Genomic DNA, 103218 nt, shown 5'->3' on the forward strand with positions numbered 1-103218 from the left:
GCCAAAATATTTTAAAAATCTATTCTTATTTCTTATAATTTCTTAATAATAAATTACACCAGCTAGAAGAAGCTAATATTAAATAATATACCTTACCATATTATGTATTATTATTATTGAAAGCAGTGATAAAAGTAGAAATTTATCGTCGCTACATTTGGGGAAAATAACCTAATAATAACATAATATATTATTAAGTATGTAGGTACCCATATGTATCATTTCCGAGGCTAGCTATCGATCATTTTTAACAGTAGTCTTACAGAAAAGCATTTACAAACCAAGCTACCGGTTTACACAGTTGGCATAATACACTATATATATATTAAAATAACATACTTATAACTACCGATGTAAGCTCATATTATGTAATAAATTGCGAAAAATACTAAATAGTAAATAACATTCCAAAAACTAAAAAAAATCCATTGACTCCAGTGCCGCGCCGGTAGAACGCATAGATACTGTACAAATTCGCACTTTGATCACAGGCAACGAGATAGCGCTGTCGCGTCATTGCCACCACTGGAGATCATCGTGACTAAGGCGTCTCTGATGTACACAACAGGCAACAGCACGGTCGTCGACCACCATCACCCCGCAGTCCGCAGTCCGCACTGTGCCCGCAGTCTCGTGTAGTCTGTAGTAGTTTTTGGCGTTTGTTTGAATTTTGTTGTCGTTTTACTTTCCGTCACCGGTATTCCTCGATTTTCATTTCAACCTAGCTTATAAGTTGTGTACCTCCTCAACGCACGGATAAACTGTAAAACGCGGTTTTGTGTCTCCGATGATATGAAACGACCTCAAGTCAGCCAAGACAAATCTCTGTGAGGTCCAGCACTGAGCAAAGAAAAAGCTTGTTTCGGTATGTACAGATAAAAAGAAATAATTTACAATTATAAATATTATCTAACATCCTACCGTCTGTGCCTATGGGACATTGTGACGTGGTATGTCTAGTTGTTCACAAGTGGTTTTTGTTAATTTCTTCAATTCGAGCGGTCATCTGATGCTTTTCAAGTATAATATAATAATATAATAATGAGTATATAGAAGGATTTTTTTGATATCATTAAATGCTCCATTTTTAAAAAAGATAGTAAATTTATTATAAATTTATTTAAAAAAATCTAAGAAGCACTATCATATTATTAATTTTATATTTATATTTTGTTATGCATAAATATCAATAGGTACTTATTAAAAGTATTACTTTTTAAAACCTATTTGTTTGACATTGTTTATCAATAATGATATGTTATTATGACCTTTTAAAATATGTTTTGAAATTAATAATATAGGTTACCATTTAAAAATCAAAAATTGACTGTTTTCATCAACAATCATAATAAGTAGTGTTTAAAAAAAAAGTGAATATAATATCTAGGTACTTAAAGAAATTATGAGTGTTGATTGTCAAAAGAATCACTCTGTATATCTATATCATTTATGTTTTTATTATTGAATAATGGAATTGCAATGTAATGTAGACATGTAGTCAACCATGTAAGTAATATGTCTGTAGTAGTCTAGTCCATCTAAAGTCTTGTAGAGTAATGCTTGTCTTTATACTCTAATCATACTTATACACCAATGTTATTAGGATTAGGTAAACTGTTGTCTCGATATCATGGCTATCAGCTCTGTTAATTATGCTTTGTGTCTAACATATTGTTGTAAATACTTTCAGTAACTAGTCTGCTTACACTATTTTGTGTATTTTATTAAATATTCATCAAACAATTATAATACAATATTCTTCATCTGATATTTCTTAAACATAAATAAATGTATATTAAAATGCGTTAACGTTGATTTTTAGTTATTAAAAAGATGTGTTGACCTTGTTTGGTTTATTTCTAACTTACTCCATGTTCATACTCTATATCATAAAAAAAACTCAATTATTCAAATATTTCCGAGAAATATATGATTTTGTCGAGGATTTTATATTTGAACTACTCAAAAACTATCTCATTTAAAGTTTCAAAGTTTAATCATAATATTTTAATGTTAAATGTTTGATACACATTTTTAGTTGAGTTTTTAGTTTATTATGTTTTTCTATTTAATTATATTTAGTAGTTGTATTATCTTGTATTATTATTGTTTGAGAGTTTGTCTTTTATTAATTTATACTTTTAGATACTATTAGACAGTTAGGTAATTTACTCAATCAATTAATATTGTCTATTATACAATATTTTAATTATTTTCTATATTTTACCTAACATAACATTAAATTATAATTAATAATTTTTATATTATTTTTTTTTAAATTTATATTTAATTTTTAATATTACTATGTATCACCAACTTAGATGTTTGATACAAATTACTTAATTTAATAGGTAGAAAACAGAAAGTATCTGTACTACCTATCTGTAATACTAATAATTATTTTTATACTCATAGTTTTATTTAGTTTTAAAATGAAAAAAATAAATATCTTTATAGTTAAGAGTAAGAAAATTTAATTTTTAAAGTTAAGCTTTTTAATCACGTATAACACTTTTCCTAATAAAAGAGTCAACCTTAAATTAGCTGTAGGTACCTGTACTTACTACATATTGTCTGGTTTATAATGTAGGTACTTTTATAGAGTGTTAAATATTTTTTTAATTGAATTTTTTTATTTACCTTAATATTAGGTAAACTGTTAATATATTTTATAATATTTTTGACTTTTTATAAAAAATAATATCTGGGCACAATAGCGCAAATATGAAAAATGGTCAGGTGGGGGTTCAAGTTCCCAACTAATTTTTTTTAAATTATACCTTATTATATTATGATATATGTATATTTTATAAATATTGTGACATAATTTGTAACAAATACTTTTTTAATAAATTAATACAATTATTTGATTATTAAAAAAAAAAACAGCAACAATTTCTTGTAAAATTTAGCAACATAATTTAACATTTTACATTTATTATAATAAATTAAGATGTTTAATGCAATTGAATACATCTCTATATTTTTTCAAATTATTTTATATTTTTAATGTCACTTTCTACATTCAAAATACTTAAATTGCTGAAACTATCTTGATTCATACAAGTATATAACCATACTTTTTATTGTCACATTGTGCAAAATTTAAGATATATAATGTATCATCATTTAATGATAAATTAAGTTTAATTTTGTCAGCTCAAATTTTTATCCAAATTTTTTTATTTTAAATGAACAGTTTTAGAGATTTAGTACAAATTCCAAAAAAATCTTCAACAAATTTTAAACAAATGTTATTAAATTAATTAAATGTTTAAATAATAATAATTTAATAAACAAGTACCTTGTACTCCTTGTAGTGAATAAATTAAAAAAAAGATCCAGCAAAATTCACTTTTTTTGGGGAGGCTTCTAGAATAATTAGGGGATACCTCCATCTATTTACGCCAATGTCTAGACATGACAGGAGGTTATTTTGTTTAAATTTTTTTTTTAAATCCTACTTATAGTTATATTTTTAATGATTTGAACCATATATTATACTATTTGGTGCCTAGGAAAAAAAATTGCTGTAATCCTGCTCCTTCATATAATGGATTAATCCCCTGAATCACGTGACAAAAAGAATACTGTATACTATTTAAAAATAATAAATGCCATTGTTACTTTTATATTTAATAGGCACCTCTGATTGTAATTTATATGGTTTTAGCTTAAGCCACTGATAATGTAAAATTGTCAATTTTTGTTAATTTATTATAAAGTACCTTTTTATTAGCAAAGTTTGTTATTAATGGTTAATAACGTCACCAAGCTGATATGCCTCTGGGTAAATGTCCCTTTGGCCCTCTTTTAACTTAACCTTGTATTTAAATTAAATAGATTTGGTAAACTTTTTAAAATCATTATTGTAATCATAAACATTTTCAAATTATAGTTCCATAATAAATTGTACTAAATATCAACCTAACTTATTAATCTAATTAATCATAGTAAAACTGAATAACACTTTTAAAAATGAGTTATTTATATTTTTACATTATTGTTTATGAATTTACATTAGTAAAGCAAAACATTTTTCAGAAATCATTTTAGGTAATATTATATACTTTAATAAATTAAAATTTGTTAGAATTGTAATATCGGTATGATTAAAATTACCTAAAACTTTTACAAAATAAATGTGCATTTATATATTTTTGTAGATAATATAGGGAGACATTAGATACCTCATTGTTTTATAATTATTATTGTGGTTATTCACTTACACAAGTATTAAATTATATACATTTATTTAATGATTTAAATTTTAGAATGAACTGATTTGTTCAACTATTGTAGCTGCTATTATCTGTAGACTATTGGTCTAGAATTTAATTTTAATAATTTTTAAAACATATTTTTCAACTATTTAATTTATATAATATAGCTACATTATTCAATAATTACTTATTAATTATAATACCTGACACAAGAAAAAGAAAGAGAATTACTAATAAATATTGACATGTATGTGTTAGTGTTACCTATAAATTTTAATATTTAAATATTGAATTAAGAAAACGTTATACCTGCATGTGTTGTCACTGTCTTACTAATGTAGATCATAGCAAATTTTTGTTCAGCAGAACACATTTTGTGTTGTTAGCTTTAATATTAGAATAATTTTACCTATTATCAAATCTTATCAAATTTAAAGGTAAGAATATTATCTAGGGCATCTCATAGGCTTTTATTTATATCTTTTATCTTAATTTTTAAGTGAGTTATGGTTATATAAAATATTAAAACTTTCAAATGCTCAAAACTCGCTTAAAAATTAAAATACCAATAATGCGGGTATAACGTCCTCTTAAAGGAATGTAAAGAGGTACTTGAAATAATTATAAGACTGTAAAACAATTGGGATTTGTTAAATTTAATAAAATATATGAATATGTAAGTGTTACATTATTTAAATATATTTTAATAGAGTCAGTGTTTGTGAACACTGAACAATGTGCCTATTAATTTTTTTTTTTGTAGGAGTTGAGGTATTTATTTCTATGTTTTATGCTCCTATCCCGGCTTTAACAGGATAAGAGTACAAGACTATTAACCTATTGAATTAATCATTTTTAATGCAACCCAGCATTTATTGCATTCACATAACAACTTATTAATTCTAGTAACTGATAATCAAATGTCTTTTAGTTATTGTAAGGAATTTAATAATCTTAAAGAGTAAATAATAAATTACTTTGTTTATTATATTTTATCTTTTAAGTTTTGAGCTTTTTAATATCAAAGATTTGAAGGAGGAGAGAGACATCGATTGAATACAAATAAATTTCACAGTAACTATTCTCAATTTCCACCAAGATTCGACCCAGTTTTGGTCTTATAGATAGCATAAAATAAGTCCCGATGACTATATTTTATGTCACTATGTACTAATGTTCGTGGTATTCTTAGTATTATATCCATTAGAACTGGTTAACGTTATTAACAATCGTTTTTATTGAGACATAATGTACAATGATTGGTTTGCCTTAGCTATGTGTTTGACCCGTTCAAATGATATGGCCTTGACCGCCTAGGTCATGGAGCTGAAACAAGTAGTTTTTGTGGCATGACCGATTTTGTTTTTTTACGTTTTCATTACTTTTAATCATACATTCATACGTCTTCCTATACTGCGTAAAAATAACAACCTTGATAAAATGTGTTCCTGATATCAGAAATATTGTGACAATTAATATAGGTAGGTCGTAGCTATGTAATAAAAATTTATTTTTCGAACTAATGGAATATAAATGTTGATTTTTCTTGGTTAAAGAACAAATTAATATGTTTACCCAAGTCTCGTAAATTATTTATTATAAAAAGGATAATATTTTTTTTTATATAATGTATTATACTATTTATTCAATAATACGCAGTAGTATAATTTAATTTTTGTATTATGATTGGGATATCTTTAATAATATTGTATTCCAGAATAAATTTCAGTTGTTTTTTCACAATATAGTTAATATAATATACTAATGTTTATTGCTAATAGCGTTGGTCACATTTGTTTCAGTGAATAGTTATCATTGGATTTTGTTGACAGTTATAATCCATAGAGTTTGATAACATTTATGAGATTATTTTTAACTGAATTTGTAGTTTAATACGTGTATCGTTTGAAATTTTAGTATTAACACTAATAATTATTATTTTCATAAGCAATTTTCATTTTTATTAAATGTCTTATTATAATCGATATATATCTGACGCCTAAACGCCCTAAACCATCCATTCGCTGTAAACTTATTGGTTTTATAATAAATTTATTTGTGTAAATATGTAATAAATAATACATATAGCAGAGCGCATTGATGGTGGTCCATGACATTAGGGAATAACTTCTGGGGATTAATTCTCTTCAGAAATTTAAATATCCCTTCCCCTACTTTAATCGTATGTACATCTATGAACCATGTGCTTAAATAGTAATATGGTGTAATCTATTTTATCTTGGATAATGCTTCCTCCTAAAAAAAAATCAACTAAATTAATTGACAGCTTATAATGATATGAGCAAAGCAAAATAAATAACAAATACCTGGGCTCTGAACCCTGTCTTTTAAATATAACTAACTAATAGTATACTAGTTTGTTCAACCGAAACCTAGGTGCGTTGTTTGTAGCGTTGTTGTTTATGTAAAATAACTATGTAACAATAAATTAAGTTGCACGTGTTGAATAATTAAGTGATAATAATATTTATATTGAAGTTTATTTATAAGCACTTACTATCCATCTTATAATTCATTATTTTGAATCATTTGTAACTCACTTAATTCTATTAGTATTTTATTTTATTATACTTTCAATCGTCAAATGTGATTTATCAATGATTTATTCACTATTAGATAACCTAAATTATATACATAGATACATAGGCGGAACTAGACATTTTAATTAGACTGAGCCACTCATGAGACTATGAGAGTCATTTTGCACCTATCATATCCAAAGGAAAGGGTAACGGGCGATAGGGAACACCAATGTTTTTTCATTACAATACAAACGTATAACATAAGTAATTTATTTTATTACATTTAAAATAATGTTCTTAGCAAATGTATACATTAATACGGAATCAATTAGCCTGACGTAATTCCACCCATGCACAGATATCTAGACTAAAATACAGGTATAAAATCATAGTTTGAGGTGTTATTATGTTTTTTTTTTTAATCAAAAACGTTTTGTATTCGTACATAATATAGTACCTATTTTGATAAAGCTATTAAATATCAGTTATGTAATATGGATATGGAATACGATATATTTATATAATATGCTGTATGCTTTTCATAACTTCATTTTACTAATAGTATACACAATAATTTATTTTTATTTATGCTTAATTCTATACTTTTAAATTACTTATTTTGTGTTATTAATTTAAATTTATATCATTATTTGTTTACATTTGCATATGTATTCAATTAGTTTTTATTAAAACATTTAAACATAGATATTTACCTACTTTTTAATATTTAATATTTGTTAATTTCTATTAAAATAATAGTTTTACCCAGTTACTTAATTTTGTCAAAAGTACATTTATAGTTCGTTGTTGGTATTTCGTATGCATTTAATTATAAATATGTAATAATAATTATTAGTAAATAAAATGTTTGCATAGACATTGCAATTTTGACCCATCATCATGATAATTCAGCATCTAATATTCTATGTATATTATATATAGTTAATTACATTTTAAACCCGTTTTTAAGTCATTAATGAAATTTGATTTAGACCGTGAATTATCATATAATAATATTAAGGTATATATAAGTTTATGTTTGAATGTTTCCTAAGCATTTAAAGTCTGAAATATTTTTTGATCAATGATCATTTGGTAGTATTGAATAATAATAAATTTAAACATACGTTAAATAATAGAGCTTTAAAATTATACTCTCTTCTAGGAATATAAAGCTGTTTTGTTTTAGTTTATATGTTTGGCATCACAATACGTCATTACTACATATATCATTATAATGGTTTATCAAGTATTAACATTTTAAAATATACATATAAAACTCAAATAAGTTTTTATGTACCTAGCTGACACGTTTTCATGTTTTATTTTTAGTTCCTATAACGTTTAGTTGATAGTTAAAATACGTATCTACGTCAGACCACGTGTATACAATTTGATACTTCAATTTGATACTTTCCAAAAAATAAATATTGGAAAATGTCTAAACTATATATTTTATGGCTATAGTTTATTAACAATTTAATCTTTTAACGAAAATATAAATTATTAGTTCTACCTATATATTATGTTTTATGTAATATAAAATTGATATGGTTGTTTATATTATATACATATATATTTATATTTTAGTTATATTTAATTTTATCAAATAGTTAATACAATTTATAAACCGATATAGGTAAATAATTATTTCAAGATTTTGTTGTAATATTCTAATTGGTGACAAGTAATATTCAAGAATTTATTTATTCATTTTGTATATTGCCCAAATATTTCTTGTATATTTATCAATAATAAATAATAATTAATAGGTTATATTATGTTAGTTATTTTTTTGTATAATTTAATATCAATGATGTTATCATAAAGACATTTTAATTATTTTCGAATTATTTTTTAAGTATCTTTTATGCTATAATAATGCATTTAAATTCATTTTTTCATTCTAGGGATTATACAATAATATGACGTACGTGTTATCATATAATTGTTATAATAATATTTTAATAGTTTTTATTATTTTAATATCTCGTTAAAGGTCTATTGACTACTATTATATTTAAAAGTTAATGTATAAAATTCAATGTGTAATATAATTAGTAATTAAATATTCCTGAATTTTAGCTAGGTTTTCTTATAAAGTTACATCCCTTATATAGTGGTCCCTTGTTGGTAGTTTAAAATTAAAATGTTTATGAAAGAGCGATGACCAGTCAGGAAGGGCAGTTAATGTGCTCATGATTTTATCCCGATTTTAATGGAACAATGTTCGTAATGTAGATTATAAAATATACTAAGTATATTTTTGTCTAAAATTATGAGTGGGTGACTTTTATAACCGTTACCCTTTAACACCTCAAATTCTACTTAATTATATAATTTAATAATATTTTTCTTATGTACAATTTATTGATTATATATTAATTTTTTTATTAAAATGAATTAGTAATTCTCATTTGTCATCAACGTAATAGTTTTAAGTATGTCTATAGACACGTTCATAAAACGTCATTTTTTATATTGTATCGTTAAGTTATAGGCAATTAATATCTGCCACTTTATTGATGAAAGCATGTCAATAAATTATTGAGTACCTAAATTATGTCAGTAAATTTTTGTTCTTTGTACTGATGAAACAAGTAATATTATATGAAATCTGAAAATCTCTAGATCTATAAAATTAAACGTCTTAACGAATTTAATTATATTTTTCGTATTGAATTTTTACATTAATTGTGATTTATGATTGAAAAAAAGTACAAGTTAAGATTGTAATATTTAAATATTTTAATAAAATAATTAGTTGTTTTTTTTAACAATCGGTTATTTTTACGTATATTTGCCATTATTGCTTGTTTTTTTTTAATATTATAAAAATATATGAAAGTTTTATATTGACAAAAAATATATGAAATAATGTTTAAATTATACAATATGATTCAGAAATACAGAATACTTAGGTAAATTACAATGAAATTTTATATTTTTACATTTAAATTTAGTAATAATGTGTCGACACTACTCCACTTCTGTATTAATATAATTAATATTTTGTTAAAAAAATTGAGTTTTCACGTTTTTATGAAAAATTTCACCATACTTATACCATCAAATACACATTCTTACGACACGTACTTTGAAAGTTCCTTATGTTGAATTTACTTATGTGAATTTATTAGCTAATTTCCATAATTTGGTTTGAAATTTTTTATACTCTAATCTTATGTAACTATAGTGGCTAACACTACCAAAGTACTAAAGTATACATAACACTAGTCAAATAAATGAGTCACTACTCACTAGATACCTATGTAATGTATAAACAAATTAAACTAGATAATTTTTTTAAATAGGTATACACATTATTTAATGTTTAGTAGACATTCATTTAGTAAGTATAAATAGTATAATCTATTTATCACTAATTATTACTTATATTAATTTCATGTTAACTTAAAATGTTATTAGAAGCATTATATTTTATTTTTCATGGTCTTATAACAGCATTTTATTTAAATATTTTTCATAAAATTAATCAACATGCTCTTATTGTGTTGATATCGATCTATGACCTATCAGTATAAGGTAAATAATTTGATTATTTAAAGCCATAAAATACCTTATTAGATAAAATTGCAGTTTAGTTTTAATGGCATTTATCACACACAATTAATTTAAGGGGAGGGGGGGTTAACAAATTTCATTCTTAAATTCCAATTAATTATATAATCAAAATCAATACCCGCACCAACCATACATTTCAGGGGGGTTGAACCCCACCCCTCCCCATATATACGCCGTTGAACACACATAGAATAGAACATATTTTAATAGGTACTCTAGTGCGAGGGAATTTTTAATATGTTCAATTTATTATTCAAAATGTTAAATTGATCATCAAGTATTTTATTTTTACTCTTTATAAAATATGAATATAATATTTTACCTATCAGTTTCTACAGCTACTAATTATTAATAATTTCTTTAATAAAAAATTAATTAAAATCATCTAAGTTTGATGAAACAATTCCATTGAATATTTTTGTCATCAGACTATTTGATGTTGGTATGTACAATAATTTCAATATTTTCTTGTAATTATTTTTACTGAAAACTGATTGTGATGTCGTGATTGTCTTCATCTGCTTCGTCGGCGGTTGGGTAGTGCACAGTATATACGCGTTACTCCCCGTAATACCACGTGTTCAATAAAAATATTTTATTGCATACACGTGTGTAGGACTTATTGGAATTTTGGCTCTCTTCGCAGATAAAACGTAGTGGACCTTTAGAATATAGTAGTTTACTATTAGAAGGTGGTTGAATTTTCTAAAAACTTCAAGTGTACACTAGTTTTAAATTTTAATGCATGATAAATCATTGAATATATACCGAATAATAATTGATTATCATTAAATAATATAATAATATATACGTATACATTTACAACGTTGTGTATCACGTGGCATATTATTATATATCAACTACTGCGTGAACCAAAAATATCATCACGTAACCAGGTTTTACATCATATTATCCGTAGTAAATTCAATTCGCTATTGTTACCTAGTACTGTGTTTGTGAAGGCGTGTGTGTGTGTGTGTGTGTGTGCGTGCGTGTACAAGCATAAATAGGTATACAGTATGCCAAATTTCTAAACAAATATTGGAATATGTTGGAATATATATGAACTTCTTTTTCCCAGCTTATTTATGATTTTTTTCTCTTACACATTTACATATAACACCTCTTATTTCGTCGCTAGACAGAAAAGATATAATAAAAAATGTACATATTCTCAAAAATACAAAGTAAAAATTACGATCAGTGATTAATATCTGAAAAATTGAAAACCCATCAACATTTATTTATTATACCCACTATATTTTTGTAAATTAGAAATATCCGTTGAGATCTTAGTAGTATAAATGCGTTATTTATTAATAAATATAATTTTATGAATAAAATATAGGTTTGGTCAAAAACATTTTTTGTGTAAACGAATCGCTATAATCATTGTTTTCACTTGGGTTATGTGATACCATTTGTAATTTGTATCGCATTATAAATAACCATTCCCGCTTATATTATAAGTAGTTGAAAAAAGGATAAAAAACAAATCCGGTATTGATATTTATTTTATTATATTAGAACTCGAATAAATATAAATTATATTCTTTTTACGACCCTTAAATTTTGGCAATAGCGTGGTAAGAGAAAGTAAAACGTAAATGATGCTTTTATATTGTTTTATGGGTCGCGTTGTAAACAAGGCAACATGAAAAAGACAATAGGCATGTTATAAAAGAAGAGAGAGACTGATTGAGAAAAATGTATCTAGATAGAGTGGTAATAGTCGTGAGTAAAAAACCGGTTCATTTTGCTGGGTCATACTTATGTCAAGGGTACAGACACAGAAATTATCGTGTTATTGTACCATATCCTGTTCCGTTTTTTACGATTTATTATTATACTTACTTTCTTTTTTATTTTTCTCCAATAATTTTTGTTTTTGTATTTTGACGTTCTATTTGATAATATTACGATCTGTGAGTTACCTATGTATGTGTAAATGTTATTAATTAGTTTAGTCTGTTAATTTTTTGAGATTCAATTTTTGTTTGTATATCAATGCTCTATGACATACACTTATGTTTTTTTATGAGCACTTCGTGATTGTGTACTGTTAAGTCACAGGTCATAAATGGTTTGCACTTCGACCTAAATTAGATAGATATACTTATCGAAATGTATAGTATTAGAAAAAAAATAGTTCACGATTTGTAATTGTATTTCCCTGGGCCATGTGGTATCGAACCACATCCTACACAAGTACATGAATTCAGTGATAAAACAAAAGATGATAATAATAAAACCAATTTTATAGGTTTTATTTATCGTTATTATAAATAATTGAATAATGTTGTTTAAATTAATCATTATATAGATAATATTATTGATATTATTATTGTTTATTAATAATTTTAATTTATATTTCGTGTACTGTAGTATACTATTAATTATATATATATTATAGATACATTTTATTTTAAAAATTCAAATGCACCTATTTTTATACTAGAATTCTATTACTGATCTTATATTGTATAAATAATAAACGGATTTATTATCTTTACTTTTAAAAGAGTTAATTATGTTTATGTCTTAAATGAATACGTCATTGTAATAGTAGTCATTATACATTGACGGGTTGATAGAATGGAATGCGTATAATAGTATTCCCATGGAAATTCAATTTCTTTAAAAAATGTAAATTTAAGATTGGATACAGGTGATTATGTATTATTTTACAACCATGCTGTTATTTTTCCAATTTTGTTCTTTAATATTTATTTTTATTTTGTTTTATTACATTTATCGACATTGTATAAATGACGCTCTAAAGTTTAGTCTAAACTCTAAAGTAGTATCATTTATATTTTATTTTATTTAAAATCTTAATTGTGTTATATGTATTGAATCGTTTAGTTTATGGATGCGCTTATACGGCTTCTAATTATTAGTTTGTTCGTGTCTGTAAATTGAGTTTTCGTTTCGATTGTTATCGTTGGTTAATGTTTCGAATTACACAGGATCATTAAATTGTAAGTGATACCCATCATATAATATTAATGTCTTTAACATAAATCTTCGTACAATGAGTAGGTGACTTTACTAATTAAAAACATTATGGAATAATTATTTTTATTATTGCCATTAGTTTTATTAGATTATTATAATTTTTTATAATTTTGTACTTTTGGTATTTAAGGAAGTTAAAAAGGTAGAATACTAATAGATAATATTTTACACTTAGTCTGAGATCATTAACGTCAAATTTAATTATCAATGTTTATATCCACTGTATCTAAAATATTCTTTAATTTTTCTTTAAAATATTTTATCATTCTATTTTTCTTTTTAATATATACCTAACAATAATTGTTATCTTTGTGTGTGACAAATATTACCGAGGTATAATATAATTCAATTGCATGTTATTTATCACATCGATAATATGTACAGGCAAGGGCGGACGCAGGAAAAATTTTCGGAGGGAGGGGTTTGAAAAAATAAGAATAATTATCGTTATTTTGAAATAATTATTTATTATTTGAAATTAATCATTCATTCATTTTGGAAAGAGGGGGTTTGAACTCCCCAAACCTCCCTCCCTGCGTCCGTCACTGCGTACAGATATAGTTTATTATTCTCCACTATGCTATTATTATTTATGTATCATAATTTTTAAGTTTATTTCAAGGAGCTGTACAATGAATATAATATAAAATAATATAGGTAACCTATATTATATAAGAGTACATAATAACGTTATTACTTTAAATTATTTGACCATAATACCATGGGATTTTTTTTATTATGTCAAGAGAATATGTGTAGATAATGAACAGGCGTATTAAAAAATTAATTACTATCAATTATAAAATATGATAATTTTATAAAACATAGGTATACATAGGTATATATTATTTTTTCCTAGTTAATTATTATAAAGACTTTAGAAGAATTAGATAAAACTTAATATTTTCCCACAGAAAAGTTTAAGGATATTTTTCTTATAGTAATTGTTGGTACTAAACAAAATAATACTTCTAATGGGGTATATTGTAGATTTTCATTATACACACATTTTTCTATCTTCTTTGAAAACAATAATTTTTTGATGTTCAATAATAATATATATATATATGTATATTTATTAATTTTTATTCTTGGTACAGAATTAACAACTTAGGTTATTAGCTTACAAAAATAATAAACAATTAGCTAAATATGAACAAATATACTAGATTTCTTAGATTGAGTTATACAATTAAATTAGTTTGAGAAATAAAATAATTGAATTCTGTTATTTTCAATCGGGTAATTAGGCTCAGAGCTTCAAAAAGGTTGTCTGGAATCCCTAGGTTACTTCTGGTTTCCACATGGTTTTGACAATGAATAAGCATGACTGTAAGCATGCAGTTTTCCGCAAGTTAGATACAGTATAAGTTTTTCTATTCGCATACTATGTCCATGGAAAATACTATATAATATACCTATGTTATCCATTTTAATTTACGTCTTATACTTAATTTTAGTTTTTTTTTCTATTGTATTTAGAGAGTTATGATAAAAACGAATTTTACCAAAAGGTAATAACTGTACTACATGGGCGCCTGGAATTCAAATAGAATGTTGAACATTTTAACTTTTATTTTGATTTATAAACATTTCATCAATATTTTTACTTTAGTGTGTGGGGTTGGTATTTTATTTCATTTAATTCTAACACATTTTGTAGTTTACAAGGAATAAACTTTTTTTAATGTATCTTTTGGTGTTTGATTTCATTATGCCACTCCTTGATAAATTTCCTGCGGGCACTAATGCTGTACAGAGTATGCTGAAGATCTCATTATTTTTTTATTGCAATTTTTTTCTGCATTTCTTTTTTATTTAAAATTTTGGAAGTGGTTTTATCTCGCATATTTAAAACATTCAATAAGTTTATGACATTGTTTTTTACTTGTACGTAAATCAGGAAATCACTGCAACTACTAGCACCTGCACTTCTGCAGTGCTTGAGTGCGTGAGTGCGTGACTCATCTGCTACAAAGCGCTTTTACTACATACTTGCGTTTCCTGTTTATCGCCCACGCGGCAAGTTTTAGTCGAACGATTAGTTCCTCCTCTCAGATATATACGTTGTGTCTTATACCATTGTCTCTTATATAGGTACGTTTATTTTTATTATGTATGCGGCGGTGGCGACGACGACGATGACAAAACAAAACAGTCATTAATCTGACCAAAAAAAAAAAATGAAAAACACGTTTTTTTTCTCTGCTTTTTAGACGCGTATGGCAGGTATCCCTGTATAATATTATACTTTCACTTATCCTGGTGCGCACTTTTTATTTCAAATGATTCGATGATAATAACAATTGTCGGCTGTCGTATATTATAACATGCGCGTGTTTGTTTATTACATATTCTGTTCGATGCCCGTTGCTTGTATAATATAATATTATTTTGTTATACCTACGAAATAATTTTCAATCGTCAGCCCCTCTGGTGAGTTCTCGTTGTTATCTAACTCGTTTAAATAATAATAATAAAAATAAAGCATACGTTCTATATGTTACATAGATTGATAGCATATTATTATAATACAAATAATAATGTATATATCGTCATAGACTTAGCGTAACCCGTTCGCCGCCGCCATTACACGACTTGTTTGTCCCGTTACAGAGCTGCTGGCCCCCGCGCATATATGATGTATATGTACATCATCGTCGCGAATAGCGCGTAATATTATTATATATGGTATAGGTATGTATATAATAATAATAATAATAATAATAATATAATATAACTAATATATACGCCACTGCCGCCGCCGCCTTCTGCTCGCGTTCGGCCGTTCGACGAAGAGTTCTATCCTCTTTGAGCATACATAGTTCCTGCTATTGTGCTCCTGGTCGTGAAGTTCAACAACCAGCTGCCAATACATATACATGGGTGTATACCGTATATGCATTATATTATATTGTACCTAGCCTGTGCGTATGAATGTATGATAATAATAATTATTTGATGTTCGTGCAGTGGAATTGTGTATCGTCGGAAGGTTCGCGTCGTTGTTTTATGTATTTAAAAATTATTATATTATGTGGTTTCCTTAGATAGTTTATTTGGATGTGTTTTTAATATGCCTCATGCCCTCATAAAAGTAGGTATACACAAAATAGATGTTGACGTCTGAATTTCTGGTCAATTATTGCGATGTAGAATTGCTTATTATTTATTAGTATACAGTATGTCCCATAAGTCCCGTATCACCCTTAATATCTCCATAGAAATCAATATATTTAAACGTATTTTTTTATAGTACTAAGTATAGAAATTCTGATAGAATGGCATAAAATTCAATTTTTTTTTTTTTAAATTCAAAAATTATCAAAAAAATTTTTTGTGCATTTAAGAATTTTAAATTTTTAATATAACCATTTTGTTGAACACATTTTTAAAACAGTTCCAAAAAAAAAAAATATATTAAAATTCAATAAGAATTTACCAAGTTAGAGTAAGTTACGTTTTTGAATAATTGTAATAAAAAAATCAATTGTTTCACATTTTAATAATAAAATATTTATTTCAGCATGACAATACTTTTACATACTTAATTAAAGTTTTGATCTGAATAGAAATAAAAATAGCCGTGCCTTATCGTTTGCTGAACAGCGAAACTGGTTAGGTTTACTCATCTTTAAATGCTTATAAACAAAAATTGTGACTAACACTTTTTGATTATTTTTTACTACGATAAGTACAACTTACAATAAACCTTTTATTAATTGAAAAAAAAATATCAAAAATTTCAATAATCTATAAATAGCTTAAAAAAGTCAAAATATTTTACTTTAATCTTAAATAGATTGTTGAAAACTAATTATGCATGAAAATTCCCGTTTTTCCGTTATATTTTTAGTGTTTTTTGTGACGCTTTTGAAAACTACTGGAAATTTTTTAATTTTGAATAGGTAACCAGTTTTTCTAACCTAAACAATAAGACACGGCTATTTTTATTTCTATTCAAATAAAAAATTTAATAAGGTATGTAAAAGTATTTTCATGCTGAAATAAATATTTTATTATTAAAATGTGAAACAATTGATTTTTTTATTACAATTATTCAAAAACGTAACTTACTCTAACTTGGTCAATTTTTATTGAATTTTAATATTTTTTTTTTTTTTGGAACTGTTTTAAAAAATGTGTTCAACAAAATGGCTATCTTAAAAAATTTAAATTCTCAAATGCACAAAAAAAATTTGAATTTTATGCCATTCTATCAGAATTTCCATACTTAGTACTGTAAAAAAAACCATGTTTAAATATATTGATTTCCATGGAGATATTAAGGGTGATACGGGACTTTTGGGACAACTGTATACTATATACTATATATCTAAACTAGTCAATTCACTGATTGTTTTATCTCTATAATCAAGCAATATTTGTAGGAAAAGATAAAGATTTTTTTTGTTTTTTTTTTCAACATTCAAATAAAATTCCCTGTGTTCTTGTTCGTTTATTTTTGGTACTCGTTAGCAAAAAGTGTTACGTATCTATAAGTTAAATACGTTTCAACTCATACCACACTATGCTACAGTGCAAAGACTCTTTAAAACATACTATTTTACATTTGTAAATATTATTATCGGTGTTCTTGTTACAAGGGCGTCATTTGGGGGGGATCAGGGTGTGCGTTTACTTACTTCTAAAATAGTTCCAATTGGCTTGCATCCTGCAGATGAATTAATGCACGATTATTAATATGATTAAAATAAAATTGTATTTTAAATATTTTAACTTTTATATTGACATTTATCAATATTGGTATATACTGTCAATCAAGATTACAACTTTAAATTACATTGGTTATAACTTATAAACAAATATTGAGTTGTTAAGTACATTTTTATTGTATTTAGTTTTTAAATTAATTTTTATTATTTTCGTTGATGGTTGATGCATTGATTCGGCCCATGATGTAGGAAATAATTGAGGAGCAGCATTATGTACGTAGTATATCTATTTTTATATGGCCTGGTGAAATTTCAAAATGTCCTGCTCGATACCTACCTTGCAAACCCGAAAAAAACCCGAAATGACGCCCCAACACTGCATAAGAGCAAATTTAGATGTTAAAAATTATACAACATTTTTAGTTTATGATAAATAAATCCCGTATAGTTATTAAATCTCAAAACGAGCTCCTAATTTATATGTGCCGGGTATCTCGGAGTTAGTTATTACCCGACTGGTATAATATGTTCATGCGAACGAATATTGTCAATATTATTATTATTCATGTTAAATATTATCTTATGTTGTAATGTGAATTTAGTTTTGAATAACATTAACATACCTTTATACTCCGTATACAACTGTGTAGTTGGTATTTTGTTTTAATAATGTATACCTATTAATAGTATTAATTATTATGATCATAATACAGTAATAATAAATTGCGAACAACGTTTATTTTTATTCCCTTATGTCATAATATAATAAATTAATAAACATTTGTTACAGTTAAAATCTGTAATCTATCAAAACAAGTTTAATTTATTATATTTTATTAGTTTAACGGATGAAAAGTCCAATAAATACAATATTAATTATTAATGTATTGTAAAAAATAATATAGTTAACACTATAGTCTCCATCATAGCTGATCTTAATAATAAGTTTAAAACTAGAATTAACCAAAACCAGAAGCCTCAACGTTGGTACTAGTTTTAAACTTATAACCTACTTTTTTATTTTTAGTTTTTGTTATTTGTTTTATCAGAGTAAACTATCGTGACATTTAGAATTGCACAATATCTGATGTTTTTTTATACAAAATCAGCGATTTATTGTATATTTTTTTCCTGCAAGTACACCTCACAATCCTTTGCTTTAATTCCATCGATGCTTTTTTTGCTGTTACGTGTATTATAAGGAAAGATTATTATCTAGAACCTGATTCACAGTAATGAACAACGCTATGCAAGAAATAAACTGAATACTGAAACAATTTTTACTATTTACTACCTTGCCTAATAATTTATTTTATTTTTGTGGGTGTGGATGATAAAACTCTGAGTTAAATTACCATGAAAGGATCCACATGCATTTGTTGTCTATATAATTGTCAGTCAAACAGTCAGCAAACATTTGAAATTTAATATCGGATGGTATATTGTTGACATAAAGTCATCAACAAAATATTAGACCACTTCATTAGGATTTAAAAATATTAACCCAAAAATATAGGCGAAAAATCCCAATAAAATATTATTGTCATTCGTGTCCATCTAGTCTTGACGTCAACGAGGATATCGAGGAATAATCAAATAAATAAATAATCACTTTGGTGCAAATTTTCGACTACCTGAGGGTAGTGCAAATTACAAACTCCCTTAACTTAAACATAAATATTTTTTTTATAGGAATTTTCTTACGGTGCTGTTGCTGTTACGGTTCACGAGAGGACTTCCAAATAACACTGTACAACCATGTCGGCAGGATACCGATCGGGAAACATGCCTGGCGAAGTCTTGTTTCAATGGTTCTCTTGCTGTGTAAACCAACGTACCCAACAGGTGATTACTTAAACGCTAAGTTTAATGCTTATTGGAAATTATACTTATATGCGAGTTTATAATACAACTAGTTATTTTCTATATTATGTGCCGTACAGTGTTTAATAACTATTTGAAGAAAATAGTTTCTGTTCATTTTAGTTAAGATTATATAGTTCTCATTAACACTAAATATTATTATTGTATTCGTCATTTCGTAATTCGTATTACTTATAAGTATATTTAGTAGTTAGTATAGGTACTATAGGTACACGTAATAATATACGATACCTATAGGCAGAGCCGTGCCGTGGGGGGGCCTAGGGGACATGCGCCTCGGGCACATGGTTTAAAGGGGCGCCAAAATAATTGAAATGCATAATGATAAATAAAATAGGGGGTGAATATTTTTAATTTTTCCCTAGACGCAAATCCTAACTGCACGGTTCTGCCTAAGGGACTATAGATAATACTATAGAAAATATTTTGTTCAAAAAAAAAAAAATACAAAATGTATTATATAAATAAATATAAATTCTATGCTGCATATCTGAGAATAATATGGTATACTTTTTACAGTTATAGATGTTTTGGAAAAAGTATGTTGATGAAAAATATACCTACCAAATTATTTTAAGATATGCAATATAGAATTTATATTTAGAATATATAATACATTATATTTTATTTTTTTATATAAATTTTATTTTTAATTAATATTCACGCCCTAGGCACCAACTGTCGACTAAAGAATTTTATTTCACAGCACTATATTGAAATCTGACTAAAATTCTTTCAATAAAAAATAAAAAGCATGATAAAAAAATTATGTAAATTCATGTGCTACAAAAAATTCTTCCAGTATCCTTAATATCATTGAATATAAAATTAAGAACATTTAAAGACTAATATCACTGATAATAGATTTGTATATATAGTGTGTTGTATAAACCTGTTTCACGGCTTGTTTAACGAATATTCTTTACGTATAATTTATTTTGTGTATTTATGCAAGTTGTTTAAATCTTATAACTTAAAATATATACAGTTTTATATTTATACCTAATTAAATAATGGTTAGATTAAAAATATTTATTATAATAGCATATTGTGTTATCTACCTTTCATATTTAATTTATATCGTTCAGTCGATTTAATAATTATAGTTTAATATTATAATTTATTATGTAACATGACGCGTGCGACGTGTTAATTTATAAAACGAACGAACAAGTATATCATCAGTATATTGTATATACTATGTTATAATCTATTATTAATAACCTAATACAAAAACTTAATATAAAACATTTTGTTCACTTATGTTAAACATATTATTGATATAAACGCAATAAATACATTTTTGTGGGTATCAATTTTTATTTGTTTTAATATGACCTTTGCGTGTGTCAATAGGGCAAACGCCACGTGAGTCGAGTACGCATCGACCGATCTATGATTGGAGCACCTACAAATTTTCGGCATACTGGTCACATAGGATCGTCTGATGTCGAAATGGGATCTTCCAGATTGCACGCTATCCATGGGCAGATGCAGTCCAAAGGCGGTTATGAAGCTACCATTGAAGTGATTATTATTTTATTTTTTTGTGTTTAAGATTTTTATATAGTCTAAGTATTACGATGGCGACAACTGCAAATGCGTATTAGTTATTTAGATTTCTTTATAATTTCGCAGAATTCCGTTATATACTTATGGACTATAATTATTATTTATTGTTTAACGATTTAGAATTCGCCGAAGTGAATTTTAATTGTAAAATATTGAATTATGTATTGATACTTTTTTGACGAGACAAAACAACGATTATAAAAAAGAAATACGACCATAGTTAGATTATTATTTTGAAATATTGTTTATATACTTAGTATAGTATACATAATACAATAAGAAAATTAAAATAAATAATCAAACAGATTTTTTAATTTTTTGATAATTTTTATATGTTCTTATATGATTTACAAATTTATAATAATAGAAATTCTGTCCTTAGAGTATATTGAAATTTATATAATATGCATATAATTAAAATATTGAATAAAGTTGTTAACATAATAGTTTATTGCAGATTATTCATCATAGACGGCAGATAAATATTTTAGTTTTAAAATGTGTTTCACATTTGTTTTGTAAAATGTTAACAATACATCGACTCAACTTTTGTCGTTGTCGAGGACATAGCATACGTGTTGCTTGTTAGCGATTATTACGATCGACTGTGTGAAACTAAGTGTATAAACCAATTGTTTTTTTTTCAGGCTAATTAAACTTGCCAGAAATCAATCGAAAAGAGAACTGTGATCGAAAAACTCTCTTCGTGTACCGAACACAATTTTGGAACTGTTATTCCATATTTTTTTTCTTATTGCAGCCACTTGTGTATGGAGGAGATCCGTCGTCATAGTTATAGACTAGTGTTTTTACATTCTTTATTATTATAATAAGTAACTATTATTTTTTACTTTATTTTTAAAATTTTATTTAATTCATCAAGTTTAGTCATGGCCGTGGCTTATAGTTCGCGACAGATCAACTTGATATAAGTGTCTTATACTAGTCTGGTTTTATTTATATGAATGTTTTTACTTATTTTTTTTTTGTTTATGTAAAATAAATTTTGAAATTAGTCGTAATGTTTTAGTAATCTCTCTTTAGTCTTTATATACACGCCAATATTTATTTTTTTTTTAATGTTACAATATTATGCGATCAATGCCACTGTGTAATAGTAATAATATGATAATGAGAATCAAAACGATTATATGATAATTTAAATTGCCATACATCATTACCTCGAAAACACCGATAAACCTATCAGAATCTTAATTATAATTACAAATAGAGGTTTTTACTTTTTACCATATTATATATATACCGTGTACAAGAAGAAAATACATTTTCATTACTATAAATTATCAGATTTCTTGTACCGTTTGTTTGTATTGCCTAAAAGTATATAAGAATCAATACTTTGTATTTAACTACTTAAATTTTAAGCTAGTTTTAAGGTCTGTTTGATCAGATATACATTGCATTTAAATAATCTTATATAATATATGTACTAGTTTTAGATATTTGAAAATATTAATACGTACACTGACTATATATTGTGAGCTCAAAGTGTATAAGTGTGTTCTAATTGTCCAATTTTGTATATTTAAAGTACGTTTATATGTTCATATTTCAAAACAAAACTGCTTAAGCGTATTTTATAATATATAATTTATATAACACACAATAAACTATGAATTTTTTATGTTTGCATTATATATATTATGTAATAAAAATTGATAATCAATATAATATTGTTTTCCATTCTAAAAATTGACGTTTAACGTGTATTTCAATTTCAAAGGTCTAGAATTGTGTACAACATTTGAGAAATATTATGTATTAAATTTTACTCTTAAAAGTGTTTACACAATACTCTAGGAACATTATCAAGTGTTCTGATATTGCACGAAACCGTCAGTCTTAACGCTCTTCACTAAATGTCTGGATACTTTTAATTTAAATTATTTTACAATATCACATATTATTTACATTTTTGTTAATTGTATACATAAGCTACAAACTTAAAGCTCGGTTTTACCAAGATAAATAATGTAATTTAAAATCATTTAATTAGACGCATTGTAGTATTAGGTGCTGATTACATATATTTAATTTTATAGTTAGTAAAATATAAACGCCGAAAGCCCGAGAACTTTTTTTGAAAATGTATTTTAAATTTTTTTACGCCCATTCGAAATGATTTTACATACACAAGTTACCATTTTTTTTAACATTGTTTATCTGTTTATAGATAAACCCATTACGGATTGTTAAATCAGAAAATAATATATTTATCCTTGTTCGCATATCACAAATACACTGGCGGCTACTGATACCTACTTTAATATTATTCAACGTATATTATTTTATTAAATATGCATGTCGATTTTTAAAATTTTCATAAAAGTATTCCGTGTTTTGAGAAGTTTAAATTTATAAAAGTGTAGTTCATTAGGTAATAGGCATTGGTCTCTAGCAGTATGAGACATGTGGAGCACTAGCTTCAATACTTTTTCTACGTATAAAAAAAAAATATATATGCATATTTTTGTTGTTCAACATTACATTTATATTGTCATTTGTAATAAATATATATATTTATTATTATTATTATTAATTGCCATACGTAAAGAAAACCGCGTTACCATTAATTCCTTTATATACACTCATTACTATATTATTTATTTTAAGACAATCATAAAATATGATTAGAATACCTATATTCTTTAGTCTTGTGTTTAGTTGTAACTTTGTTAGGATATAGCTTTACTACCTGTACTTTTAAATCACAATATTAGGTACTGTACTATTGTCGACTATAATATCTATTATGTTTATTATCTACCTGGCGTACCTATTAGGAAATTATTAATGATATTATTTGTGTGACTGTGTACCAGTCCCTATTTTTGTAAATTTTGCTATTACACACTTTATCATTTTTTTTCCATATTTAGACAAACATCTTTTAAGGGTTGTAATTAGTAGACATAAAAATTTTTTCGTCTATTTGTCATTTGCTACTGCACACAAGAATAGGGACGGCTTCATATGGTATATACAGGGGTGTGCCTAGATATTTTTTTCGGGGTGAGGGGGGTTGAACACCCAACCTCCCCTAGGCACCCCCTGGGTATATACACAGTGTGTACCAATATTATTAACTAGCTGTACCCAAGCACTTCGTCGCCCATACAAAATGCATTCATGGTAAGTTTGGTTGCCTAATGCTAACGTTTAGCGTGAAGATAAAAATTATTTTTGGTTTTCTGATTTGGTTAGGCTTGGCATTTTATTATTCGATTAACCAATTATGTATCATTCGTTAAAAATAATCGGTTATTCGAATAATCGTACAGCTCATAATAAAAAGGTAATATATTGAGGTAATTAATCGGGATAAAAACTATTCTATCTTATGATGAAGACAAAATTACACACATTCATAATTCCGTCAAAATCGATTAAGTAGTTTCGGAATGCATCAAGAATATCATACCTGTCGTACACCAAATATTCATATAATATTAGTTAGGTATTTTTAAATTGTACTTTTTAGTAATTCATTCTCTTTATATATTTACATATTTGTATAAAATATATTTAATATAATAAATTAAAAATAACAAAACGAGTTATAATTTTTGAATAGGGGAAATATATAAAATATTTCTACTTATTTACAATAAAATTATTTTAAAAGTATTTATAATTTTTATTGAATATTACTTAGACCAAGGCTAGGACTAAGACTTGAAATGTGACAAACGATACAATTGGGGTTTTATAATGAAATATAAATATATTATTTTAATTTATGAATTGTTAATTTGGCAAAATATCACTGTTAGTGTGAGTATAATGTAGAAGCCACCAACACTGTATCGCGTCTGTCGACTAGACCAGTTAGGCGTTACGAATATTCGGAATACAATATGCTGGTGTACGCGTGATGCCCAAGATTATTTTTATCAATACATTTTTCGGAATAATTCATATCTACACGCCAATTGACGGACCAAAAGGTCAGGTTTCAGGTAGCTGGAAGCCCGCGGACCACACAATATTATGTATTTAGGTATACAATTTACACATTTTCTTAATTCATAGATACGATTATATCGTATTAAATATATATTAAGATTTTTAATTTTTGAACAAACTGTTTTTATCAATATAATTTTCGAGTAATATAAATTTCTTTATATTTTTAGATTATAACATTACGGTTCTTTAATTGATTAACATCAAATGTCATCAATGCATTATATAATGCAGGAAAATAAATTAAATTTTATATACCTATAAAAATGTTTTTGTTTATATATTGAAAAATTTGAATTAATTGCAAATTTTTGTCATTTTGTTAACATTTGAAATTTAAATGATTACATAAAACAAAAAGGCGTACCCATTATGAATTTTCAATATTTTTAAACAACATGCGAAATCTTGTTCTTGAATGCTCAAGCTTTTGACCTTATTTTTTTATCGACAATTCATAGAAAATGAAAAACATAAAAACTCGAAAGTGATGCCTATACACCATAATTTGCACTTTCATAAACTATGCCGCCACGCAGCACAAATATGAGAGCAATATTAATATAGGTAGGTTAAAGGTAATAAGCACGTATAGGGGGGGTCAATCCCCCCTCCCCCCGCAATGAAATAATTTTGAGTAACGAGGAAAAAATTTTTTTATTAAGTTGTGGCATAATTTGAATTGCTATATTTTATTAACCCCCCCCCCCCCGATTTTTTTATACGTGCCTGAAAAGTAATAGGTATATTAGCATAATTTAGAGGGAAAAGGCTCAGTTTTTATCTACAACGTTTTTGATAATATATAATAATTATAGTTCAGGAGTCGGCAACCTGCGGCTCTTTCGATATTAAGTTGCGGCTCTCTAGGTCTATATACAAAAATAATTATCTTATTAGAATTATTAATATTTTACATTATATTTTTGTTTTTTTTTAAGAATGTGAAATATTTGCACAGGCCATCGTAATCAACTAAAATTAATAGTGTGTTCCAAACTTTCCGAATGGATGCAAATCCAATGTTCCCATTGATATAACTACTAATTATTTATTATTTATTATTATTGCTATTTGCTAAAATATTTGGATATGCTTTGTGCTAAAAATATTTGTATGTTTTTACACGAATAAATATTATTTCGTGTATAAATTCGTTTATTTTAAATCAAAAATCAATTATATAAAAGCAAATACTAAAATATTGAAACAAAATTTTTTTGTGGCTTTTTAAAAACTGGAAAATTATTTAAATTGTAACTTTTTGCTCTGCTATCTCAAAAGGTTTCCGACCCCTGTTATAGTTCATGTTCGTCACAATTAAATTTTGTTGTATATTGGTATAATCGTGGTAGTTATATGTATCGCTCCGCCACCCACAACGTAGGTATGAATACTATTCAGACCACTACAATGGCGATTTAGAGCTCCCCAGAGGGGATTTTAAGTAAATAAATAATGTGTGATAATATAAAAATGTTATTTCCCGCTTTCTTTGAAAGTCATAAATTGTATCGGCAATCTTAATTTGTAAAGTTCTATAAATACAGTGGCGTAAATTGGGCTAAATTGTTAGGGTTGCAATCAGTTTCTAGGTTAGACAGACTTGTGGGGGGCTTTGCCCCCCACACCCCCCTAAAATATTTTATTTTATTCTAGATTTAACATTACAAGTACATAAATTCAACAAAACTATTTTAACCTTAAACACATATTGTATCTATTGGCAATTAGTATTATGAATATACGCTATAAATAGGGTATATAATTACTTACTGTCAATAAAATATTTATAATTTTCTTAAACAATATATGAGTACATTAAAAAAAAACAATTTTTTTATTTTATAAAATTTATATTTTAATAACAGCTGCCATTTATATTTTTTGTGTAATATAATACCTAATACAATATAATATATATATATACATTATAGGTAGATTTAAAATATTAGTTGGTTTTTTACTGAGGGAATAATATCATTTACTGCAGTAGTAATCGGCGGCCTCTACATTCTGCGGCAGCACTGAATTTTTCTATTACTAAATCTTTATCTATAAGAGATGATCTTTCACGTTCAATTTGCAAGATTCCAAGACTGTTTAATCTTGATTGTCCCATTGTAGTTCTTAAATATGTTTTTAACCTACGTAAACAAGAAAAACTTCTTTCGCATGATGCGGAGTTAGTTGGTATAGTAATAAATAATTGTATCAAACTTGTTAATGTTGGAAATCCAGCTTTATAATTTTCTGATGCAATGAAATTGATTTTTGATTGCACATTACTTTGATTATGTACAGCTTTATACATCCTATTTAAAATTTTTGTTTCTGCTTTAAGATTATCCTCATCAAAACCATACATTTTATTTATTTCTTTAAAAGAATTATTATTTGGAGTATCATTTAAGAGTATGTCTTGCATACAGTTTAAAATATATAAATTATTTTCTTCAAACCTTTCACTCATGTCATTTATAATATTATCCAGAACAGCAAAATATATATTTATTTTATAATGTTTATTTATGGTAGTATTTTCAACCTCCTTCAATCCACCGCCAAGTTTAGCTGGTATTTTTTGCTTTCTGGGAAGTATAGGAGAAGAAACATTATATTGTTTTCTTAAAATGTCTACTTCATTCCAAGTGTTATTAAAACTTTCTTCACACCGCATATTGCATAATTCTTGTATTGTTTCTTTTGCCATTGACTGTACATTACTATAAATTATTGAACTTGATTGTAAATACTTTGATAAAATATTAGTTAACAACAGTATCTTTTTAAGAAAGTATATACAAAATAAAAATTCAAAAGTATTTATTGACTTTAGTAATGCATTAGCATCAGATCCATAAACAGCATCATTTTCCGAAATATCTTCTAAAGTACTAACCACAGTTTGAAAATTGAATAAAACCGCCTTGAGGGCATCTAGTCGGCAACTCCACCTAGTATCACTGAGACTTTTTAAAGTTTTAGGTCCTTCACATGTACTTATATTTAAAACTGAATACATTTTTTCAAAAATCGCATGCCTCTTGGATGATGCACCAATAAAATTATGTAATGTATTTAATGTTCCAAATACATTTCTTACATAAGATACTTGTTTAGCCAAATCTATAAGGCATAAATTTAAAATATGTGCATTACAGTGAATGTACATTGCTAAATGATTTTCTTCTTTAATTCTTGCTTGTACCCCTTTATACGACCCTCTCATTGACGCTGCACCGTCGTAACACTGCCCTCTCAAGTTTTCTATTTTTAAACCATGAGATACAAGAGTTGATTTTATTAACATTGAAAGTGTTTCTCCATCTGTATTTTCTGTTTTATAAAAACCAAGAAAAACTTCTGCTGGAGATAAATCTTTTGTTGCGTATCTTATAATAATTGCGACTTGTTCATGTCGAGACAAATCTTGAGTTTCGTCAACTATTATACTGAAAATACCCGCAGCTATTACATTATCAATTATATTTTCAATAACAATATTAGCTAAATACTCAAGAAATGTATTTGTGTAATCACCACTGACATAACGAAATGTCTTTTCTTTTTCAATAAAATATCGTTGAATAATATCATTATCTTTAGCACGAAGTGTTAATAGTTCTAGAAAGTTTCCTTTGTTTGAAGAGTCTTCGTCTACTCTATGACCTCTGATAGCTATTCCTTGACGAGCACAAAAAAGTAAACTGTCTAAAATACATTTTAAATAGGCTCGATTATCAGCTACTATCTGCTGATGGTGTGTATTAACTTTGCTAATTATACTCCCAGATTTCTTAGAATTTTTATAACCAGCTAATTTGGCACTAGCTTCTTTGTGTCCAAATGATTTTTCATGCTGAGGAAAAGACTTGAAACTAGCTTTTGACCATTGCTTGAATCCAACACTAACAAAAGTTGGATCTGATGTTTTAGATGGAAAAACACGACAGTAAAAACAATATGCAGAGTTACTGCTAGGACTATATTCTATCCAAGGAAAAGAAGTATACCACTCTGTTCGAAATTTTCTTCCTAAATGCTGTGGAAATATAATGTTATTTGGTTGATACGGTCCAAACCCACTTGAAAATAAAATTAAAGCATTTGTATTCTTATGACCAGGATCTCGATTAAGATTGTCACTTATCTAGATAAATATATATACTTGAAATTAAAATAAATTTTAACAAATACCATATACAATTATTCAATTTATTAAAGAGTATAAAAATGAGTGAATATTGACTATTTTGTACAACATTTAAAATTCTACAAATTGAAATTATAATTATTTCAATACTTGTTTTATGTTTTGTGATTGCATGTACATACTATTTAAAATTCAAAACTTTTATCATTGGTTTAAAGATTAAAATTGAATGCAATATTTTATATTTACCAATAGTGTATTTGTAGTTTGATCTGACTTTGATGTACCTACATGGCTAGATATAGCATTCTGAATTTGATTTATGTCCTTGGTATTTGGTAGAATATCCTAAAATGATCAATGAAATTAATACAAACATGATTTATATACATATTTATCACTTTTATACTACACAAAATAACCAATACATTTACTATTATTTATTTAACGTAGGTAACTAGTTACAGAATTTTCACTTTAAATTTATTAAGGTAAAGTGTTTACTGTTAACCAAAATATCCTTAAATATTAAATGATATTAAATTAATATAAATTTAATTTCAATAAATTGTAAATTAATACTAAAGATATGATATGAAATTAAGTATTAACTGTATTTACCATTTTTGATCTTTTTTCTGGGGAAAGGTGGTTTTCTTCAGGTAAGTTAACATTTTTCTCAGCATTAGTATTTTTCTAATAAGCAGGTACAACAATTTATTAGAATCAAAATAATAAAAAAATATATAGCAAAATAAATTTAATTTTCCCAATAATATAATATTACCTTAATAATTAATATAAAAATTAAATTACAGATCAAAAATAAACTGTTTTATTCATCAAAATTGTAGTTTTAATATAATATAAATCAGTAATATATTTTAATGGCTACTCTTAACTTAATGTATACTAAATATGTGTACTAAAGACTAAACAATTATATGAATTTAAAGTAAAAATAGACACTTACTTTTGACTTCGATACTTTTATAAGAAATTTGTCCATTGTAGTAAGTACTTAATTTTAAGTCGATCACGAATAAGAAATAACAAGTGTAAAAATTAAATTCATGAATAAAACAAACAAATAGTAATTTTAAACTATGAAACACGTTTTCATTATCAGCTACCATTGAGACTCGAGTCGGCCGATCACAATAAATATACATATTGGTATAATAATAGAAAATTATTAATAACAAAACTATAAATAAATGTGGAAAGGATATAGTATAATAATAATTCCAGTGCTTCAAGACAACGTTAAACATTGGTTCTCAAAATATAAATTAGTTAGTTTATTATTATATTGATATTTCAATTTTTTGATAATTGAAATCGTAATTTTTTGGAGTCGCAAAAAGATACTCTTGCGACCCTATGATATTTTCAGGGGTTGCAAGTGCGACCCCGTGCGACCCCCAGTTTACGCCACTGTATAAATAGACAAAATTGTCATTCCATTAAATCTGACGTAAAATTAAAATTGAAATCGAACATCTACTTATTATTCATTATGTCTTTACTCATTTCAAACAAAAAAATGTGCATGTTGCAAGTAATTTATTTTTATTAACAGATGTTAAGAATTAGGGTACAGCATGATTAAGTCATGGTTTTATAATTAATTGTGTTTGTATAATATATAAGTATTCTATTTTTAAATATTTTCACATTTTTATCACAATGACTGTACGACATCCAAAAAACGTTCAAACGACATTTGTTCTAACATTTACAAACAATACAATTACTAAACAGTAAAAAGCGAATTTACATAATAGGAAATCATGTACCAAAATTAGTTATTATGAATATAAAAAGTCTAGGTGGCTGATGTATCTCCCTATCCTAACCATGATTTAAAATAGTGCTAGGTATCTTAAATCGTGATCCTAACTAAGATAATGGACTGGGGAGTTTAGAGTTTGGAACAATTGGAACATAAACGATAGACAAGTATAATACAATTATAAGTATAAGTCTATAACGAAACATGGACGAAAGCATAAGGCATAAGTATGACTATATAGAGTCTATAATTGAATAATTACTATTTACGAAGTCTAGATAGTCCAAGAAAATTAAAGTTAAAAATAAGGCATAAAGTAAAAAGTCTATCGGTATAAAAGGTCTTAGTCTTCGAAAATAATTCTAAAAAATCTAATATAAACAATAAAAGATGCGAGTAATTTTGATTCTGTAGTACTTACAGCGGCTAGAGCAGTATTACTACTTTTAATCTATTTTTATAACAATTTATTGTATACACCTATTAAAGTCGAGTCTCTATAACTCAAATTTCAAAAGAAGTAAATTTAATTCGACTTAATTAATATGTATTTTTAAAAATACGAACAAATTCGAGTTCGAGTTAGGTATTATTATGTAAGTATATAATTATTAACTATTACGATTACATTGAAACCTCCACTAACGGACACCTCCCAACAACAGACGTTTTTTGGGGAACGGGAACATTTTCACTACTTTTCAATAAGAAAACCTCCAAATAGCGGACTCTCCGAACAGACAATAATACAAGGAAAAAATTGAGCTATCAAAGTTTAAACAAATAGAACCCGGACAAGAAATTTGTAAAACAAATAAAACTGTACACAAAAATATGAATTATGCGCATAATATTTACTAGATGATAATATATCAATTTTAATATATTAGATCATAAATAATGTTTACCCGCCTTTACTTTTGATGATTGTCTATATGATATTGTAAGGTATTTTAATAATACTAGTTGTAAATATAAAAACTATTTATTTTGTAATTTTCAATGTGATGTATTTTATAATATTATATTTTATAACAATGAAAATGTATATTTTCATAACAATACAATGAAAATATAATAACAATAACAATCAACTTATACATACCGAATATAAAAAATCCTAGATGGAGATTTGTTATTGGAAAATAAAAAAAATATTTATAATATAAATGTATACTATATTATACTACTGTTCTTTTTTAATTGATGATCCTATGGGCTTTCCTGTAATTTTGTTTATAAATTTATGATAAATTTCATCGTCTTCGTTTTCGCAGAACTCTATAATGTAAGTTATCATTTTTTCCTGTAAAATAATATTTAATCTGTATAGTGTAATTGGATCAATTACAAAAAGGCATGTACGATATCAATCAATACATTTACTTCGATCTTAGAGTCCATAATCGTTTTGTTTTTTTTCGACAACTTCCAAAGATTAACTGCTAACGTGGCCATTTGGATTTCATTCAAGTCCGCTCTAACAACAACGTGCAAGAGTAATTCGAATGCCAATTTTGTCTGTAAAACAAGTCGCAAATGTCATCAGTCGTCAAGCATTATTTTTTTTTCAAACGTACTTGGCTGTTTGGTTTATCCACCAGACTATATAATCGTTCAAGTATATTGTCCAACACCACGGTACAAATTGAGTCTACATCGGCCACAAACTGTGGTTCACGGCCATATAACACATCATTGGAGTCCACTGTTGAGGCATCACAATTATTAGCAGCGTAAAAGTTAGCAATTAATAATAATAAATAAAAGAAGTTGAAATCTACAAACGCGGATTTTCTACATTTTTTTAGGGGGGGAGTAAAGGTTCAAAACTTCTCACCCTAAGTAGTATCTCTTTATAAATAAAATATTTGTACATATTAGTCTGTAATATAAATAAAACAAATAGTCTAAAGTATTTCCCAGAGAAATACTAAAATAATAATCCTCTTTACAAACGCATTTTTCATTATTACTTATTTATTGATTAGTGTTTACTGTTTAGTGTCACAACTATACAGTTGCTAGAGTGTAATTGTTTAAATAGGGAAGTTGTATTAACAAGAATATCATTAATTTGAATGAGCTCGTTGGTCATTAATTTACCTCTGACCCCGAACAACTTTGGGAAGATTTGAGATCAACTATAACTTTTTTGGTTGTTTCCTCGGGTATGGACCAATTGCGCCTAACACAAAATTTTCGTTTAGGGTCAGTACATTAATTACGCTCTTTATACTTTAGGAGAAGTATATCAACTGTGCTTGTATGACATATACTAATATGCTTGAAAATTAAAACTTATTTATTGATCAATTGATTACTGATTAGTGACTGGGTATAATATATTTTATAACAGTATCGGGAATTTTATTAAACCAATTATAATGTAATGTAACTGGTATTTAATTTTGAATAATTGACAATCAAAAAATAACTTGTAAAATGCGAAAAAAAAATGATTTATTTTTATTGTATTATATTATATTAGGTATGTATTAATACTTACAAAGTATCAGTTGGTGTTTTTTATATATATATATAAATGGAGCCAAAAATGTATAACAATTCATCAATTGAGAACGGCTGGGCCGATTTGGCTCAATTTTTTTTAATTGTTCGTAATTGCCAGAAGAAGGTATTTTTTAATAATTGATTTTTTGAGTTTTGAAATGTTTTTTCGAATTGAAAAAGTTACAGCAAGCTTTAGTTTATGATAGCCCCCAGCCAACACCAAAAAAATGGATCAACATGGAGAAAACGATTTTAACGTGGGTTTACAACATGGGTTTAACAACCTTATTACGCTCCCATAATTCCAACTGTAGTGGTGGCCGAATGGGTTAAGGTGTCATTTAAAGAGTGGTGAACCCGCCGCCCAAGGTATCAAAACTTTTTTGCAGTTTTATTTTTAAGAGTATTTTCTTTTTGGAAAAACAATGTTTGCCAGGTCAGCTAGTTTATTATATAATAATTATAACTAACTAATAAATTTTTCTAAGGTATTGTAAAATGTTTTGAGTACAATTGGTCTATCGACCTTAAAATGTATAGAGCACAATTGTTAGGTATATAAAAAAGTAATTTTAGGCGCAATTAGTAAACTGCCGTTTTCTCTGAATCCATTTTTATTATTAATAACAATATTACATTATTTAACAGGTAAATGGTATATATTATATATATATATATGCATGTGTACTTGCCGTCAGGTATTCTGTAAGGATACGTGTCCAGAGTTGCAGTAGCTAATATGTCCAGAACGTACAAATAGAGCATATGTGGTTGCATAGGATCGGTCCACGAATATTGTCTTATAGCTCTGATCAGCAGCTTCACTTGATGCAACACTTCAAGATCGGGACAGTCCTAGTGAGCAACATTGCGCATACGTTTTATGACATATATTATTAATAAATTTATATTTTATATGCCACAGTGGCACAGTGTAAGACATGGGATATGTATATTACCGGCACGACAAGTAAAATCGACAGCATTTGCTTAATATATGACACGAGTATGGGTTCAGCATCGATGATAAGCCCGTCCACTTCCAACGTCGCCGGAAAATCGCTGACCACCATGGACGCTGCTTTAAGACACGCGTCCGCTGAAATTCGAATCGGACACCAGTGATGATCGATTTGTGCATTATTATTGACGACGCATCACTGCGCCATCATATGTGCAGTGATGGCCAGAAAACTATGATTATCATGAATATCATACATCTAAGTTATCAGTGCTTGATTTGGAGAAAAAAATAGAAAAGGGTGAAAAAATATGTGTACCTGAATATTCAAATGTTGTATTGATTGAGAAATAGTTAAATAGGGAACGCATGAATATTTTTTTTAAAATAAGGTCACTGCAGAGACATGTCTCTTCATAACTCAAGCACTACGAATTATAACCGATGAATATAACCGAATTTTGTAGAGATTAAGCACATAAATAATTTAAAATCGATAAATTTCAATAAATATAATATTTATATATTTTATCAATAGATAGATGTATAATAATAAGAATTCTGAATTAGAATAAAGTACTATTTGATTTGATGATACAACAAACAAAATTTTACTGAAAAAATAACGCGTATTATTAATCATATTTATAGCCCATGATTTATTTTATCTAGCTTTAATTATTTTGATGTAAATATGTTTTTAGGCTGGATACAAATTTTTTTTCAACTAATTTTTGTAATGCTCTATTTATGTTTTCGTATTCATAGTGACAAAGAAAAAATGTAAAATAACTTATAGTTCATTACTTTTCCCTTACAAAAACATATTTATGATACATAGATATTTGCTGAGAAAAAATATATAGTATAGCGTGATACGTTTTTTTTGTTTGACAAATTATTTAAACATATATTTATTGAAATGTGTGTATTTTAAATTAAATATTATCTTTATAAATTTTGATAATTGCTATTCGCGATTAATCAATAAGGTAGTTTTTACCAGCATAAGCGCAATTTGGATCAAATATTTTAAGTGTTAGAATTATATTGATCTACCAATTAAACATAAAACAATAAGTCATTAGATATAATATAAACATCATCCGAGAAAGAAAAAAAATTAAAGAAGCATAAAATCATAGTACCATCCCAAGTTGTGTCTACGGTTACATATTCTACGTATATAATTAACAATCCATACCTTGTCCTAGACATCCATTCAATAACGAAGTCTGTCCAGTTAATATGTACAGTTGAAGTTTGACGAGTGATGAAGTTATTGATGGAATGGTAATGTAACAGTACGCAGAACAAGCACGGGCAAAAGAGTTCTTAACCAGGGCTCTCGAGTTTGATACGGACAAGACCATAAGTTTGTTGACACACTAAATTATTATCAAAGAAGCACGTTTTAAAGTATTTTGGTTTTAACTTTTTGAGTTTTAAACAGACTTTATTCTAATAAGCAGTGTGATTTGAAAATAATGAGAATACCAATGCTGCAGTTACAATAAATTAATAAAATTCTATTATATTAAATTTAAACATATTAATGTTTATATCCTGTATAGTATCTTTACAGCATTATAAATAACTAATAAGTATATTTCTTCTCATTCATAAAAATAACCAATGCTATACTCATACGCATCCGACTTTATGCAATAGAATAAAATAAGGTCCGATAAACGTACAGAGTGAGCCACGGGAATAAGGACAAATTTTTCTCGATTTTTCTCAACGTTGAATGTTAGTAGGAAGGTCTAGATAAGCTCATTCGAATATTCGATCCGTCAAATATTCCCAGGGTCAGTTTGTCCTATTCCCGTGGCTTACCTTATTTATGGGGAGAGGAGAAATGCTGTCTCACCTGTACGAGTGCGGATTGCACGTAGTCTAACCTAATAAACGCTCCCCTAGCTTCCATATAAAAATTCAAATATTTTTCTAAATCATTGCCGTAATTGACGCGGAATACAAAACAGGCTATCAGACGACTAATTTGACGCACTTCGTCTTCAACGGTCAATGAGCTGAAAACAATACAACGGAAATGATTTATGAATTGAATATTATGTTAGCCGTTGATCATGAACTACGCACTCGACGGAATCGTGTAAAATCTTGCACATGTACATTAGACAGTCGTTGATCACGGGGTCGCTGGACTCGACGTTTTCACCTCGCGTCCGATACGCTTCCAACACAATCTTGCACCTTGCTGATTTATTTGTGTCCGATCCAAACATGTCCAAGTAAGGTAATAAATAATTCTAGAAACACGTATTATAGTTTTTGATCTATATTCCTTACTTTACATCAATTTGGATAATGAGAAACTCACCATATGGAATGTATCCTCGAAATCTTCTATGTAATTCAGTAGATGTTGCAAAATATTGTGAAGTTGCGTATGAAATCGTTCTATTCCGACGCGATTGCTCAGGTGTCTCGTTACATCGTCCATGAAGACGCTTATTTCTTTATTCTTAGAGCAAGAAACATAATTTATTATTAATTACATACATTTGAGTATTTGCCATAAGTGTATTGTTTTAACTAATTCTCTTTTGATCATTAGTCGAGATTAGAATCAACTACAATAATAAAAACAATTAATTTAAATTATGATTAGCCTTAAGTTTTAGTAATAATTTCTTAATTGTATAAGGTATAACAATTAAAGATCTATAACATATAACAATACATGGATCATGGATACATAAAAATTATATTATGTATAGTCAAGAGTTGAAGAATCAAAAGTATTTTATTGAATTATTGAAGTTGACTAGACATTATCAAGATCGGCTACTAATGTTTCTTTGATATTGTTAATTTAAAAAATATATTTTTTCTATGAAAATTAATGGTGGAATTTTTATAAGAAAATTATTTGGTGGCATGTGCTATCATATGACTGGTGATATATTTACGCTCTGTAGAATTATTTCTTTTCTTGTAGCAGAATTAAGAAAAATAATTCTTATTGAGCAGTTTAAAAAAAAACCTATAAACAGCACAAAGAGAAACAAAATATTTTTAAATTATTATTATTATTTATAATATATGTATTTAAAAATACTAATACAGATGTTTGAAAAAAATTTCAAGTCTGCGTTATTGATTTTTGAATTAAATATACATAATGGTTTAATGTAAAAGTTACCATTTTTTTCCTTAATTCAATTATTATGAAAAGTACTGCAATATTTTACTTTTAACCCTCTCAAAGTACTAACTAAATTCAATTTTTCACCAAAAATAATCTCTTTAAAAGTTGAACATTGAAACCTTTACTGTTTTAAAAGGTAATTACAGCACAAAAAAACATACATCATTGTAAAATTAATATATTCATCACTCTTATCAGAATTTAAAACTATTGAAAACATTATTTCCAATAACATTTTTGGATTACTATAAGAGATGTTAATTGAGATTGGTGAACTGTAATGAATATTCACCTTAAAATGCTTAACAATGAAATAAATCCATGCTTCAGCACATGCCATAAACCTTTCAGAGTCTTTAACTTTATTCACCATTTTCCAAACTTCTCTAAAAACATTTGAAGCATTTGATACTAAATGACCTCTTAAACTCATGCCAAGATTTTGTACGACTAAAGTTTGTGGAAAAACTAAAACATAAAATGTATAAAAAATAAAATTAATGTTTATGTAAAAGTAACCATAAGGTCTCCTCCACACTGCAGTGGTGGTGGTAAAATTGACACAATTTACCACAACGATGAAAAACAGTAAAAATATTCCTGTCACTATTGCAGTCTACAATAGACCTTAATTCATATTAAATTAATTAAAATATTGAAACAAACCATCATATTCCCATTTAGCGATTAAATTAATAAGATATTCTGCTTTCATTGAGAGATAATTCCCGGGAAATGTGATCACTATAGCATTGATTAGAAGGCCACTGAAAATAAATGTACACTAATAACAATATGTAAATGAAAAAATTAGTAAAGTATGTATATATTTCAAAATAACATACTGGAGGTTTTGTAAAGTACACCACCTAACAATCTCATCGAGACTACGTGGATCTTTACCAGCACTCAATCCTTTTACTATCCACTCTAATGCCGGGCACAGAAGTTGAAGAAATTTGTCCATGTTCATATTTTGAGTTTGAATTTCTTTACATACAAATCTATTGTTTAACTTTGAAAAAATAACACATTCAATAAATTATAGTAAAATTAAACAGATTTTACCTCATAAAAAAAAATCATGATAATTAACCTGCTTATATGTCAATAAGATATCCTTGAAGCTTTCTTCAAAATAATTTATGCTTAAATTTGTCAAAACACCAATTCTGCATAAATAACATCTTGCATACCATGCAACTAATGGATTACCAATACCTCTTACCATTTTTATAAGTCTTAAGAGAGCAACATTTTGTTCACTGTTAAAATAAAACTATTATTACAAGTTAGTGATAAAAAGTTAAACATACTAACGCTGGTTTAATGAAACGGTAACTACGTAGAATAGCTGCCTCAATGTATAGTCTAGGTATAAGCTCACGGATAGATGCAATTTTAAAAAACCAATTTTGACAAGTTTCCTTAGCTGCATCTGGCACCATATCAGGAGTGAATTTATCTGGAAGTTTTGTTATGCAACCACTAAAATATAAAATTATAGTAAATAATTTATTGTGTTTTAGTGGCACTATATCTATATATATAGTGGCGTATTTTCAATAATTTCTTTGTACGGGAGGGGGGGACTTTAAAACTAGGAAAAAAGAAATAAAATGAATACAAACAATATTAATTTATAACTGAAAAAAATGTTGCCGTGCCGTTACTGAATCGCCACAATAAATTTCTGCCCAGTTAACTAAGTGTCAACATCGTCACAGCGCTCTATTATCATGGTTTTTGTGGATTATGAACAATATTTTTATGATTTGTTTATCGACAACTCTGTTCACACATACTGGTTAGGTATTTTCTTATAATTTATAAATAATATTTTAATTAAAATCTTCTACGACGCGTTGGTGCATAGATCCATGTTTTTTTTTGTTCTGGGGGGGGAGGTTTGAACTCGAGATCACCCCATAAATACACCACTGATTATATACGGGATGATTTTCTAATGAGTATAATTGCCTAAATGTTTTACTTTAATAATGAATTTTGGAATTTTTAAATAATACTTAAGGATAATATTTTAAGTTATTTATATATTTTATATCATTTAAAAAGTTTCATGTGATAATACAACCTGTTTTTTTTCAAATGAGAACCAATCTTTTCCTATTCTAAATTAATAACCAAATAACTTTTTTGAAACTCTAATATAACTACACTACTAATATGTATTAGTTTGTTGAGTTATTAAAATGCTATGTGCTATCAATAAAAGTCTTTAAAAATTGTTTTACACAAATATGAAAAAACAATAAATATTGAACTCTGTATGACTGTATTATATTTTGACAATTTTTATAAATTATAAGATGTTGACGGATTAACATAAAATGTTTAAAATATTAAAATTTAAAGGCTCCATAATTTCTAAACTCATTATGATTGTATTATCCTTAACATGCAACATTATAGAACTAAAAATGTACTCATTTAAATTTTTTTTTAGATACATCAACATTTTTAAATAGTTGTCAAGTTAACAATGTGCAGGTAAAAAGGGTGATTTTCACCAAAAAAGGTTGTAAAAAGTTGGATTTACCACAATAAATTTATTTAATATATTAAAAATCTAAATATTTGAAAATATGGTCTTTAATTTTGAAGTATATTTAAAAATTTTAAAAAACAGAAATTGAATAATTTCATTATTAAAGAAAAAAATATTGACGTGCTTTTATGGTGAATTACCCTATATAACTAATATATATAAATGTATCATACTCAATTATTTCTGATTTAGATTTAAGTCTCTTGAATACTAGATCTCCAAATAAATCTAATAGGTCTGTTACTAAAACAAATTTACTTGGATAAAATTGCAATGGTGAAGTGTAGCTCAAAATCTTGGTACACTGAAAAAATATTTACCCATGTTTAGACAGTTTTAAATTATTTACAACATGCTAAAAATAACTAAAACTAATAAACACCTGTATGACTATTTTTAATGCTTTCACTCTTTGTTCATTATTCCATGCCCCTATAATTTCTTTACCCAAATTATCCATATGTGTCACAAATTCTTGTTGTGTTAAGTCGTACAATTCTTTTTCTGAATATTCCATTTGGTCATCAAATTCTTCCAGTTCTTCTAGACGTGATCGTATTGTAGCGCTCTGAAGACTTTTTGAAACTAAAGTAATATTAAAAATATTTATAATATCAATATAATGGTAATATTATCAACAAATGTATCAATACTTAAAATGTATAGGTACTTACATGCATGAAATGAGAGCTTTTCAGAAGTTGTATAACTATTTAATATACCTTGTTTAAAATTAGACCATGGTTGAATATCATTAATATAACCATTGTCTATTTCATCAAAATCTGTGGGAATTAACTGGGCAGGTCGACTGAGTGGATCATCCCCATAAGTAATAGTAGATGATAAGGGATCATTAATAAGTACATTTTTACTAATTACCTAAAATCATATTAAAATGTTAATAATAAGTAAATAGTTAAAATTAAAAAAATTAATTTTTGAATTTTTAACTAGAGTAAAAATAAAAATACATAATAGCTGTAATATATCGAGTAAAAGTAGGAATAATTATTTATAAGAAAAGTTATCTATTTTAAGCTAAAAATATCACTTAATTAATGTAATTAACCATGCTTAAAATATAATAGTACATCTATTAATGCTTACAACATTTTTTGAAAACATAGATTTGTTAGGTAGGTATTTTTTTTATTTAATTAACCCATTTTTTAATTAGTCAAAACTCAAAACATAAAGATAAGATAAAAACCATAATTTTTTTTTCACTTAATAACTTATGTATAAATCAAAATCATATATTACTAATACTATTCCAATGATCAGTAAATTAATCTAATTATTATAGACATATAATTTGGAATTATGACAATAACAATTATTTATATAATTGAGTACACATATTAAACCAGTAAGTAACAACATAGAATTACATACTTCAGTTGAACTTTTCAACGGATGATTCTCACCACATTTTTCTAGCATACATTTCTTCTTACGTTTGTGGTTAATTATTGGCTTACTGTACCTGTTAAATAAAAAACATTAGGTGACAAAATATTAAATGATCAATATTTTTATTGGATTTGATAATAACATAGGCCACCATCAGCCACACATTAATTGCACTCACCAATTCCACTCATATGTACGTGCTGAGGACGACGACATATTGGCAATCTAACTATTCAACTATCACAAAACCTAGCGAATGACAGAATTCATTTCGTTGTAATCCGTAAAACAATTTAAAAAATAATCGTAACCGTGCTTAAAATATAATGCTTACGACATTTTTCGAAAACATAGTTTTGTCAGGTATGTATTTGTTCAATGTTATTTTATTTCACTCTTATAAGTTCTGCCATGAATTCAGAATTAGGTACATTATGAAAAGTTTTCGTTAACTATGTGGAATTGTGGACCTGCGGTTACGTGTGTCACTATCATATGCCCTTATCAGTAAACCGACTGTTATCATTTAAAAAAGCGGGCAAGTAGTTGATAACATGAATATAATATTATAAGATAATAATAATAATAATGATGTTTTCGCGGAGGTACCAAAAACAAAACGGTTTACTAAAAATCGTTTTGGCGATAATTTTATGTCAAAACTAGAAATTATTTACTCAAATGTTTGATATATAATTAACCGAATTTTTCAACGGTTTAGAGTTCCTGATGGCTGATACCTCTAAATACATGTTTGGTACAAATGACAAATCGAATGTTTTAGCGATGAAAAAACTTCATATTTCATATCAGAAAACACTCTGAACTCAGCAAACCGTTTGCTTTGATTACCTCCGTGAAAATATGGTTAATGGTAGATACGCGGTTCTATATAGTAATATAGATATATGGTAATATATATATATATATTCTACAGCTCGGATAGTAAGTAGTCGCTCTGCTGTATAGTTTCAAGGAAAATATTGATGAGTCGAATGTGAGTTATTTTATTATTTAATATAATATCGTAATGGAAGAGTTCGATGAAAAGTCAATATTATATCATAGTAACATTCCATATACAAAACACGACACCTCCATCCGGACTATGTGTTAGCATCTAATAATTAAACTATTTTAATACATATTTATATCTATACTATAGTAATTTATTTTATAATTAAAATTACGGTAATTAGGTAAGTAGGTTGAATTTATTTTTTTTTTTACCGAAAAAATTACGTTATATCATATTATCTTTTAATTATTTATTAATGTTTGAGCCAATGCTGAATTATAGACATATAACATTATAAATAAGCAAAGCTTAAAATCTAAAATATAGTTATTTGTTTGTTTCAATTTTTCCGATAAGGCGATATATAATGAAGATAATCATGATCACATCCACGGACTAAAATAGTTTCTCTCCTAGTTTCGTCTCTCCCAAACCTTATCAGGCCCGTACCCAGGCCTGTGTGAAAGAGGGGGGTATGGGGTTCAAACCCCCCCATGACTGAAAAAATCGTATTTTTCATTTTTGTTCTATTACTTATATATAATATAATGTTATCTTCATGTTTGCTGTTTATTGACTTTCGTCGTTGCCGTTATCGACAAAATATAATGACAATAAAATTTATGAATAGAAGTATAGAACATACACGTCGCACAATAATATTTTATTCGACTGCAATTAGTAGAACACAAGATTACACGATAACGGTTTTCGGGTATTTTAAAAGTTCTTCATAATCATACACACGATTGTAAGCTCACAGTGAGACGTTCATTATACAAACACGTCCTTAAAAATAACATCAAAACGGACATTCTAAAGTTTTTCAAAAAACCACGGCTAGAAAATGATGAGATAGTAAGTACATTAAAACTAATTATAATTACTATTAATTCAATACTTAAAATTCAAATCATTTTTCAAATTTAAATTTGACTACTATTATAGTATAGAGGTATGTTAATTTTTCGCAGGCTTTTTAGCATTATTTACTGTCGCGTATGTACAAAAATATTCGATTGTGCTTTCGACTATTTGTGCATGCGCGTACGAGTGTTATAGAACATAATATAGTCGTCTCGTTCGTGATTTGAAATCTATTGTTATCGAAATATTTTATATAATACATTTTATTAAATGCAAAATTTTAATTTATGAAAACAATTATTCAATTAATCTAATTAGGTTTTACATTTGATTTACAGGAAAATAGTTTTAATAACCAGTCACAACCAACTGAACCAGCAGAAAATGCATCTCCAGAAACAAATGTATTTGTGTCACTTCCAGAGTTTGTGCACCAACATGACATAGGATTATATGTGAATAAACCTGCAACTGAAAGTATTGACTTGATACCGGGACTTCAAAATTTGATTTGGACACCTCCAGAAGACTATAAATTTCCTATTTCCGAAAAAAGAAATTTCAAATTTCAAAGAAGTTGGTTACTCAAATATAAATGGTTGGCTTATTCGGCAATTATGAATGGTGTATTTTGTAAGTATTGTGTGTTGTTTTCTATCGGAGGTGGAGGAATTGGACATCAAACATTAGGACTGCTAGTTAAAAAACCGTTTACAAACTGGAAAAAAGCTTTAGAATCATTTAGTTACCATAACTCACTAGAGTATCATAAAACTTCATTATTAAAATCAAATATAAGAGCAGAAATTGATAACCAAAACATTTTACCGGTCGATTTGCAAATTTCGGAACAACAATTAGATTTTATTAATGAAAGTAAAAATGTTTGATTCCTATAAACTTTAATAATATGTGGTCGGCAGGGTTTGGCCCTTCGTGTTTCAGGGAGAATAACCTCCGAAGAACCTTTAATTAACGATGGCAGCTTTCGTGTTCTTTTAAGATATCGAGCAAAAACTAACAATCACCTTAATACTTTTTTGCAAAATTCCTCAAAAAATGCCATGTACATCAGTAACCATATACAAAACAAATTTATTGTCATCTTTCATAATTTAATTCTAAAATAGATTATTGAACGAGTCAATAAATTTCAAGCTTTTTCAGTAACAGCAGATGAAACTGCCGATATTGCCGGCATAGAACAAGTCTCGATGTGTGTAAAGTATTTAAATAATGATGACGGTAAATTAAAAATATGTAAAGATTTTTTAAGCTTTGTACCTGTAGCAGATTTAACTGGGGAAGGTTTAACTATAAAATGTTATTTTGAATTTTCTTGAACATTCTGGAATTGACATTTATTCGGACAAAGGTATGACGGGGCTAGTACTATGAGTGGTGAATGTCACGGAGTTGAAACGTATATCAAAGAAAAGTATCATTTAGCTATCTACTCACACTGTGCTGCCCATAGTTTTAACTTGGCAGTTAGTGCCACATGTAGTATCTCCCAAATTAGAAACTGCCTTGGTAGAGTCCAATCTATTTACAACTTCTTTAATACACCAAAATGACAAATTGAACTTCATGATGCAATACAAAATAATAACACTTTGTTACAAGAAAAGAAAAAAAACTTAAAAAATACTGCGCAACAAGGTGGGTACAACAGCATGAATCAATTGGAACCTATATAGATTTACAACCAGCTGTTATTGACGCCTTAGAAAACATTTTAAGTACTTGGACAGATTCAAAAACAACATCCGGATCTTTTCAACTCCTATCAGCAATAAAAACCCTAGAGTTTCAAGTATCCATTCACGTTTTGCATTCAGTACATGCATTGGCTTTGTCATTGAGTAGAGTTTTACAAACAGAAAATCAAGATTTGGTTGGAGCTGTTAAGTTAGCAGATACAGCAAAACACGAACTTGAGCAAAGAAGACAATATTCTACAGATAACTTCAACAACATTTTTGTGACTGTAGAAGTTATTTGTAAGAAGTATAATATAACTGTGACTAAACCAAGACTTGCATTACGTCAAACTAACCGTTCCAACATTATAACAGATTCCGTAGCAGATTATTATAAAATTATTATTTACATACCATATCATGATTTATTTATCACTCATCTTCAAGATTGCTTCCTCAAACATCGAAATATTTTGTCCAACTTCTCATGTCTTTTTCCTAATGAAACTAAATCTTTGGACTAAGTTGCTTGTAAAATGTTGTTTGAAACCTACAGTTCAATTTTACACGACGATTCCCCAGAAATTTGGATAAGTGAGGTAGACATTTAGCGACGACGACTAGTTGGTAAAAATATTCGAAACGCCCTTGATGCTCTTGATATTTGTAATGCAGATGCATTTCCAAATGTACATAAAATATTACGTATAATGTCAATTTTGCCTGTGACTACAACGACTAACGAAAGGTCGTTTTCAACATTACGTCGGCTGAAAACTTACCTACGATCAATAATGGGCGAAGATCGCTTAAATGGACTGGCATCATTGAATATACATCGTGATATAAACGTAGACATAAATCAAGCACTAAATCAATTCTTTTCTGTCCCTCGTAGAGTAAATTTATTAAAAAAATTATTTGTATTTTGTTTTGTTAAAAAAAAAACACTTTTAATGTAGATAGGTACTTACAAAATTAATAATAAATATAAATATGTTTTAATACTATTTGCTAATTATTGATGTATCTATTTTATACATTTTTTTTCAAAACACCCCATTATGAAATCCTGCGCACGGGCCTGGGCCCGGCTCCCCGTCACCCGCCCACCCGTTCGTTACTAGTCCATACTATCTTAGTCCGTGATCATATCACATCTTAACGATGTCGCGGCGGTTTGTGTAGGCAATTTAGCTACACTTTTGTGGTCCCATCTCGTGTCACATTTTTTTCGTGACTAGTTGGCTAATGCTAAGATGAGTGTTTTTTTTTTCCCGAAGATAATATTTAATTTTTCATACTTATTTTTATAATCGCCTTCAATTGAAGTAAAACTGGGAATGATTTCAAATATATAGGTTATATATATTATACATATAATATATATATTTTCCTATATTTAAGTAATATTTAAAACGAAGGTTAATCTGAATTTTACCAAAATATCACACATTGTATAAAATATAAATATATATATTATATGTATAACTATAAAATTATATCATATACGTATGTATATTTGATATTATTACTATTAACTTGAAAACAACAACGATGTAACATATTTATGTTAATTTTAAACTGTTGTAAGAATAATTAATGAGTACCTATTTACTCTTCTTTAACAATTTCGTTTTAATTTTAACAAAAAAAAAAAAAAAAAATTAAAATATTTTTTGCGTCAAAATATAATAAATGTTTATAAATAGCCAAACAATTATTTTATGAAAATTTGTGAAATATTTTTAACCGTAAGTAGGTAATATCTTTGATTATAAATTCAATTAAGTTAATACTTAATGTTGATATTATTATTGTGGAATGAAGAATATTGTTAATAGTTTGCAACTATAACAATATCATTTTCAGAGGACGATGGTAGTGCCGAAGTTGGACGAAGACAAAGACTTAAGACAATTATAATTATTGTTATAGATATAGGTAAATACAAATACATATAATATCCTGCAATTGCAACGAATTATTAATAAATATTATTCTTAATCTCTGATAGATTTAATTTAATAATTTATATAATAGTTAATATAGTGGATTATCGATTATTCGTTAAACACCAGACTAAAGCCTTGTATATCTTGTATGTATCTAATCGATGTATGGAAAAATGTTGTATTTTTTTTTTTTTTTTTGTAAAATAAAAACGAAAAATGAAAAATTTTAATTTTCTTACATTTTTGTACACTGTACATATTGTGTATGTATATATTTTATTATGTAATACTGTAATGCAGCGGTTCCCAAACTTATTTTTCCGTGGTTCCTTTTTTTTTTTTGACCCAATTTAGCCACGGTGCCCTGCTGTGAATAACACGAAAGACGTAACAAAAAAATACTCATTGATAGCCAATTTTACTTAGAAAGTGCTAGCGGTGTCCCTAGGGCACCGCGGTGCACAATTTGGAAACCACTGCTGTAATGTATAATTTAAAAAAATCTTTGAAATTTTTTACAATAAATCTAAATTAAAATCATTATAATATTCGTACTTCGTAGTACATAATATACAATATATTATAATACCAGAAAGTTTGTATAGGAATGTGGGTCAGGCATATTTTATACATTAAAGGCTAGATATACCAATTGACAATTATATATTTTTACTTTTGCTAATTATTAATAATTTAAGTATTATTTTTAGTTGTGTATTAATATTTTAAATAGAGCATTGAGTTGTTGTGAATAGTGTCTGTAAAGTTCTTAAATTAACTAACTTTAAAATACCTGAAGTTAAATAATTAATTTTATAATGAATTTTTTAATACAATTCATAAAAAGTCAATACATAAACATAATGAAAAAAATATCTTCTTATTCACATATTATATTTCACACATTTTTAGAGGTAGGCATTTAGTTAAATTACAATAAGACAATTTATCAAAAAATCGAAAAATTATCGATACAAACTAAAAATGTTGTTTGATTAGATATTAGTATGTTTGTCCGTGTGTCTGTTTTTCCATTAGATCCAAATTTTTGTTTAATTATGCTTTGTCTTTGAGCATATATAGGCTATCAATGAATGCTTTTTTAAAATTGTTTGGTCTTTTAGAGTATTAAGTCCATAACTCTTGTTTATAGGTAATTTTTAATACTAACTACTATAAGTGCCGTGGGACTTGGGACTTAATACTCCTAATTTTAGATATAATTTAGTCTATAAAATGTATTCATATACCAGATAAAAATTAAATCTAAAAAAACCTTAAATTTTATTATTTTTTAAATTAAATATTTTAGTTATTCATTTTTATACTTCATATTATTCGATATAAATTTTATAGTTTATATAAAGTGTTTATATATTACATTATACATCACGATTAAGTTCGTTATGAAAAATCTTAGATAAGCAATAATAATAATAATAACAGACAATTACCAATTTCTCCATGTTTTGCTTTACTAAGTTTCGTTTTTCTGAATTCAAATTTCAATATTATACTTTTCTAAATCTATATTGTTGAGATATTATTTCGGAACTATGCTTTTTTGAAATTTTGAATCGTATTATACTTTTCAATATTTGATTTTTTGAGTGTTGCAATCCGTGACGCGTATGTTAATAAAACTATGAAGCTCACGATAATTCGCAATTGCGATTAATATCGAATGTAGTTAGTCTTAGATTTAGAGACTACTATAATGCTGTCACCTGCAACATTGGATAGATAGACCCCAACATCCCCAGTATACGTATAAATTTATTGAAATTTCGGTGATAATGTGTTGATACGAAAACAAAAAAAAAAAAAAATACGTGAATGCGCGTGTGAAATGTAAATTTTTACTCATTTACATAATATACATTATCAAGGCGTTCGCGATTACGGCAGTGGCAGGTCAATGCCGTCATATGGTCAGGGGGCCAGGAGGGGTTGAACTGTGGAAGTGTATACGGTGAGGGGATACGGTGAGTTCAAATGTCGGTCGACCAACTGCCATTGACCCAATACAATAAACAACACGACGCGGCTCAGGTCTTAGACCCCGCGGTGCGTGTTTTGGATGAGCGAACGACCGACCGGGGACTTATAGAGACTGAGAAACAGATAACAACGATAATCGTTATTTGTAAATAATTGTATTATTGAATATTAATAATGTGGCTGGCGAATGATGATCATAAAAATGGTAAAGGACAGCGATACTGCGTTCGATTGAGACGCCATGATTGAAATAGAGTAGATAGACTGAAAATAATCATAGTAAATAAAACGTAAAACGTATTATATGATCTGCGATAATCGTAATTATGTTGATCCGTACCATTGACCATAGTTATACAAAAATACGGTCACCCAAACCGATGTGACAAAAAAAACGCACTGGGATTGCACTATGATAATATAGACTGGGTCCAATATTTCAATATAATATATATACAGATGCGGTTTTTACACCGGTTTGGACCAATGTATTTCAAGTTATACAAAATAGTTATCCGTCCTGTTGTCATCATTGAAGTCAACTGTGAACTGTCATACGCCCAAGATCCAAGGCCCCCCATACATAGACTTTTATATACTACACTATCATTGCCGAGTTGCTGGAAAATTCAAGGAATCAATCCTGGATAGGTCATAAATTCATGATTCACTGTTGATTCATTAAATGTGCTGCCATACTCGGCCATAGTGACATAAATGCCAGCCAAGCAATAATTAGATAGGTGTACTTGTAAAATATAAATATTTATTAATACAAAATATAAGCATTTCTGCTTTGAATACGACGGCTAACTTCAATCAAAATAACCATTGTCTATTTGTATATTTATACATAATATAAGACGACTATCCGTCTGTCTAGTTATTTGTATACAGTATTGAGTATACCTATTATATCCAATATTCATATTCTACGGGTATGCGTATGATAGGTGGGCACAGAATAAAATATTAATAAAAAATTTCATATTTTATTCCGTTTCCGTAACAATATGACCTTATCGTAAACCACGATGATACGCGTTATCATGTCGGCGAAACAGGACCGTGATTTTATTATTACCGTAATAATTATTATGATTATCATCATCGTATTCTATTTGTCATCATCGACGTCGTAGCTATATCGGTAATCGGTATCGCCATTCGCCAATTCGCCAGTCGTTACTCGTTAGTTCCTGTGTGATATTTTGATGTATTTAATTAAAGTCTTTAAGTTCGCTCGAAAGACATAATAATATTTTGTACGTCCAACCCAATACAGCCGGCTGACAGTGTACGAGAAAATCGTAACGAATCCATAGTATAGATCTTGTACTATCGTAAGTTTTGAAATTAGGTCTTTATCGTGTTTTCATCTCCCTCCTCCATTACCTCGATGACATCCCCACTCATCGAATATTTTTATTTTTTACCTTCGCCTCCCGTCTGGTCGGACAAGAAAGAACGACAGAATCTAAGCAAGCAGGACGTGCAATAGGTGTAAAACGTTACTTGTTGAGAGAAAAGGTGAACACTGAACAGGTTATGTGAGAGAGACAGAAACGAAAAAAAAAAATCGAAACAACAGACGAATTTTGTCTACTGACATAAGTACGTGCATAGGTTACACTTGATCCTGCCCGTACGGCGTCCGACCCGCCGCCGCTGATTCACTGGCGTCCGAGTTTATTATAATAAAAAACAATAGTTCAGTCGAATTAGCAACAGAAGCAGTGCATAAAATTTAAAATTCAAATGCTAATTTCAGTGTCAAGTTGAAGGCGTCATCGAAATCCGTTTCATTATTTTTTCGTGAGTATCTCGTGAATATTATGAGTTAGAGTTAAACATTTTTAATTGACCGTCATTATTTTATTAGTGGAGATAGGTATATAGGTAACTAAAAAACAAACAAAACAAAGAGTATTCGACTGATGCTTGTAGACAGGTAAGTGATTCAATTTGTTTTCCAAGAATTTTTCTATCTTTCTGACGGTTATTGCTGGTTTTTTACGTCAACATTGTTTGGTAAAATCAAAATGTTAGCATCATAGGTCATTGTTTGGGGATTGATTAACTGTCTATACTGTCCAAGTAGCGTGCTGCTTTTGGTTTTTGATTCTTTTTAAAGTTATTATAATATCTTAGTTTCTTACTGAATAACTGAGTCTCCTGTTTATTCTTTGTTGATTAAGTTATATTCAACTTTGTTTTATCATTTGTTTAAATATTTATTTTTTGACCTTAATTGTTTCTTTTCTTATTTAGGTACCTATACCTAATTACTCTGTATTTGTAACAGATTTATTGGGATCTTATACTTATATCTTATATGTTTCTGTAACTTCTGTATTATAAAAATATTAAAACACGAATCAATGCTTTAATTTGTGAAGTTAAACTAGAATTTTAACTTGATTTGTTTGTTAATAACTTTTTTATAGCTTGTTAGTTCATTATTATTTAACAGTAATTTTTTTAATTAATTGCATTGATATAAATAAGTTAAATCTATAAAGTATATATTGATTGTTTAACAAGATTCAGATTTTGTTGTTAGAGTAATTGTGTATAGAACTTTCAAACGGAACACCTGTATATTAGTGAATACTATTTATCTAAGTTAAATATTACAAAATATTGATCTAATGTGTTTTTTGTTTATTTTATTTTAGATATTGTAATAAACTTTAATCACTATGCCTCCATATAATTCTATAAAAAGCCTACAATCTTTAGCATTAGAACAGACATGTAAATACATATTAAACATAACTAACAATATGAAAAAAGATGTAAATGGATCGCGAGAATATTTTATCAATAATGTTCATGCTTGGGCAAGAACCAAAATTCTGGACTATACAAAAAATCTACTGTAAGACAATATTTAAATTAATTATCAAACTTTTATATGAAGTAGTGATAAGAATAAATTATTTTGTAATAAATACTGAACAAGAAATTCTTATTTATAAATCTAAGTTTTCAGTTGGATTACACTTATGCTGGGTTGTATGAACAATAATTATTAAACATTTAATGAATCTATAATGAGCTAATAGTCTCTTAAACATGATTTAGAAACCCATGGTTGGTCTATTCAATTTTATTGAATCATTAAATTAATCAATTTTTCATGCAACCTGATTATCTCTTAGCTAGCCTTTTAAACTATTTTATAAAACTAGATTTTGAACCGTATTATTATCATTTATTAATCATAGACTATAATTTAGGGATAATGGAGAAAAAGATAATGAAATTTGGGGCGAACTCAACTGTGTAATGATTGACTCAGATCCATACATAAAAATATTGAGTGTTAAACTTAGTATTTGGTTAATAATATTAAATGCCATGTTGGATATTGGAGTTGCTCGATTACCACCTTTGTTTCTCCACGGAGGAATGGAATTAGAATTCCAAGAGTTTGTTTCTATATTGAACCGTAACAATACTCATCTCAAAGAACTGTCTGTGACCTTTCAAGTGAGAACATTGGAACTTATGCATTTTAAACATTATTGATATCTGATTGCTTAAAATTTTTTTGTAGATGTCAAGTAAAAATAATTATACTCCTGCAGTGTACGCTTCAATGTATAACCTTCAAAAAACATTTCATGAAGGCTTGGCTTCAAAACTTGTTCATTTAAAACTCGGTTTTATTTGTGATAATGCAATATTGAAAACTATCGGTGAACATGCTTTGTGTTTAAAACATTTAGATGTATCTGGTTCATGGAATGTTGATGAAGCTGGAATCAAACAACTATTGTTTAAAGTAAAGATAATTGTTTATAACCCGTCATACATTATGGAGTTTAATGTGGATAATATGTTTTTAGAAAGATGTGTATGTGGAAACAATCAACGTATCAAACGAAATGCTTTGTCAAAATCTCAGCCATATGTATGATAATAAGTCATTTTTGAATAACTGTTGTTTTACTCTGGAAGAATTGCGAATTCAGGATACAAATACAGAAGACGCTAGTTTACTAATGATAATTGCATGTGTAAAGAGCCTAAAAGCCTTAGGCGGTTTCCTCTACTTTAGGTAAAAAAATAACAACCATAATATTTTTTTAATAACGAAAATAAATAAAACACTTGGATTTTAGGAACATTGGTGATGCTTTGGTAACTGTATGGGAGAACTCTCCCAAGCCACGGATATTCCAGTTGACCGAATTGTATGATATGCAGTTGACAGGCAAGAAAATAGCTGCACTTAAGGAATGTCTACCATATCTAAAAAAACTGTACACCCGACTGTCATGTGTTTGTACACCTGAAGATTTTGCGGATCCAGAACAGGGATCAATGTTTTGGGGCCGCGTACAAACATTAACTATTGATCTTGATTACATGATGAATTTTCATTTTATCAATTTTGTGTTTAACTATGGTCGTAATTTATCTGAACTCACTATTCTTGATCAGGTATACATCATTAAAAATGTATATATTCATAAGCGTGCGCACAGGGGGGGGGCTGGGTAGACTGTGGCACACCCTGCGAGCTGTACCGAAATTTTTTACATAGTAATACATATTCTAAACATAACGATTTATGATTTTTCAAAATTCATAAAACATTAAATAGGTAGGTGAAAAATAACTGATACACAATGATAATAAATAATAATAAAATAAATGTCATTTAAAAATAAAAATGATTACATATTATATCTTATTACCATTATAGATTGCGAAATTGTATTAAACTGAGTTGGCAATTACAATATTTCTTATTTAATTAAAAAAAAATATGTATCTGTTTTAATCATATGAATGATTTATGCCTTAAATAGTGAGTGATTATGAGTAGGTAAATTAAAGTATTTAACATTTTAATTGTTTCTTCCATCAGAGTTCAGGTTTCTTAATATTTATTAGCCCCCCCTCCACAAATATCTGCGCACGCCTATGTATATGTTTATATTATATTGTAACATTATCATACAATTTTAGCTATTATTGCACATTTTCATACATTAGTAAAAGGATAATATTATTTCTAGGAAGCTGATATAGATGTGGCAAAGCTCTTAGCAAGTTGCCCAAATCTATTAGTGCTTAAAGGATTTTTACATATTTTTGAAATGCCTGTTGGAAAGTTTACCAAACTGAAGTCAATTGAATTACACATGCCTACTGTTGAAACAATTAATTGGTTTTTCGAAAACAGCCCTTGCTTAGAAGAAGCCAAGGTATGTTTTTACTACTAGAATAAATTATATGAAATATAAGTGTTTAACTACAGTACAATAGTATAGTATAGTATAGTTTTCAATTATTATGACAGAACTTTCGATGAATGAGTTTTGATGCCAAACTTTCATGAAATATTTTTTCAAGGAAGATTATACATTAAAGTGTTATTGCTTTTACTTTAAATCTGAAAAATAATATTAGGCAATCAGATATCAATGTTCAAAATGTATAAGATTTAATATGTAATGTAAATATGTATATGTAAAGACTTAAGAGATATATTGAGTTGCATGAAAAATTGATTAGTTTAATGAACAAATCCTGAACCACCTAATTAGGTTTAAGGGACTTTTAGCTCACTATTGATTCATTAAATGTTTAGTGATTGTTTGTGTAATCCAGTATCAGAGTTATCTAACATGAAACTTGGATTTATAAATTAAAATTTCTTGTTCGGGATTTATCACTATTTAATATACAAATCTGAAATTTAAAATTAATTTTCAGTTATATAGTGATTCAAGACACCTTTATTGGAATACACAAGTTTTTGAAAGACCGCCATTAATCATGTGCAATAATCTTAAAAGATTGGAGATTTCGTTCAATGATGAACATCCGATTGTAAGTTGTAACCTTAAAAATATAATCTTCAACACTTTATAGTATATGATTTTATTAATTTATTTGCAGACTAACCACCAGACAGTTATAAAATTCATTGAAAAATGTTCAAAACTTCAACATTTAGGACGACTAGACAAATGGAACTTGGACAAGAAATTTGTTAAACAAGTAAAATTATATATAAAAAAGATGAACTATGAGCTTAACATTTACTAGATGATAATGTTTACATTTTCTGATAAGACTGATAAATTACTAGATCTTAAATTATGTTAACTTTCCTTTTATATTGTTAACTTTCTGTATGATATTATAAGGTATTTTTATATTAGCTGTATATTTAAAAACTTTAATTGTGTAATTTTTTAACTTAAATAACTTCACTGTGATGTATTTTGAAATTAATGATTTAACAACTAAGTATGTATGTATATTTTCATAACAACATGATGAAAATATAATAATAACAATAAATATATTATATAAATTCTAGGTAAATTTTTTATTGAAAAATAAAATAAATATGTTATATTATTTAATATGTATGTAATTGTAATACAAATAATTATATTACGATATTATCTATTATATAATTGGCGATCTGATACAAGTTTCCTGTGATTTTGTATATATATTTATAATAAATTACATTGTTTTTGTTTACACAACTCTAAATTAGAAGTTATCATTTTTTGACAGTTTCAGGCCATATTTCTATAACAATATTTTTTATTTTGTGTATTACAATTAGTAATTTTTTTTCTATAAATAGTAAAGATTGTAATCCAATAGTTACAATTTATTTAAAGCTTTAACGCTTGAAAAGTTTATTAAAAAAAATTGTACTGGCATTAAATTTTCAGACATTATGTGTTCAACTTTTAAACATTTGAATGTGCTTTTATTCTCATTTGTGGTCTCAGCTGACAAACTGACTGTGTTATGATATTTGTGTCATTTGGATATACTATCAAACTAACCTGGCTACAAAAGAATTTGTAAGGTTAGATAAATATAAGCATAAATTGGCCATTTGATAATTCAGCTATTTTTACCTATCCAAAACATAGTGCAAATTCTTTGAAACTTGTCCACCAAAATGTTCTAGACCCTTCTCTTATAATTACCAGATTACAAATTATCTCAGCCGTGGTTCTTTCAGTGGGTAGGCCTGGGCATACCAACTTTTCTCCAATAATAAGTGTTTTATATCGTACGAATGTGTCATTTATACCAAATCACCAAATTAATGTTACAAATTGTAATATGTATCAAATATTCATAATAAATAATTATAAAATATGTAGCTATGTTATGTTAAACTAACAACAACTTAAAGCCTACCCAGAAAAAAATGTTTAGCAACGCCACTGTTCTTTGAACTTTATGAATTTGATCGTCATGTTCAAAAGTAGAGTATTCAAAATTTTAAAATCTTGCAAAGGCAAATTTATTTTAAAGGAACAATTAAAGGTTAATTCATACGTTCTACTACACATTTTGATAGAGTACTACAATATATACTATATAACTATTATGAAACCAACTATATATCCTTTTTTCACAGTACATTTTTAATTATTATATAGGACATAGGAAATTATTACAGAAAAGAATACCAAGATCCTTAATTTGTGAAACTTTATTTAAATGTTCATTTTCGATAGTTAAGTATGTCATTTTGATACATTTATTCCTTATTTATTTATTTACTAATTATAAAATTGTACAATATATTGACAGTTTTTATAATCACTTTCTCTCTTTTTACTATATAACATAACTTTAGATCATCTTCTAAAGGAAAAGTTTTTTTAGTGTTAACTAAGCATAGGTAATAACAATAAATAAAAGTAAAAGCTCTTCGATATCAATATGTCTAAGTATAAATACTAAAATAAATTGGACATCAATATTATTATGTTAATTCTTTCTTAAGTCTGTATATATTTACAGTATCATTTTTTTTAAGTAGAATCTAATTCATTATATTACATAAACAAAGTACAAACATATATTATACAACTATACAACACATAACATTAACTTGTATAATTTCCAATTAAATATATCTTATTTTATTAATAATAAATATCAGTGTTAAGCTTAAGAGTGAATTATTTTATTAATCATATAATCGTAATTATTTTATTAAATTTTCTTTAAACATTAAGCAACATGATGATAATTTTGTTTTAAGCAAAATGGCTCTAGATGAATGTCTGTTGAATGCAATAAATATAAAATCCAGTGTTAAAACTATTATTGTTAGTTCAAAAGAAGAAAATATCGTAGAAATTCAGACATTTGTGGCTTATATATTGTTCTATCTAAAATTTAAGAAAAGCTGAAAAGGCAATAAATGTAAAAGCAAAATATGGACCAAAATTGTTGATTTTCCAAACTTGATAGTTTTCCAAACTGGGAGATATTTGTTAATAAAGCATAATATAAAGAAGGGAAGGAACATAAAAAAATATTAATACTTCACATTTGGTAATTTTAAGACGTTTGGTGGTTTGGTCATTTGAGTAATATTAATAATTAAATAATAGTTAATTTTAATGATTTTATCAATATTCATCATGAATTACAGAATAGACTGAATAGTGAATAGGGTAAATACCGTAAATAGTAAATAGTAAATTATTAAATTATTAATTAATATACAATCAATAATAATATAATGTAATATACAATTACAGATATACAAAAATACTTATTTTTATATATTTGTGTATACAATATACATTATATCATAGAGCACGAATTAAGATAATTAAGTATATCTTAATTCGTGTCATAGAATTAGAGTAAGTACTTTATGCATTATATTGTATTTAAATATCTAATATTACTCTATGATATCACTACAGATTTATAAAACTGTTAACATGATAACTGATAAGCTGATAAGGCTTGCATAATTACATATTAGATTAATGTAGGTAATTCTCATTTCTTTCAAATACTAAGGTATAAGATATTATTATCATCAGATCACCAGATCATCTATTTATGTTAATAACTTAAAAATAATATTTGTTTAATAAATTTATCATATTTTACATTTTGTTTGATACATATTGATATATTTTAAGATGTCAACAGAAATTACATATTAATGAGAATTAAACTATTCCAATGAAGATAAACGAGAAAAATTTATCTGCGTATTCGACATCGACGTCACCAGTGGACAAAGAAGGATGGCTTTGCAAACGAGGAGAACTCAATAAAGGCTACCAGAAAAGATGGTTTGTTCTTAAAGGCAACTTGCTTTTTTATTTCGACAGGAAAAGTGATAAGGAGCCGCTCGGTGTTGTCATATTGGAAGGATGCAGTATTGGTATATTGTGTTAATTCTTTACTATTAACTGTGTTGGTATTGAATGCATTTATTGTTTATGTTGTTCTTTAGAGTTGGCCGAAAATGATGACCAGTTCAGTTTTAAAATTATTTTTCATGGTCCTAATAATAGGAGCTATATATTGGGAGCCGATAGTCAGGAGTCAATGGAACAGTGGATGAAGTCATTGGCTTGTGCCAGTTATGATTATATGAAATTTATGGTGGCTGATTTACAAAGACAACTTAAAGAACTGGAAGGTATTATTAATATTAATCTTTAACATTATTAAGAATAATTCTAGTGATGGTACAAATACTCTTTATTCTGTTCACTGAAAGAATGTGGAATGAATATTATTTTCCATAATAATAGTAGTTGACAGCTGAGTTTTCCTAAAATCCTAAGTAGCAGAAGAGTCCAAATCATAAAATTGTATTATCATGATTCTAAATTTTTAACCACAAACTTCGATTATTTTCTATATTATGGTTAAACAGAAACTTAATAGATTTAATTTGTAATTTATTATTAATATTAGAGAAAACAATTTTGAATTAAAACAATGTTTTTAAAAGGAAATGTTATTTTATTTTTATTAACTTCATGATTTTTAATTCCAAGAAAAAATGTACAAAACCAATTTTTATCCTGTTGATACTTCTTATTATAATGGGTAAATTCTCGTGTAGAAAATATTTTAATTACCTATTCACTTAGTGAATTTATTGAAATTTAAATTTAAATATTAAAAAAAAATATAATTTTATAGTTTATGACTGCTAGACTTAATGGGTTTCACTTAGTGAATTTTAATTTTTAAAATTTAATTCTTACATTCTATAACTTTAAAAATGTGTGATTACTTTATAAACAAATAAAAAAAGGTGGGCAAGTGGATATTTATCTGCTGTATAGCAGAGATGGAGATTAGGTCACTATAATGGATGGGTTAAATTTGAATGCAATGACAGGTATCATTGTATACGAAAAACGATCCTGAACGGAGATGATTTGTCAGTCAATGTAATTAGTAAGATATATTATAGTATTACCTATATTTTAATTGTAGTATATCGTTATTTTACTCTATTTCATAAAAAATAAATTTCATACGCTCATAAAATGTTTTCCATATTGACGCTAGAATTTTTTTTTACAGTTACTTGAATGAAAACTTATGGATAACCTTGTATTATAACTTGTGTAAATCAGAAAAATTTTATGAATTTTCAACTTCAAAATTCCTTGCTAATTTTCGTGATTTTGATATATTTCGTAAGCATTTGAACTTTAAATGCTTATAAACAAAATTTGTGACTAACGATTTTTGATTTTTTTACTACAATAAAAACAACTTATAATAATTTTGTATTAAATTTTAAAGATTTTTAGGAAAGCCAAATTTTTTTATCGGCATTTCATCAAAAAAAATTTAGAAAAATTGAAAATTTCAATGGTCTATAAATAGTTTAAAAAAAAATTCTAAATATTTGAAAATTTAATCATAAACAGATAATGCTAATACATATAAACATTTGGTGAATATTTCAAGTATTTACAATGATTCGTTTTTGAGTTATAGCAAAATCAAAACATCAATTTTGTCAAGTGGTTATGCGTAAAAATTCCCGTTTTTCCGTTACTTTTTCAGGGTTTTTCTTGATGCTTTTGAAAACTACTAGACATTTTTTACTTTTGACCCCCCAAAAAACCAATTAGATTCAATTTCCTTTTGAAAGAGGGGCTGAGGTCAAAAATCAAAGCACTACTATTACTACTCCAAAACGTGATAACAGACACAAAAATAAAAATAAAAACACACCATCGTAAAATCAATACATTCATCACTCCGTTCAGAATCTAAAATAGGTCACTTTTTAGTAAAAAATAACCTGGTAAACTGATATTATTTATCATTGTTTAATAAAATGTTTTTTTTTTTTACATCTCTGTATATAGAATCGCCTGCTCGAGTAACTCTTCAAGTACCAAATAACCAAACATCACAAAAAAAAGAATCTAGTGGACAATCATCGCCGCAGCCACCTCCAAGAGGTCGTAATAATCCTTTTAATAAGCCAATCAATAGTCATCAATCTCCTCAGCGTAAAGATATAGTTTCGCTTCGGAAGACATTCAAAGAGCTACATAACCAACTTGGTAGACCTATACTTAGAGATAGGAATGAATGGAGGTTTGGATTAATGAAACAAGAATTAAACACTCAAGAACCGCTCATTACATTATGATATGTTCTATAATTTTTGTTGTATAATGTTATTTTATGTTTATTCTATGATTTTATTTGTTTGGGATTTTTTGTGTTAATCTTTACGGCTCTTTACGTAACAGATTTCTTTATTTACTATAATATACAGTTTATTTTTTATCCATATTTGCTGTTTTGTATTAACATCAAAGTTATCAACATAAAATGTATACAATACTATAATAAATAACAGGAAACATAAGTAATAAATATTAATACTACATAGTAAGCTTTATAATAGAACAATTAACTGGGCATTTTAATTAGTTTATGTATCTTTATCACAGTAATCACACTATTAAAATGAATGTATTCACATCTACTTAACAATTACTATCTGCCTACCACAACGAGACAAGAAGTAGGGTTTATTAATAATATGATTCATAGCAGTGTTTTCCAAAATTTTTTTACTCAACACTCCTTTTTTAAAAATCTTACATTGGCCTATCCCCAGAACATGAAAAATTTTTATAGTTTATATTGTTACTAATCAGAAATTTAGAGTAAGTAAAACACAAAACTCTACAAACAATTTTTAATTTTATATACTAAAGTCATATAGTATGTACTGTGTATGAAATATACATTTTATGCATAGTTTGTACATTATCTTAAACTATTTTTGAATTTACAATTACCTATGTATTTCATCGTAGTAAGTTATAAACAATAAGAATTGCCTCTCACAAAGTCACAACTAATAAAGCTCATAAGGGGGTGGCAATAAAATTACCCCAATGCCCAATGTCCCAATTATCAACTTAAAGTATTTTTCTGATAGAAAATTTTGAACTAGTTGGTACTTTGGACTTTTAAAGGTCAAAAAATAAAAAATTCTTCTAACCAGGAAAAAATATTATTATAATAAAATCGATTTTGTTTTTCTGTTATAATTTAATAACAAATAACCATGTAGATACTCGAAATTTCCACCAGATGTTTATATTATTATTTTTCTATACACAATGCAATTTTAAGACATTTTAAATGTTGACTCTTTTTGAGTTATTTATAGACATTTTAAATTTAAAATATTTTTTAAATAAAAAAACTTTTTGCTTGGTCAAAATGCTTGAAAATGTAATTAAGATACAACTTTTTCTTATACATTTGAAATTTAAATCAACTGGAAATTACGTATATTTATACCACGAACCCATTTACTCTGTATTACAATGGTATTTATTTAAAAATACATAACATTATAATATTGTATTTGTATGGTAAATCTGTATATTATGTATATTATAATAATTTATTAAATATTAAGTAAATGATAAAAAGCAATATTTTCGGAAAAAATTGAATCAACTACCGTATCAATATAGGTTTAAATTGTACTAAATTACATCGTTTTTCATGTAATCAATAATACCTATATTCCATTGAATTTAAATTTATATTGCTGTATCCGAGTTAGGTCCCAAGAACCCTTTTCTATACAGATTCCGTCCCGGTCAAAAAAATGTTACATACTAATTCCGTTCCACTTAAAAAAAGAAGGTTAACTACAATATTTTTAAATATTCACAATTTAATCGTAATAATATGTATAATGTCATAAAATGCATAAGAGGTACACAAAATAAAGATATTCATAGTATCTATTAGTACATCTTCAAAATTTAATCGTAACCTAACCTTCATTGGCTTTTCCCAAATATCATCAATAGCTTTTCTTTTTAATTTATTATTATTATTATTATTTGATTTAAATTAGTTTCTTCAGTTCTATCATGGCTGTGGTTTAAATTTTCGAAGGTAATTTCTTTGTTTTTCCTGATGTAAAAAATTATTTTAAGTACCTTATAATAAAAACTTAATTGCTATAAATTGAGTTATCTAACCAATTCTTACACATGCTTTGTATTGTTTTTGAATTCATTTCCAGCTTTCAATATTGTTATTCAATTCTTTGTGAAAACAAAATTTAAATTCATTTTTAATAATTAAAATTTTACCTTTTTCACTGAACATACTATCTACTTTTAATATCTAAAATGATACGGACTAAAAAGTTTATTTGGTATCGTTTGCCTAATCAAATCATACTATTTCAGGGGTGTCATTTGGGGTATTGCAGGGTATGCTTATGCATACCTAAAATTTATCAAGATCCAATTTGGCCTGACTATTTTTCTGCGCCGGACAAAAATTATTCTTTTTTTTTTATATATAATTGGTCTCAAGCATCGACATCTTTGGCCATGAATTGTATTAGGTGTTAATGAACACATTTTTGATATATTTAATGTATTTGACTAGGCACCGACAACCCGCGGCCCTCCAAATATATTTCATGGTATTTAAAATTTCAATTTTATATCTTAAATTTATATAAATAAAATATAATCATGACTATTATATAACAATGTGCACATCTCATGATATAATGTATGAGCGAGCACGTAATATAATCATATATAATGTATATATCGTAATATATATATATGATAAATTATATTTTTTAATATTTTAATTTTGTATGCGGCCCTCAATAAAAAACTGAAAAAAATAATGGTCCGTGTAGGTAAAAGGTTGCCGACCCTTGTATTTGACTATACAAATGCTGACTTTCTTCATATAGAATATGTTACTGTTAATAAGTTCTTAGACCACTACGGAAGTTTTCAATTTAATTCTTTAAGCCTGCCATCAGAATATTTTTCAATTAAGGCAACATTAGAACTAGAAAACAAGCCCCAATTAATATTAACATTAATATTAAATATTGTTTTAAATCTACCATTTGCATTTCCTGAAACAATAAAAATATTGTCTATAATGTTAACACATTACCAGTGATAACTGCATCAAATGAGCACCTTTTTTCAGTGAAAAAGATAAAAAAATGTTTGATTTATTTTCTATACTGTCCATAAAATACAAATAATTAAATTTAAAATAAAATAATGTAGATGGGTATTGTTTGCCTAACCTGGGATTATTAGGTATATATACAATAATAATATTATTGATGAAAAATTAAATTTTTTTATAATAACTATAGTATATTATAATATATTGGCCTGCTGTAAATTTTTTTGGTCTGCTTTGTTGTAAGCATACCCCTTTTAAAAAGTTAAAATGACGTCCCTGTACTATTTGTATTTCAAATTATTTCTAAATAATATATTAATATTAAATTCGATTATTTGGTGCGATAAATTAAATCATATTATAATATAATATGTTTGTATTATTTTTCTATTAAATTAAATATTTTACACATGACGAAATTGGTATATCCATTAAAAAAAACCCAGGACAGAACTAGTATATCTTTATTAAATACAATTTTATATATTTGGGATTGAACTCGGATGCAGCCTTTAACACATATGTACTTCACATTATGTCTTTATATCTCACCCACAGACTCCTACTGGTTACTGTACAGCAAACTAATCAAATGTATTGGAATCGTATGCAACTATAATCTATTCTGTTATATAATTTTTTTTTTTATTATTTACCTAGAAATCAACAGAAATGGTTCCAAATTAACAAGTTACACAATACAGTTTTGATTACCTACTTCCTGTAAGTTAAACGCTTGTGTTGGAAGTAGGAAGTTATATTATTTACAGATAAAATAATACAATTAGGTAGTTTCTAATTATATAAGGTACATTAATTATTTATTTGCCTAGTGCTATTGAAATGAAGATTGAGGAAAAATATTACTTTAAAAAAATATAATAATAGAATAAAAAAAGAACGAAAAAATGAAACAAAGTTTTAATATAAATAAATTAATAATAGATTAAGATTATACAACGTTTAAGCAATCAATACACTGTTGTTAATATAAATAGCAGTTTAATAAATTACAATAAAGATATAATATTTAGACACATTATTATTCAAATCTAAAAATAAATATTTATATAGTAATCCTCTAATGTTATTACTTTTACATGTACGTAATAATAGTTCTTTTTAGTTCCAGAGACATAGAATTATAATAAGTCGGTATAATGTAATCTACAAATGCATTACTATATATTTACCTGCGCAATATAATAGTTTGAAATAATTAATTTATGTTATAATTATGCTTTATTTTATTATTTATGTTGGGACACAACTATATCTCAAAAAATATTAGATTAGAAATAGTAACATATAAGTTTTTTTAAATCTGTGTGTTTTTAATATCAAAAAATAAATTTAATTTAAATATTTTTATTTTATTATATATTTTGTATTTATTTTGTATCTTAGATTTATTTGATGAATTTTTAATTTTTATTGTATATTTGTATTTTGAATATAATATTATAGCTCATAGCAGCTATAAAGGCATTAATTTATAGTATTATTATGATTATATGATTGACTATTTTTAAATGAAACTTAAATTTATATTAGATTTATTTTATGAATTTTATTAAATTAAATAAGTAGTACTGAAGACCCGGGAGAGTTTACAATCGCCCGATGCAAGTAGTATGCACCGGGGCTATAAACGCCACTTATATGTTAAACATGTCGTGTCATGATAATTGTCAATTTTAGAGCAGTGTAGTTAATCTATTATAGTATTGTATTGTATTGTATTTAATTAAGAGTAAAAAAGAAGCAGTGTAGTGTATAACAATGGTATTAATATTTAATTGTGTTAATTGTGTTATGTTGATTTACAGATTTTCATTTGTGATGACGCATCAATCATAAGTCTAATATTAATGGACAATAGTACACGGACGAAAAAAACACATGCATTATTGTAAAACTAAAATTAATACGATAATACATTTAATCAATCCGCTTGGAATCTAAGAATTCTAAAATATCTAATTTAAAAATTATGTATATTTTTTTATATCAATATAAAATATTAAAGTAAGCTAGTAAGCATACATAGTATATTTAAAGATATATAGTCATTGCCCATTTAAGTAGGTAGTGTAATAAAATACGATAAGAATATTTTTCAACCTAAACAATATTTTTACTTACGACCTAGTTATGTGAATTATTGAAAATAAGATTTTTATAACATCTCGTGAGAAAACTTATATTAGAAAGATTTCAAAATATAAATTCTAATTTTTTTTATTATACTGTTTTATTCTGAGCGTATATAATGATAGTACAATTTATCTATTTTTGTTCCGATGGTATCTTAGTTTTTTATTTTTTCGTTTAATTTTGTCCTCGATTATATTTTACAATTGGTTATTTAACTCGTTTCAATGATTGCAAACTGCACCTAAGATGTGAAAAAAAATCACATGTGTTACCTACACTCAGTTTGTTAACACCATCATTGTGTATAAATAAAATTAATAAATGGTTTGCATAACTAGCATCAATAATATAATGAATACTAATTACATTTTTGTGGACTATCATTGGACACTGACTTGTTATAAAATATAATCATAAAATTAATTTTAATTAATGATTATTAAAAAGTATTGAAGTATTTAGGACATAATTAATATAAATAACTAAAGATTACACACCTATTTGATGATTAATAATTATAAAAAATATTCAATATTCTAAATAAAAATGTTCAAATATTCTATATTTCTTTTTAGTATTAAAAGATAAATAATAGGTTATTGTTAACACATATTGATTGATTGATGGTTCACCGTTTTTACATTTTTTTACCAAATTAATTTCTCACTTTTTTTTTAGAATTTTAAACTTTTAAATTTCGCATTTTCTACTGATTACAAAAAACGTAGGAAGTGTATTATTTTTATTATAACTTTTTAACCCAGTTGACAATCTGGGCTTAGTTTACACATGTTTCTTTGTTGTTTTTATCAGCAGATAAAGATAGATATTTGACTTTTTTAATTCATTATATTCTTCCGTTTTCCTTCTTCATTTTGTGGGTATTATTATATTGTGCTACTATACTAGTCATCAGTTTATCATAATAATGCACTATCAATAGCGTATATTACAGATTACAGTAGTAAATTAAATTGTGGATTATACGTGTAAAGTAAATAGTATATAACACGTCAATATATGTACCAGTTTATCACATACGAATCTGCTCCTGCATCATTTATATACACACATAGTTTTAATGTTTTAAAGTTACACAATATTTGTTATAATATTATAATTACATCGATAATACAACATTATGATTAGTCTATAAGTGTATAACTATTATTACGATAATATTAAAACATATAAAACAATGTTAATGTATATAATAATAATATAATAATTATCCATAAAAAAAAATCAACACTTTATTGTGCTTAGTGTAATTAAATATAGGTATAATAAATATAACGAAGAAATAAAGTCACAAACACAAGAGAATAAATTCCATTTAATGATATTTATTTCTTATTAGGGTACAAAGTATATTCTATGTATGATAGTTGATTGTATTGGTTATATAAAAGCGTAATATGCAGCCGTAATATAATATGTGTAACGTAAATTAGCTCATAAAAACGACTTCACAATATTCCTAATATATATTTTTTTAATTTGTGTCATTAATGTTCTTACAATGCTACGATTACAATAACAATATTGATATTATATTATATATTTATGCACTATTGTTGTTGACAATAAAAACAATAAAATATGTAATAAATTAATGATTAATACAAACACACACATGTACCTATATATACATAATTAGGAACCAGCTCAATTCACAATAGTATAGTGATTATTATGCTATTAAAAAAATATATTGTGAGGGGGTACGACGTTGACATTGCTCAAGTACCTATCTATATTGATATACTTATAATATGTCGGTGTATAATATTACACAGGTTATATTCTGTACATATCTGCAGGTCTTGGCTCGCGGCTGCATCAGCAGATCCGTTTGGTTGGTCATCGATCGCATTCGTTGTACGAGTAAATAATACCTACACGTGTGTCCTATACAATAATTGTATGATCGTTTTTTACTATTATGTCTGTAAAAAATATCGCGGTCGTCGCGTTTCTAATGTCGTCTGCGGCCATTGTGACGCTGTCAAAGCTGAGCTCGCGAGACGCCGACGACTCGAATCAGATATTTTACGCTATCGCTGACGACGACAATAATATTAGGATTCGACACACGGAAGATGGCAGATTCGTCGGTAAAGCTAGTTACACTCGGAGTATTAACGTTACTGGGTGAGTGTGAATAAAAGTATATTGTTTTTTTCGACATCGTGATATTATATGTTATGGAGCCATGCGAGGTAAACGGAAGTGTGGTAAACTTGTAACAAGTACTTTTAAAAAGTATTTATGTATTTAAGTTAAATTTTAAATAGGTATGCTTTTTTATGAATTAATAAATTATATTAAATGGATTTTTTTTTTTTTTATCACACTTTTCCTAATTTTAAACATCAGTAATGCATTCTTTAAGGGTTTCGACAACTAAATTTAAATTGTTTACAAAAAAGTTGGTATAGATTGTTAAGAACAATTATTAATAGGTGGCTAGTATATTTTATTTTATAGTAGGTAGTTAGTTACTAAATGGAACTTGTTTTTTAGTCATACATTAATGTTTATTAAATAATAACTATCAATATATTTAAATTTAAAATAATTATCAAGATTATGTTTAATTAATAAAAGTTTTATAATTCAAGTCGGATTAAATTTATTATGCATCATTGTATCAATATTGCATCATATAAATGGTTTTTTTAAATTCAAAAACATTGTTTATAATTAGTATGATACGACAGTCATATAAGCAACTACATATTATGTAAAACTTATACGATAAGTTTTATTGGCAATCATTTGTTTTTATAATTCCAAGTATTTTAAATCGAAAATTAATTAATATACTCAAAATATTTGTTGACACGTACTATATTTACAAAACGTATTTAATACTTAGAAAATAATTGGAGTATCAATTATACTCAAATGTTATTACTCAAGTACTTTACAGATCATAATGCTAGTTTATGGGTGTTATTTTGAGTTTTATTGACTATTAAAGTTATCTGATAACTTTTGTTCAGTTCCGTCTAAAACACGTGTTTTTTACATATATTATCGTTGATAAAATTACTATAACTAATTTTGAGAAAATATTTTCTTGTCGTCTGGTGAAAATCCCTTTAAAACTTTACTTTCTCTCTCTCCAAAATTAAATTCTTGTATGCATAATATTATATTGTATCCATCGAATAAGAATAATGCCGAAAATTTTATTTTTGGGAATGGTGCGCGTCTGCAAGATGTGTCTAACAACTATATTATAAAAATATTGAAAATATTCGTTTTTCAGTTGGGATTACTTAGAAATACTTACATCCATTGAAGTAGATGACGCAACCCAAGCCTATGCTGCTGGTTTGTTGGAAGGATTCGTCACTGCCGAATTAATAAACACGTATTGGCATAATATTTTTCAAAATTTCTGTGACGACCGAACAGACTTATGCGTAAAACTGGGAGAGTATTTGCAGACAAATAAAAATTGGGTCATGTCCCAGGTGACGGAGAAAAACGGATCGGACGCGTATTGGCATCAGGTTTATACCATTTAATTATTATATAATATACATACCTACTCCTTAGTCCTTACATATAAAACATTATTCATTTTTAACACTGTATATTATGTGTACAACGGGTCTCATGTTTAAAGGTTGGACTCATGTACAAACAACTCGACGGGTTATACGATGGATATAAATTGAATACAAAAGAAGGAATGCAGTCTTTGTCATGGGAACATTTTTTGTGAGCATATTATATTATTTTAATTTTTGTCATTGGTCCTTATAATTTAATATTTATTATGATGTCTTACAATTGTATTGTGTTTAAAAACGAAATTGTTATCGTTTTGAAGTTGGATGAACGTTCAAGAAGATTTATTTAATTTATGTGACGCCTTTAATTCTTCGCACCCTCGTAAAAAACCGTTTGGGGCTGGATCGTGTTCAGTTCTTATAAAATTACTACCTGAATCCAAAGAGTTATTCTTCTCTCACGTGGCCGGGAATCGGTACCTACATTTGATTATATTATTCTATTACAAATTATATTATGTGTACCTATTATTATTTTTCGAGATGTTTGTGTTTACAATAATATAATATATTATCATTATTAAACGTATGTTGTGTAGGTACGAAACAATGTTGAGAATACAAAAGCGATATCGTCTTAATTACAAGGAAAGTAAATCGTCGTACCAATTAGTGTTAGGACACGACATAACATTCAGTTCGTATCCCGGTTTTCTATATTCGATGGACGATTTTTACTTGATTTCTTCAGGCTTAGCAGTCACCGAAACCACTATTTCAGTTTACAATCCAAAGCTATGGACCAATGTTCAGCCAATTGGGCAGGTTAGAGATAAATGCAACGTTTAATTGTAAAAAAATCGTAAATTTTGAATTATATTATGTATGTTTGTTTAATATATAGGTGCCTACACATTAATAATAGGTATAGATAGGTATTAAATGTGCGGGTGTACAGATTTTCGTTATCTACAAGAAGTCGAATTAATTGGGCTTCAGAATTATTATACACTTTACATTTTTTAACCTTCTATTTCCCATATCATAAATAATAAAATGTATAATGTATTTAAGTATTTTTAATACGTATACAATTTACATTAAAAACGTACAAATGATAACCAAGATAATAAATATATTATTTTATATTCAAACTAATTCATAAAAAATTGTGATGTATAAATATGGGCGAATATAATGACTAAATAATATTTAAATGTTAAAAACCATGCGCAGCTCGAACCGCAGTAATTTAGTAGGTTTAACGCTACTGGGCGAGACCGTTTTCGACCAAAAACGTACCCTTCCCTTTTCGACCAAATTTAAAAAAGACTGATTTCCCTTTCGGTCAAAACAAAAATTATAAGCAAAATAATATTTATATATAATTTTTGTAAAATTATAGCAGTTATATAATTATATAATTTCGAAAATGATTAAAAATATAAGTATTTTTTATATCGTGTAATTTTCAAAATTACCTATTTTATATTACTATTAAACTTAATTATTATTGACAAAAATTGTATATTATTATTTTATATTTTTATATACATAATATTATACATATTGTAACATATTAACATAAAAATAATGTTAATGTATAGATATGCTTATATTTTAAATAATTTTCTATATTTTATTTTACAACATTTTAGATAACTTATATTTTTAATAATTTTCAAAATTATATAATTATATAATTGCTATAATTTTACAAAAATTATACATAAATATTATTTTGTTTATAATTTTTGTTTTGGCCGAAAGGGGAATCGGTCTTTTTTAAATTTGGTCGAAAAGTGAATCGGCCGAAAACGGAAGGATTAGTTTTTTGGTCGAAAACGGCGATGCCCACGATACCTATATATAAGGGTAGGTATAGTGTATAAAATCATGACTGTTGTAAAATAAAAACACTTTTGTACCTATACTGACTATATCTATCATGTATTATCTGAAATGTGTGTAGAATTACGCACCAGTTTTATATATCAAAATTAGTTAGAAAATGTTTATCAGAATTTATATTCCTAATCACGTACATGGTAAGGGTATCAAATGATATTAATTCAGGTCAAAACTATATCCCCTTATTGAAAAAAATCTACATAACAATATTTTAAATAACAAGGTCCTTAATTCCTACTAAATAATAACACAAAAAATACTAGCTTTTTACCTATACATAAAACTGCAATGTAATAATTAATCTGTTATTGGTTATTAAATAAATTTTACACTATGTTTGAATATGAAAAACAAATCAACTTAAAAGTTTTTAAACACTTCCTTTAATAAAATTCGGGGAATGCCTTTGATGCAGGGTGTATTTATTAAAAACACGAGGTTTTTTCAATAATTAATGAAAAATAAATTAAAAAATAAATAAAAAATAATAATTATTAATAATAATTTTAAGTATTTATTTTTTAATTTTAAAATTTTACAATTATATATTAATAGATTCTCTTATGATCTTACTTTTTGAAAACGTTAATGATCAAATTTTCAATTTTGGTTAATTATACGTTATGCCATATAGTATAAAGTACATGCGTAGTATATGCGGTATGTGACTTAAGTTTTAATAAGATCATTAATAGTTTAATTGAAATATTTGAAATAAATTGAATGTACCTAGTAGCTACCTACTGTTCAATAATTTTTAAATTAAATTTTTTATAAACTTAAATCTGAAAATAATATTTTGAAGCAAAAAAACAAAATTCATTAATTTTTAGAATATAAATATAATAACCTATACATAAGTATTTATTACAAAATTGTTTTAATTAAGACTATAAATCCATTTAAACTAACTTTAGGGTCGTATAGTTAAAATTATGTATCAAGGAAAATAATAATTTTAAAAATTTAAAATAGTGAAGTTGATTTTTTTGTGAACACAAGTGCTTGCTAATCAAATTTCCTGTAAAAAAACAAAGAAACTAGATTTTAAAATAATGTCGAAATTCTATTTTATTAATCCTTGTAATCAAATAATATTAAAAAAAAAGACACGCATTTAATACAATATGTATAAAATATAGACGCTATGCCTCGTATATTAAAATATATTTGGGACAAATTGAAATTTTAAGTTAAAATCGTAAAAAAGAAAAAACGCTCTTGTGCGCCTAATATATATAAAGCTCCAGATAAATATCCAAAGCTATATGAATAAATATGTGCTAAAAATATGTACTGTAGTATTTTTATAATTATTATAAATATAATATATCTATCAATTATATGACAAAGGTGATGGTTTTCATTCGGGCGATGGTAGCTAACCGGCTAGCGTCCGACGGATTGGCCTGGACGAAATTGTTTAAGCAACATAACAGTGGCACGTACAACAACCAATGGCTGGTGATCAATTACTCGTTGTTTCGACCCGGTCGCAAACTGCCCAGAAGAGGGTTGCTCTACGTGCTGGAGCAAATACCCGGACTGGTCGAGACGCGTGACGTGACGGAATCATTTCAGAAACAGACGTACTGGGCAAGCTACAACGTGCCATTCTTAAAGGCAATCTCCGAGGCCAGTGGTCAAGACGATATGGTTAAGCGATATGGAAATTGGTAAGTCACTAAGACGGATATGTCTTGCAGCAATTGCTGTAACGATACAAATATAGGTACAATAGACAGAGACGGATCTCGTGGTCCTTGACCAAACGTTTTATTTGGAAAATATTCAAAGGGATGAAGAAATTCACTACAGTTTATAAATATGGATTTCACCACTATATCCTTCCAAAAATATTTCGTTAATTTTTCTTAAATAATTAGATATCTGTATAAAACTCAGTAAAAGTATAAAATACATTTACTCGTTAATTGCAGTTAGATAATAAAATTGCAAAAATTAGCTTAAACGAGCTTTAATTCATAATTCAATCTATATATTTGATAGAAATTATAAAAAGATGAAATCTAACTTTATTTATATGAAATCATTAAAAATCTTTATTACACATAACGTACTGCAAAAGACTAATAATAAATACTTTATTGATATTATCTTTGTTATATTTTTATATCCAAATGCAGATCAAATATTAAAAAACAATAAAAATTCAAATACAATTCGAATAAAAAAAAAAATCGACATTGATAAAAGAAAATTTCGTTACTGTACGCTCTCAAATAAATGCCCTTTTTTCTTTCGATATCTCACGTCTTTATTATGTTGTTTTACTGAGAAAAAAAGTATCAAAAAATTCCAAGTGACCACCATCATGCTACCACAAATATTTTTTGGTGTTTCTACGCACTAGTGTAGCAGTTTACCTGTTTTATATTTTGACGATGTAAGTAATAGAAATTACAATGTATAATCGTTTTGATATATAGTCGAGTTACGATAACTCAAAAAACTTGACAATTTGAATTTTTTTTATTCCCCTAGAACTATAAATTAATATAAATTCGAGTTAAATATTTCGAATAATACATATCTCGAAGTAAACTTTTATCTCCCTACAACTTCGAGTTATCGCGACTCGACTGTTTATATATATTTATATGCAGGCACGTAGACAAAAAAAATTCGGGGAGGGTTTATTTAAGTCGTACAATAATCATTAATCAATATTACATACCTATATTTTATACTTGTATATAAAATTAATTTAAATAAATAAAAATAATTTATAAGGTTTAAACTTAGATTATTAGTTCTACATTGTTGTAGTTATCGATGATTGATACAAACAAATTACACAACTATTAGTACATCATATTAAATTTGCATTCAACAGAATCCATTTTATGCTGTTGGCTTTAATTAGAGGCAATTTACCTATTGAAAAACTTAAAAGTAAAAATATTATCTAGGGGCCTAGGGTATTACGTAGAATTTCGTTGATATTTACATTTTTTAAGTGAGTTATAGCTATGTAAAATATTAAAACTTTAAAATAAAAATGTAATAAATAATAAAAGCTTACGCATTCCCCTAGATAATATAATTACCTTTAAGCTTGATTATAGGTAAATTAACTTTATTGTTACAGTTAAACGCATAAAATAGATTCTGTTGAACGCAACGTTTTTGTTTCACGTTGATAAGACGGAAACAACACATGCGGATATGACTCTATTATGACGTCCTCTTAATATTGGTTGTCATTTTTCTTTTTTTCGTATATCGAAATAGGTTTTCATACCGAGACACTCCCCGGGCTCGCATATTTGCCAGGGACCACGTCGGTGTGACGGACATGCCAAGTATGCTGCGCCTGATGCGCTCCAACGATTTCAGAAATGATCCAGAGTCCAGGTGCGAGTTTTGTGCTCCCCCGTATTCGGCTGAAAACGCCATTTCGCCCAGGTAAACGACCATGGTTTTGCCTAGAGTTTAACAACTATACTGCATGGTATATGTCTAAGTTATATTATGTTCATTGTGTTTCGGTCCTTTTTGTATCAAATCTTTTTTTATTGCCCACACAATATCGAATGCTCCTGTTGCACAGCCCTTATTTTGCCGCGTACTAGCTGTTTTTCCGACAGAGTTTGGTTTCACCGCCTAGAGTTTAAATATATTAAAAAATATATTACGTTACACCTGTTGTAACTACGATTTTCATTAGTGTCATCGGATTTTACAGGAATGATTTGAATGACAAAGACGGAGTGTACCCGTTCGAGGCACTTGGCTATTCTAACCAAGGTGCTATAGACGCCAAAGTAACGAGTTACATGACCTTCAAGAGGCTAAAATTTTTGGCCATTTCCGGGCCGACTTGGGGCACTGGAGGACGTCTTGGCGGGTTCTGTTGGAGCAAATCACGCGCGGCCAACGTCAGTCACGCCGGACTACCTGACTGTTGGAATTTCAAACCTAAATTACATAGGTGGCAGTGGCAAAACTAGATTTTAAATCTTGGGGTAAAGCATAACTCAGGTTAGATAATTAGGTAAGATTATGCGGTAAACTACAAATTCGTGCAATCAAATCACGATGAAAATTAGTTTCAAACTATGAATGAATAATTTAATTTTAAGAAAAATATGTTTTAAGGGGTGGGGGGATAAGCCTTATCAGAGTTATAACCCTAGTTCACTTTTACTCGATAGGTGATTTAATACGACTTCATAATTTAGTTGTTTGCAATACGTATTTAAATATTCAATGTTTATGTAAAAGTGTACCTGAGAAATTTGACAATTAAGAGGTGTTTTTAAATCAGACAGCTAACAGATGAAACAGATCTACCATATAAGAAATACATATAATCGAAAAAAATTATATTTTATTTAAATAATTTTAAATTTAAAAAATAGTAATATAGTAATAATAAGTACCAGAATTATATAATAAGGATTTCATTAAAAATATATATATTTACATATTATCATATTTATAGAAAGTGAATTTATTAGTTATAAACTTATAACTAGGGCTAGGATTTCAATGCATTTGCATGTTTTTTTCCTTAAGTCCAAATTGACTGGTTGTCAGAATGGAGCGAAGGAACGTCTAATGATTGGTTTATTTATCGAATTATCGTAAATATACTACCTATCAAACTAAAATGGACTTAATACTGAAGAAGAATAAGGGATTCAAAATATTTCTCAAAATGTGTAACATTATGAACGGTGAATATAAAACGGAAAAAAAGATGTTAATATTACATTAAATCCAGGACAAATCACGTCATTTAAATATGCTCCGACAACATCGTGTGATGTGAAAAGGAGTTTCAGCCAATATAAATCTTCGATTTAATCGCCGGTCGTTCACATTTGAAAATTTAAAAAACATAATTTAATAATAGCATATATAATAATATTAACTAATATTTAAAAAGAAATTTTTTTGCATATTTTACAATTTTTTACTGCTCTAGCCCTAATACTTATAAGTTATAACTATCTGCACATACTTGTAGTTTTTAATGTTTATATGTAAAACATTTTTTGTATTGTTTTTGAATGAATAGTTTACATCTGTTTCCCATCAATAAAGACATAACTATATATTATACATTTATACCATAAATATTAAGTAATGATGTATATTTCATGGCATGCGCCTATACTCGTAACTTTCAGACACATAATTTTTATAACCACATTATTATTTTTCATAATCTTGTCATTTTTCTATTACTTAATACTTTATAGGTGTCTATATTTTATCGAAGTATCGTATCTATAAATAATATTATATTTATATCGATAAGAAAACTATGTCGCTTTCGTTAAGTATTTTAACGATAACTACTTTAAAATCATCTACATAAAATGTGCACAAAATGTCAAATTGAAACTAGACGAACTGATAATGTAAATTATTTACTGCAATGATATTTTAATGTAGCAAATTTATGATACCGTTAATTTTTATGAATAATGATTGTTGTTAAAATTCACAAACTAAAATATTTGTTCATATTTTATGCTTCACAAAAAAAATAATGATAAAAATTTATAACTGTACATGCATGCATAAAAAATATGTATTTAAATAATTAATTCTCAAACTTGAATGTATAATTACCTATTAAAAACTAATGATTTTTAAGTGACACTTTATACACTTATACTAAGTTAGTACAGGTAAAATATTGTGTACATACCTATTCTTAATAATTATTACTTACAGTTACACAACTGTAAGATAAACTGTATGATAAATGTCATTAGTAAGTAATTTATAATAAAGTTTATATATCTTTTATTATTGAAAATAGTTTGGAACTCTGAATATTAAATTTTCTCATTATTTATTGCATTATTAGCATCAAAAGTATAAAAGGTTTTTTTTCATTAAACTTCTTTTCTTTTTTTTAATTAACAGCCAATAATAATAATATTAATAATTACTTGTAGTTCATTGCATCATGATGCTAAATAATTGGGTATAATTTAAATTTTATTATATAGTCGTATTAGGTACTTATCAGAATGTTTTTGCTGAATTAACAAATTAGTAATAATGTATCAATAATGTAAGAAATATACGTTCCTAATGTTCCTATTAGTACTTACATACGCACAATCAATGAACTTATACAAATAATATAATAAATGCACATAAAAAGTTATAGGTTTATTAAGGCTATATTGTTCAAAATGTTTAAACAGCTTCCATTCATTTTGAAATGGTCTTTGTGCATTAAATATATATCTCAATTAATAATCATTTAAAATGCTACAATTTTTTTCACAACTTTTCGAGATTTTAAACATTGCTTGTTTAATGTTTAAAACATATTATTTATTTACATATTATTTCAACATTAAAATAGGTATATAAAATTAAGCACTTATTGAAAAATAATATTTTTTGAATTTTTTTTTTTATTTTAGAAATAGTTATAAACTATTTAACAATATTATATTTGATACAACTTATATTTTATCACAGTATCTTATCTAATAACATTATACTCATTTATATAACTACTAATTTAACTATCAAATGGATCAAAAGTCATTGGCCATTACGAGAGTCGTTAATTTCTAATTTACAACGCATATGTGTTTAGTATCAATAGAACAATGTTGTCAATAAGATGTATAATACTTCTCTCATTGTTGTCCGTTTGGGCGTTACAGTGTTCGGCTATTCTGAAAAATCAAACACTGTTAGCGGTAAAAAAGGACAACAATCGAATAACTATTCAGCCTAAACTCTACATAGTTAAGCCTAAAGAAATAATTATCGGTAAAGCCAAATATATAGACAGGATCAACAGTACAGGGTATGTATACATTGCAGTAGGTATTTAATAAAAACAAAAAACAAATTTATTAATTTTTCATGATAGTTTTAAATAAATATTAAATACCATTGCTACTTAAAATTGTCTCTGATAAATGTAAGAATTTTTTATAATAATAGCCGAAAAAGACTGTTATGGCAAAATTACTTTGGATAAATTAATGTATTTTATGGATGTTTTTAGTTTTTAGGATAATATCTGAATTTCAATTTAAGCGCTGTACTCAGCATTTGTATACATGTCAACGAACTAAAGATTTTTAAATCATAAATGCCATTACATAAACATATATGATAAAAACGAATGCACACCGTCATCATATACATACCTATATAGTATATATAACAATTATAAATTGTTTACTAAGTCAAAACTTTGCTTGACTGCTATGACATAGCCATGATATAGAGTACTTTTTCTCAGATTAACATTATTTTACTGCGGCAGTACCTAAAAGGGTAAACTAAAATGTAGAAAAAAATGATAATCTTCAAATTATCATTGTTCAACTATGAGTACAGTTTTTTAAAAATCAAATAAATTTTAAACTAAAAATGTTGATTGTTCTATACTTATGAACAAATCTATTTAATAGAAAATCACATCAAAAGAAACGTTGTTTATCAGAAACCGTAATAAAACTTGACATATATTAAAATTAGGACATCGGACTAAGTTATTTTTTCTATACTATTTAAAATATTATGTTATTATCATTTTGGCTGATAATATTGCCTGTTACATTTTTTAACTAAAAGAGAACAGGTTGATCTAAAAAGTGTCTACATTAATGATTTCAAAACGTTTTTAACTTCTTTCAAAACATATTTTTTTGTAATTTTATGCTATTGTTAAATTGTATGTGTTTTACAACTTTTTATCGTTTTGTTATTGAATGACAGCATATATTAATAATTTCATAATCCAAAACAAAATATATTTAAATTGTTTTGAGTATTTCGATTTATAAGAATTTTGAACGAAAAAAATGAGTTATAACAGTATTTCAAGTTTATATGACCCACGAACGGAATTGTAGACTTTAATGGATCAATATTTTGCGAAACCTACCTGTACCTCTATACACCCGCTGAGTGTTATTTTATAGAATAAGGTTGGTTTTAGTAGCATTTAGTGCTATGTAAGTTTATTATTAACATTAATTTAAAATTAAAGATTGAAGAAGTCTTAAGTGTTTGTTAAGTAATTAATATTCTGTGTACGAATAAGCAATAAGGGCCAAAATGAGATGCTTGTCATTATATTATACTAGCATTTTGATTTAGTTTCAATTGGTACGACACATAAGTCATAATGAATTTGTAAATAAAATTTGCGAGTATATTTGAATTATTTTTTAACTCAGTAGAAAAAGTAAAGTTACACTTTTAGAAGAAAACTGATTCACATACATCACGTGTCTATATTCTAGCATAATAATAAGAATACTGATTCTATATCCTTGTAATATCCTTTTACACACGCATATTATAAGTACAGTAATTTATTACGAAATTTAGAAGACTCTTTTAATAATAATTAACTAAAGTACCTATTTTTACAATGTATGTATATTGATTAATATTGTTGTTATTTAATTGAAATATAATTGCAGATGGGCTTATTTAGAGATCAGGACTTCACAAAAAGCCAAAGACGAAGATCAAGCTTATGGTGCTGGGTATTTGGAAGGTACGTTAACCGCTGATCTCATATATAGCTATTGGTTTAACACGGCAAAGGACTATTGCACCGACCGTTTGGAGGTCTGTCAACAATTAAAAGATTACATGTCGACCAACAAAAATTGGATTAAATCGAAATCAAATGAGTCCGACCCATATTGGTACCAGGTATTTTATTATTTTCATCACCATTCGGTTTCATATGAAATTTTAAGCGATTATTACAGTAGATAATATTATATAGATTGGACTGTATTATAAACAACTTGATGGGTTGTACGACGGATACATGCGAGGCAAGTCACCCGATACGCCCGATTTGACTTGGGACGATTTATAGTGAGATTATTGTTATTTTCATACGTCATAAATTATATAACATATTATTATGATTTAGTAGGATTATGCTAAGTTTTCATATAAATCACATTATTAACACAAACATTTTAAAATGATTTCGTTTTATATATGAATGTCTGTTTGATGTTACAGCTGGTTAAACGCCCTTGACGACTTGGGCGACTTATCCGTCGCTTTGAATCCATCAGAAGCTAGTCATCGTGTCCTGGGAAGTGGATCATGTTCGGCTCTAATCAAATTGATGTCAGGAAACAAAGACATATTCATATCGCATGTGACTTGGAGCGGGTAAACACGATGACAATTATAACCGACCTTCGTAGTCTAATAAAACCTTAATGTTAATTTGTATTAAGGATTATCTGGAGGATTAGACAATTTAAATGATTTCGGTTTCTAATTAGTAATACTGTCAAATCTTTCAGATATACACCTTAAAATCTATATGTTGTATAACGTAGGTGTACGAGCTGCATACAACATAGATATTATTATGTGTATATTATAATATATGTTAGATGTTGTATTACATATTTTTTCATTTAAATAACTTCTTGCAGATACGAAACAATGTTGAGAATACAGAAAAGGTATAGTCTGCGGTTTAGGAAAAGCAAAACGTCCACCAAACTGATACGCGGATTCGACATGTCGTTCAGTTCGTTCCCGGGTGGTATTCAATCCGGAGATGATTTTTACCTGATATCTTCTGGTTTGACCACTATGGAGACTACTATTGAAAATTATAACAATTCCCTGTGGTCCAACGTGAAACCGGTCGGTCAGGTATATAATATATATGTAGATCCAAATAATATTTCATGTCATTTCTTCAATTCTTTATTGAGGCCGTTAAAGTCTTATGGCAAAGAGGTATTTAATTCAAATCGGACGCTTATCGTTTATTAGTAGATCAGTTATTGCCATTGAAGCTGTATACGGTATACCTGTAAGTAAGAATTTTGCGAGTTCCTAATATTGTAAAGTATATAAAAGTCGTTTTAAAGTAAACCGTAGTAACTACTCTAGTAACTTTCAAAATAAATTTGAAATCATTTCCAAAAATTTTATCGAATAACTAGAGTAGTTGGTAAAATATAATTATTGATAATTAAAGAAATGTTGACAAAATTGAAGAAAAAAATATATTCATATTGTACCGCGCGTTATTAATTTGTTATTCGCCATGCGGCATACACACTAATAATTGGCAACTTACTAATTATTATACGTCCTTTTTGAATAATTGCCTATGCAAAACTCCTTTAAAACGTCACATATATAATTTCTTTAATATTCGTAAAAATTATGCCGTACCCGAATTTGTTGTCTTAGTCTTATAGAGCGTATTATGTAGTAGGCATAATATGTAGTGATAATAATTATAATATAGGTTTTGGAATTCGTGCGAGCAATGGTCGCGAACCGCTTGGCCGATAACCCAACTGCCTGGGCGGATATATTCAAGCTCCACAATAGCGGCACGTACAACAATCAGTGGATGATCGTCAACTATGCGGCCTTCCAACCTGGAAGTCCGTTACCATCCAGAGACGTACTTCACGTCCTCGAACAGATGCCTGGACATGTGATGCACGATGATTTAACAGGCCATTTAATCAACCGGACGTACTGGGCCAGCTACAACGTGCCCTATTTTCCGTTTATATTTAACATAAGCGGAAACCGCGACATGGAACAACGTTACGGCTCGTGGTAAATACAAATTTACGTTTCGTCAACAATAATATATCATAATTTCAATAACTTTTAAATTATTGTTCATGCATATTTTATTACCTAAATGGAGCAATAAAAGATAGGACGTCGCCAGAGTGCGTTCCGTTATCTATATCCTACCTTTTAAATAGTGTAAATGCATCCGCAATAATATTTCTATGTTGATATATCCCAAGTACGTCCGTAAAATGCCACCACTAATAATACGTATTCTATAATTGCTCCTATAATATTACTTTATATTAGTTTGCATTTGTACTCTATATTCCATACCTTTATGTACCTACTTTTTGTAAATAACATAACTTTCTTAAAACTATTAAAAAAATTCAAATATACGTAAAAAATTAATTCAAATCATATAGGTATCTAAATAAATTATATTAGAAAACAAATTTAATTAATTGAATATAATATAAAAAAATACCAAGTTGAACGAATCTCTAGATTTGTAAAAATAAAAAATAGCTGTTGATTTATATGTGTGTGTCAAGTCCCTCGTGATATTTTGAAGTGAATTACAATTTATAATTTACAAATCTTCCTCCCTTACTGATTGAGCTTTAGAAACACCACTGGGCTATGACTTAAAAATAATAGTAGATAATCAATTGTATTAATAATTTTAGTATCTATGTTTTTACCTATTATAGTTTTATAATTATTCTGTGAAAATATTCCGAATGGCAAATACCGGAATACCTACATATAAATAAGTATAGGCATATCTAGTATGGAAGTAATATTAATTCATCAGTAAGTTATTATTTTAAGTTAAGTTATAGTAATTATGTATATATCCTATTACTTATATTATAATATTCAAGTATACCTACCTGATATGTACAACACCTGTATATTTTCTTGATTGTGCTATGAAAGATGTAATTTTTAATGATACTATAATAACATGTCAGGGCGATTTATGGTTAAAGGTTTTCGTACTCCGACACACCTCGGGCTCGCATATTTGCCAGAGACCATGTAAAGATTCACTGTGACAATTGTATGTTACATCTAATGCGGTCTAATAACTTTACACGTGATCCAGAATCCCGATGCGACTGCAGTCCCCCATATTCTGCGGAAAATGCAATATCAGCCAGGTATTTGATGATTGAATGAAAAATATTTTACTTTTGTGATTATATAGTTACAAAGCTATTTGTATAATAATAACGATTGTGTGAAAATAAATTTTTTTTTAACAGAAACGATTTGAATCCTGTGAACGGTACGTATCCTATTGAAGCGTTAGGTCATCGGTCGCACGGGGCCACCGACGTTAAAGTTACTTCGAGCCAGCTATTTCAACAGTTGCAATTCAAAGCGATTTCTGGCCCCACTCAAGGTAGCAACAACAGTTTAGGACCTTTTTGTTGGAGTAAATCGGATTTCAATGATAAAGTTAGTCATCTTGGTCAACCCGACTGCTTCAATTTTAAACCAGTATTACATCAATGGTCTTTATAAAATATGTAAATGTATTAAACAAGTGATTGTGTACTTGTATGTATTAATAAACAATATATTTTAATACGCTTAATATGAAGTTTTAAAATTTTATAAAAAAAATTCTAGAATCAAATATATTATAATGTATATTCTTCAGTTTTTTACTTAACAATTCATAATTTTAATAATAATATTAGTATTTTTTTTTTTACCAGAAAGTGTCTTTCGACACAACAAAATACACATCATTTTAAAATTAATACATTCGCTCCATTTAAAATCTAAAATTCTACTGTAATATAAATTTTAAACCATATGTCACTTATTCAATAGTATAACTTAAATAGGGGTTTGAAACAATAATGTTATATACAATTGAAAACAGATCTTGTAATATACGGTTGAGAAATCAAACGAGTGAAGTTTAATTTAAACCAGCGATTCTCAACCTTTTTGAGTAGTCCGTGACCCCCTATAATGTCAGTATGTCACCAAAAATTCTAACGACCCTTTTGGAATGTGGGCACTAAAAATTTGTTACAAACTATTATTATTGTATTTATTTGTGTATGAATTTTATAAAAAAAAGGTTAGATTACATTTGAATATTTTTTTGTTTAATGATTCTTTTGCTGTTGTTGATAAAAAATTCTGAATTGAACTTATTTTTTTATTGTTACGCGAATCGGTGACTCTGAAAAAAATCGGCTTTAACCGGACCGGCTGAACATCGCTGATTTAATGAATTGCAAATTAATATAAATTATAATACAGAATATAATATTGTAAATTACATTTTCGAGTGAATTAATAAAAAAAATTAGAGGGTGTTCTACTTCTCATGTTAGTGTGTTACACATTATTATTCAGTATTATAATTTTTTGAATTCTATTACTGTGTAAATGATACTCCTTGATAAACAATCGATGTACTTCTATGTATTATCTAGATATTCTATATTATGCTTGTTTGAATTTCTACAATACATAACCATGGTCTAGTATTACATTGCTCGATTAAACTTTGTTTTTATTATATTATTTAATATATTGTATACACACGAGGTGGATATGACGATGGCGGCAAGTACGGTGCGTGCGTCAACTGCATCCGTGCAACTGACCTCCGGGACCGGGTCTTGACCGTCGCGGCCCTCCCGACAACGGCCCACGGTCAGAAGTTTGCCGGCAACTCGAACGTCATTGGTCAGGCGCCGTCACGTCGACCGCGCCCTGCTGCAAGTCGCGGTGCACCACACGCGGGTGAAGTAAACAACTATTTGTGAAATAATATTATGATGTACTTCCACCTTTATAATATTTTTTTGTTTTATCGTTTTTCTTACGTGGAAGCGATATCTAATCGACGGACAGGATTTGTTTGCGCACTACTCGCATATCATCGTAATCAGACAGTGTTTTTCGTGACTATAGACTGTTTTTAGAATGGTTTTTTATAGAGTGATATTTTTAAGTAAGTATACTATTTTTTCTCTGAAAGATCACGAACGTCGATTGACGAAGACAAAAACAACAATAATAACTATTTAGTATTTACTACCGTGAAGTTGAGATATTCTATTTATCTTGTATTTAAATACATTATAGATATACCTACTAGTATACGTTGCAATCAAAATTAAAATAAGACTGTTCATATTTTCTCTTCTCTGTCTACTGAGGTAATTTTTTTTCAGACATTACCATACATGTATATCAGCATCTATATATATATATATATTTATATTTTATATATTTTTTATAAATACACGTATACACACGTCATTTACATGTGTCAGCTGAATGGCCAAAATTATATCTGAAATATTATCACGCATGCCTGCAGGCTGCTGGTCCTGAGCCACGAACCTATATATAATATCTATTTGAATATTGGTGATAGCACCTGTACTCTGTAGTACATATAATGCTATAGACTATAGAGTATAGGTAACTGATACCTGTGGTCGGTACTGTATTCGATTACTCTTTTATACATACGTTTGCATTTTGGAATATTTTTCAAATATAAATATATGGACGAAAAAGTATTTAAACGTATTTCCAATTTACGGTTTAGTAATGTACAATAATCTGTAATTATATAAACCCCTATTTCCGACTCAAGCTGCATACATTACGTTTAATTATATTCATGACAATTCATAACAGTTTCCAAGCGGTATACATTCATGATGACTCTCAAAAAAGTGTTACCAAGAGTAGAACCAACTACTAAATTGACGTTTTACTTTTAACTCCAACATGTCTATGTGTATAAGCTTACAGGTGGTAGGTTAATCAAATCTGTTTCTGTAACTAAGTATAATATATAATGTTAGATATTTCTAATACTAAAAATAAATATATATAATATAGATTATAGCCATATAACGAGTAATGAAAAAGTATTTTTAACTTATGTTTACGTTAAAACTTTTATAAATACGAGAAAAAAATTAGTAATTATGTAATCAAAATAGTAACGATTTAATAGTTACAAAAGTAGATTTTAATATGTGAAAAACTTCACAAAATGAGTTATATGATTTAAACATATGTATTAAAGATTTAATGATTTAAGGATAAAATTAAAAATATTCATTATCGAAGGACGAAAATTTAATATTTTTTTACTTAGCTAGGAATAGATGGAAGTTACAGCTTACAGGACATCTAATCGTTTCGAGTATGATTTTATATTTTTCGTCATTGGAAATATTCACTTCTCATATCTTCTTCTCACTAACTCAAATAGATATTATCAACAATGGGTTATAATTGATGATATTTTTTCTGCGTGGAAATCTATAATTTCTTTAAAATCTTTTAAACTTTTGACGTCAATACTTCAAAAACTTAATTGTTTTATCTTAGAAATATATCATGTATATAGCAATAGTTAGACCTTAATTGTTAATATTTGTATACATAATGAAATATAAACGATTATGGTATGTTAATCTTTATACCATACCGTACCACACAGTGACGGTATATGCATATATTACTTGTAAGATAAAATAAATTTTAATTTCTTAAAGTATTGACGTCAAAAAGATTAAAACGAAAATTTTTAGATATTCACGCGGTGTATTTATAATATATACATATACGTACCTGCCTATTTATTTCTATCATTATAATCATTTGCAGTATTTATGTTGATTAATAATGACGTGTAATACGTATGTTAAAAGAATGGTTAAGTGAAAAGGTATCACTCGAGTAGTCTATTTCACATTTAATACTCAACAAAAGTTTTTAATTTAAATGACAACATAATATACTGATTAAAAATAGACGAAGACGAGTTTTAATCTCGATCATATTTCGTATAAATAAAATTAAAAATCAATACATATGTATTATTATTTATTATATGATTCGAAAATCAATAAAATAACCTCGCGACTCAGAGTCATTTATATAACTAGCTACATATACACAGCAATAATATAAACAGTGATGTATAATATAAATAAAATATGTTGTCGTTCAAAATAGTGTTAGAAAAACGTAATACTGCACGTTTCATAAATGTTGATATACCTACATAATAATCTCGAATGTATAATACGCGCGATATTCGTTCCATACGTACCCCACCTGTGCACAAAACCCTTGTTTGGACTATACTCGGATCAGTGAATTTTATTGCCAATCTTTTTTTCTGTCATAATAATATAATGCACAGTATTGTGTTTTTGATAGCTCTAAAAATGATGAATATTCAAAACTCAAGTGTATAAAACTGATGATCATTAATATTATAGAATATTTAATATAATATAATTTTAAGCATAAAAGACACGCTTTAAAAGTTTTGACGTTTGACAAGGGTTGCCGTACGGATTAATAAAATCTCACAAATTCACAAATCAATATAAACACGGATTATTTTGGCTTGAGATAAATTCGAAATTTAATCCGAAGACGTATAATTAACAATTTGAAGCGATGTCTGGTTAAAAATACATTTTTTTGAAACGTTTTGTCCGTGAAATTGATTTTATTTCTAAGTTCTAAGTAATAAGTACTAATATAGTTGCTATTTGCTATAATATCACTGTGATGCAGTATAGTCATATAAATATATACACGATATAATACTATAATAGTATCATTAAATTAAATCGAGTGTATATGTTATTATTATAATTTATAATTAATTGCGAAGCTACTAACTTTTTTATGGTTATCTAAACAGTTCAAACATCAGATGATTAATTTTAGATAACTGCTAAAGAAAAATATTTGAAGTATTATAGATTTTAAATTATTTTTGTACATAGATTACATGATATAAAAATATTATTATAAGATAATAAACAAAAAATGAGACGGGCTATAGATTATAGATATACGTATATCAATTTGTTGTAATAATAATTTACATACTATAAAGGATGTGTTTTAGAACAATAAAATTCAATTGTTATCTACGATGATCTTAAATGTATTTGTTTTGTATTTGAGTGAATGTCAAATGCATTACCTTCCACATTTTTACCTTGAGGGTATTTGATGATTGCGATTATGGCATTATGCTTATATTATACAAAGTATAATACCCACACAATACACATCCAATATACATAATATTATATCTATCGCACATGTAATACCTACGTACATAATACTTACATACACCTATTTATTATTTTATGCATGGCTCATTAAAACAATTCCGTTATAACTTGTCAAACAAATAACACGTAAGTAAAACATACGTTATTGTGGTTATGTTATATATTTAAGCATACCTACACATCACATACTCGGCCAGGGTTAAAGCCCGAAATCAGCAGTGTTTGATGTAATTACAATGTACCTGTGGGCTATGGTGGCCGATTTGTAATTACAATAGTACTATTTATTATAATGCGGCGGTTATTCTAGTTAACGGATCCGTGTTATTGATAATTTGGTATGCATACTATTTATACTAAGTTATTATTACTTATGGCGTTTGCTTAGCATTATTTAATATATTGATGTGTCTTAGTTAATATTCTATACACGGAATAAGTGTATTTCATTGTATAATATGTTTAACAGATACAATAATATAATAGCATAGGTATTACAGTCTACAGTAAACATTTGGTACGACTTATTCTAATATTATATCATCATAATATACGACGGTCGACGATATAATTATTATTATAAAATATATATTCCTAATTCATATATGTATATATATATAAATTATAAACACACCCATATAAATAGTGTTGCTTTGAATAATACTAAAGTTTAAAGTATAAAAATATTAATTATCAATTTAATGAAACCATAATAAATTATATTAATGATACATAATAGTTATTTTAATAAATTCGTTTTATTATCCAAATCATTTAAATATCACGAATATGTGGATTTTATTCGTTGCTATTAATTTGATACACTTAACTTTAACATTTATGAAAATACTAATTAATAAGATTATATATAAGTATATCTTCTATTTAAATTCGCCTCACTTATTACTATTTTTTGGATGTTAACAGATATCTACTGTTTATTAATTTATGTATTAGATACGCGCAGCTAAATCGTTTTTTTTTTTTAAATACAATTTTTAAAAATATGTTTATATAACTTAATTAACCTCTTTTACAATAACTGTTTAAATATATACAACCATGTAAAATACATTTAAATATACACGCAAGTTAATTGATAAGTTTAATTATATTTCAGGTGATGAGTTTCAGTTTTAATAATTTTAAAAATGCAAAATTTAGGTTAAAATTATTTGAAAGAAGGAAGTTTATAAATCATAACACAAATATGCAATTGAAACAGATGCATTTCATCAGTACTATCCCTCCCCACTGCCTATCTTAAATATTTTTTTTTTACAAATAATAGCGTGTCATTAGTGTGAAATGTGAATTTGTGCGATTGTGGTTCAAATATGAATTTGAAAAAATATGTGGAGGAGACTAGTGTCTCTCCCTAGTATGGCCCTACCTTACGAAAAATCAAATTTTTTTAAAGAAATTTGGGTAAAATTGTGTCGTATAGCCCTACAATTTTGTAGCACACATTCCAAAATGAATTAATGTTGGAAGTCATAAACTAATAAATGTATAGTATAGTAGTCAGTGTATATAATCAGACCGAAATGTTTTTTTTAAATTCACGCTTAAATCAATATCTCACAAATTCTAAAAATAATCACACAAATTCACACTAATGACACAAATTATTTACAAAATAATTTCAGTATGTAAATTTGAAAGAGAGTACAGCATTTAAATTAGAATATTATTTTACGTCGATATTTAATTTGCATATCTTTCTACAGTAACGTCGTGGTAATCCGAACTCAGGCTAATCCGAAAGACGCGGTAATCTGAATAGTTTCTAGTGTGCATCGCCACCATTCTATTATTGTACTTATGTAGGCCAATAAAATAATAATCATAACGATTATTACGACTGAATAACACACGTGTGCGTCGTTAAGATTTCATACGTCGATAAAGAGTGTTAGTCGCGTGTCATACTTTATAGAGTAATTGTTAGTTTTTACCCTTTTAGTTATTTCATTTTTGTCGAAAAAAGTACATGAAAATGGCCCCACGAGACAATTTTGTAACAAAGTTATAGGTAATATAAACGACCCCTTTCCCTAATTCCCTTCGAATTACCGTGATGTTACTTTATTTTATTTTAATCATAGAAATAAAGTATAGGTGATATGTTTTTATTTTTCATTGTCATTTAATTAGATCGAAAGTGTTTCAATTGTTATTGAACAATAATTTCATATTATTTATAAGCAATTGTAGAAAAACTTTTTTTTTGTCGAGTCTTATAAACCAATCAGATGTTGAGAGAATTAAAAAAAAACGCAGACTTATTAATTTGTGATTAATTATATAAGTTGTTAAAATTTTGTTTAAATGTTATGTGTTAATCTCAGTTAAATTAGAACTCACAGTAATTTTCAATATCCAATGTTGGAAATTTCAGATTTTCGTGATTTTGTGTTCACGGGCATTATTTGTAGTCGACACGTTGAAATAATCTAATAATAAATAATCTAACATAACACATTAGTTAAAGTTATTATTATAATAAGCACAGATCTATGAAGATATGTATTAGCAAAAGTTTATTATTTTTAAAAAATGTCCAGTTTTTATTTATAGTGATACTGCTTTGTTAATTATTTTAAAATATGCTTGAATTTTAACAACTCAAAAAACTTTTATATTTTTTCTCTGCAGTAGGTATTAGTAAAAATTAGCCGGTTATGTTAGGTAAAAAAAAAAAAAAAAAAATAACATAAAGAAACTGAAAAAGAAATATAATATAAGTAAGTATATAACCTTGCAGTTTATGGCTTCGCGGCTATAAGCATAAAAGCAATATTCACATACATGTAACAATATATTATGGATGGATATTGGATACGTATAGATTATTACTTTTTGGTTTTTACCCCATTATTTAATTAACCATTAGCTGCATGATTTATTTTACCTTTTTTTTTTTATGAAAAACTCTTCCTATGTAATTAAAAAGTGTAAAAATAAAATACATACCTATATTTTGAACGTGTCTCTTCATACTGAAAATTAATGATGAGTTTAAAAATATTAAATATTCATTTTGTTTTCATAGTTAGATGTTTCTATGTTTCTTATGAATTATAGTAATGATAAAATGGTTTCATAAAATAAATATCAAATAATTAAAATAAAATACTACTTGTACCTTGTACTAGTTTACTATATATTGTATATATATTAAAAACAATAAAATACTTAACCGGTTTTATCTAGTCTTTGATATGAATTAATATTATTCTTAACAATTATTAGGTAATAATAAAATTGGTTATATATTTATATTTACTAGTATTGACTATTGATTATCAATAGCCATTGTATGATGTACACCTATAAAATAGAATTCAGTCCAACCAATTCTCGCTGTCCTCTCATTATTAATTATTTTGTATAGCATATAAATGTTGATTAATAACTATATTTATAAATACTAATTTTTTAATATTAGTATTAACTATTAATTATACTGAACTGAAACTAAAAATTCTTCACTTATCCATTTTTTCCTTTGTTTGGTTTTAAAATTACAATTTTAAATTATATATTTTTGATTTGTCAACAAATAAGTTATTAAAATAACAATTTTTAATTTAGTGATAAAAATACTGTGGCGTTACTTTCAAAAGTTAATGATAACTAATAAGCATAATGGAAGATATTTTGAATCGCAGATATCATCTAATTATTAGGTATTGGTAATATAATAACATGAGAATATAATAAAAATTAAACTTATATGTTTAGAAATGATTTATAGTGTTCGTGTATTGTATATATACTATTGAGAACTAAGTAAATAACGAAATATGTTTTTACTATCTATATGTATAAGAGCTACCTCTGTTATCTACTGAACTACAGGAAAGATTAAATGATGGCTTAGCGCCATGATGTGTATTTATTAAGCAATAATATACGTATAATTTATACTAACTTACTAAGCAAGAAGAAAAAGCCAGATTTTATTTTGTAGTTTTTATCTGTAAATTCGATTTTAATATTGTATGTAACGTAATTAAAACTATGCATATTTTAAAATCGTACACGACTCTGGACTTTTTTTTATAAACTACATAGGTTTCGAGATAAAAAAAATTAAGTATGCACATTATTACAATAGCAACCAGGACCATATACGCTAACTGAATGTTAGTTATTGGATGGGGAGCAGGGAGGGAGCGTTCAATCGTTATGCTGCACCATGATATTTTTGGCGCCAGTCTGTAGATAGCAATGTTGTTATTTTAAATTTAAATGCATTGATAAATCGTCGCTTTGATAAAACAATTTCCATCAAAGTTCGATGCATTACCATATTAGTACAGCAAAATTATCAATATTTTTTGTTTACTTGTATAAGAAGATTTAATATCCACGTTAGTATAGCTGGCAAATAGGCTAAAAAAAAAATTGTAATGGTATCCACAGGAAATTATTTAATAAGCATAGAATCTTTTAAACAAATTGTAACGGCTAAATTGTATAGTATAGTATAGACCGTTATCCGTAATAACAAGAGATTAATATCGTGTCTAGCCTGCATTAATCACGTACATTTCTTTTGCTCCCCCCTACATTCAAAATATTATAATATTTTTTTGTGCAATCATTTAACGTGATGTATTTACACGACTAATTTTTAATTTTTAAATGCTTTTAGACTACGCGTAAAGTTAAAATTTCTCGTTTGGACTAGAATAACATTTCTCCAACCAAAGTTTTACAGGAAATTATTGATTTTACACATAGGTAATCTATAGACGTGCAATGCAAAAATTACGAAAATATAGTCGTGTAAATACATAAATTTCTAAGCGCTTAAAATTGTGGTGCTTAGAGTGTCTGTGAGGGTGGTGTAGAGTGAGAGAAATGCACGCTGTAATAGACCGCAAGCATCACTTTTGATTGAAAACAATATTTTTCTCCTCGTCATATATATCTATATATAGGTACAAGACATTATTATATTGCTAAGAATTTAATTAAAAACACGAATGAATACGTTTATTGTATAGTATATATTATACATATCAAATGTTAATTACTACTGATATATAAATGAAGACGATGCAATCTTCAATTTGATTTAAACAACTTTTTAGTTACATTTTATTGATCAATTGTCACTATTTCTCAGACTTGTTTCGAGGTTAGGTAAGAATAATAATTATTACATAGATACGTAGACATATTAAAAAATTAACTTTAAGATTAGATTAATTTTTCTGTGATTCAAAGATTATTTTCAATTGTTATATTATATAAAATATACTCAGAATATATTTGCATACAAATTGAACTCGGTATTGTAAAAAAAGTTAACATACAAACACATATAGGTATAATGAATGATCTTACGCTTAACACGATGTTTAAATGTTTAATAATATGTCAGTTCACTCTATTACTAAACCTCATGGTTATAAGTTTTTATATAGGATGTTTGAATTTAAAAATGAAAATGTTTGAGAAATGCAAATCTTTTACAACCATCATAAACATTATAAGTTTATACCGCTATGGAACCATACCATCAGGAACTCTGGCACGAACGGATTACTCAAATTTATTAAAGGGCTAGTATTAAAAACTTAAAAGCTTCTGTGAGCAAAATAATTATTGCATTGGAATGAGCTTGTTTATTTTTTTAGCTACAGTATGTATAATCTGCCAATCTCTAACTATGCAACAATATGAAGAATCCTAATAAATGGCCTACTTAAATGATTATTCGCCCACTACCCGAGACCGTTCGATAATATATGATAGCTATATAATACTGCTAATTAATTTCGTGCTAATATTCAACGTGTACGTAGTAATATAATATTTTTCATTTATTTTTATTATTATTTAAGTATTTTCTATAAGAAGATTATGGACCCCATTGAACATATTTGTGTGGGTGCTCCATAATGTGTATGCTATGAAACTTTTTCGCTGTACAGCACTTGTGCGATATATTTATCGCGTACGCTATATTATTATATATACATAAAATATACGATTTCTACATAAGCCCATTCCATAATACAATTTTATTATGCATCGTATTCGTGTATATATAGGGCAGTACTGCATTAGTTATATAACTTCAATACATCAATGTGTGTGTTACAACTGTTCCGACACGAAACGTCGACCTAAATCGACTAACATTTAGTCGGTCGTTAAAAACAAAATACATACGAGTTCGTCGCAGCAAAAGGAAACCCTGACGTAGAACATATTATAATATTATGTTATATACGTTTACCGTATTATAGACTCGTGTACACTGTGGTATAGCCATTATACTAGAGTGTATTATTCTAATTTACACACAAAATAATATAATATTCATATATTATGTATATTGTACACACTACATTTCACTGATACAGAGAAGGATTCAGAGTCTATTTTGTAGTTTTCATTTTTCGTATTATATGCATTTTTAGTAAAGTCGATAAATTATCAAGCATATATTTTTAACCTGAATAGTTAGGTTACGTGCCTTGTTTACGTTTTTACAAAAAATATATATGTATAATACATATTTGTTTAAAATATATTTTATTATTATTATTAAATATCACTACTTTTGAAAATATGCACCATTAGCTTTACAATATATATTACTTAATTTTACCAACAATTAAATAATAATTATAAAACGGAGACTTATAACTGCTATAATTATTGCATTTGTTTTGTTTGTATCGAGTACAATTCTCTTTTTCATTGCTCTTGAAACATTCAACAAATGCTTAAAAGCTGACATAAATCCAATATCGTTAAAATTGATATTTGTATCTATATTCTTATATAAATAATATGACCATAATTTAGAAAAGTAAATAATGCAAGTAATAATTGTAATTGAGTTCATAAATAATTGATTTCAAGATTTATTTTTTTTAAATATATTTTTAAACATTTTCTTATTCCATATTTCTACTACTACTACTACTAATAATAATAATAATAATATAATCCATAACCTGCAATAGTAATCATTTAAATTTTAAATAAATAAAAAAAAAATGGATTTTTGTAAGCCAAAACTAAATTTATATGTGAATCACTTTAAACTAACCTAAAAGAGTTTAAATAATAAGTTAAGAGCACGCTTTGAGTCTAAAGGATTTAATAGATTCTATTAATATATTTTTTTTTGTAAATGGTCTATTAGTCTTTGAGTCTCTATAGAGGACAAACAAAGAAAATTAAATTTTAAAAAATTTTAAATTCTGATATACATGATAAATAGTCGAAAAATTCTTAAATTTTCAACTTTTTATAGAGACATAAAACTTTATGGTAGATACCTATATATTATTATATTTTATACACACATTGATATTTTCTAATGCATTATTTTTGTAAATCCAAAAGTTATTTTATCCTACTGTATTACGAATAGTAAAATAAACTAATTTACCTAAAAGCAATATATCAAAAAATTTAAAACGATATAAACTTAGTGATAGGTATACCGTCTCCGCTCAGAATCGTTTTTTATATGTAATAATATAACATTAAATTCAAGTTTATTTAACACATCCATTAAAGTTACCGACTCGACACATATCGTACATCAAAGTGGTGGGTACCCACTTGCTCACCTTTTTATATAAAAAAAAAACCAACACAATATAGATAAATCATATTATAATACTATAATAGTAATAAGTCATTACTTATAACAATTTGTGAATGTACGCCTTATTGTTGTCAAGTTGCTCTAATTTAAAAGTTAGTACTTATTATTAACTATTAAGTATATATAATTTTTAAAAAGTATTATAAGGGGGAAGGGGTTGTCATTCTAAAAAATTTGGAACATTTAAGCCTATGTCCAAAATCGAATCGAATAACAATAAACACAAATAAAATATATACCTAATATATAGTATAATGACGATCTTTTGTACCCTCTGTGGAGGCCGATGTCTAGACACTATACCAACAATACATCGATTTATATACATACAATATGCTTATAGACATTATTATAGACATATATATATATATATATATATATAAACGGTTTAATCAGCAAATATATATAATATATACCATTAGAATAAACTATAAAATAAAATCATATAAGATTTGTATGTCTCCCACGCAACTAATCGACTATTACATTATATGATAATAGTAAATATCTAACAATACTTTGAAGCTCACATAAATATATATTATACTAAAAAAATTATAATTATAGTACTATACACTAGTTAATCAAAAAATTTTTTTTCATTTTTTTCACTAAAATCAAAATTAGGTTTTCTTTCAGCACGTGTCACGACGCGTGTAGCTCATCATTTTACACAACCAAGTCACTTGGTATACGTAGTATGTTTGTAATATAACTCTTACTCACGTTTTACTTTTTTACTTCTGACTTTGCACAAAATTTTAATAGTATTATGATGTAAAAAAAAAAAAAAAATAATAAAGTTGATTAGTGTGGTAAAAATTTACACGTGTGGGTAGTAGATGATGTACTATAATGATACATTCATTATATATGTTATATACTAATATAATATAATTAAATTTACTCATGTCACTACTGTATTATATCGAAAGTTCAAGTATACATTTAAAAACCCAATCATTTGGTAGAATTTAAAGCTAAAAATTTAAATTAACATATTAATATATGCAAATATTTAAAATATATTAATTCATTAATTGTCTTAGATTTTTATTTAAATATTTAAATAAAAATAAGTAGCTATAACTAAACAATTTTAACTTATAATATTATCGAGGAAAATATATGCTTAGAACTTAAAATTCTTTCATTATTTTGAAAAAAAATCAGTACCTATAGGATTTGGTTTCGATTTATGTTCCAGTTAAACCAGTAGTTTAGAGATACATTTTTTTCCAATGATAAGATCTAATAATAGTTATCTAATTGGGTTAAAATAACTAAAGTAATAATTTTTATTTCTTTAAAAACACCCAAAACAAATTTTAAAAAACCTTGCTTTACAAACATTGTATAAAGTTAAAGCATCACCAACGCGCATCAATCATCATGTTTAATACAATCAAATACTCAATTGTCTCTATCAAAATAATTAAAACTACTTAAATCAATTTTATATCTAAATGTACATACAAATAAAATAAAAATTATGATTTTTTTACAACTCAAATAACCATAGATACTCAAAATGTTCACTAAATGTTTATATTATTAGCGGTTTTTATAAAAGATAAAATTATTAAACTTTTTGAATGTTTTTTAAATTATTATCGAATATCTTAGTATTTAATACAAAATTCTTCATGTTTATATTGAAAAATTAAAATCTAAAAATATTTAAGTACAATTTTTTTATATACATTTGAAGTTCAAATTTCAACGAAAATAAATGTTTTACCATAGAATAACGGTGTTAGTTATTTTTTTGTTATTTATAATTATTATCCGTGAAAACTTACAACCGTAAGGTACTTATAAAATATTATCCGTTACAATACACACATATTTTAGTTTTTTTTCTATAAATATCGATTAAAAAGTGTTTAATGAGTTAAACATTTTGAAAATTTAAAACAGTTTCTCATTAGCTATGAGAGTTTTTTTTTAATATTTAAAATACATAGGAAGATTTTTATTTATAAGCATCAAACAAGAAAATTCGTCAAATCAAAAAAAAAAAAAAATTATAAAATAAATTATATATGTAAATGATAAGAATAATAATTTTAGTTATTTGTTATAATTAAAAAAAATTATTCACGGGTACTTAAAATGTTTAACATATACTATGATATTTTATGCATACAATAAAATTTAAAAATTAAATGTTTTCAGCAAAAATTAACTAACTTATCAAGTACATATATTATTATTTTTAAAATAAATTTTACTCTAATAGACAATATACCATAAATTCGTAAACGACATTTTTAGATTTTTATTAAACTAACGACCATTCGACTGTAGTTAAACATTGCATTTTATACTAGTATAAGTACTATTATATAATTTGTAGTTTATATATAGTTTAATGCATTTGTTAAATATTTCTAACTCCTATCCCATTTTAAATAATAAAACAATTTACAAAATAATTGATACAGATAAAATCATTACCCTGTTAATATTCAAAACTAATAAGATAAAAACATTTGTATATTTGATTTAAAATTAACAATTAACACTTTAACTCAGTCAAATAATTAATATAAGTTTATTGTAGTTTATTTGATTTGAGTGTCATATTTATTCGTTAAAATTCCATTCAAACATATCCACTTATATTGATCAATGAAGTTCAATATATTATTAAGTACTTTGATACAGATTATTATTGATCACATGTGTTAAGTGTGATTATTATTATAAATTATATTAATTATAATATCTTAATATACATCACTTGTGTGATATTTCACACAGTAATTTAAAAACTGACGATACATATTGTTATTTAAATGTAAAACTGTGAAGTCATTAATATTATGTATTTTATAGTACCTATTACTATTTAGTATTTGTACGTTGCAGCTGTTTCGTTAAATGGTTCTTAACTCGCTGTAGCAACTGGTCGCAATTTATTTTATACATTTTTTTACTAACAGATGACATAAAACACATGGTTTAGTAAGCATAAAAATATAAAACAATTATCCTCAACATATCATTATGTATTAAAAGTATATAATATGTGTCAATATGTGTATTGGATAGGTACTAATATTAATAATTGCATTATTGTTAAATTATGAATGACGATTGTATAATTTATATTAACTGGCTTGTATTACGAGTTATATTACTTCTCACTTAATATTTATTAGTATATTCTCATAAGAAGAACAATAAAATCATAAATTATTGTAATAAAAAAGAATTATTTTGTCATGTAAGATGAAATTAAATAAAAGGATATATTTAAATGGAGCACTATTATTTCTATATTGAAGATCACAACACTAGGTACTGAAAAACCGGCAAGTGTATTGTTTATTTGTGATGTATATTTGATATTTGTAATTATTATGCTAATAGTGAAACTTAATTTGCCTAAAAATCCAAAAATAACCGGTGAAATTTTAGTAAAAACGGTAACGTATATTTTACTTACTATTTTAACAGCTTTTTTGGATTTTCGCGATTTTTTCAAAAATGTTGAAAACGGTTTTAAACTACAAAAATGTATAATATTGTTAAATTTCAAAACTAACAATTTTTTTTTCAATATCTGTTTCATATGTATTTATTTCATAACAGTTGAAAGCTATTAACTTAGATGATATATACTATTAAAATATAAGTTTTCGATTGATGAAAATTCAGATTATCCGAAATTCTGAGCATTGAATTTTGGCTCCAATAAGTATTTACAAAAATAAGAAAATAAACTGCAGGTAATATATTTATTATTATCTTATTAAAACAGCAAACAATTTAACAATATTCAAGAATTAAAATAATTCTGATTACCTAATATATCAGTGGCCTTAAGACTTAAGAGGCCACTATTAGTTCACTATTTATTTTCTCTTAAACGTTGTAAGTATTTGAGTGAATTTACCAATAGTAAAACTTAAGTTAAAAATTATCTGTGTTATTTAATTACTTTTATCATGATATTTCAATTTCAATGCTAACAATAAGCATTTTTAAATTGTAACATTATACATATCTATAACTAGCATACATATTGAAATATCGGAAAAGTTCAACGTAAGAAAATAGATAAGGTTCTTGACTATGATGATATGTCACTCTAATTCTAAAGCTAACAACACAGTTGGTTCTGCTGAACGCAAAAATGCCATGTTGCTCGTCATAGGTCAGAGAGACAAAAGTTCGCTGACATCCAAATATCCTATTAAAGTATTAACGCTAAACTGTAAAGAACATATTTATATATTTATATAAATAGAATACTTTAATAAAAATTTGAAATTACTTTGTAAAATATTCAATAAACACATTACATATTTTTATAAATATTAAATGAGTATGTATTATTGTGTAGACATATAACAAACAAGCAGCTTATATATTATGTAGTTATGTACACTATATCATGTATAGGTTATATTATCCTTTATTGTAATATCGCTAATCTTCTTTTAATAAACATCTCACCGATTGCATGTTGTATTGTGCTAATTTAATCATTAGGGACTTGTCATATGAATAAATATCACATATTTTCTATTTAAACTTCATTTGGTGTGTTCGATGCACTTTTAAAATTGCAAACTTTAGTTTTCTTAAAAATGCAGTGTTAAACCACTACTTCAAAGTTCATGTTACTAAATAATAAACTTAAAATTACACCTACACTTTATGATATTTATTATATGAATATTTTAATTGTAAATTCTTTCTTATTAATTTATAAAATATATGATATCGTATTTATAATTATATGATTCATGATGGCGTTAACGAAAAATATTAATCACACGCACTCTATACCTAAATATAAATTATAATTGAACATTTCTTATTACAAAGAAATTATTTATACAACGAATGTTATGAACATTATTCCGCTTAATCAATGATACAATGGTAATCAGTCGTTCAGGTTAACGGTGGCTTGTATCTATTTTTACTATACATATAATTTACCCATTACACTTGTATATTATAGTGTGTAAATGTATACATAACGTTTTCACACGTTCACGTACATCGTGTGATGTATTGTATTTGTATTTTGTGGCAAAAGTTTACAAGTATTATGATATAGTATTTTTTCATACACAGTTGAAAATCATAATACTACTTAATCTTAACATATGAAGTGTATTTTAACTACCTATTATTTCAAATTAACAAAGATTTTTAATAATAAATAGTATTGAATACTTTGAACATTATCATGTTATAAAATGATTAAAAACATCCCACATAATTATCTTAATTTTTATCTCGGCATAAAAAAATATACGAATGCAAATGGCCTAGTATTTCTCCATAGGGCTTTAATTTAGTGTATATAATATGTATATATTAATATATTATAATATAAACGACAGCAAACAATTATCAAAATTCGAACTGATTTAAATGCAATTGTCTTAAATTTTCTTAACGTAAGGTATATGTACCTATATTATAAGTACACAAAATAAGAGGAAGGTATTTCGTTTTTTATTAATTTCAACCGAAGAGTAAAATACTACATGGTTACGTTTTAGAAATTGGACATAATATTGATATGGCGGAATATCAAAGTTTTATTATAATACGATTAATTTAATATATACCATCGGTAAGAGTCCAGTGTTGATATGGTTTTTTTTTTTTAGTATTTTCGAACTATCTTTCAAAAACCTATAATAATAAAAAAATTGTACGATTAGTTTAGGCACATTAAAAATACTAAATAATTGAAAATATAACCTTATATTAAACAAATATTTATTTTTATTTTTGTATCGGCTATCTGATATTACGGATTACACGAATACGATGACGTGTAATTTGTATCAAAAGAAATACAGAAAAATTAAAAACATCAAAAATATTGAAAATTTAAATGCCGGTTTATCGATTAATGTTAGCGATTGCCCCACTTTTTTTTTAAAACGGTAGGTACTTCATACTTTTTCTATACATATGTCGAATTTGTGAGGTGATAGAACAAACACTTTTTTTTGGAAAATTAGAACTCAGTTATGATCATACCCTTTTTAAATTCATATCACACGTTTCCATTTTTATGATAGGCACAGTTAGAGTATAACTATATTGGTTAATGATTATAACGTTATTTAATGAAATAAATAGATACTGAAATAGTGCAATAAATGTATTACAATTACATATATCATACGAGAGATAGTGTTCCAAAATATACTCAATATTATCTACTATTGTATTATTTGGCATTATTTAACAAACTTACATTCAGACAAACATACTCGGATTCTAATGGAGACCACTAAATATAATAATTGGACGGCACACACAGTACAGCTGGTGGTCAAACACGCTGCAGGGGTTCGAAACATAGACGTTCACGTACACCCCTCGCATAGATATCGTGTTGTACGCGCACGTGGATACACACTGTCTTGCATCGACACTATATTCAACTGTATATAACTGCACTCGGATATCGTGTACAACAATATATTATACTCAACAGCGTATAGTTACTCTATAACTTACCTATACCTACATATGTTGTATTGTATACATCTATATATATATGCATGTAACAAGCCGTATACTCGAGGGGTGGTTTTGGGGTGTAAAACCTTCCAAACCCGTTAAAAAAAATATATTACAACCAAAGTAATAATTTATACATCAAATATACTGTACACATACATTATATCAAAATAAATTTAAAATCCCTTCGAATTGGTAGGTATAAACAGTAGTGGTATTCGCTGAACTCTTATAACTACATAACGTGTTTGCATATGTTTAATCATTCACTCCTGTACATTATTATACTCTCGTCGTCCGTATATTATATACATTGACGACCACGCGTAACATAGAAATAAACAGGATTGAATATCCAACAGTCTGTAGCACTCTATAACACTATATGTAGGTGCGTATATATTGTATTGTTTATAAGCGTGCGTGTCTTTAAATCTTCATGGATACAAAACGATATAAAGATACGCGTCGGGGAAAAAAAATGGTTTTACACGTGCTGCACCTACAAGTCATATACGTGTACCTATACCACGGGCGGTGTATGATGTACATGCACACATGTGATAGCAAGACGAGGCTATTGTATAGGTAATATGCAATTGTACCTATAGTATATAATATAATGTACATGCATAGTAGATCAATAGGCGAACTCGAACGCACATGGAGCTAGCCGATTGATTGACCTAGAGAGGAGATCGTGCATGTGTGTTGTACTCTCCATACTGCACACACACGCACACTCACAATACACGGCGATATATTCGATTCTCTCTTACATATAGTCACGCGAATGGAAATGTCTTATATGCTATATTTATAGACGTACGCGCGATACACAAAAAGCGTACACGCGCGCTTGCGCGAGATACGGGTTCA

At 26.9% G+C, this 103218-nt stretch overlaps 8 protein-coding genes across 13 annotated transcripts; 6 read left to right on the top strand and 2 right to left on the bottom strand.

The window, feature by feature from the left end:
• Window positions 1-584: 584 nt before the first annotated feature.
• On the top strand, window positions 585-23120 carry LOC113548409 (CDC42 small effector protein homolog). Its single transcript, XM_026949275.1, has 4 exons — window positions 585-865; window positions 19738-19890; window positions 21286-21456; window positions 22149-23120. The coding sequence occupies exons 2-4, from the start codon at window positions 19804-19806 to the stop codon at window positions 22155-22157; spliced, it is 267 nt and encodes an 88-aa protein (XP_026805076.1). The 5' UTR covers window positions 585-865; window positions 19738-19803; the 3' UTR covers window positions 22158-23120.
• Window positions 23121-27363: 4243 nt separating this feature from the next.
• On the bottom strand, window positions 27364-31070 carry LOC113547803 (zinc finger MYM-type protein 1-like). The gene is made up of 4 exons (XM_026948313.1): window positions 30618-31070; window positions 30266-30340; window positions 29894-29992; window positions 27364-29641 (listed from the first exon to the last, which is right to left on the bottom strand). Exons 1-4 carry the CDS (start codon window positions 30651-30653, stop codon window positions 27473-27475), a joined length of 2379 nt encoding a protein of 792 aa, XP_026804114.1. The 5' UTR covers window positions 30654-31070; the 3' UTR covers window positions 27364-27472.
• Window positions 31071-32548: 1478 nt separating this feature from the next.
• On the bottom strand, window positions 32549-42552 carry LOC113556765 (UPF0505 protein C16orf62 homolog). 3 transcript variants are annotated; one of them, XM_026961910.1, is made up of 20 exons: window positions 42412-42552; window positions 42256-42326; window positions 42060-42150; window positions 41336-41543; window positions 41044-41246; window positions 40835-40965; window positions 39413-39580; window positions 39189-39357; window positions 38938-39107; window positions 38759-38859; window positions 38385-38560; window positions 37262-37405; window positions 37021-37190; window positions 36788-36950; window positions 36119-36302; window positions 34913-35052; window positions 34646-34808; window positions 33020-33147; window positions 32820-32960; window positions 32549-32745 (listed from the first exon to the last, which is right to left on the bottom strand). In XM_026961910.1, exons 2-20 carry the CDS (start codon window positions 42291-42293, stop codon window positions 32626-32628), a joined length of 2808 nt encoding a protein of 935 aa, XP_026817711.1. In that variant the 5' UTR covers window positions 42294-42326; window positions 42412-42552; the 3' UTR covers window positions 32549-32625. The 3 variants fall into 3 exon arrangements, with proteins under 3 accessions (XP_026817711.1, XP_026817721.1, XP_026817702.1); XM_026961920.1 differs by having other exon boundaries at window positions 32826-32960; window positions 42256-42551; XM_026961901.1 differs by having other exon boundaries at window positions 42256-42551.
• Window positions 42553-43703: 1151 nt separating this feature from the next.
• LOC113560736 lies at window positions 43704-46554 on the top strand. The gene is made up of 3 exons (XM_026966792.1): window positions 43704-43728; window positions 43823-43953; window positions 44301-46554. Exons 1-3 carry the CDS (start codon window positions 43704-43706, stop codon window positions 44850-44852), a joined length of 708 nt encoding a protein of 235 aa, XP_026822593.1. The 3' UTR covers window positions 44853-46554.
• A 4184-nt stretch (window positions 46555-50738) lies between these two features.
• LOC113558819 lies at window positions 50739-55850 on the top strand. 4 transcript variants are annotated; one of them, XM_026964384.1, is made up of 10 exons: window positions 50739-51436; window positions 51504-51572; window positions 52300-52502; window positions 52864-53116; window positions 53184-53411; window positions 53476-53687; window positions 53752-54073; window positions 54655-54843; window positions 55355-55471; window positions 55541-55849. In XM_026964384.1, the coding sequence occupies exons 3-10, from the start codon at window positions 52324-52326 to the stop codon at window positions 55688-55690; spliced, it is 1650 nt and encodes a 549-aa protein (XP_026820185.1). In that variant the 5' UTR covers window positions 50739-51436; window positions 51504-51572; window positions 52300-52323; the 3' UTR covers window positions 55691-55849. The 4 variants fall into 4 exon arrangements, with proteins under 4 accessions (XP_026820185.1, XP_026820177.1, XP_026820193.1 ...); XM_026964376.1 differs by having other exon boundaries at window positions 50739-51572; XM_026964392.1 differs by lacking the exon at window positions 51504-51572.
• Window positions 55851-58416: 2566 nt separating this feature from the next.
• On the top strand, window positions 58417-61222 carry LOC113548625 (sesquipedalian-1-like). Its single transcript, XM_026949595.1, has 4 exons — window positions 58417-58450; window positions 58576-58823; window positions 58896-59084; window positions 60787-61222. The coding sequence occupies exons 2-4, from the start codon at window positions 58619-58621 to the stop codon at window positions 61074-61076; spliced, it is 684 nt and encodes a 227-aa protein (XP_026805396.1). The 5' UTR covers window positions 58417-58450; window positions 58576-58618; the 3' UTR covers window positions 61077-61222.
• A 6799-nt stretch (window positions 61223-68021) lies between these two features.
• Window positions 68022-75488, top strand: LOC113561199 (putative phospholipase B-like 2). The gene is made up of 8 exons (XM_026967488.1): window positions 68022-68230; window positions 69354-69600; window positions 69717-69811; window positions 69924-70079; window positions 70203-70428; window positions 72868-73190; window positions 74770-74943; window positions 75224-75488. Exons 1-8 carry the CDS (start codon window positions 68022-68024, stop codon window positions 75486-75488), a joined length of 1695 nt encoding a protein of 564 aa, XP_026823289.1.
• Window positions 75489-78125: 2637 nt separating this feature from the next.
• Window positions 78126-83680, top strand: LOC113561197 (putative phospholipase B-like 2). The gene is made up of 8 exons (XM_026967487.1): window positions 78126-78328; window positions 79965-80202; window positions 80279-80373; window positions 80527-80682; window positions 80955-81180; window positions 81788-82110; window positions 83070-83240; window positions 83346-83680. Exons 1-8 carry the CDS (start codon window positions 78126-78128, stop codon window positions 83605-83607), a joined length of 1674 nt encoding a protein of 557 aa, XP_026823288.1. The 3' UTR covers window positions 83608-83680.
• Window positions 83681-103218: the final 19538 nt, after the last annotated feature.

The sequence above is a fragment of the Rhopalosiphum maidis genome, chromosome 1, assembly GCF_003676215.2.
Source record: "Rhopalosiphum maidis isolate BTI-1 chromosome 1, ASM367621v3, whole genome shotgun sequence".
Lineage (NCBI taxonomy): Eukaryota > Metazoa > Arthropoda > Insecta > Hemiptera > Aphididae > Rhopalosiphum > Rhopalosiphum maidis.

Bases quoted from the DNA above. Each gene is read 5' to 3' on its own strand.
- LOC113548409 (XM_026949275.1), top strand. From the start codon at position 19,804: ATGTCGGCAGGATACCGATCGGGAAACATGCCTGGCGAAGTCTTGTTT. The intron at 19,891-21,285 runs GTGATTACTTAA...GTGTGTCAATAG, and splicing joins TAAACCAACGTACCCAACAG to GGCAAACGCCACGTGAGTCG.
- LOC113547803 (XM_026948313.1), bottom strand. From the start codon at position 30,653: ATGGACAAATTTCTTATAAAAGTATCGAAGTCAAAA. The intron at 30,341-30,617 runs GTAAGTGTCTAT...CCTGCTTATTAG, and splicing joins TAAAAGTATCGAAGTCAAAA to AAAAATACTAATGCTGAGAA. The intron at 29,993-30,265 runs GTAAATACAGTT...TGATCATTTTAG, and splicing joins CAGAAAAAAGATCAAAAATG to GATATTCTACCAAATACCAA.
- LOC113556765 (XM_026961910.1), bottom strand. From the start codon at position 42,293: ATGTCGTCGTCCTCAGCACGTACATATGAGTGGAATTG. The intron at 35,053-36,118 runs GTATGGATTGTT...TTCGAATTTCAG, and splicing joins GAATGGATGTCTAGGACAAG to CGGACGCGTGTCTTAAAGCA. The intron at 32,746-32,819 runs GTATTGATTGAT...ATTATTTTACAG, and splicing joins ACTCTAAGATCGAAGTAAAT to GAAAAAATGATAACTTACAT.
- LOC113560736 (XM_026966792.1), top strand. From the start codon at position 43,704: ATGACAATAAAATTTATGAATAGAA. The intron at 43,729-43,822 runs GTATAGAACATA...GTATTTTAAAAG, and splicing joins AATAAAATTTATGAATAGAA to TTCTTCATAATCATACACAC. The intron at 43,954-44,300 runs GTAAGTACATTA...TTTGATTTACAG, and splicing joins GGCTAGAAAATGATGAGATA to GAAAATAGTTTTAATAACCA.
- LOC113558819 (XM_026964376.1), top strand. From the start codon at position 52,324: ATGCCTCCATATAATTCTATAAAAAGCCTACAATCTTTAGCATTAGAA. The intron at 53,688-53,751 runs GTAAAAAAATAA...CTTGGATTTTAG, and splicing joins GGCGGTTTCCTCTACTTTAG to GAACATTGGTGATGCTTTGG. The intron at 55,472-55,540 runs GTAAGTTGTAAC...ATTTATTTGCAG, and splicing joins TCAATGATGAACATCCGATT to ACTAACCACCAGACAGTTAT.
- LOC113548625 (XM_026949595.1), top strand. From the start codon at position 58,619: ATGAAGATAAACGAGAAAAATTTATCTGCGTATTCGACATCGACGTCA. The intron at 58,824-58,895 runs GTATATTGTGTT...GTTGTTCTTTAG, and splicing joins ATTGGAAGGATGCAGTATTG to AGTTGGCCGAAAATGATGAC. The intron at 59,085-60,786 runs GTATTATTAATA...CTCTGTATATAG, and splicing joins ACAACTTAAAGAACTGGAAG to AATCGCCTGCTCGAGTAACT.
- LOC113561199 (XM_026967488.1), top strand. From the start codon at position 68,022: ATGTCTGTAAAAAATATCGCGGTCGTCGCGTTTCTAATGTCGTCTGCG. The intron at 70,080-70,202 runs GTACCTACATTT...TATGTTGTGTAG, and splicing joins TCTCACGTGGCCGGGAATCG to GTACGAAACAATGTTGAGAA. The intron at 74,944-75,223 runs GTAAACGACCAT...CGGATTTTACAG, and splicing joins GAAAACGCCATTTCGCCCAG to GAATGATTTGAATGACAAAG.
- LOC113561197 (XM_026967487.1), top strand. From the start codon at position 78,126: ATGTTGTCAATAAGATGTATAATACTTCTCTCATTGTTGTCCGTTTGG. The intron at 80,683-80,954 runs GTAAACACGATG...AACTTCTTGCAG, and splicing joins TCGCATGTGACTTGGAGCGG to ATACGAAACAATGTTGAGAA. The intron at 82,111-83,069 runs GTAAATACAAAT...TTATGGTTAAAG, and splicing joins GAACAACGTTACGGCTCGTG to GTTTTCGTACTCCGACACAC.